Below are 144,179 nucleotides of genomic sequence, written 5' to 3' on the forward strand. Positions count from 1 at the left end.
GAGTGTGTTTTATAATGTTAGAATGTAAACATACAGATCACATAAGATGTCTCTCTTCAATGAACTTGTATGTAAATTAGAGATGAGTAAGATATTCACCATGATAATAAATTGTGAGCCCTCTTCATCCTCAGTTTTTTGCAAGATTCAAACTTGAATATCAGTACTTTGCAAGACTCAGATCTCTACTTGATTTGTCATGATAGCTTTTCACACAAATTAGAGGATACAAATGATTGTTACTGATGGCCTTTATTAGAAAAGACTATAGAAAATAGACTAATTTTTTCTATTACTGATACGAATCTAAAATTGTTAAGTAATATTGAAAAATTGAAGTTTTATACAATTATATGCTATTAAATTAAAAAAATAAAAAAATAAATACAAAACCGCCTAGGCCTTTGGGCACTAGTCCCCTAGCTACCGCTCGACTAGTGCCTAGCGATTCTTAGAACCTTGCCGGTGACTAAGGTAAAATGTAAGCAATGGTCTAAATAATTCCTTTTTCCATTCAAGTACCACATGGTGGTCCATACAAAAAATACCCCCACAGTTCGGCTTTTGGTCTCCCCTATGAAGAAGAAAGGGGGGTAGAAGAAGGGATGTTGGAAGTCCCCAATAAAAGAAGAAAAGAATAAAAAAAAAACTTCAAAAACAAGAACTTTTAGAAAAGTTTACCTTGAAAAATTGCCGGAAATCTTGACTGGAAAAACTCGCCGGAAAAAGGTTGACCGGCGGTGTTGACCGGAGCTGACCGACCTGCTGACATGGCAGTCTAGTGCTGACGTGGCAGGCTGACTGGATGCCTGCGTGTCAGATACTCTGGGCTGACGTCAGTGGGCCGCGTTGCTGGGCTTCTGGGCTGCGTTGTGCTGCTGCGCTTCTGGGCCTCTTCGATCCTTCTGGGCTGGGCTTACAGGGACAGGGCAAAGAGAGAATCTGCAGGGCTGAAGGTGAGGCGGCTGTTCAGGGCAGGTGGACTTCTGGTGAGCAGTTCAGGGACTTTTTGGCCGGTTCCGGTGGTGAAATTTCCGGTTCTGGTTGTCTGGGATGGAGACGCTGCAGGTGGTGGAGTATGGCTGCAGGAGGTGGTGAGGAAGTCTTCGAACCGGGTAGAGAGGCTTTCAGTATTTCCGGGGGCCGGTTCGGGTATTTTCCGACCAGTTCTGAAGGTGGCACCGCCGGTTTTGGCTTCCTGGAATTTGGATCTTCAAGGTGGGCGGCGGTGGTATCTGGAATTTGAAGGCTAAGAATTTAGGGTTTCAGGGTTAGGGCTTCGTGCTGATAACGTGTTTTAGGGAATCAGAAATTGAGAGAAAATCGCTGTGTATTCTCATTGATAATAGAGGCCTCTTTATATAGAGGATTACAATACATAGAGTCTGAATCATACAAGGAAAGATAATCTCTAGATTCTTCTAATTAAACCCTATTACCACTAGGTCAAGTAACCTAGAGTTTGGGCCAAACACAAATTAGGGTTTTACTTGAACAAAACAAAATATATGCAGCAATTTTCTCCACAATCTGTAGAATAACTTCCCACGTAATTATCCACACCCATAGGGTGTGTTTGGAGTCTAGTGTATGTATGTGTGTGTGTGTGTGTGTATATATATATATATATATGTGTGTGTGTGTGTGTGTGTGTGTGCGCGCGCGCGCGATTATTGTAGATTTCCTAGCTGTATTTGCAATTGAATTTTGTTTCCAGCTAGGAATTCATTCCGAATTATTCTAGGTCAATTGAACAATGAAATTATGACTCTACCCTTCCATAGACAATCAACATCATACCAAAAAGATTAAGACAATCAGATAATTCATGGAAATTTCAATAATTAATAATATGTTTTAGGAAGACCGCTCTAGTCGGTTAGCTTCTTAATATGAAATCAATCAGATCCAAGTCCAACTTGTTGCATACACAGATACACTACAGTTGTCTTATTTTCATATCGCTCCATCCTTTGCTATATATAGCTAGTAGCAAAGTCTCCTTCTTCATTAGAAATTACTTATGAGTATCCACAAAATTCACAACACAGTGTAAGTACATTACCTTTCTTATAAACATTTATTATCAGGTTTTTGACGGAAGGTTTTAATACCCCTGTTCAATTATAATATCTTCAGATTTAATATTTTGATACAATCCATTTTGAAACTTTGGTGGATTTTCACTCGTGTTTTAGCACTTTTTGGCTTTTTACCAGTGTTCTCTTTGTATGAAACCAGACTTGCACTACTATACAAATATATCGAATCGAGGGGATCTATCGCTGGTCCCTGCGTGGCTTGTTGGCTTTGAGTAAATATCAAGGTCTGTCAAGTCATCAGTTCGACCGGGCATAAGAGGAAGAGGAAGAAGAAAGAAGAAAGCAATATAAAAAAGATGAGGTATTCTAAAATACCTCTGTTTTGTTTTCTTGCTCTTTTGTAGTATTATTCACCTCTCTGGAAAAGGCCAAAAGCTCTTCTGGCTACATGCATAAACTATTGCATAGCTTAGCGCTGGTCCATTTCTGGCCTGGTGGTTTTGTAGCAAACTAGTTCCAAGCCATGATCACGAAGTATATATATATATACTTGTATTCAAATCACCAAGATGATTTGGGTGTGTGTGTTTGGTGGGGTGGTAAGGCTTTGGTCTCATATATAAGAGGTCAGGAGTTCGAGCCCCATCAAGGGTGGGAGTGGGGTGGGGTTTTTTTTTAAAAAAAAAAAAAAAAAAAAAAAAAGAACTTGAACTATGCAGTCTCTGCTTTGCTTGATTTATGGCATAGGTCATTTATAAATAGTGAAGTAAGTGAACATTGGAAATGAACAGTTCTTGTTGACATTACAATACAAGCTTGCGACACCAGTTAGGGCTCCTAAGGTGACAAAAAACTTTTGCTTCTCTTTTGACTTCGTCAGCAATCCCAATATCAGATCTACCCCAACCTGTGATTAAGGATGGCAGAACTACTGTTAAAATTTCTGAAGAAGGTTATCAGTTGGGTTTGGAGAATTGCAAGTGTATGTTGATCGGTCATCTGCTACTGGCATCGACAGAAAGTTCTTATGGTCTGCAAGATCTGCGCCAGAAACTTAGTCTCTTTTGGGGAGACATCGGTCAATGGAAGATCATTCCAATGGGTAGTAGTTACTATTCTTTTCAATTTGCATATGAGGATTGCATGTCAAGAATTTGGGCGATGGGTGCCATTGCTTTGAAGCCTGGAACATTGAGATTCATGCGCTGGGTTCCTAATTTTTTTCCCTGCATGTCAACGCAATACAAAAGCTCAAGTTTGGGTGAGGTTCTGGGATCTTGGACTCCAGTACTGGGAAGCCCAAACAATCTTTGAAATCACCAATGGAATTGGTGTCCCCATCAGGATTGATGCGAACACACTAGATCAAAAGTTTGATCTATATGCAAGGGTTTTGGTGGATATTAACCTTTCCACAAAACCCCCGTTGGAAATTATGGTAGAACGTGAGGGTGGTGAAACCCTAGTTTTGGAAGTTGAATTTGAACATTTGCCCTTATCATGCTCTCACTATGGTAATGTGGGTCATGCTATTAGTTCTTGTAATTGGCTTCGTCCTTCTCAAGCAAAGGAAGTGAAGGAGAATGACATTAATTCGCCGCGGGGGGGGGGGGTAAACAAAGTTGATCCCGTCGACATTGTGCAAAGAAGAGTAATGTTTCTCAAGTCTACGTTGCTAAGAAAGTGGTGGAGGTGGTTCAACAGAGGATTAATGCATCATCTGGGATTTCACAGATGGTACATAATGACATGGTAAAGGCTTCACAGGTTCCAGAGACACAACTTTCTCCTTTGGCTGCACCTTCTCCAAGAGTGTATTCACAAATTCTAGGACCTCCGTCTGTGGGAAGTTTGGCAGATATTGCAGCTGTACCTATTGTTAATGTTTTTCAGGCCCTCGCAAATGAGTCTGAGACTGATAGCGAGAGAGAGACCACATAGATCAAATCTAGTGATGATGTGCAACGTGGAGCAGATGTTATCATTAAAGAGGATGCTATTTCCAAAACTCCTTCCCCTTAGGAGTTACCTAAAGATAAGGCTCAGTCTTCTAAAGAATCTGATGTTCATAAAGCTAAGTTCTGTTGAGGTGATTTGGAAAATGAAGAACCTCTTGGTAATCATACATATGCTCAGACTGAGATAAGCTAGTCCTCTGTGTTCCTGGTTTAATGAGGGTTAAGCAACTCTGGAAGATGAGAATTTTCTCAAGTCTCTCCCAAAATCTCAAAATAAAAAATTGAAGTCCAAAAGAGATTCACGAGACCCGTACCCTTCCAGCAATCGGACGCCTGTTGTGCGTCTTGATCTTTAATTCAACCGGCTCTGCTTAATCTCACTTATATTTTGGTTGTCTTTCTGTCTTGTTATTTCTTCTTAGGGGTATTGGCTTCATGTCCCCCCCCCCCCTCCCCCACTACTATCTTTTTATTTAATAAATTTCTTTAATTGCCAAAAAAAAAAAAATTACAATACAAGCTTGCATGCATGCACGTATAATATAAGAGAGACAACCAACTAGCTAGTACGTCAAAATTCTTTTTTGGCTTAACATTATTGTCCAAATAATTTAAGTATAATGGAGAGGAAAGAGCAAAAATGTAGTGTTAGTGTCCAGAAAAAAATAATACAGCTGAAAGATTTTAATATCAAGAGTTTTAACTGCTATAGTACAAGTATGTAACTCATGTTTCTCAGAGTTCAGAATGCTCACAATTCATGCCTCAAAGTAGGTGCATGATGTCTTTGTTGTTCCTCTTTCGCCTTATTAAATCTTTCTTTTTTTTGAAGGGATCAATCGCTGGCGCCATGTAATCTGTTGGGTTAGTGTTGAATATGGAACTCATCAGGTCATGTGTTCGACTGGCATTGGCTGGGAAACTGAATGATCGATCACTGTACTCCAATGATGAGGTATTCTAAAATAACCTCTGTTTTGTTTCATCAACTTCTTTTATTTTCACTAATTATATATATATTTTATATGACTGATAACAAATCAAAGGGTAAACATACCTCCAGTACGTAGGATACCAAGCACACACCATATACATTCCTTCAGCAAATTGAATAAAACAACATAGCAAGTAAAATGGTGCTATTTGTGTACTGGCTAATCATACACGTCAAGCAATTGAATTGGTGATCATTTCACTAACTAAATGTGTCTTGAAGCTAAATATGCAAAACTGAACTTCATTCTAAATATATGATGATAAATTTGCATGAAGAGGTGAGTTAACATTGGCATGATCCAAAAAATCAAATGAATGTATATTGTCATTCTCACTTTTCTGATTTTTTCTGATTATGCATTCATAAAAATGCAAACTTAATTACCGAATCTTTTGATTTTCTTTTTCTTTTGTGAAATTTGTAAGAGTAAGCGGTTTCACATTATTCAATAGATTTGATCAAAATTTCAGAGCATGAACAAAACAATGAGATATTGGAGGAGACTTAACTAGAAATGCTCAACTTCTTTTATTTTCACTAATTATATATTTTATATGACTGATAACAAACAAAGGGTAAACATACCTCCAGTACCTAGGATACCAAGCACACACCATATACATTCCTTCAGCAAACTGAATAAAACAACATAGCAAGTAAAATGGTGCTATTTGTGTACTGGCTAATCATACACGTCAGGCAATTGAATTGGTGATCATTTCACTAACTAAATGTGTCTTGAAGCTAAATATGCAAAACTGAACTTCATTCTAAATATATGATGATAAATTTGCATGAAGAGGTGAGTTAACATTGGCATGATCCAAAAAATCAAATGAATGTATAGTGTCATTCTCACTTTTCTGATTTTTTCTGATTATGCATTCATACAAATGCAAACTTACCGAATCTTTTGATTTTCTTTTTCTTTTGTGAAATTTGTAAGAGTAAGCGGTTTCACATTATTCAATAGAGTTGATCAAAATTTCAGAGCATGAACAAAACAATGAGATATTGGAGGAGACTTAACTAGAAATGCTGATAAGAGAACAAATATGAGTAAGTTGAAGGTGAATTAAGTGTCACTGAACCAATATGAGTAATGTCTAAACTTGGCCCTTTACTAATGGGGCAACTATTAGTATGTTGAGGTAGTTTTATTATTACTGTGGGCCATGATAATACTGTAATAGTGATGCAACCGGATAAGAATAGTTCTCCCCTTTGTGATGATAATATATCTAAAGCAATATATCCTCTTCTTCCACAAACCTAGCCTCCCATCATCGAAGATGAAGGTGAAAATGCAAGGACAGAATATGATTTTCTGGAAAACGGGAATTGCAGTGCACTGATCAATCCTTACTGGGCAGCAAAAACCAAAATAACAAACTAAACACCAGATTTTGGTTACGCAGTGAAAACCTCAAGTATGAGATTAAAAACACTGCGGGGCTCTTACTCTTGAGAACCCAAAATAAAGATCTTCATATTGAAAAGGATATGTTCTTTTACAAACTTTGAATAGCACTAGCTTGGCTATAAGATTCACACAAAATCTAATACAAAGTTTGTCTTCCTTCTAGAACTCCTTCACTTGAACGATTTTCAAATCGTGTTCTTCTTTCTTCACAGTCTCCCTACTGATCATGAGAGAGTATTATGCATATGAAACTATGATCACAAACACTTATACATGGACCAAGTGTTTTGACTCTTTGTGAAGACACAAACTCAAACAACCATGCAAGACTCTATCAAAATTCTTGCCTCCAAAGATCCACCCTCTGCCGTGCATATTTTCTGAATATATATCAAGCACCAACGGCAAAACATCTCCAGCAAAGATAGACCCTAATTGTCTTTTAATTAGGAAAGTAACTTTCCATATATGAAATCCAATAAATCTTAAAGAAAATCAATTAGGAATAGACAAGTCCTAAAAACCCTAGGGCATCAACACCACGATTTTAACACTCAGAAAAATCTTTTAAAGACATAAATACATAAAACCTAAAACCTACTTTCCAAAATCGGACTCCATATAAAACTGACAGCTGACTCGGGGATTGCAACACACGTTGCAATCCCATGCATATGCAGATGCATTTACCTGTGACTCTCCGAGATCAGTAAAGGGCTTTGTCATAGTTTTGTATGGGAATGCCAATACGATATGTACAAGAATTGTACCTACAATCTCCCCCTTTGGCATTCCTATACAAAACACATCTAATCCATGCAAACTCCCCCTCAACAAGTACAAGAGAGACATCACAATTCATCATCCATAATTTTCCTGAAACACTTATCACACAATTTGTATTAAACAAAGCATGTAAATCCAATAGATCACACAACACATTGAACATCATATTTCTCCCCCTTTTTGAATAGGAATGACAAAGGCAACTTATGTAGCGGAAGCTATGTAAAAGAGAATCACAAAGAGATGTTGCTTAGTAGACACGAGGAAGATAGTCCAAGTATTAATACTCCCCCTAAGTGTGATCATGTGATGAGAGATGCAAGAATGAAATGCAAACACACAATGAGTGGGTTGTATCCAAATGCTAAGAACAGATCTAATTCGCATAGCTTTTCCAACAAGAACAATACCACTTAACCATAAACAAGAGTGCAACAAAATAAGTTCATACGAGTGAATGGATTCCGACAATCACAAGGTAAGATAGAGAGTGATCGAGTATTCTATACCTCTTGTTTTGAATAGTGAACATATCTCAAGATGGGGTGTGTAATATTTGTGGAAACCTGAAAAGCAAGGCTCACATACGAAACACATTTAAGCACATAAACTTTATTCCCCCTTATAACACCGTGTGGGCATGATTTTGAATTTTTCTTTTGGCCTTTCACACAAAGTAACATTTTGCTCAAGAAGACTACGACCCATGTAACAAGTATTATGCTAGCAACTCCCAAGTCAGATGACTTTAGGGTACTAGATGTAACAAGGACATCCCAAAGAGCACATCTACTTGAGTCAATAGTTTCACAATCCACCGGGGTGACCAAACCATTCCTGTTTCTTCCCAATCCTCATATCGTTCGTCACGACCGAGGCCTGTTTACTTTGGGAATAGCCTGGCCATGCTCCATTAACCAACTACATATTTTTTTTTTTGTTATATCAAGGAGCAACCAACAAGAGTAATTCCGTACATGAGCAATGAGAACAAGCCAACCATCAATTAAGACTTACCACCACTTAGAGTATGTGTGCATCTGAGGTTTCAAGATTGTAGAGAATATGTTGTTCAAGCTCACAATTACAGAGTGACGTAAGTACAAGTTCAAAACGTGCTAGGCACCTTATTGCACACAGTTTTAAAGAAAAAAGTATGGCCCTTGTCAATCTAAGTTCAAAATAATCTGTCAGACACTTAGGGATACAAACCATTATTTTTCAATCCTAAATTTCCACAAACTGAACCTAACAATGCAGAAACATAAAGTAAATGCACCTATACTATCATGAAGACATACACCATGAATGCATGCAACATGGATCAAATGAAGTGAGAGTATCAATACTTAGAGCATCCACCAACGGTGCTTCTAAGTGATTCAAATTGAGTTATGTCTAAAGGCCTTGTAAACGAATTAGCCAATTTCTGATCAGTAGGAACAGAAGCACGCTCAAGCATATTATCAAGATTATCCATAGGAGTAGAAAAACGATTATTTGAACCTTTTTTAATCCAGATCTGCTTCTGCTTCGTTTTTGTTTCCAGATCCACTGGGATTGAAGCCAGCTTTGCAATCCTGACGATCAGATTCAGACCTTCTTTCAACTCAGCTTGCAGCGAAGCAGGTGAGTTAATTCTCAACGTTTTCCTTTGATTTTGAGTAACCCTGCGAAGCATATTACACCTAGGACGAATGTGTCCTAATTTTCCACAATAATGACAAGTAGGAACAAAGTTTTTGGAGTTGTGAATATACCTGGGCTGACAAAGTTTGTCAGGACTTACCTGAGCAACCTTTTTATAGGTTTGAAGATCCAATTTACGTTCTGGTCTTTTGGGCAATTTGGGACCAGAATCAATGTCATCTGATGCATGTGATTGACTCAACGAATTTTCACCTTTTACAAAGGTCAAAGGCTTGCACGACTCACCTTCAAACCCTAACCCTTCTTTGTTGCCGTGAGTTTTACCAAATCCTATCATCTTGGAGACCTTTTCAGACCCTATAGAGAACTTGTTGAAGCTTTCCTTGACTTTAAGCAACTCATCCTGCAATTTCTCATTTTCAAGGGTTAGTGAAACATTTAACGTCGATTGAGCCTTGACTTCAACCTGCAAAACTTTAATTTTATTAATAAGATCACCATGTTCCTTGTCCCCAACTTCAGACTTAAACTCATCCTGCAAAAATTTTATCTTATCAACAAGGTTAGTACGCTCAACATTCCATTCTTTTAGAGAACTTTCAAATTGTAGCTCAATTTTCTCTTTTTCTTCTCTTAAAGAATCAACTTCTTTTCAAGTGTATAATTTTTTCGAAGAACAATTTTCGAAGCATGATATAATTGCTTACACTTGACATTTGTTTCTTCATCAAGGGTATCATCTTCTAAGTCAGAATCATCAGAAACATCAATATTAAGAGAGGAAGTAAGAGCAAGATTTACCTCTTCACCATCTGACTGAGAGCCTTCATCACTATCACTCCAAGTAGATTTTAGAGCCTTGTTTCCACGCAAATTATACCTTTTATTGCCACAATCGGCAGCAAGGTGACCAATTCTACCACACTCAAAGCATTTAGGTTTGTTAGGCAAAATTTTCGAAGAGTTTCCAAAGGATTTTTTATTTTTCAGAAAATTTTTGAACTCTTTTGTCAACAACGATAAATCCACATAATCATCAACAACATCTTTCTTTTTAACAGAAGAGAAAGCAATATTCTTTACCTTTTTCTCGGGCTTAATCCTTATCTCAAAGGTTTTGAGATTACCTATAAGTTCGTCAAGAGAATAGGTGTCCAGGTCTTGAGTCTCCTCTATTGCAATTTGCTTGGCTTGAAATTTTGAAGGAAGAGCTCTGAGAAATTTCTTGACTATTCGATGCTCCTCAAATGGATCATCAAGGCTACAGCATTGGTTTGTCACATTGAGAAGTCGAGCATGAAAATCATCAATTGATTCATCTTCTCCCATGGTCATGTTCTCAAATTCCAATACGAGTCTTTGAAGCTTCTGACCTCTAACCTTCTTGTTTCCCTCATAAGTAACCTGAAGTAGATCCCAAGCTTGTTTGGCTGTGTCACAGTGGCTAATTCTCATCCTCTCTTTCTTGGACAAAGCTGTGAATAGTGAATTCCTTGCCTTAAAGTCACAAGTTCTATCACGAACTTCTTCTTCTGTCCATTCCTTCCTAGGTTTGAGAACCCTTGCAGAGGACCCTTCTACTTTCTTTGATTCTTCGGCCTTGGTTGGGTGTTCCCATCCATTCTCAACTATATTCCACATGTTTTCATCTTGAGAGTAGAGAAAAGCCCTCATCATAATCTTCCATTGTGAATAGTCTTCACCATCAAACAAAGGCGGGCAATTTATAGAACTAGAGGCTCTGTTATATTCACGTTCCATCCTTGACCACGGATCAACTAAAAAAGCTTTAGAACCTGCTCTGATGCCAAATGAAAATACAAGGACAGAATATGATTTTCTGGAAAACGGGGATTGCAGTGCACTGATCAATCCTTACTGGGCAGCAAAAACCAAAATAACAAACTAAACACCAGATTTTGGTTACGCAGTGAAAACCTCAAGTATGAGATTAAAAATACTGCGGGGCTCTTACTCTTGAGAACCCAAAATAAAGATCTTCATATTGAAAAGGATATGTTCTTTTACAAACTTTGAATAGCACTAGCTCGGCTATAAGATTCACACAAAATCTAATACAAAGTTTGTCTTCCTTCTAGAACTCCTTCACTTGAACGATCTTCAAATCTTGTTCTTCTTTCTTCATAGTCTCCCTACTGATCTTGAGAGAGTATTATGCATATGAAACTATGATCACAAACACTTATACATGGACCAAGTGTTTTGACTCTTTGTGAAGACACAAACTCAAACAACCATGCAAGACTCTATCAAAATTCTTGCCTCCAAAGATCCACCCTCTGCCGTGCATATTTTCTGAATATATATCAAGCACCAACGGCAAAACATCTCCAGCAAAGATTCTACCCTAATTGTCTTTTAATTAGGAAAGTAACTTTCCATATATGAAATCCAATAAATCTTAAAGAAAATCAATTAGGAATAGACAAGTCCTAAAAACCCTAGGGCATCAACACCACGATTTTAACACTCAGAAAAATCTTTAAAGACATAAATACATAAAACCTAAAACCTACTTTCCAAAATCAAACTCCACATAAAACTGACAGCTGACTCGGGGATTGCAACACACGTTGCAATCCCATGCATATGCAGATGCATTTACCTGTGACTCTCCGAGATCAGTAAAGGGCTTTGTCAAAGTTTTGTATGGGAATGCCAATACGATATGTACAAGAATTGTACCTGCAGAAGGATTATTACCAACATTATCATTTTCTGTAGTAATAAAGAGCTGTATGACTCTTCTTAATTAATGCACATATGAATGCCAAGGATGCTCTGATTAATAATATTTCCATGTGAACATGTATCTTGCATTATTGTAACCTTTTGTTGATTTTAATCCACCATTGTTTCTACCTCCAAGATTTTATTCTAAAATGGTGGTTGTTAGGTACACAACCCTCTGGTTGTTAAAACCTCCATTATTATTGTAATTTGTGTTACTAACTCTTCCACATCATATAAGTATAACTCTACATTTCCTTTGTGCAAAACTTTGGTGGTTAAGATCTTAACAACGTTACTTGCTGGCACCTCTATTCAGATCTAAATTCTTTTAAATGTTTATGCAATCCATCTTGAAATCTTTTTAGTAATTTAATGAAGAAAAAAAACTGCTACAAATTTTTGTGGAGTTTCATTCATGGTTTTAACTTTTTAATATTTTTTAGTTTTTACTGTGTGACATGAAAGATGACAAATTTATATGACTCGAGATGTTGTAGCTGTTGTCTGTGTGATTTATTGGCTTTGAGAAACTCTCTATGTCCCGCAAGTCACCAGTTCGACTGGCAGTGAAGCAGAAGCAGATACAGAAGATATGCTCAAAATGTGAGGTATTTTTAAATACCTCTGTTTTGTATTGGGCCTTTTTTTTTTTTGTTTCAAGTTAGAAAGGTTATATCATTTCACTAACTGAATGCGTCTTGATATCATTTCAATCGTTTCACTAACTGAATGTGAATATGTGAATGTGATCATACTTTTGCATGAAGAGGCAACCTAATTTTCATGGTTTTAAAACTCAAATGCACTTTTCTAGTGAACAAATTAACAAGGTATTGGAGTAGACTTAAAATTATAAGGGGAGGACACAACAGTTAACCATGATTAATAAGTCGATTAGAAAAAAGATGAAGAAAGTAGAGATGTAACAAAGTTAACTTTACAAGAAGTGCCATTAATTGCTCAGTTTACAGAGAGTTAAATATTATTCGACTAGCCATATAGGAGTTTAACGCATGTTTTCGATCCAAATCATCCAATTGGTCATGTGTCTACTTTCTTCATATAAGTACAGAGTACGTATGGATAATTGATCTGAATTTCTTTTTCTCAAATTTTTTTTTTTCTGTTTCTTATAGTTTTTGTTTTAAGAGGTGTCCAAGTTTTAATGTAAGGATTTCTCTTTCGTAAACCTTCGACATGCAATTAACCACTTACAGTAAAAAGACAAGTTCAAAGGTTATAAATCACAAATACTTTCACATACCAAATTATAAGGTAAACTTGTAACAAATTAAGCACTTTGCCTTAAAAAGGTCCCATAAGAAAAACTAAAGGTATAACTGGAGAATAAACTCGATACTTGCTTGCAAAGGTGACTCAGTCTAAAAGCATTGAATCCGAATCATACAAGGAAAGGTAATCATACATTGAATAGGAATATCTAGATCCTACTAAACCCTATTACCATTAGGTCAAGTAACCTAGAGTTTGGGCCAAACGCAAATTAGAGATTTACTTGAACACTCCCTCTTGTATTACCCAAACGTGGTGCTTCTCTCGTTGCCTTGCTAAAAACCTTGCCTAGTAATAAAACAGTGGGACAAAAATAACCTCGGTCGAAAGGGAAAAAGAGCACAACACACCCTTCACGCTTCGAGACTAACATGTAGGCATCTCCCCCTGATGTCTGCACCTCCCCCTGATGACTACGATCATGGGAGTTCAGATAATTTTCGCAAGCCAATTCTTGCCACATGTCTCTCGAACGTGGATTTAGGCAATGACTTAGTAAACAAGTCTGCCACATTGTCCTCAGATCGAACCTGGTTTACTTTGATCTTGAGGAGCTTCTGTTGTTGCTGATTGAAGAAGAATTTGGGCGATATGTGCTTGGTGTTGTCGCCTTTGATATAGCCTTGCTTTATTTGTTCAATGAAAGCAGCATTATCCTCATAAATGCTCGTTGGCTCATCTGTAATAGACTTCAGACCACAATTGCTTTGAACATGCGTAACTATGGATTGAAGCCATATACATTCACGAACTGCTTCATGAAGAGCAATAATCTCTGCATGATTCGAAGAAGTAGCGACAAAGGTCTGCTTTATAGACCTCCAAGATATTGCGGTCTTTCCCATGGCGAATACATAACTAGTTTGGGAGTGACCTTTATGTGGGTCAGAGAAGTACCTAACATCAGCAAAACCTTCCAAAACACTTATATTGTTTTGGGATGGGGAGAGGGAACGCAGTCCACCATGTGTGGCGTCCTTAGCACTTGATGGGTCCGAATCCATCGTCTCTCTGTAGGGATAGAATAAGCTCATATCAATCGTACCACTTAGGTATTGAAAGATATCTTTAACACCAGTTCAATGGCGTCGTGTTGGCGCAGAGCTATATCTAGCTAACAAGTTCACAGCGAATGAGATGTCCGGTCTTGTGCATTGTGCTAAGTACAATAATGCGCCTATTGCACTTAGGTAGGGCATTTATGCCTCTAGCACTTCTTCATCGTTATCTTTTGGACGAAATGGATCCCTCTTTGGATCAAGACTATGGACGACCATTGGGGTGATTGAAGGCTTAATTCCCCCACACTTAGCTTTTGCTAGTCCCTTAGCAAAATCACACTAAGACTCAACGAAAATTAAAGACTCTACAAAAACAATGACTCTATTGCCCTTCAACTTTTTGTCTCAGCAATCTCTTACTTTCACAACACCAAGATTAGCACTCAACCAAGATTCAATGTTTAAGCATTCGAGAGTTAATTGAAACACATAATCTTCACATACACAAGTAGGACTTGGTTGTAACAATGGTGATGGTTTCTGTTAAGCATGTTTCAGATAAGTACGATTCAAATCCTCACAAGGTATATCCACTCTTTCTTCTCTCAGAATTCAAGGCAATGCTTAAAAGCTTATACACTCAAGTATATGTGAAAGATAGCAAGTATATCACATATTATATGAAACGAAAGCACATGTATAATTTTCTTTAAAGATCTCATGAAGGATACCAACTACTTGCACAGATGGACCCAAGCCATAGGTTCAACTCTTGTAACTCATCTCCACATCAAGGGCTGTCCCATCTTAAGGATCAAGAAGGTCTTATCAAGGGTTGTAATGGGGCCATGGCTCAAGGTTTTAAAGAAACGAAGGGTAAAGAATTCAACAAAGTGTCCTAAAAACCTAGTAGAGCTCATGTTGGTGTAGAGAGACTTCTAGAAATCCACCAAGTATGCAAAAACGTCACTATCCCATGGGGGCGTTATAAAGGGGCCTAATGTCTTCATGTTGGGCCCAAACTTCACTTTAAACTTCCTTTGGTCACTAATGAGTTGGACAAAGGCCAAATTTTCCTGTAGTGGGCCTTCAATTTAGAGTAAACTCCAAACTCATCAAGTATGGGGGACTAAAATCCATAGATATTTCTTTTTTTTCTTTTTCTTAGCCGTACACTTTTCTTTTTTCACTTTCTTTTTCTCGGCTTTTTCACACATTTTTCTTTCATGGACAAGTCTACCCCCACACTTGAGCTTTCACCTCTTCTTATTCTTCAATATTGACGCCAAAATTCTTCAAGTAAGTCTCAATTTAGCTCTACTAAGTTCTTAGAACAAAGGGTAGGGTTATAGCTATACTAAGGCTTAGGTTAAAGATTTGAAGGGTGGTGAAGGAAAAGGCTTAACGTAGGCTCGAAGGGGTTTCTCTAAGGGAGTCCCACGACGGGCACAATTACGGACACAGGTTTATATGGCTATGGTGGTACTTCCTAGGTTGCCTCTATCCTTTCCAGAATCAGGGCCATGTATTGATATAACGTCTCAACAAGCACAAGAGTGAATTCTAGCATTCTCTAGTCCATCAAACTTAATCTATGGCAAGTAGTCAATCAAGATGAAAGAATAATGAGATCATCAAAACATCGCCAAGAAATTAAGAATATATTTTAACATTTATCACTCCAAGAAAAAGGGACATGGGTTCAAATATCTCACATGGGTTTATATGAATCAAAACTCATCCTAACATGCTCATATTCTGTACCAAAGTCACGAAATCCATATCCACTACAAGGCACATATTTTTTATATATCTCAATTAACCAAAGAATACCATTTTAAAGTCATCTCAATTTGTGATCCTCTTTTAATCATGATTTCAGAGATATAGAATCATCCTAGACAGTTGAAAGGGCATCCTAAGACTCAAAACAAAAACAAAAGCAACGAAATTTTTTTGAATTTTTGACATTTTTCAATTTTTTTGTATTTTTCCATATATGACTCAAGATAAAAGTGTAAATCCCTTCCCCCACACTTAAATATTGCATTGTCCTCAATGTAATCAATTATAAGCATGCAATGAAATACTTAAGCATATAGAGATGGAATTTACGAAAATAACTACTAAAACAAAAAAAGAAAGATGAAAAGAGAGAGAAATAGGGAAGGAGAAATCAAATCTGCGTGTGTAGACTCCTTCACAACTACTTCTGAATTGGGTTGCCTCCCAAGCAGCGCTTGAATTTAACGTCTTTCAGCCAGACGGACCTCCACTAAATAAAGTTAGTGACTATACAATAAAAGAAATACAAATTAATGATTTATACAAAAAAAAACGTCACTATTCACTTTTTTTTTATTTTTTTTTATTTTTAAATTTTAGACAAGAATAATGTACAGAATTTTACACAGAGATACAAGTACAAAATGTCACTATTCACGATTACTATTCACAAATTTACAAGTATAAAGAGAAGTATAAATTACAAACTATCCACAATCTTCACAAATATATCACGTAAGAAGTTTATACAAGTATAAAATGTACAAAACAACACAATTTACATGTGGAGGTTATGTTCAAGTGTATTATTATCTTTACAAATAAAGTTAATATCTCAGTTGATTACAAGTTGTAAGTCGAGCCCAATAGAAACCACTACTATTGGTGAGATACGATCTAGGGATAGTCGCCTAGACATAAGTTGCTTCCCTTTGTTTTAGAAGGCTAGATGGCCAGATTAAGAGGTAAGTGAGAGGGAGGACTCGTTTTGGTGACACTACGGAGGCTACTCCCTCATTGAGGTTTAGGCCCCTATTGGCTACTCCCACATTGTGGTTTAGGCACAGTCTATAGTATCTCTGAGATCCAATTGAACCCATCACCAAGGGTCTCAACCTAAGACACCACCTATATGCCCCTTACTCAGCTTGGAAAGAACTCATGTGTTAGACAGTTCTCCAAATGCTAATAAAAGCCGCCCTCAACCTCATAAGACCTCAGAAAGGCACTAATGAAGGGTTAAGGCCAATATTAACAAAAGGGCCCTTATCTACTCATACGATTTTACACACTTATAACAATCAAGAATTTAACGATATTCATAGTTAATTCTTTTCTTTTCTTTTGTTTAACAAGATTAGACACATTTTATACAAAAACTTTCAAACAATACTATATACAAACGTCACATTTTGTACACTTTTTTTTTTTTTTTTACGAAAATACTTACAAATATTTTTATTGTTTCCTTTTCTTTACAATTTTTTCAACATTTAGGTACGGGAACAGGGAGTCTCGATGTGCAATGGGACTGAAACAGCTACCCTTTTCAAGACTATGTTTAATCCAATATATCTTAGTGAATCACAACATTTTCGTTTGTTACAAATGTCATTGATATCAAATTAAATTCCAAGCGGTAAATCAAGTGGATGTGCGGCCCAAGTATAGTCGTCTAGACACAAAGTCCCTCCTACATCCTTTGGGCAACCTTACTGAAATGGCCAGGTAGGGGAGGACGAACACGAGAGACAAAATCCATTTTGGCATGAGCTAAGCCCATTTGTAAGCACTTCTGGATTCAAAAACCGTCATGATCGTTGTCCCCTTCCTAGACACCATCCCACATAGGCTATACTTACTTGGATGAAAAAGGTCCTAAGTGTGAAGACAGTTCAATGAATGTTAATAAAGGCCGCCCTCAACCTTAAGGGACCTGGACTAGGTACCAATAAGGGGTTTAGGCCAATATTACTAAACACGACTTCACCTATTCCTTCTTTAATTTACAACTCACAATTAAAATTTGTATTCAATAATATAAATAACAACCAAAGTAATTAATTAACTAATTAACTAACAATTAAGAGAATTACAAACAATTAACAAGTAAATATTTTTTTTTTTCGAAGACAATATATAAACAAAACAAATATTCACATATTTAACAAGTGATTTTTCAATCCCCGGCAATGGCGCCAAAAATTGATGCAGCTTTTAGCGAGCGCATAATTTAACCCTGAAATATCGTTAGTAGTATAAGCAAATAGGGATCGTTCTATTCCGGGGATTGAGGGTACACCTGTCATTGTCAAACAATTAAACAATTAAAATTAAAACAAAGTATAATATTCACAAATATATTCACAAGTATAAACATTACTTACGGAAAAGGGGAGATTTTGTTTTTGATTTTCGGAAATTAACCTAAGTAACAAAACAATTAAAATGCAAAAACATAAAAATACAAATGGAATGAGAGAACAAAGATAAAAAACCGAAACATATGATTAAAATCGATTCAAACCCTAATATTGTTCATCTAAGTCATGAGAAAGGAGTTGATCATGTGAAACGTTCGAAAGCAAATAATTTCCCATATTTTACTTTTCAGTGCTAATTAACCTAAGCGAAAGCACCTAGATTAATCCTATCAAACATGCAATCAAACCCTAGAAAGCTAGTCAATCATGTCATGTTTAACGCATTACACATAGAGAAAGGCTATCAACTCAAGTGTACAACTTAGTATGGAAAAGTCCACCTAATTGCAATCCTCGTTAATTAAATTCGATCTTTGTCCAAAACCTTTACTGCTTTGATTCAAGTTTACACAAAACGAAAAGTTACCACATAAGATTAAAATACAAAAGTTATCTATAACGCAAATTTAATTAAACAAACCCACATAAGAAACTCTCGAAGAACAATAATATGAATCTGAAAATTCTCAATTAATCATAAAAATTCCAGAAATTAATATTCATTCAAACACATATGTCAACTAGAACAAAACCAACGAAATCAAAGCAAATGTTACAAAGGAGAATCGGATTACACCGTGAGATGGAGATGAGATGAACGAATTGAGGATGTGGTCTCTTGAATCTCGAAAGCAAGCTTCAAGGATGGTGATGGAGGATGATGCTCACGGCAATTCTTCTTCTCCCTTGGCCTTGCTTGAACTCGTGGAGAGGACTAAAGGATGGAGAAACTCACGGCTATGCTAAGAAGATTTTCTGATTTTTTTCTAAAGTGTAAATTGTATGGGAGAGGACACTTCTCAACGTCAAAGAGGGGAGTATTTATAGGAGCACGGCTAGGGTTCACAAAGCAATCAGAAATTTCCACATCACTTCAACCAATGGTATGATGCCAAGTAAGCCTTGTGGTGTGGTCCAACCAATGGTATGATGCCAAGTAAGCTTGTGATGTGTTCCCACCATTCTCTAAAATACCTCCCTAATATTTAATTGCCGAATTTCCTTGAAATTATTCTGATTTTCTTCATGAATTTCAGCTAACATTCCTTTAGGGAATTTAGGGATGCACCTAGCCACGTTTTGAGCTTTTCCTTGGTGCACACATATTTTCCTTCCATAAAAATCTCCCTTGAATCTCTCTTGGCATCATCTCCTTGATTATTTCTGATTTTCACGTTGGCAATCCCACCAAATTATTCCTCCAACAATATTTATTTCCATAAAAGTCTCCCAAGAAAATCTCTCCTTGAAATCCTCAATCAATCATCTTTAATTCCCACGTTGCCACCTTGTTTTTCCTTAAGTATTACACGGCAAATTTAATCCCCAAGGAAAATATATTTTCCTTTTTAAAAAAAAAACTCTTCCTTGATTCTCTCCTTGCCATGTCATCTTCATGAAGATTCTCTTTCCATTTATGAACTCAATTCAGCTTATTTATTCCAAAAACCTGAAAATAGAAGCTTTCTAAAATAAGAAATGGAAACTTTCTTAAACTAAAATGGAAACTTTCTAAAAAATGGAAAATAGAAACTACAAAACGGAAACTTTCTACAATTAGGAACTTTCCCATTCGAAGAATGGAAACTTTCCTAAACAGAGTTTTATTAAGGAAATAACGCAGAAAATATAGGGAAATAACAGTTAAAACGTCGCATTAAAATGCTCCTATCAAGGCTTAATCTTGTCAGTGTTGAAACGCCTAAGCATCTTTTGGGTATAAGCTGATTGATGAATCAGGATACCATCTCTATGGTGCTCAAGTTCGAAACCGAGGCAAAATCGTATTTTCTTAAGGTCTTTTATCTCAAACTCATATTTCAAGTGTTCAGCAGTTTCCCTTAACTCTTTAAGGTGCCAATTATATTCATGTCGTCGACATAAACCGCTACTATTGCAAATCCGGAACTTGTCCTTTTTATGAACACACATGGACATAGTTCATTGTCTACATATCCCTTACCAATCAAGTAGTCACTTAGACGGTTATACCACATCCATCCGGATTGTTTCAATCCATATAGTGAGCGTTTCAGTCTAATCGCAAACGCGCTCCGTGGTTTAGAGCCACTTGATTTGGGTAACTGAAGTCCATTAGGAACCTTCATGTATATTTCTATATCTAGATCCCCATATAGATACACAGTAACCACATCCATAAGCTGCATGTTCAGTTTTTTGGAAACTACCAAACTGACAAGGTAGCGGAATGTTATGACGTCCATTACGGGAGAATAGGTCTCCTCGTAGTCGATTCCAGGGCGTTGTGAGAAGCCTTGCGCCACAAGGCGAGCTTTGTACCACAAGGCGAGCTTTGTACCTTACAATCTCTTTTCTCTCATTATGCTTTCTAACGAATACCCATTTGTGACCAACTGGTTTGGTGTTGGGAAGTATTGGTATAACTTTGCCAAATACCTTTCTTTTCACTAGAGAATCAAGTTCTGCCTGAATCGCATCTTTCCATTTTGGCCAGTCAGCTCTACGTTGGCATTCATCAACGGAGCGTGGTTCGATGTCATCGGTCTCAATAATCTCACGCGCCACTGAATACGCAAATACATCAACAATGATGATGGAGCTTCTTTCCCACGTCCCATGTACACTAGTGTAATTTACAGAGATCTCTACGTTCTCAGGGATAAGTTCTGACATTGAGGCGTCCCCCAATGATGTCTCTTGGACATAACCATAATTCGGAACATTCTCATGGGACGGATTTTGAGTATCGATGATTAAAGGATTTGTTTGTGTCTCATTCGCTCTTTTTTTAGGGCGAGTATCCTTCGAACCAATTGGTCTACTGCGCTTCCTTACGGGACCTGCTGCCATAGACGCCACATCATTGCCACTCTGGGCAAAGGCGCCATCTCCTGGTGTCACAGGAGTGGCGTTATGTCCAGTATTCCGGACATCGATCCTTGCAGGCACGTTTGCAGCAGGTATGTGTGATCTCCTGGTGGCATAGGAGTGGCGTTATGTCCAGTATTCAGGACATCGATCCTTGCAGGCACGTTTGGCAACATCAGAAAATGCATCAGGCAGAGTATCTGCTACATTCTGGAGCTCGATTATTCTTTGCACTTCAAGTTCGGACTGTGCAGTACAGGGATCGAGATGAGACATAGTGGGGACAGACCACGACAATTCTTGTCATTCCTGTTGAATATCTGTGTTCTTATCTCCCGTTAACGATGGGAAGACTGTCTCATCAAAGTGACAATCCGCAAATCTAGAGGTAAAGAGATAGCCTGTCAAGGGTTCAAGATAGTGGACTATAGTTAGAGATTCATAGCCAACATAGATGCCCATTGGTCGTTGTGGACCCATCTTAGTACGCTGTGGCGGCGTAATAGGCAAATAAATTGCACACCCAAAAATGCGTAAGTGCCAGATATCAGGCTCGTACCCAGTCACTAGCTGTAACGTAGAGTAAGATTGGGTTGTAGTGGGTCGTAGATGAATTAGCGTCGCTGCATGCAATATTGCATATCTCCAAGCAAAAACAAGGAGATTGGTGCGCATAACCAATATTTGTGCTATCATCAGTAGTCGTTTGATAGCGGCTTCTGCGAGACCATTTTGGATATGGACATGGGGAACTGGATGCTCTACATCAATCCCCAGTGACATGCAATAGTCATCTAAAGTTTTCGATGTAAACTCTCCAGCATTATCAAGTCGAATTGACTTAATAGGGTGGTCAGGGTAGTGAGCCCGTAGATGGATAATCTGGGCGAGGAGTTTAGCATAAGCAGCATTTCGAGTGGACAACAGTGCAATATGTGACCAGCGTGTCGACGCATCAACCAATACCATAAAGTATTTAAAAGGTCCGCATGATGGTTGAATTGGTCCACAGATATCCCCTTAGATTCTCTGTAAGAACGGAATGAGTATTTTGGGATCCTTTGCATAGGACGGTCTTGGTCCTAATTTCCCGAATGAACAGGCTTTGCAAAATGAGGAGGGGCCTTAGAAGCAACCAATGAGAATTTTGGTTGGGCATGAGCGTCTGTAGCACCATTAAAAGCAAAATGTGTAATTACATCACCCATCATGGTGTTGGAACCATGGAAAGTGGCATCCATGGCGTCTTCGTCATGGGGAGAGATATCCATGACGTCATGGTCATGGGTATCACCATTTATGGCGTTGTCACAAGGGACTTGGGCGGCCCTATGACGTCCCAAGACAGCTGCAGCGCCAGATGCTGGGGTGGCTGTTGTCTTACTAAGTCCTGGAATCAATTTTCAATTCTTGCTTCTTCTCACTTTGACAAATAGATGTTCGTGTGAAGTCTTTAGTATACAGAGCATCATATCACGACCAGGATGTCCTAATCAGTCATGCCAAAGCCAATATGTGTCTGAATCCAAGAGATCTTCTCTTATGACATTATTGGATTCAATTGGTCGAATTGTACGTAGTGACATAAAGTCCACTAGACTGACACATAAGCTTCTCTAAGATGCGTTTTCGACCACAATCATTAGATGTAATGCAAAGGAACTCTTTTCCGTTCTCAGTATGCGCTTCCGCATGAAATCCGTTGGCTCTTATGTCTTTAAAGCTCAATAAGGTTCGATTTACCTTAGGAGCGTAGAGAGCTTCTGTGACTTTAATCAAGGTGCCATTTGGCAATAGGAATTGGGCCATTCCATGTCCTTGAACTAAACCTGATGGCCCAGCCATCGTAGTCACAGAGGAATGTGTAGGCAACATCTCTAAGAATAATTGTCTATGGCGTAGAATGGTGTGCGTAGTCGCAGTATCCGCATGACATTGTAGTTCTCCAGAATCCATTCCTAAAAGAAAAGCTCGTAATTAAAAATGAGTCATAAAGAAAAGAACTCAACTTTTATTAATAAGCCAACAAGATTACATCATTGTCTCTTTTACTAGAGAAAATCTAATCCAAAAACTAGCTAATGCAAAACAATGGTAGTCGTCTAACTTCTTTCGGTAATTCCAATGCAAACATGACCAGGTGAGTAGAGAGATGTCGGTGGAGCAAGGCTCTCTTAAGTACCACTAATCTCAAAACCTTCATAGACATCACATTTTTATTGAGTACGCCTACTTTGAAGAAAGATTAAACCATTGGCATCTACTACAAAAATAATATGGCAATTGCCTACATCTCTTGGAAAATAAAAAGATTTAATCAAAATCGCCAGTTTCTGGGTCTTGACCTTGTAGTCTTCCACCCTTAGATCGAGATCGCCATGTTGATCTTCTTGTTCCATGTAATTTGCCTCCCTTGCTTCATGATACATCTTGTATGCATTTGCAACATTTTGGGATACTTTACACGCCCTTGCCCAATGTCCAGGTAGTCCACATCTAAGACAAGCATCTTTATGGTCAGGTTCCCTTGATCAAGGTGCTTTAGAAGCGTTTTGGGGACGGTTTCTTTCCTTGGTGGCGTCACCACCATAACCGGAGGCTTGGCCTCTCTCTCTCTCTTCACACGTTTACCACCACGGTTTCGTGCACGCCTATCTTGGCGGTTTCCTTCCTCTTTAGGGCGAGAATTATCCCTATCCTTAGGGTTTCGCTCCTTGCGACCTATCTTAGGGGCGCGACTATAATTAGACTCCGGAATTGACTTGGCTCCCACTGGTCTAGAGTTATAGTTTTTCACAAGTATGTTATCGTGCTTTTCAGCCACGTTCATGGCACCAATAAGCTCATGAAATCTTGTGATGCGTCTAGCATTGTGATAGGAGCATTTTAATGCGGTATTTTAATAGTTAATTCCTCACATTTTGCTTAGTTAATTCCTTAACGAATCGATTTTTAACTCAATTTCTATTTTTTAGGTACATTGGAGTAGATGATGATGAAATGAGCTGTTTGGCCCTAAAATGAGCATTTTGGCCTGAGAAAGCGTGTCTTGGAGAAATTGAGCCAATGAGAAAGCGAGCTAGACAAGAAATGAGGAGTGGCAGACTAACCATCCGAACTTTAAATGAGTTGAAACTTTCCAGATTCATTCTAGAAAGCCCAAGGATCATTTCTCATGAAGAGTGCCAGAGCAAACTATGAGTGGAATGCCTTCAAACAATCAGCCCAATTTTCTACAGAAGCAAAACTGGAAAACTGGACCTGTAAGAGGTCCAGCAGCATTTCCGGCCCAACCACATGGCAATACATTCTGAAATTTTACCACAGTAATCTACATTCATGGGGGAATATTTGTTATGAAGAAGTCTTGGGCAGAATCTAAACTTTCGGTGGAGATAAAATTGAAGTAAATGAGTAAGAAATCCATCATCATCATCACCCAAAAACATTCCATGTTTTAGGGTGTAATCATCATGTTTTCTCCATCATTTCTCACACTAATCCACCATCATCAACACCCAAAAACATTCCATGTTTTAGGGTGTAATCATCATGTTTTCTCCATCATTTCTCACACTAATCCACCATCATCATCATCACCCAAAAACATTCCATGTTTTAGGGTGTAATCATCATGTTTTCTCCATCATTACTCACACTAATTTACTCCATCTTTTCCAATTTCACTATTCTTTCTCTTCCCTATATAAACACCTTCTCCTCTCACTCTAAAAAACATTCCTTCATCCATTCCATCTTCTTTGTCTCTCCATTTCCTTCCCATTTTCCTAAACATCTTCCTTCATCCATCTCATCTTCTTTGTCTCTCCATTTCCTTTCCATTTTTCTCTCCATTCTCTAGTTTTAAGTTTCTACATTTTTAAGCAAAGAGAAGAAGAGAAGAAGAAGCCATGAAGCCTCCTAGCCGTCATCATCCACCTTGTGCCGTGATAGTGAAGTCTTGCTTTAAAGATTCAAGATCAACGTCTCAAGCTCTTCATCATCCACTCCCTTCATGGTGTAATTCTATCTTTTTCCTTGTAATTTCTTTTGGTTTTCTTTGTTTAGATTTGTAGAACTATGAATTCTAGTTAACAAATAATGTTAAGGGCAAAGTTTAAAGCCCGTTTATATGTTTTGAGATAAAGTTGTGATTTCTATATGTTGATTTTTATGTTGCTTATGTGGGTTTGTTTAATTAAATTTGCATGATAGAAAACTTTTGTATTTTAATCTTATGTGGTTGCAAACACTTAGGGTTTTGATATAATTGGTGCTAGGTTTAAGAACATGAAATCGACTTTTCGTTTTGTGTAAACTTGAATCAAAGTAGTAAAGGTTTTGTGCAAAGACCGAATTTAATTAAAGAGGATTGCAATTAGGTGGACTTTTCCATACTAAGTTGTACACTTGAGTTGATAGCCTTTCTCTATGTCTAATGCGTTGAACATGTCATGATTGACTAGCTTTCTAGGGCTTGATTGCATGTTTGATAGGATTAATCTAGGTGCTTTCGCTTAGGTTAATTAGCATTGAAAAGTAAAATATGGGAAATCATTTGCTTTCGAATGTTTCACATGATCAACTCCTCTCTCATGACATTTAAAATCAACTATAGGAATTGTAATTGGATTTCTTGCATATGGATGTGGTTTTGATCTTTGTTCCTTGCGATCCACCCTTGTATATATGTTTTTACATTTTCTTTATTTTATTTATCTTAATTTTCAATTCTATAATTCTTAAACCCCCTCCCTTTTTATTTTGTTACTTGTATATATTTCTATTCTTTATTTTATTTTTGTAAATAATACTTTATTGTTTTAATTCTTTATTTGTTTATACAATTGTATATATTTTTATTCTTTATTTTATTTTTGTAAATAATACTTTTCTTTATTTGTTTCACAATTACACGTGTACCCTCAATCCCCGGATAGAACGATCCCTATTTGCTTATACTACTAACGATATTTCAGGGTTAAATTATGCGCTTACTTTTAGCGACATCACATTGACATCAGTCTGATAGTTCTTGGCTACCATCAATGCAGAGACGGGAAAGGTAGAGAGAGTCTTCTCGATCAACATCGTATCAATGATTTTCTGCCCACAAAATTCCATCAAAGACTTGATACGAAGTGCTTCCGAATTGTAGTCAAGTACATACTTGAAATCACATAAGCGAAGGCTATGCCATCTCACTTATAAGTCTGGAAGCAGGGAGTCACAGACGTTGCCAAAACGCTGCTCGAGTTCTACCCATAGTTTCCTTGGGTCTTCCTCATTGAGGTACTCATTCTGGAGCACGTCATTCATGTGCCTTGTCATGAGAACGATGGCTTTAGCTTCATTCGCCTCTCTCGTAGCTCTATTTGCTTCAAAAGCAGCAGATTTTTAAGGAGTAAGCACGTCCTGACTTGGCTTTTAGATCGTATTCAGGATCCCATCAGCCTTAAGATGTTGGCGCACATCACGGACCCACTTGTGGTATCCTGCGCCTGTTGTCTCTAGTGGAGCGAAGCTCAACTTGTTCAGGTTACTCATCTTGAAAAACAATAAGAAAATAGGGTTAGTTTCGGAGCGAAATAGGCTACCACGAAAACAATAAAAATTTCTGAGCGTAGTCGCTTTCAAGAAATTTGATTCCAAGAGGGGTTAGATTAGATCGAAACAATGATGTTTGTGGTTGATCGTTTTATCTCAACAAACTCTAAGTTTGGAGGACTCTACAAGCTCCAAGCTTGGAGTGAGCATGAACCCCTACAGTTCAACTTTTTGGTCTTCCCTATGAAGAAGAAACGGGGGTAGAAGAAGGGAGGTTGCAAGTCCCCGAGAAAAGAAGAAAAGAATGAAAACATCAAAAACGGGAACTTTTATAAAAGTTTACCTTGAAAAATAGCCTGAAATCTTGACCAGAAAAGTTGGTAGAGATGGCTAGAAAAAATCTCCGGAGGTCGCCGGAAAAGTGGTCGGAAAACAGGTGGCCGACGGTGGTGGTCAGAGCTAAGTTGGGCTGTGCGGGGCTGCTGCAGGGGTTGTGCGGAGCTACTGCAAGGGTGTGCGAAGGCTGTGCAGGGGCTGTCGGCAAGTGCTCGTCAGGGGCTGCATAGGGGTTCGCAGGCTCTCGGTAGATGCTCGGCAGGGGCAAGCAGCTTCTCGGCAGGGGCTAGGCAGAGACTCGGCAGATGTCGGCAGATGCTCGGCAGGTGCAGGCACACGTCTCAACAGGTATCGGCAGGAGGCGCGCATGGGCTATCTATAGGTCTCGGCAGATGCATGCACAGGGGTGCGTAGGGCTCGGCAGCGTCTGTATGGGGTAGGCTTATGGCAGGCACAAGAGGCAAGGGTGGGTTCAGTTTTTCCAACGGCCGGTTCAGGTTGATTCCGGCCGGTTCTGGTGGTTCCGCAGCCGGTTCTGGGCTCCTTGGGACTAGGGCTACGATATGTGAGGCGGTGGTTGCAGGATTTTGAGGTTTACGAAATTAGGGTTTTCATGGTTAGGACTTCGTGCTGATAACGTGTTTTAGGGAATCAGAAATTGAGAGAAAATTGCTGTGTATTCTCATTGATAATATGAGCATCTTTATATAGAGGATTACAATGCATAGAATCCGAATCATACAAGGAAAGGTAATCATACATTGAATAGGAATATCTAGATCATTCTAAACTCTATTACCACTAGATCAAGTAACCTACAGTTTGGGTCAAACACAAATTAGAGATTTACTTGAACAACTCCGTTCCTCAAGAAAATATAATAAAGTCTATTATGTTGTCACGTTTTACATGCATCATATTTACACACCCCTAATCTAGACTTAAGATCCTGAAAATAAAATAAAAAAGATTAATTTCAGTTTACCTACTCCAACTTTAGGTCCATTTTCATGTTAGTCTAGTCCTTCTAATTTCATTAAGAACACCCATATACTCCTAATTTTAATCAACCATGTCCAATTTTCCAAACTCCATCCAAACGTTCAGTCAGGTGATGACGTGATAGGAGACAAAATGTTAAATTCCGATGGTACCCTTGTGTCCAATCATTTTTATTTTTTTAAACTTGTTTTATTTACTTATTAAAAAAAACAATTATTTTATTTACAAACAATTAACATCCTATCTCTAATTTCTGAAACCCTTCTTTCTTTGAAAGACGGACATAGTGGCCTCCTTGTCTTCTTCGCTGTCGTCGGACTCGTTCTCTGGGTCTCGGCACCGTCATCGCTGCCACAACCGTAGTTTCCGAGACAAGGATAAAGACAAAGATGCCCTCAAGATTTGAAAGAGGACCAGTTCTCAGCTCATGGCTCCGATCCCAGGCCAAACGATGTCGTAGACACCGCCACTACCACTCCTCGATCATCTTCTGATTCCTAGTCATCGTCGTCTGATTCAGATAATTCCATAAGTAATAGCTCTTCAGACAGTGAGCCTGAAACATCTAGTTAGTCAAAGAGGCATAAGAAGAATGACAAACAGAAGAAGAGCAAAGAAAAGGACCAGAGCAGGAGTCACTGGCATAAATGTCGAAGTAAACTGAAAGAGTGCTTTCTACCTGTTTGTAGTCTCAAGTCATTTCTTTTTAATTTGTTCAAGTTAATATGTGTACGTATGATTTTGGCTTTATGCATCAGTATGTTCTTTATGTCTTTTCCAAGTGACTTGATCACTTGATTATGGGCCAAAAAAAAAAGGTATACGGTTTCATTGTCAAGAATTTGATGGAATTTGGTGATTTGAAAGGAAGTAAAAAGGAATTTAAATGATGTGAAAAAACTCGAGAGAGAGAGAGAGGATGAGAGCGTGGCTAGGGTTTCTTAACAGCGTTCTAGCAATTTTGGGCGAAAGGTTGGATTCCCCAATCTCCTTGTCCAACCTGTTGGTAATGGCGATGGCAGAAATTATTTTTGACGTCCTGCGGTGGTGTTGATAGGAATTTACTTCCTTTTCGTTTCTTTGGTTGCTTTTGATGGCGGAGGTTGGTTGTGGTCCTCTTGCAGCGGCGGCCCTGTCTGTGCTGCGAGCGGGTTTTGAGATCTAAAGGTGGCCCTTGGTGGAACCTCTACTATTGGTGAAGGAGATTGGCCTCCAGATCGAGCCGCGACTCCGCCTGCTTTCGTTAGTGGCAATGTGGTGAGATTTTGCTATTTCAGTTTTAGCGACAGCATGTATTGACTCATCAAAATAAGTTTTCTATATAGCACTACGCTTACACACAAGTCTAGCCACTCATAAGAAAAAAGGGCAAATTACTGTTCACACCCTGTACTTTGGGTGCGTCGACAGTTTAGTCCCTAACATTTCAATTTTAACAAATAACTCCCCAAACATTCAAATTTTACACAGTTTGGTTTAAAATGACCATTTTACCCCTCTTTTTTTTTTATATAATAATTCTTCTCTCTCTTTTTTTTTGGTTATTTTTTCTGCTTCCCTCTCTCTCTCTCTCTCTCCTCTCGGCAACTCGCGTAGCCTCCCTCGTCGTCCCGCCGCCAACTTGACGCCATGGAAGCATAGCAGAAAAAAATAACCCTTTCGACAGCCGCACTGATCAGAAGGATGTCGCGTCGAAGATAAAGGACCAATCCGATGAGCTCAACGACGGAGCCAGCGGCGACGGTGGTGGTGAAGAAGGAGGAGGAGGTTCGTACACCATCATCAGGAGATCGAAATCCTCGGCCGTGGCCGCCGGAGAGTACCGGAAGGACCGCGAGGAGTGGAGCGACGGCGCGATCGCTTGCCTTCTCGATGCTTACATGGACAAGTTCACACAGCTGAATTAGGGAAATCTGAGAGGCCGAGATTGGGAGAAGGTGGCCGTCATCGTGAGCCAGATGTCTGAGGCAAACCAAGAGCGTCGAGTAGTGTAAGAACAAGGTCGATAATTTGAAGAAGAGGTACAAGCTCGAGAGGCACAGGACGACCAATTCTGGAAATTCGCCGAGTCATTGGCCTTGGTTCATGATAATGGAGCAGATCGTCGGCAATTCTTTTCCGGCGAAGGCCACCTCTGATGATGACAGAGGCATTACTTCCTCTGGTGCCACGCCTCAGAAATTAAAGAGGTTCGAAAATTTTTGATGTTTTTTTTTTTGGTGCTTTCTGTTTGGTGATGGTGCAGCACAGTTGGTCACTCTCTGTTTGTTTTTGGCAGAAATGCAAGTGCAATTACTAGTCTTGTAACTCAGATAAATAAGCAGTCGAAAATTAGTCTTAAATGGCGAAGAGTGGTGTTCAAAGTCAGTGGTGCTGCTCTAGCTGCCACTGTTGCTAACAACATTGACCCAAAGGTTGTATATATGCACTTCCATTAATTTGTCGAGTGAGATATGCACGATCATTGTTAATAGTCTGTTTTGTTGTGTTAGTTCCATTAAATGAGTGTCGATATGTGTTTTGTGATTGCACAGATAACAATGCTAATTGCGAGAGAAGTTGCAATGGCCTACCGCAGTGGGGTGGAGGTAATGATGTATATGATTGTCATCTGCGAGTTTCTGTGCTCAACCTTGTTTTTTACTTCTGTAAATGTTGCTTGGTGAAATAGGTTGCAATTGTTGTTGGCGGTCGCAACTTTGGCTGATGGGTGTGGCGGATTTAGGGGTTTGGGCGGTGGGGTCGGAGCGGAGGGTCATGGAGATTGCGATGGCGGCGAGTATGACAGCCATGGTGGAGTAGAGTATGGCGTGCTAGCGGGTGCAGTAGGAAGAAGAAGAAGAAGACGCCATTGTTGGTTCAATGAAGGTTCTGGTGTGGTTGTTGAGAGAGAGAGAGAGAGAGAGAGAGAGTGAGAGGGAAGCAGAAAAAATAACAAAAAAAAGAGAGAAGAATTTCAAAAAAAAAAAAAACCCGAGGGTAAAATGGTCATTTTAGACCAAATTGTCTGAAATTTGAATGTTTAGGGAGTTATTTGTTAAAATTGAAATGTTAGGGACTAAACTGTCAACCAATCCCAAAGTACAGGGTGTGAATAGTAATTTGCCCTAAGAAAAATTAACTGAACACAGAAGCAAATTAAAATAAAATAAATCAATCCTAAAACTCGCTCAAACTTACCTGTATGGTTACTATAGTAAAACCTTCTTCTTCAGGGTAGCACTCATCTGGTCTATCAAGTAGAATCTTCTTCAGGGTAGCACTCACAAGCAGAGCAACTATCACATTTGTAGCTGCCAATGGAGGAGATCCCCGAAAACTAAAGTAGAACCACGCCTAGGACTCACAAATGACAAATCTCATAGAGCCCACACACATGCAAATACTCAAAACCTTAAACCCTAAACCCTAAACCATAAGACTGAATATTTAAATATTTACTCATTTTCTCTAAGATCCAAAGACAATGGATCGGATTATATTTTCAAAACCGAACCGACTCGATCCGACCCGTTTCCAGTGTAAAAGCTTTACCAACAAAAGGCCAAAGCTTTAACAATTCCAGAAGGCGGTTGCGCTCCGCTCTCAGTTCAGATGCTTTTTTAAATTCTACTCTTCAATTCCTCCCGCATCTCAAATTCTCAATCCAATGGAACCACAAAGCCACTTCCTACTCCCCCACTCCGCCTCGTCGGAGTTATCAGACTCATCACCGGAGTCCATGACGTCAGTCACTCTCGGCCGAGCAATCTCCTCTCTCCTCTCCGCCCGCCCCAAAAAGCTCCACGACGCCGTTTCGCGGCTCTCTCCTCTCCCTCTCACCTCCACCGGCCCCGCCTCCGTCTCAGGCTCCCTCGACGACTCCCTCCGCTTCCTCCTCCACTACCTAAACGACGCTGCTCGGCGCAACGAGCCTCTCGATGAAATTCTCATCCCTATGCTCGATAACGTAAGCGATTCCATTTCCCTTCGCATTGTTCATAATCCAGATTACTGCTATAAATTCGTTTTCTTAGATTGTTGTTATTGTTTTTCGAAGCTCAGTCATTGAAGAACAAGGACTCGAAGCACGGCGGCCAGGCTATGGTGGTTTTGAACTGGCTATTTCAGGACGGTTTTGTTTTCGAAGCTATTGCCATGGCTCTGGTAAGAGTGATTTCGACGAAGGATGATCGGTTTGTTGTGCTTGGCTGGTGTACTTTTGTACGTGCTGTATTGGAGTATGAGAGCTCTGTTACTCAATTTCCGATGAATGGTAACGAAACTTTTGAGTTTTTGAAGCAAAAAGAAGTTGATATTAGTGTGTTTTTAATGATGGAGTTTGATTTTTAGCTGCTTGAAATGACAGGGATAAAGGAGAGGTATCCTGATTTGTTGAAGATACTCGCTTCGTGCATTCCACATCTCTCAGTTGTTCTGCACAAAGGAGGGTAATTGTTCTCACTCGTTGCGATATTTGATTCTCACTCGTTGCGATATTTGATTGTCCTGCAAACAAAATGAGGCACACAAGTATTTTTTACTATACTTGATGCATTGAGTGCTTATGTGTTGCTTTTAGTTGGTCTTATATTCGGCCCTTTTGTTTTGGTAGCACTTTGCAGGATGGATATGAACTGCCTTCTCGCCTTGCGGTGTCTGCTGCTGATTGTTTTCTGGCTCTCTCGGAAGCATTGATCAGAAAAGCTAAAGTTCCAAGTAACAAGCCAAAGTTATCAGATTCAAAGGCACAAAAGCGGCCGGTTACTTTGGTGGCCCTTGATGGTGGTGATAAAAAAGCAAAACCAGCTCCTGAATCTTTAGATGCCTCAAACATGGAATTGGACTATATACTTTGGGATCATTTAGAGGAAGTTCTTGGTCTAGTACAGAAACTCCTTGCTGTAAGTTTTATACTTTTGCATTTTTTTTTCACCTATCTTCTGCATTTTGAGTTTAGTAGCCGTTTTGGTTTAGTTACATTCATATATCTCAGCTCTCAAATTTTCGATTTGATGATGATGCTATTATGTCTAACTATATAATTTTAAATTTTGGAAAGAATACTTCCATAGTAACGGTTCATCTCGTTTTCACTAATTCTTTGGTGCAAGATCTTCAAACCAGAAACTTAGTACTTCTTGTGTGACCTACTTGAAATTTATAGCATGTTAATGTTTCTAAATCACTGCAGTGGAGCAGAAAAAGCCGACCCTTACATGCCAAAGGATTGGAGCAAGTGCTTAAGTGGTTGCACGAGATTAAAGGACATTATCGTAACGTGAAAGCTGAGGCAGGTCCTTTACCCATCTTTATATATATTACATATCTTATGGTGTCTAATTTGTGTGGGTTATGATGACTTGTTTGTAACATGAAAGACAGGCTCGAAGGTTATCAAAACTGGAATATTGCTACTGTCTTCTTGTTGGAAGCATTATGGCATGCTAATGCATTTGGAAGATCAGAAATTTTCCCAGCATTACAAAGAATTGTTGGATCAATACTTAGCAGGCATACAGGTTAGATATACTATATACTATAAGTTTTTATTATGTTATGTAATCTAGGATTTTATGATTGTATTTTGGTTAGTTAAGATTGCAAGGTCTTTAGAATTCCCTGTTCTTAAGTTATATCTCTAAGTTTCTCATCTGGTCTTGATTTCTTCCACTTTCTGGGTGTATCAACAGTTTATTTGCATGACTTTTATTTAGTTTCACTTGATGGAATCACCAGCTTTCTGATTATATATATATGCAGTTTTATGCAGGTCACACTGAGAATAAGGATGGGAGTTCTGAGACCATAAAGTTTTTCCTGAATTGTTTATGCCTTCTACTGGGGCGATTTGATAGCAAGAAATTTGAGAGTGTAGTCTCAGAATATGGGATGAGGATATCTCAGGTTCTTGTACCACAGGTAATAATTGAGTTTTTGAAGAAAATTTCTATGGTTTATATTCTAATTGGTTTGCATGTTCTTTTGCCTCGCTGCATTCTGCTAGGTGGTTTGCATGTTGTTATATACACTCCCTTGATATGCTTTTAGACGTGAATTCCCAGAGTCTTAGCAAATTTTTGTGATTGGGAGCAACTTACCTGGAACTTTGATTGCATGTGAACTTGTTAGTATGCTTGTCAACTATAGATCACTCGGTGCACATCAAATTTCAAAAGTTATTGGATTGTGGACAGTAATTTGAGCTCTGTTTCCCATGACTGATGTATTAGGGCAAGGAAATATATGAAGCTAGTAGTTCCGAGTTTGATCATGTAATTGGTCCTGGGAGGTTGCCTTGGTCTGGTTGGGACGTTTAATTACATTGGGTTGATCACCTGTTGTGATAAAATAGTGTACCGTAGTAGTTTAATGGATAGTTGACATAGATTCTATGAATGAATCCAATCTTTGCATCCTTTACCATTACGTAATCAGTTCTCTTTTCATACTGTTCAAATTAACTATTTCTAGCACTCAGTATTAGAGTTACCTCTTAAAGGCTATTGTTTTCTGGTCTTCCTGCTGACATTTAATTTCATCTTGAAGCTTCATTCTGCTGCTGATGATGTTATAGACGGGGTTGTGTGCATATTCAAAGCATTAATATTTAAGCAAAAATCACCTGGAAGCAGTCTCACCGACACCGGAGAGGTGGATGCTGTGCTTCCATTGATGATTCACCTTCTAGATGAACGGGATGGCACAGCTAGAGCTGTGGTTCTGCTTATAGCAGAATACTGCTTGATGTAGTTTTCTTTTTCTATTCTTTCTATACTTGTTGTACTTGGAATTATAAATCAAGTTGTGATCTCTCCTTCATTTCCTTGTAATTGATTGGCAATTTGGCATAAATGGTCCACCAGGAGCAGAGACAGTCAGTGCCTTAAAGAAGTTATTGAGCGCCTTGCTTCTGAAAATGTCCAACAGAGGAGGAATGCAGTTGATGTTATATCAGAAGTCATACGTATGTCGTCAGATTCAAAATACGTACATACCCAGCTATCATGGTACAAAGAATGTTCTGTTATTGTTTTGTAATAGCATGATGCTTTTCATCATTCTGTCTTTCTTTACTTTTTTCTCTCTGATAATTGCAGGCACGATATAGCAAAGCACTTGATTGTGCTACTTGAAGATGAAGAAACTGCAATTCAGGAACAAGCATCCAGTTTGCTTCCATTAATTGGTTAGTTTAATATTTAAACTATGAATCTATGATTCATACCAAGTGTTATTTTACATTTTAAATGTACTTGCTTTCTGTGTATAGTTTGGTTTGTTTCACAATAAAATATAAAATTAAAAATTCTTAGGACCAGAATAGTATAAATATCTTTTATACTTGAACCATGTTCTATTTTGGGCATAAAAGTGATGTTGTTTGAAACTTCTTTTAGCAGGACCATTATCATTAAAGATACACATTTAGTTTCAGAACTTGTAGTGGGTAATTAATCATACCTCTTTTCTTGCAGACCCTTCATTAGTTTTACCTGCTTTAGTTAATCTGATTTACTCCGGGGATGAAAGATTGCAATCAACTGCCAGTGATGCCTGTGTTGTGGTGCTCAAATATCATAGCGAGAATGCTGAAGTTATATGTATGCTGCTTGACTGTCTTAGGTATTTTGCCATTTCATTTCATAGTTGTTTTCTGCATTTCTCAAAGCTTAATATCTCCGTCTTGTTTATGAAAATCTTTTGAGACTATATTGGGTTTATGTTATAAAAATGTCTGTAGAAGTGTAGAGTCATAGCTGCTAAAGTTAATATTAGAGAATCTTGGTTTGCCCCGCTATGGTCTCAGGTTTGGGGTCAAATCCCCTTATGAGTTTCCTGTCTTCTAAAGATTGTAGGGTTCAGGGGAAGGCCATAGTTTTAAGAATGAGTTTGCAAAATGGGCTTGGGGGATTTCTGGATATAAAAATAAAAAAGGATGTATTAGACAGTGATCAACTTACCCATTTTTATTTGTTCTTCCTTGCAGCAACCTCAGCCAAAATGTAAATCAAGACACAGGTATGTAACTGTTTTAATGTTACCACATGCCATTGTGTTTTAAAGGTAGAAATATTTAAACTTGTTTTTAATGTTCTTATCCATTTCTTTGGAGAACAACCAAACTGAACATTTAGGTACTGAAATTTGTATGTAACTTGAGGTGTCTAAATTCTGCAGCTTTAGAATATGCTATGTTTCTACATCAAGCACTGTTCGTGTGTGTTTATATATATATATATATATATATTATATGGAAAGTCTTTTGTCTGTTTCTAGTGTTGTATATTCTTCCGTCAACAGATTACCTTTTTTCTTTTTTATATTATTTTTTCTTTAAATGGATCGGAAGTTGGGGAGAATATAATAGTAGGTATCAGTCTCCAGGAAAATGTTAGTTCCCTTTTTTTTTCACTTCCAATACTCTGATTATTGCTTCTATAGTGTTAAGTACTATTCCAATATGGGCTCCTGTTTGAAACTTGCAGGATCAAAATTGGAGAGCGATCGAGTGCTTAGGCTAATCCCAGAGTGGTCTAAAAGTGTAAGATGATGGAAACTCAAATTTTGCGCAATTCCTTTACACTTTTAAGAACATGTTACAGCTTGATGATCTTTGTTTCCTAATGATTTATCACAGGTCCAAAGCTGGAACTTCTTGATTGAACCGTTGATTGACAAGATGTTTGCAGAGCCATCCAACGCAAACATTGTGAGGTTTTTGAGTCATATAAGTGAGCACTTGGCAGAAGCTGCTGATGTGGTGCTCTCTTGTGTTCTAATGCATGCTAAACGACGTAAAGAGTAAGTACATAATGCTACATAATGTGCTAGTTTCTGAAATTGAATGTGTCAATAGAGGTCTAGAATTTGGCACATCCTATGCCTGTATGGCCATTTTAGGTCCATGTACTTGTTGTGCTGATGTTCTGCAAAGATGGGAAAATAAAAAAATTCAAAATGAAAAACTTGAGCTTGTGAAATCTACACGCCTTATGTGTTGGTGTTCTCTAAATATGGCGGCGATTGGAAAATTGCTACGATTCCTATAAAATTACTGTAGTCTTGCTTCCCAATACAATTCTTATCCACATAAAATTACTCTTGGTGTTCAGTGTTTTCTGTTTAGCTTTTGCACATGGAGGAGCTTTCACCCTAAAGTAATGTGGTTGACAGAGTATAGAATAATCTGCTTGTGTACCTTCTTTTTGTTTTGCAGCTTTTCTAAGAATTCTGATCTTCTTTCTACTCTTATGTTTTTCTTGTTTAATGTATTTTTTCCTTGTCCTCTTGCGGATGGATGATAGCAGCTTCTCTAGATTGGAGTGTCAGACTGATAAAAGTGAGGACTCTGAAAAAATGCAACAGACGCTTTTTGAACACCTTTGCCCATTGCTTGTAATTAAGATGCTTCCGCTGAGAGTATTTAATAATCTCGATTCAACTATCATGTATGGTCAACTTTCCAATCAAGGCATTGTTCATGGTATGCATTCCTCTCTCCTCTTCTTCTGCCCAATGATATTAAATCACTGATGGAGTTGTTATAATTCCTAATGTTTCTATTAGCTTCTTTTGTGAAGTTTTAACCTTGTACCTGCCTGCATGGATGTTCTGAGAGTGTTTCTCTTGTAATGCATGTTAGGACTTACATGATCTGAAATGAGGAAATTTTTTTAAATATCAATTTCATACGTTTTTGTGTGGCTTTCAGTAGATTCAGCTAAAAGTAGGTTTGCTCCCACTCTTCACTTCTGTGTATTTAGTTGGGTTGCTTTTGTACATTACTGAACAATACTCTATCTGAATTCATGAACTTTGCATAATTTTACTTTGGACTTCGTTGTCTAAACCATGGAAGGATTTTCTCTTGAGTTTAATCTCCCGGGTTGTTTTTTCTTCTTCATCTTTTACTTGGTTCTTTTGGGGGCACTTCTTTTTGTAAGTTTATAATATAATGTTGGTTTCTGTTTGATTTCAGACTGTCAAGATATCAATGCCATCAATCAGGATACAGTTACTGCTCTTCTTTTGAAAAGGTTAATCCATAACCTTGCCTTAAGAACGATTCAGTAAACCAAATGGAATCTGATTTTTCTTAGTTTGTTAATATTTATTTTCAGGACATTTTGTGAGTTTGAATTCAACGATGTTCGGAAACTTGCTGCTGAGCTCTGTGGGCGTATTCATCCTCAAGTATATAACACCTACTTTCCAAAGTCTTATTCATCACTATATTTTTCATTTAGCTTCCAAAAACACTGATTCACCTTTAGGGCATTTTATTTCTCAATCAAGATTCCAACTTGGTTATGTGATGATACGCATGCTTTTATTCATAGAAGAATTGATAGATTCTCACACACAAAGACCTTGAGAAATGCTACTTTAGGTGGTTGATTATAGCTACCTGCCTTTTGATTTTGTAGGTGCTAATTCCAATCATCTGCTCCCAGTTAGAATATGCTGCTGGTTCTCAGGATATAATAAAGATTAAAGCTTGTTTGTTTTCAGTTTGCACGTCCCTTGTGGTAATTATCCTTCATAGTCAATATCTTTGTTGAAATGATCTCTTGCCTTTCACTTTCATTGCTTTGGCTTTATCTTTCTGCCATGGTTTCTAGGCATCACATTTCTATTTGCAGTGAGCTAATGATAGGGTTCTCATGGTTGGACAGGTTAGAGGCCGGGAATCACTTTCTCATCCTGGTATGCTGAAAATTAGAAAAACATTAGAGACAATGCTATTATGGCCTTCTCTGGATGGGGATGAAGGTATGAAACAACTGCACAAATACTGTTTCTCAAATACTGAGCAGAATTTTAGTATCAATTAAGTTTGATGGCTGTAACTCTGTAAGGTTTCTTTCCTTTCAGTTTCCAGAGCACAGCATGGATGCATCGATTGCATGGCACTAATGGTATGTGCTGAGCTGCAAGATCCAGAATCATCTAACATTGTTGGGACAAAAAAGAATCTTGGTTAGTATATTGTCCTCGATCTGCAATTTTTTTCAGAGTTGGCACATATCTGACTTTATTATAAAACAATTCAGGTGATGCTGCATTGAGAAACTCTGTCCTCGTGCACGTGATCAACCAACTTACACAAGATAAAGACCTGCCTGTTTCAGAATCCAACTCGGATGATGTCAAATGCATGAGTGAGGTGCCAGTTCCACTCTCATTTTACCTGTGCATGGCTAATGTTCTCATCAGTGCTTGCCAAAAGATATCAGACTCTGGCAAGAAACCTTTTGCTCGAAGATCTCTTCCACGTCTCATTCGTGCCATTGAGGTATTTATTACAGTAGTAGTAGATTGTCATTGCTTCACGATCTGTGAGGTTGTGTCTCATTTGATCATGCTTCATGTCACTTTATTCTTGCATGGCGTCAAATACTGCAGGTGATTACAAAGTCAGAGATCAGAGCTGCATGTACTCAAGTTCTCTTTTCAGCTGTGTACCATCTGAAATCTACACTTCTTCCTTACTCCATGGATCTTCTTAAAGTCTCATTAAAAGCTCTTCAAAAGGGATCAGAGAAGGTATTCGAATCCAATTCCAGACAATTTTTAATATATCTGTTACTCTCTTTGTGCCTTAGCGTTGTTATACCGAACTGTTTTTTTCTTTTCATTTCATCTTGGGAGACCCCCTACTTCATGAACTGATGGCCTATATTCGTTCTGTAGGAAAGGATGGCAGGTGCAAAACTAATGGGGTCTCTAATGGCTAGTGATGATGCAATCATACAAAGTATATCTGGGGGATTAGTAGAAGCAAGATCTGTACTGTTGAGTATATCTTTGACAGATCCTTCACCTGAATTACGTCAAGTCAGCAAAAAGTTGCTAGCATGCCTAACTTCTTGAGATGGTGACTTGGATCATATTCTGTGCTTTATTTTTCATTTCAGTAGGTGTATATATGATGTACAGCCGCTTTTTGGTCATTTGAATTGACAAATTTGCTGATAGTAGTTGCCTTTAGAAACATAAATGCAAAATATGTTACAATGGAAAAGTAGGATGTTTTTGTTAATAATTTTAGTATTTTCGTAATTGAAGAATTAATATCAAATCATTTTAAGCAGTGTTCTGATTTTCTCAAAATGGAATGTATTTTTCCAAACCAGTTGTGTATTGTTATGCCCCTTGCTATATAGTAGTAGAGATATGTATAAAAAAAAATGTAATATGTATTAGTGGTTCTCAGTATCTAATATGAGTATCGGGAGTTGTCGTTGCTGATATTTGCTCACGCTGTTCCAAATAGGATCGTAGCTAATTGTTCGAGTATAGCGATCTCTTTAGTGGTAGGTTGATAGCAGTTCCTCCAACAGCTCTTCGATAGTGACCCGGAACTGGATAATTTCATGGGCAGAGGTCTTAGGGTTGGAAGAAGAAGTCACCACGGCAAATTTGGGGTGAGAAGTTAGAAAATGAAAAAACGGTTTGAGAAAGGGAAAGACAAAAGCTTTGAGATCAGATTTGGCTAGGTGTGGAACATATCTCCAAAGGCGTGAATTGCAGACAGGACCATTTGGGGGAGGAAAAGGCGTGACCGTGGAGACTGGGAGAGGATAGGAGAGTAATCCTAGCAGAGGAAACAGAATCCCGTCATGAGGACAAAAACAAGGAGATGTCTCTCTTCAAACGGTCATCACATTGGCATAAAAGAAAGTCATACTAACACGCGTCATAATTGAAAACCAAGTAATATCACTCAGAATTTGGTGGGAACCATCAATTCTACGTGAAATTAGGAATCAACTAGAGCTAGCAAAATACATTAGATAAGCGGTTGTGTCACGTCTGACCCGGCTTAAAATCATATGACTCGAGACTAAGATCCAAGGGTTTTCTCTAACGATCTCTCACATATGAGAAAAATCCTAGGAAGGATGATATGGATCCTCGATCGTAAGGCTTGGTACGTAAATCCCCCTTACTATGTCCCAAAAAACTCCACCCCCGAAGTTTAGTTTGAAACTCCTAATCGACAAAGAGTATCATAAGGTTGTGTTTGCTGAAGCTGGCAAAGAGTTCGTGGATTTCCTCTTCACTCTTCTGTCTCTGCCTCTTTCAAACGCGGCCAGAGTTTGTAAGGTTGGAAGTTTAAGCAATATCTATGGGAGCATTGACGCCCTCGGTGACAAGTACATGCTCCCCAATGTCAACAAGAACACTATGCTGAGATCCAAGGAACATGCTGCTGTATTTAACAAACTTCAGCTTGTGTTGAGAAACGAACCGGACCTTAAACCAATTATGCCGTCGAATGTGAAGAAGTTTTATATGTGTGAGAATTTCAAGTTGAAGCAACACGGCTCATGGGTGACAGATGACTCTAAAGCCATTTGTCCAATGTGCAGTACAACTATGTCGACCGGTGTCGGCTATGTTGCTCCTCCGGGAGAACCTAGTTTGATGACCAGGGACGAAGGGTATGTGAGAGGTGTTGCTTCATACATGATAATGGACGATCTGAGAGTCAAACCTTTGTCTTTCTTTTCAAATTTGAATTTGCTTAAGAAGTGCATCAATGGCAGTAGTGGTTTTAATAACCTGGAAGAGAAGGTGGTTCATGTTGAAATGGATCAGGTGTGAATCTTCAATCTTATATCTCTTTACCTCACTTGTGCACGTTTTTGCCTAATCATATGTTAAGTCTTCATAATTGTTTAATTTTTAGGTAGAGAAATGGTTGAAGGCATTAATGGAGTCAAACTCAGTTCTTTCCGATCTCTTCCTTGGGAAGAAACCAATTGCTTGAGAAATGGTTGCAACCTGAAGTTGGACCTCAGGTCGGATTCACATTTTGGTGCTTAATAACTTGTTTTCTCAACTAATAACTTGTTCTGAAGGTGGAGAGTCGCTGGAGGCCGCCGGAGCGGTGAAGGGGTGGGGGCTCCTTCCCTGAAGGATCCGACCCGGCCAATTTGGGTGGTGGGGGTGTAGGGTTTGGGCAATGGGCTTTGGGCCCTTGCCTTTCTGGACTGCGGAATGTAGTCCGATGAACTGGGTCTATATGGTCCAGTTCCCTTTTTCCCTCTCACTTAGGTTCGTTATGGTTTGGACCTTTTGGGAGGTGGTCTATCTTGCTCATAGTTCTACATTTGTTCCTTGCGTATTGTTGTGGCTGTGTTGTCTGTTGCGACGTACACTATGAGGGTCTTAGGCGTCAAGATGTTCAAGACAGTGGTTTCATGTCAGGGCAGTGTAGGGTTAGGGAGTTTTTAAAATTCTGTATTTTATTTCCTGCAATTCCTTTAGGATTCTAGTCTTTTTGGAGTTTCCGTTACGGATTTTAGTCGTTTACTTGAGCATCGATTTGTAATATGAGGGGTCTTCGGACCTCTCATGCTTGACCGAGTGCGGTCGTATGATTTTATATCAATGGATCAGCCTTCTGTTGCCCTCAAAAAAAAAAAAAAAACAAATATATCTAGGTTAAATCAATTGATTTTTTGGTCGAATTAATTTGAAATCAATCGATGAACACATCATATAAGAATGGTCCATTCAAATTGTACGGATTGTATAAATGTAAAATAAAGAAAGAATTTACAAGTTCTTGTGAGCCCGACAAAATGCATCCACATCTCAGGGTATCTAGCTCTAGATATATATTCTTTAATTTTTTGTTTATTAGAGGGTTTCTATTAAGACATCGTAATTTATTGACTGTATCTTCCTATTTTTTTAATTGAAATGACCTATAAAATGACTTTTACATATAACAAATTATTGAGAAAATAAATTTTTCTCTCTCTCCAATTAGAGCACAATACTATATTTTTTTTTATTCCATGTTCAATTTTCATTTCACACTTCTCAATTTCTACTTCCATGAAAGCTCTTGAAGAAAAACATTAAGAGAAAAATGTTCTTTTTTTCTTGTTTCTTTTTTTTTAGAAGAATAGATAATTTCATTATTATTCATAACTAGAACGGCACTTACTTCAATTTTTGTCTTGGACCAAAATCATATAGGGCACAAGCTACCGAACAAATTGGGGTACTGCTCATTGCATAATTGCAAACAGGTTTAGCTCATTTTCTAAACAAGTGACAAACAAGAGGATATAGTATCCTAGTGGTTGATACATGACTCAAAACAGTTGAAAAATTAAGTTCGCTTAGAGACCTCAAGTGGTGTGCGAAAGTACTAGTAACTTGTTGAGAGCCTGCCACAAATGTGCTTAAAAACTAGTTTCAAAGATAATTTTGATATCGCTCAAAAACAAAAAATTCAAGGGAAACTTCAGGAGTTTCAGAAAAATTTAAACCCTTGGCCTGGAGGGGTTTGTTATAGAAAGGAAAAAAAAAAGCACTTAAATTCATTAGATTTCCAAAATGTTAGATATTTTTTTTTTTTTTTTGAGAAAATAGATTATTTCATTACTTATCCATGAGTCATTTCTAGAAGGCATACACATCAATCTTTTTTCGTGATCCTAGCATAAATGGCTCAAGCTAACGAACAAACTCACAAGTACCCTCACTATAAAACATGTTTAGCTCACTTATTCAAGAACAAACGAGTCTATCAAAATCTAAAATCCTGACTAACCTAACCCTCAAATTAGAAAAATGAGTCGCCTAAAGATCTCAATTGTTGTACAACTAGAAGAACTAAGAATTAGGTAGATCAAAGACCAAAGTCTATTTGATAGGCTTAAACCAGAAAAAACTTAGAGTCTTAGACTAGATCAGGACGAAACCCACTAGATTCCACCAGAAAATAGTACGGGCTAAACTAAAATAAGACCAACCCAAATGACCAAAAGATCTGGCCCAAAGACAAAGCCCAAACACCAGGGACCAGCCCAAAATCCTTGCAACAAGCAAACACAAGTATCATGACACCAAACGCCAACACCGCCGCCACTGACAGCCTTCGAAGTCGTCCCCAAAGTAGAAACCTGGTGACCACCTCAAGCAGATGCCATAACCAGTTCTCCCAGCCACTCTACCTATATTTAAGCCACATCATCATCTAGACCTAAAGGTCACAACGGATTGGATAACTTTGCAACAATTTGTCCACAATTCAGCCTTGTACGTAACATACAAGGTTAGCACTAACATGAGCTGCTCACCTAGGCGATAATTTTTCAGGGACAAAATCAAGATTAAGGGCTCATTCAAGCCTTTTCCACTTATCCTCACAATCATCGCATTCAGCAAGGCAGTTAGAATCTAGCCATTGAATGGGCTTTTCAAGCAGATCTACAATTTTCTTCCTATCCTCTCTAATGACCTTGGAGAGACTAGAACTGTATTCCTTTAGAGATGTTATTGTAACTCATGGGGTTTCTGCTAAATGTAATTTGTTGTCTGCTTTAACACCCACTAATTTTGTTTAGCTGATAATATCACTCAAAGCAATCAGAAGTTTTTCAAAAAAGAGAAATTCCCTCAAGCTCCAATTGTTGCAAGATCTTCCTACCTAGCAATTTATGCATTACAACAAGCAATGGTACTGAAACAAAATTTACCCAAGACCTAAAAAGAAGAGTCAATGCTTGGGTGTGGTACATCAAATTCATAGCCATGTGAAACACATCTCCCAACATTTAAGGAAATAAATTCCTCCAGCACTAGAAGCTTCATTTTACTTCTGACAATGTAAATAATGCGATGACTATTTGTAAATGAGGGCATCACGTCCAGGCCGGACACCAATGTAATGGATAGGTACACCAACAAGTTCTTCTATTCTTTCCACGTACTGACGTGCAGCCTTTGGAAGTTCAGAGTAGCTTCTTACATTAGAGATATCAGAATTCCATCCGGGCAATACTTCATATTCCACCTAAGCACAGAAAAACGACATCACCAATAGCTAACAATAAGATTTCATTGTTTAACATATAAAACCAGTGACCATATTGCTCAAGAGAAAAACTAGTACTAGTAATTATCTAACTGCAGTTGAGAAACAAGAGAAACAACACGTCCCAATAAATATGGGAGAGAAGAAAACTTGCCTTCACTTGCTCAAGAAGGCGAAGATCTCCAGGGAATGATTTGATTGGTGTGCCGTCACTAGTTTTGTAGGCTACACCCAACTGAATTGCAGGAAAATCAGACAAAACATCTAGTTTGGTGAGATTGAGAGAAGAAAAGCCATTAATCTGGCAGCAGTATTTCAGTGCTACTATATCAAGCCAACCACAGCGACGAGGGCGACCAGTAGTTGTGCCAAACTCCTGACCTTGCAACCTAAGAAGGTCACCCTCTTTACCTAAGTTTTCTGTGGGGAAAGGACCAGAACCAACTCTTGTAGTGTATGCTTTCACCTGCAAAGACAAAGATCAAGTTAGCAACAGGACCTCTATACCAACACAAATATATTTCATAAATAGTATGAAGTTTAAATAACTAGAAAGAATAGTCCGAAAATACCTAAAACAAATTAGATTTACAAAATTAAACATTAACCCCCTAAAAACAGAATTATAGAAGATGCAATTTTCTTAAGTTGTTCCGCGTATAAGTTTAAAACTGTAACAACAATGAAGAATTGGAGCAAGGCAAGGATGCAATGATGATATCAAACAATTGAAAAACCAAATCCAAAATCCCAAAAAAAAAAAAAAAACCATCTACTTACCACTCCAACGAGATCACCTAAAACTCTGGGAGCAATGCCAAGACCGGTACAAATCCCACCAGCTGAAGGACTTGAGGAAGTGACAAAGGGGTACGTTCCAAAGTCAATATCCAACATTGTTGCCTGACCCCCTTCAACTAAAATCTTTTTCTTCTCAGAGATGGCTTCATTCACAACAAGTACAGTATCAGCAATGAAGGGTTCCAATCTCTCAGCAAATCTCTTGTACTTTTCTACTTCTTCTCTAAGCGCGCATCTGGGGGCCATACTCAAAACCTTTGAATCTTGATGCAGCATCTGACAACAGAATATCTAGCTTCTGAGGTAAAGTATCCATGTGCCTCAAGTCACCAACTCGAATGCCATTTCGGATAACCTTGCTAGAGTAACAAGGTCCAATGCCTCTCTTGGTTGTACCAATGAAAGATTTAGCAAGCTCGGATTCTCGAAGCCCATCCACAGCTTGGTGGAAATCAAATAAGAGGTGAGCACGATCAGAGACCAATATCCTTCCCTTGCAAGACACTCCATTGGATTCGAGGCCATCAATCTCTTTAAAGAGGCCCAGAAGATGCACCACAACACCATTCCCAATAACACAGAGAGTATCCTCATTGAGAATACCTGAGGGAACAAGGTGAAGTGCAAACTTCTTTCCTTCTGCATTGTAAATGGTGTGTCCAGCATTAGCTCCTCCCTGAAAGGAAACCAAAAAAAAAAATCAAGAAACCAAAAGAATCTGGCAATGCTAGCAGAGTGTTTCTTTGTCTTACCTGACAATGAGCAACAATGTAAAAGTGCTCGGCCAAGATGTCAACGAGTTTGCCTTTACCTTCATCACCCCACTGGCACCCCAAAACTCCTGAGACCTGGGTTAGAGACTCAATTCGATTAGGCCCACTGTTAGGGGACCCAGCCACACTTAGCGATGAGGGGGAGGCGACTGAGGGCTTCACTGAGCATACAACGACATTTCTGGGGCGCTGGAGGAGATTAAACCTGTTGTGGTGGGTGCCCAAATAGCATGTTTTGGAGAGTGGGTTGGCATCAAGGGCTGCAAAGGCTGAGAGGTTGTTCATGGTGAAGCACTGAGTGAGAAAAACAGTGTCAAGTCAAAATTTTACAACCCAAAAAGACAGGGTCTTTGAGAAATTGAGCATAACCACAATTTTTCATGAAGACTACATCAAAAATTTCAATTATCACTGATATTTCAATTACAGTCAAGTTTAGAAAAGTAATGCACGACTGTAGTTCGAGTACACCCTAAAATAATATGCCTACATATAGAAGCACTACTTTATTAAAGATTTAAACCAAGACATTCTCTTCAGGCATCTACTGGTATCCATAGAATTTCCCCATCTTCAAGCCAGCCCTATTACATTCCCCACATTACAATAAACTAATGGTTCACAAAACCAGACCCCAAACAGGACCAACAAGAACACAAAAACTACGAACACTAACAAACTAGCAAAACTCAAATCAAAATATTCCTCTCTTTCGGGAGGTTACGAAGCACAAGAAGTTTGATAATCCACAAAACCATCTACACATAAAAAACAGGGAAAACGAAACAAGAAATCTGATCAGCCATGGCAGCAGGGACGTAGCCAGGAATGACAGGAGGATCGGGCTAATTTTATACATACAAAAATTTTGCGAAGAACTCTTTTTTTTTTTGAGGTTTGGAACCCAGTGGGAGGCTCATCCGGCAATGAATTCACCTTTTTCATTACACAAGACACCTCTCACACCACTATGAGTTGCTGACCATAGAAGATTTCGGTATTGAAAATGGGTTCACAATCATTAAATCAAGCTGGGCCAATGTTATTCGATCAAAAAAAAAAAGGCTGGGTCAGTGTTAAATGATAAGCCTAAACGACCCCTCTGGCCTCTGCACTTCTTCTTTTTTGACTTGTGAGTGGAAGACTTATTCTCTTAATTATCTTCATATACCATCCAAATGATCCAACTTATTATTTGAAGCCATTTCAAATATATTAAATATCAGATACCATTTTACTCTGTCCAGAAGAAACACATGCCCATAGTATTATTACCTCGCCCATATGACCAGACACCAAATATGCAATTATCAAACACCAAACACCAAATATGCAATTCCCAATTATCAAACATCATCAGGCATCAGCAATGACAAATTGACAATCAATTATCAAATATCAAGCATCATCAACAAGACAACAACCCATTCCAAACCATTACCAAACATCATTGTAGGCTTGTAGCTGGACAACCCATTCGGCCATTCCCAATTATCAACCCATCATCAACAACCGATTACCCATCACCAATGACAATCAATTATCAAACATTCAACAAGACAACAACCCATTCCCACTACAGCAATGACAATCAATCAACCAAAAATCCAAAACATTCCCAATTATCAACCCATCAGCAATGACAATCAATCAACCAAAAATTCAATACCTGGGATCTGGGATTGAAGGAGTCGCAGTCTCGCAGAGTCTCAGTGGAGCCGTGCTGGTGGAGGAGGTGGCTCGGCAGTCGGCCGAGACTCGCTAATCGAACCTAGAAGGCAGAAGCAAAATGGGGACAGCGCCAAAGGGAAAAGGGGAGAGTCTGAGAGTCGAAAGCATCAGTATATTTTTTTTTTTTTTTTTATTGGGCTATACCCATACTTGGTCGATAAAGCAGAAGCAAAAACTCATGCCAAAGATAACAAAAACTACACAAACAATAAGCAACCAATAATCAATAACCAAATTTATATTCAAAAATAAATAAATAAATAAAAAAACCATTATCAATTCACAACAAAACAGAGATGAAACCCTAAACATGCAAAGCGATTAAAACCCTAAAAGAGTAAAGACAGTACCTTTTGGGCAGCAATGACAAAACCCAGAACCAAAGAGAGGAGGAGAAGAAGAAGCAAAGAAAAAAAAGGAGGCGGAAGGCTGCTGAGTGGGTTATGGAGACTGAGACGACTGTGACAGAGCCACTCACTCTTGTCTTTCCCCAAAACACCCTTATATATTTTAATTCACAAAATCTGGTTTTCCTTTTTAAAGACGATTTACTTTTAGAAAATACATAAACATCATTCCTTATTGTCCCTTGGGAAATTTGTCTTCAGTGAGGAAAAGGATTGTTTTACAAACCAAAAATAGTTTCTAAAATTTAGAAAATAATATTTTAATTAGAGAGCAAGCGAGTTTCTAACTTTTAGTAAGATCCGTAATACAATTCAACATATAAAACGAATTCAATTCCAAAACTCACAAATATCAAAAGAACTAAATATGACTATCCTCCTCAATGTCGAGTTGTCAACTATATAAAACATCTACCACTTTATTTTTTGAATTAAAAATGTCAATCATTATATCGAAATTTGAGTAAGCAATACAAAATCGACACACCTTTAGGGGCGGTTAGAAATAACTGATTTACAGAATACAACTAAAAGACCTATTCTAAAAAAAGATAAACACCCAACATACTCCCACTTTATTATAAGCACACCATATAATAGTCAAAAAGTTTGATAGGTGCAAGCCAAATGTGTTGCTACTCTCATAAACTAATACTAAATTTGGTAGAATTTCTTCTTTCGATTTTACAAGTCAAAAAATAAATAACTCATGAAATATTATTATTTTTTATTAAAACTTTATTCGTTTAATCCGAAATATGTAAGGGCAAAATAGGGAAGTTAGAAATTCCTATAAACTTCGTAGGCATTTTTCAGAAAGTTGTCATCCATCAGTACTTTTCAAAGTTGTGGTTTTCTGATTTCCCATTTGTCATCAAAAGCCTTTTTTTTTTTTTTTTTTTGTTATTAGAGCAGGAAAAAATTCCTAATGACGAAAATGCCCTCCTCAGGTGACTGACAATCCCAGTGACCCAATCAACCCTAATCTTTTGTCAGAATACCCAAACTGTTCTCTCTCACTGCCTCGATTTCTCTCTCTCTTGCTCTGATCGCCATCATCGCCTGCTTCTTCTTCTTCTTCTACAGGTCAGTTATACCTACTTCTCAAGATTTATATAAGACCTTACTGTGTATTGCTCTCTTCTTGATTCAAATCTCAAGCTGTAGATCCTTGGATTCACACCCAAAGTTTGCTTCTTTATGTATAAATTGTTGTTATTATCTCAGTTTTAGGTTAATTACCAGCTCTAAATGCTTCAAATTTTCACTTATTTATCACACAGTGGTAAAAGCTGTCAGCTTTGAATTGTGTTAGAGTGCAATATGATGATTGAATCATATCAGGTCACATTTGTATGAGCTTTAAATGGCATTACTTTGATTTTTACAGACTTTGTCATGAGAATGTTTATAATTACTTTCGAGATTGAACACGAAGAAGAAGAAGGGTAGTTGTGATTGTTTTGGTTTGGTTTTCGGGTTTGTCACATGGAGGAGGAGACATTTTTTGTTGGTCAAGAGTTCCCTGATGTAAAGGCGTTTAGGAATGCGATTAAAGAAGCTGCAATTGCCCAACACTTTGAGCTTCGTATAATAAAAAGTGACCTTATCCGGTACTTTGCAAAGTGTGCAGCGGAGGCTTGTCCGTGGCGCATTCGTGCCGTGAAGCTTCCTAATGCGCCGACATTTGCGATAAGAAGCCTTGAAGGGAAGCACACTTGCGGTAGGAATGCGCACAACGGGCACCATCAGGCGTCTATTGATTGGATTGTCAGTTTTATAGAACAACGTCTGCGGGATAACATTAATTACAAGCCGAAGGATATATTGCATGATATTCATCAGCAGTATGGGATTACCATACCATATAAGCAGGCTTGGCGTGCAAAGGAACGGGGACTTGCTGCGATATATGGATCTTCCGAGGAAGGGTATTGCCTTCTTCCTTCATACTGTGAAGAAATAAAGAAGACCAACCCTGGAAGCATTGCTGAGGTGTTTACTACTGGTCCAGATCACCGGTTCCAGCGGTTATTTGTTTCCTTTTATTCATCCATTTATGGTTTTCTGAATGGTTGCTTGCCTGTTATTGGGCTTGGTGGAATCCATCTTAAGAGCAAATATCTCGGCACCTTACTCTCTGCAACTTCTTTTGATGCTGAGGGGGGTTTATTTCCACTTGCATTTGGTGTTGTTGATGAAGAAAATGATGAGAGCTGGATGTGGTTCTTGTCAGAGTTGCACAAGGCACTAGAGATGAACACCCAGAATATGCCACAGCTCACATTTATATCTGATACACAGAAGGGCATTGCAGACGCAGTGAGAAGGAAATTCCCAAATTCTGTACATGATATTTGCATTCGCCACTTGAGTGAAAGCATTGGAAAAGAATTCAAGAACCCAAGGCTTGTTCATCTGTTATGGAAAGCTGCACAAGCCACTACTACGATTGGTTTCAAAGAAAAAATGGCTGAAATAGAGGAGGTTTCTTTAGATGCTGCAAAATGGCTGCAACAATTTCATCCTTCCCGCTGGGCATTTGTGTATTTTGAAGGAACACATTATGGTCATTTCTCATCAAATATTGAGGAGTTCAATAAATGGATTCTGGAAGCTCGTGAACTGCCCATAATCCAGGTCATTGAGAGGATTCATGGTAAATTGATGACGGAGTTTGAAGAACGGCGTAAGCAAAGTAATTCTTGGTTTTCCTTACTTGCTCCATCTGCTGAGAACTATATTTTAGAGGCCATCAGCCGTGCATCCACATATCAGGTCCTTAGATCTGATCAAGTTGAATTTGAGGTCCTCTCAGCTGATCGATCAGACATAGTGAATATTGGAACCCATTGTTGTTCCTGCCGCGAATGGCAGCTATATGGTTTACCATGTTCCCATGCTGTTGCTGCCCTCATCTCATGTCAGAAAGATGTATATGCCTTTACAGAGAAATGTTTTACTGCAGCAAGTTACCGTGAGACGTATGCTGGAGAGATATATCCCATTGAAGCAAAACCCCGATGGGTAAAGACAGAAGAGGCTGCAATGACTGATGATGATGATAATCGAGTTTTTGTGCGACCTCCTAAGATTCGTAGACTGCCAGGGCGCCCCGAAAAGAAACGGGTTTGTGTAGAAGACATTAATCCTGGCAAACATACTGTACGTTGCAGTCTCTGTAATCAGACCGGACATTATAAGACAACCTGCAAAGAGAGATTCTGAAGAGAATCGAACAGTTCTAGGTGTCTTCACTTCAAATTCTAGAGATCATCTCAGCAGGTACTGTTACTTTAGTGTAGATATTGTTCCTGTGATTATGCCAAACTAGTTATTCAGGTCATGTAAAATAGGAATTGCACCATTAGGACTTTGTTGATTGCTAACAGTGAGCTGTTTAGAAGCATCATATTCTCATTTGGTTATTGTGATTCTGAAACTTCTCTTTTGTATTTATCGAGAGGCATTAGAAGCTACTCTCCTGATAGTATCTTCTCTCCTGGAACTGAATGGATTCACTACTTGATCACTTGATCCAGGGGTGTGCGATTCACGTCTGCAACATTTCCAAATTAACCGAAAACAGCATAATTGCTTTGTCAAACTTTTAAACCCACCACTCCGCAGCAAGAAAGATTTCACGGATAGCAGCATGGCATATTGACCTATTTTTAACCTTTAGTGGAACGTGCATTACCAGGATAGATGGATCGGCAATATGTCTAGAACTGATGGAAATTCTGATATAGCATTGGCCTCGGTGGAAATTCAGATATAGCGCAATATTTTGTGAAAAGACCAACATTATTGAACAGGAATCAAATTCACAACTGATGTGCTGGCCAAGTAAAATCAACCACTTTATTTAGGAAAATTCTATTATTCTAGCCAACAAAATCAAGCTTCTAATCCTTACAAAAGTTACAGCAATAAAGCGTAACATCATAAAACAAGGCTGATCAAATCAATTTTACACTAGCTAAAATCTCTACAATTCAAAAACTGAAGTCGACAAACTAATTACGAAATTGGAACTTGCTTAAGTTTTAAGCATAGAACACAAATGGAGGCAAATGTCAACACCGTTGGTTCAACTAGTAGGCAGCAGATACCGGTCTACAAAGTCAGATCCGCTGTCCTCACTTGTATAATTGCTTGAATCTCTTGCATGCTTCTAATACATTTTCCCTGTGACCAAAGGCACTAACCCTGATGAAACCTTCACCACCAGGTCCAAAGCCACTTCCAGGTGTGGTAACCACATGAGTCTTCTCAAGAATCTCAGCGAACACATCCCATGAGCTTTGTCCAGGGAAGTGGACCCACACATATGGAGCATTCGTCCCTCCATATACATTAAAGCCAAGGGAGTTAAATGTCTCCATTATGATATTAGTATTTTCTTTGTAGAAATTTATCACCCCGTGCATAGCCTACAAGGAGTTGAAACAATAAATGTAAGCAAAGCTTGTAACGCATAACTGTGGATTTCAGATTCAAAACTGTTGGAAAACAATCAAGAGACAGTAACAGACCTTAAGACCCTCTGGTTCAAGGCAAGCCAGACCACCAGCTTGGGCAATAGTGGATGCACCATTGAAGCAAGTACAAACAATGCGGTTGAAGTCCTTGGCGACTTGAAAACCATCCGAATAGTGCAACTGCTTTGGAACCACAGTCCACCCCAAACGAACTCCAGTGAATCCAGCATACTTGCTAAATGATGATGTCTCAATTGCAACCTTGAATGTCCATACAGAAACAAAAATATTAGATCTTGGATAGTCAAAAAGATGACATTGGAAAGGAAATTTCAAAAAAGGAGATATGACAGGCCAAAGCACATCAATGTACAACTCTCAATAAAACACCATTCTTTAACTAATTTATTATCAAGAAGGGTAAAGATGAAGTTTATGGAAAAGATGATCAAAGAGCCTTGCAGTAACAAATTATTGATTGCAGACTTACGTCTTTAGCTCCAGGGATTTCAAAGATGGAGCATGGATTATCATCTGACATATACATGGCATATGCAGAATCATAGACTATGATTGAGCCATTATCCTTGGCAAACTTTACAAGTTGTGTCAGTTGCTCCCTTGTTGCAGCAGAACCAGTAGGATTGTTTGGTGAACAGAAAAATATGATATCTGTTCGATTAGTAGAGGACAGATCAGGAAAAAATCCATTATCGGGAGTACACCTCATGTACTCAATGTTTGCAAACTTCTCAACAGATTTCTGGTACTGTCCTGTCTGGCCCATAATAACACTCGAGTCTACATAAGCCTGCATACACAAAAGGAAATTTTCTCTCAAAATTTTAACATACTTAAACAGTTGGCACACTTTAACTCAACCAGATATGTATTCAGTCTTTGTTTATTATCAATTTCTTCACAAACTTTCAATCAGAAAGTACTCCGGAGTCTTTCCAAATATTTTCAGTTAGCAAAAAGAATATTAATGTGTGTATCTGTGAGATAGAGATAAAGAGTAGAGTAGAGATGGAGATGAGAGACAATATACAGATAATAAAGCACAAAAACAAAGGTTACCGGATATGATGGATCTTGCACTGCTATTGTTTTATCCTCCCCAAAAAGAACCTGCCACAAAATGAGGAAACAGCAAAGCCCACAAATTTTTATTTGTTCTTTATCAATCAATCAATCCACTTAACAGAACAAAACGAACCAAAACAAACAAAATTTTTATAAAAGGTAAGCAAACCTGAAGGCGGGATATGTCACATTTTGCACCATCAGAAACAAATATATCATCTTCCTCTATGCCAAGGTTATCATAAAACGTTTTAGCAATTGCAGTTCTCAGTGGCTGCACATATTAATGACATGGGTTAAGTCTTGATTATCACAGGAGTTACTTAATCATGATCACTGTAGAATCTCTGCTCAAGGAAATGAGTGACAGATGTTAAAAAAGAAATATAAAAGAACAAGAAAATTGACAATTTAGATTGGACTGAGAAAACAAGATCTATCTGAGTGGGTTAGAGGATGAATTGGGAATGACTGGTTATTTGAAATCTAACTTAATTAAAAATAGATACATTTACATGTCGAAATTAATAGCAAAAAGTAAATTTTGAAAGTCCCCATAAACAAATTTACTCTAAAAATTTAAATCCAAATCTCGCATTCATTTTACCAGCAAGTGAAACCTCAAATCCCCGATTTTCAAAAAAGACAAATGGTGGTACAGATAGGAGGACATATTTTACACAGATGACTTAGAAGGCATCAATTAAAACATTCTAAATGGCAATTAAAGATAAGAAAGCCAAGTACCTTTTCACCTTGTTCAGGTCCATAACCACTGTAACCCTCTCGGGTGGACATGGCAAGTGCTCTCTGCCAAATCAACAATACAAATTTTAAACCGCTAGATCAACAACAATGTGATACATATTCTTTTAACAAAAGGTAACAGTCATGGTCAGGTGGAATAGAGAATCTAAAATTTTTGGAGAATGTAAGTTCATATAACGAAATATTTTTCAGGATAGAGAAGTTGTCAATCACAAGATCAGAGTAATTGGTTTCCTTTGAAAAAACGGTGCCTACTTTTCTTGTCTGCCTCAATAATTCCAATTCAACCAAAAGAGAAAAGACATTCCTAGAACCATATATAAAAACTGAAGTGCCAACTACTGTATAGGCAACCCATGTTTTCTCTGATTTCATGATTTCCACATTACTGTTCAACTTGGGGTTCATGTTAGAAATACATCAATAAGCATCCAAGTGTTGCAGAAAAATACTAAAATAGGAATAGAAGTGTGGGAAACATAGTAAAATCAGCGACCATTAAAGAGGAACTTTCTAATTTGGGGTTATATTGTTGCTTCATTCCTCGAACAGCCAAATCATATTTTATAATGTTACAAATTCCAGACAAGTAAAGTTTCACTCCTGTAAATGCAATTAACACAAAACAACTGGTTTTGCCTGTAAATATAGTTGCTTACGTTAATTCAAGGCCGCCATACCACAGACATTCAAAATCAAAACAAACCACATTCATGCTGGGCAGTAACAGAGCACATTAACCATGAGAGCCAAGAAATACCTTTGCCATTGCAGAGGCTATATATTCTGGAATGGGCTCGGTAGTGTCACCAATTCCAAGGGGAATTATTTTCGCATCAGGGTACTTCTCCAAGTGCGCATTCCTCCTCCTAGCAATCTAAAACCCCCCACCAAAACAAACAAAAAAACGAAATCTTACATCAAAAATCAATCTAGTAAATTCAATGACAGTCTTTTTTTTCTATAGTAAATGTTTAGCTATAGTGAAACAAAATTACAGACCTCTGGAAAAAGATAACCAGCTTGAAGCTTCCCCATGTTCGCATTGCGACTCACCTGAGTCTTGAACTCTTCACATTACAAAAACATATAATAATCACACTTCGTTTCTACCAAATTTAAAAAAAAAAAAAAAAAAAGGATACAAAATCCACCGGAATAAAGAATAAAGACTGAAAAAGGCGGCACCGACCTGTCTTTTCAGGAGTGGCGACGCATTTCCAGCCGCCGCCGATGGTTTTGGCGGGAACGGCGACGCTCTGACCTCTGTAAAACAGTGATAAATAAATGTTCAGCACCTCAAAAAAACAGAGAGAAAAAGGAAAAGAGAGAGTGTCGGATTCGAACCTGGAGGTTGGGGACTTGAAATTGAAGCGGCTCTGAGAGAACAAGGCGGAGGAAGAAGACGAGATTGAAGCTTGACTCAGAGCCATTTTCTTTTTTTTTTTGGGTTCTACAAAACAATCCAACTGTGGTAAAATGGCGACGGCGCTCCAACACTTCGCCCCCTCTTTCTGCGTCACAGTGGGGAATGTACTACTCAAAACGGTGCGTTTCGTTAGGGGTTTCTGTGGGGGTATTTTGGTCAGAACATAATTTGCTTTTTAAGGCTCGAATGACGTGGGGGCTATTTTGTTTTTAGAAAAGGACTAGGAGTCAGTCTAGGACGAATTTGACTCTCTCTTTCTTTCTCTCTCTCTCTCTCTCTGGCTATCGTCGCCGCCAGAAGAAGCAATCGGAGACGCCGTTTAGGATCGCCGTTAGGGTCACCGTTACCGGGTACGGACACCGTTTCGACGCCGAGCCGACTCAGCCACCGTCGCTAAGTATTCTTAATTCTTTTTTTTTTTTTTTTTCTCCGTGGATGCGGTTGTTCGTGAAGAATAGATTTTCAGATTCTGTGTTTAGTTCACGCAAAAATTGAGTCTTTTTTTTTTTTTTTTGAGATTGTTTGTGTTTGATTTATGAAATTGTGTGATTTTGATTGGTTGCTGTTTCGGTTGTGTGTGAAATTTTGTAATTTTTGAAACATTTCTGAGGGAATTTGGTGGCGTGGTTCGGCATGATTTAGACGCTTGTGTGTTTTGATGTGTTCATTCATATGTGCTTGCATCTATTAAGCTTTGGATTAAGATGCTGCTCTGTAGTTTTTAATTTTATTGATTAGTAGTGTTATATTGCTCTGTTGCACTAATGGAAGACTTTTGGAATCAGGTTGAGGACTAGGAAAGCAAGCTTGCGAAGCGAGTGGAGTATAGTAACTACTGGGATTATATAAGGTAGTTTCTTTAGTCTATGTCTTAAGTTTGAATCATAGAGATTACTTTTCGAAATATGACTAGTCTAGCGTGGTAGATTTTGATTCATAGTTCCAGATCAATGCTTTATTTAGCTTCTTTAATAGCCTCTGCCAAGCTTCACCTTATTCTGCCAAAAGTGCCTGATTTGCCTTCAGAAAATAAGAGTTTATAGCTTAGAATACAAAACATTGGAATCACTAATACCGTGTGGATTTATGCAATAAGAGGAGTTACCATAAAAAGGCTACAAAGTTTATGATGCCATGCTCTCCTGTAAGTGGAGAAGTTTCACATTACATTCTCACTTTTGCTTGTGTTTCTAAACAACTGAAAATACAAATCAGACTTGATATCCTTTAACATGGAGTGTTTGCTGTTATCGCTCTTGGTAATATTAGCAGTCCGGGTAGCCTTGTTGATCAAGTATTTATTGTTTCATTTTACCTGGTTATCATCCTAAGGTGATGTTTATGTCCTTCTTTTCAGTCTGTCCCAACTCCCCATCCATAAAGGGCACTGAAATTTGTTCTGTTTCTAGCTGTGTTTAGATATAAAGTCTGATGCAAATTCTGAAAAAGTTATTGTTACTGAAAATGCTCTGGTACTTGGCTATATAGTGAAAGGCTTGATAAATTGACTGTGATGTTGTGGTCTGAGCTGGTTAGTGTGATATCTCAGTATCTACTCTTGTTTTGTTTTTCTTTTTCCCTATTCTATTCTTCTTTAAATGGTTCTGTTCATTTAGAAGGTCTTGACTCCTGAAGTTCAATAACATTTGTTATATAGGAAAAATACTCATTTTAAGTATTTGATCGCGTCTTCATTTTTATTTTTATTGTGACAGAAGGTTGGTTACCTGGGTCAGATGGATCTTGAGACAGAGAATAGAATAGCTGCAATTCTTATGAGAGAAGCAGCAGAATTGCGGCGCCAAGCTGAGAAGGAAGGTGTGCATGCTTATCTTCAACAACCTAAAGCAAGATTTAGGCCAAATTCACGGTTCCTCAGTGCTACTGTTCGTGGTGTTGAACAAGGTCAGTTCTTAGTGCCATATCAGTACTTTCATTGACCTACTTGTCCGATTTTAAACACCATACCAGTGCCTCGAGACAAGAAGCCTGTTGGGGCCTGCACTGTTGCCCTTTCCTTGATACATTTAATTGAATTAAATCATGCTTTTGTTATTAAAGATACATGATGAGCACAGTGATTACATTAGTATATACAAGGTTCTATAGTTTTACAGTATAGTACAGTTGAAGTTGTTGTAGACAACACAATGATTTTTTGGTGTATTGTTCAATAAAGTTCAATCATCTTTTCAGATCAATTTTAATTCCCTTTTGTTTGTTTAGCAAATAAAGCTGTGGAAGTGAATGAAATGTGGCGTATCCGGCAGAAAGAGCTCGAATTGGATGAAAGGCTTAAAGGCAAGATGAAGGATGAGAGCAGAAATGACAGGAATCCTGGAGATGGCAACACTCCGAGAAGCACTAGCAAGAGGCACGCTTCCATGGAGGATAATGTTAGTGCTACTTGTTCATCAAGCCAGGGAGTATATGAGAGATGCCATTCAAGGGAAGAGAATGGATTAAGAGACGAAGAACTTGAAGAATTTTTACATTCAAGGTAAAAATTTAAAAGACTCGGTGTGTGCGTTGTGTTGCATTGTATGCATACTTGTCGGTATCTGATTATGTCTGCTGTTGCAGTCCTACAGAGTACATAATGGATACTAGTTGACGTGAACTTTTTTCTATGGCAGGGTCAAGCGTGGCAGAGGAGCTGTTGGGTCAAGGATGGATGAAACAGGTCCATATCTTCCACGTTCGGACTCTGAGGAACAGATAGCTGGTCCCAGTTTACAAGAACGTCGTGTTTATGGACCAGAGAAGCCTTCACAGAAGTTATGTGACTCTTCTGAAGAGGAGCTTCCCAACAGGAAGAGATCAAAAAAGGTTTCTTCTGGAAGCTCAAAGAAGCACAGATCCAAGGATAAGTCTAAAGAGCGGAAAAAGAAGAAAAGGAAAGAAGAGAAAAGAAGTAAATATTATGATTAAGAAGTGCTCTGCTGCATGTTTTAGGAGGATCACAACTTAATGTTTCTCAAAGTTTCATCCTAGTTTGTACAGAGGTGATTGCTGAGTTGCTTTCAGCTCCAGGATGTGGAAGACAGCTGAGGATTTCTAGACGAATCAATGATTTTCCTGCTCAACTTTAACCTGTCTGTTGCCCAAGGTAATATCAGTAAGCTGAAGAAAGATGAATCTTCACGGAATTGATGCAAGATTACTGCTACAGGATCGCATGCCAATTATATCTCATCTGGTTTGTTTTTGGCCTTCAAGTTGGAAAATGATATTCCTTGTCAATGCTCTATGACCATCTTTCATCTCTATCTTTATGGATATTCTATTCCACAGTGATGAGTAGGAAAACTATGCTCCTCATGAGTCATGAGACTGATTTCAGTGTTAAATCACTTACATTTGTGGAGTCAAATTCTTACGTTTAGATCGGGCATATAGAGAGGATTCTTGATGCACAATCCAGTACAAATTTTCTATCAGAAGTGGTCTTTTTTTGGGTCTGGAGAAACAATAGTACTACACGTTATTACATGATTTCTAAAGTAATTAGGCAAAAACATATTCAAATTAGAGAAATATTACTTAAAAATTTAGCTATTTGTTATATGTATCTTATAAAATTGATTTTGTACTATTGAATTTTTTATAATTGATTTTGATTCTCAATTGCCAAAAAGAACTTTTTAAATGGAATACATTCATGATTCATCTATTGTGGTATGGAATCTTTACTTTGGATATTTTTTTTTTTAATAAAAAAAAATTACATCTGATACTCTAATAGCTAAAAAATAATTCAAAAATGTACTGAAAAGTCTCGACCACCTTAAAAAAATAATTCAACTTGAGCTCCCAAATTCTCAAAATCGGCCCTGACAATGAGCAATTGGTGAAGATGACTAATGCAATCAGTGAGTGAAATTAAGTCAATCTTCAAACCGATTTCTATCATGCTTATATAGATGTATCAGGGTAGAGGAATGTGTAAAATTCATATTCATATGAATCACAACATGCTTATGAATATGTACAATTGTTATGAGTATTTTTAAAATTTAATTGTTGCCTCACGACTATGGCATCAATTATATGACGATTTCTTATATGTTCACGAGCTTTTTAAAGTTTAAAATGCTATAAATCTGTGGTTCCGTGAGAATGAATGAAATAAAATCAATAGTAATTATAAGTATATAACCAGTCGCAATTATAAGTATAATGTTTCAGGTCATTGACAAAAGATGAAAATTCTCATTTATATTATTTGTCATTTGGGTTCACAGGTCTTGTCAGCTTCTAGCTTAAGAGCTCTTGGGTCTGATGGTGAAGTAGAAGGGATTCATTAAGTTGTGGCCTTAGACAATGATTAAGGTAATTCTCAGATTCTTTGCCTAATAACCTTTTAGAAGCATTTCTGTACCACTGTGTGTTTCCTGCAAGTATTCTATGAAACTACTAATGTTGTTTTAGTGACTGCCCCGTACTTGAACTTTGATTAGGAACAAGAATCACATACGAGGATGATTTATTGCTTGTAGTCTGGTAGATAAGGGGAGCTTGCACTGGAAGGAGCTCATTATTTGACAACAAGGGAGCTCGTAAGTCTCAGGGAGCAGCAGCTTGTGGATTGTGATCATGAGGAAGTGAGAGGCTTGTCTTGTTAAGCTTTCTTGAATAAGAGCTAAAGCTGCTAGTATATGCTTTTGCTTTTGAAATATGGGAAAATTTCACAAACAGTACACCAAATAAAGGTCACTAATAATTCTTATACATAAATTTCTAAACCAAGCATTTCGGTACACGAAACCTGAAACTCGACTCACTATCAGTATACGACGTCAATGACGCCGTTAATTTGAGGGGTAATATGGTCTTTTCAATTTTTTACTTTGAGCACCCAGCTCTCTCTCTCTCTCTCTCTCTCTCTCTCTCTCTCACACTCTCTTCCTCCCTCCCAATCCCGATCAGCTTTGCAATTCCAACCTAATCAATCCACAGCTTTTCACCTCTGCTGAATCAACAATTACAACAACAACAACAACAACTCAATTAGGAACAATGCAAATCAATTCTGGGACTCACTTTCCTTCCCGTCCTTCACCTTCAGCCTCCAACAGCCTATTATTCGCCTCCTCATCCTCTGGAAGCACCTTCTTCTGCGCCTCCTTGCTTCTGGGTTTTCTATATGAAACTTCGAGTCGTCAAATCTGGAATTCTCGCTCTCTCTCCTCCACCGCACTTCTCTAAGCACCATCGCTACTCACCTCCACCACCATCATGCTTCTTGGTCTCCAATGAGTCAAACCCAGAGTTGATTTGGACACCTACACCTGACTTCTCTCAAATCTTTCTCAACTAATTAGTTTTTGTGTTCTAATCCCTTGTGATCTTCTTTTTGTTTTTGAGATGGGTACTAGAAAGAACAAAATTGACATAGAGCCAATCTCAGACCACCAATCTCGCATAGTGGCCTTCACCAGCAGAAGAACAAGTTCGCCATTGTTGTGATCTCTGAGATTGGTCAGCCTTACCTCGAAGTCGCCGTCTCGCCAGCAATGTTCCAGTACTTGACGACTATGTGGAGACCAAATGGGGTTTATTGGCAATTGCGAACAGGGCCATTGTGGGATTCGAGTCTCTGGAGCGGGGTTTGGGTTCTAACATCGAAGACTTGGACGAGACCGGAGATATTGGCAGCGGTGATGAGGAGGTCATCGCAGCGGAAACAGGCAGAGGTGACGACTTCGTTTAAGGAGATGGTGGAAGTGGGGGAGAATTGCTACCACATTCATCGTCAAAGCCGAGGTCTTCCCCACAAGCAAGAACATAGCAAGATTCAAAGCGAACGCACAAAAGGAATTGGTCCCGAAAATCACTTAATCGAAATGGAAACTCGAGGTGTCCGTTGGGTATGGATTTGGAAGGTGGAGGGGATGCGGTGGTCGCCGGGGTCGAGGTTTCTAAGTTTGGGTATGTGCGTGTAGGGAGAGAAGGAGAGAGTCAGAGCCTGATCAGAATTTTTTTTTTTTTTAACCAAAAAAATGAGCCAGAGTGTGAGAGTACTAAATTACCCTTTGACAAATGCATAATGACATTAGAGTTAACGGCGTCATTGATGTCGTGTCTACATAGTGGGTCGGGCTCGAGAGTCCGTGTACCAAAATGATCGGTTTGGAACATTATGTATAAGAATTATTAGTGACCTTTACTTGGTGTACTGTTTGCAAAATTTTCCCTTGAAATATACGTTTGGATCTTTTTCTTCAAGTATGAGAATAATGAACTACCAAGAGAGTTTTGTACTGTAAACCATGTTTGCTGCAATATAAGTTTCTTCTGTTCCAAAATCCTTGCTATGTTCTTTTATTTCCTTTATTATTTTGTTGATTGTTTGAATAAGAATCCTCTTTGTAGAATGAAATAATATGTACTGCTGACATGTCATATTGTAATAAGTAGACAACTGTAACAGAGAAGAATATTTCCTCGCCATAGACTAAAATTTTATAATGACAAAAGTGAATTTTCTCACTATAGATTTCAGTTCCTACACCAACGGAAAAAACATTTCTCGTTGATTATTTTTAGTGAGATAACTTTTTCTTGCTAAAAAGATACATATTACAATGAAACAAAATTTTGTCGTTGAAAATGGTTTAAAGCGCCAAAGCTATTTATAATGACGAAAATATTTTCGTCGCAAAAACAGTAGTTCAAATTTTTTTTATTATTTATAATTTTTTATTTATTAATTATCATTAGTGAGGAAATACATAATTTAGCGACGAAAACAAGTTTCTCAGAAAATATATTTAACGACTATTTTCTGATCCTCGAAATTTTTTAACGTGGTAAGAGTATGAGTTTGGGTGAGGAAAAACATTGTCGCCAAAGATTAACAGCAAGAAAAATTAATTTTTTCGCGAAAAAGGTTTGTCGAGGAAATAATTTTTTCGTTGCTAAAACTTTTCTTGATGAGCTTTCTCCAACGAATTGAAGACGAAAAAAAATTTCCTCGTGAAAATACTATAGCGATGAAATGTCAGTTTTTAGCGAAGAATAAATTCCTTGCAAATGAGGTTTTTTTGTTGTAGATATTGTCACCCTAACAGAACATATTTGTAAGATTTTAGTCCTTCATTGCCAACTAGCTATAACAAAACATGCGGCGATATGATGAAGACCCAACTTTCTATTGGCTCTGAGCTTCTGACTAGTTATCAAATATTAAGAATCTGTCACCATCAGGATAAGGAATAAATAAGAATCTTACACTGTTAATTAATTAATTGCTCAATAAGCTACAAGCTTAAGCTTACAAACGGCGAGGCGTTGACCGAAAGAAAGGAAGGAGAACGAAGAGAAGCCTCAAGCCCTCAAATGAAGCAGCAACTGACAGAACTCCTCGTGGCCCGACTACAAGAACAGCCTTCTATTACTCAATCTGATCCTGTTCCTTCCTTTCTTATCACGTACATATCTATACGTAGGCCACTTCTTGGCCAGATGGGGTACCAGGTTCATTTTCCTCATTTTATTGATGATAAAAACATAGAGATCTACCACTCTCACAACTAATTTATTGTCACACTCGTTAAATTATCCATAAACTAGTACATTATTGTAAGTAGAGTAATTACTACAAATATAACAAAAATTACCGTTTCTACATCAATTGTTGTGAATATTTGTGGTAAATATGTCGACTAAAAGTAATTACGACGACGATGAAAATTACATAATATAATACATAATTGTCGTGGTTTATAGTAACACATGTTCTCAAAGATGTAGTTATCTAATCAATGAAAGATATTACACAAGAAATTAAAAAAAAAAAAAACCCAAATTATACAAGCGAGAACCTCATTACATCATTGAGAACGCACGTCCTATTTGGTCTAACTATGAGAATTTACCAATTACCACTATGACAACACATTCGTTGTCATATTTGTAAATTGGTTTAAAAGCTTATAGATGTAGTCAAGGTGAAGCAATTACCTAGAACATTAACTACAAACTTATAGATGTAGTCATAGGTGGAGTAATTACCTAGAACATTAACTACAACTTATACATCATTTGTCATCATTTATAGTAACATGTATCCTTATAAAGGTAATTATCTTTGATAGCTAAATTTATAAGCTATTGATTTTCCTTATTCGCACTTAAGATTGTCAATTGTAGCAAGGGTAAACAAGGGTCTTTACCGCAGAGGACTAAGGTTATAACTACTCAAAATAATGTCACAAAAGTGACCACTGTTCCTAGCGAACAGAAGTCGAAAATCTAATTAAAAACCTAATTTAAACTACTCAGAAAATTACGAAAATTTACAGGGATGTACTAGTCACATAGGGCGTTCAGCACACAAAATTTGGTGATTTTTGGATATCGTTCACTATAAAAATAAAATACAGAAAGACAGAGAACAGAAAGAAAAACGAAACTGAAACAGATTTGAGATTGGTTGATATCAAGAGAATAAAGCTAGCTAGGGAAGATGCATCCACCCCCAACAATCACACACAAGACAATTTGTTCAATCCTAATTCAATTAATCTAGATAAAGATGCTCAGGTTGGCTCGGTACGCTTGAACACAACCTATTACCCTTTCTTACTTCGTACGCTAGGCAGGAAGTGCTCTACACCTAGACTATTCCCTAACAATGCAACCTAAAGGTACGCTTATTAGATTAAACATGCAGAGATCAGTAAGGTCTAAAAGAGTTTGAGACATCACTAGGCATCGCAATAAACTTAGCGCCTTGCTAAACCTAGGACTTAGTTTACTTGATAGTGAAAACTAACAATTGCTTCTCTAGAAGGTTTGAGGAGTCCAACTATTGACACAGGCATCAAACAATCAAAGCATTAGAACCCTAACATGCATACTAAGCGTACACTCAAAGCATACAAGCAAGAATTCATCAATGGAAAAGTAGTAAACAAAAGTCTCATCTTGGATTAACAGAAAATAACATCAAAAATCAAATCATCTTGTAGTTCATGTCTAGGGGCTTCAAGCAGCCCCCTAACTAATAAAAACTATCTAAACATGGAAGAAATAAAACTAACTAAAGAAGGGGAGGAAGAGAGAGCCGCTACTGCAGATTGATCTCCTTTTATATGCTTAAAGGTTAGGAAATCCAAAACCTAAAAGAATTTAGGGTTCACGTGCTTAGGTGGAGTTTTCCTATTGGCGTTTGAACTTGATGACTCATTCCAACCATTCACATCATGCCATTTGTCCATCATAAGTCGGAATATAAAGCAGAAACTCGTTCTCGGGCTTCTTGGTTTGATTTGGGCCTCGAAACCTAAATTCCCGTCCAACCTCAGAGTCACGCGCAGCCTGACCTCTTTGTACTAAATCGGCCATAACTTCCTTTAGAAAAATGATATTGATGAGCCGTAAAAATATTTGAAAACTAGACATCCGAGGCTTTCCATCAATATAAAGATCATTCTATGGATCGTTCTGAGCTGGTCTCAGTGCTCTGTCGAAGTTAACTGATCTGCACAGGCAGATTTCCCGATTTTGCTTTTCAATCCCTCTTTTACTTCTTTTCTTCTTTTCTTCTTCTTGACTCCAAGACACCTATAAAACAAATAAACAAAGTAAATAACTAGAAAATACACTAAACTAACAAAGAAAGTATGGAGATTAACGCTATTAATATCGCATAAATATGCTCTTATCAAATACCCCCACACTTAGACTTTGCTAGTCCCTAGCAAACAAAGAACTAACTAGAACAAAAGACACGGACCTAATATCTTCCAAACATCTCAGAGAACTTATAATGCCCACAAGTATGGTCAACAAAATTCACACAACCACATGTCAGAATTCATAACCTCACTTAAAAGCTAATTTATTTTGATAACCATAGTGCTAAGTTATAATACATGAACAATCAAACTAGTGCAACAAAGGAGAACCAACTTATTCATGTGTCAAACAAGCGTCAACTCAATTTCTCACAAAGATGCTCTCAATTTCTTTTCACTCATGATTTTCTGACTTGATGTATAAGCATATATTTCACTCAAGTTATATGTGAGAGGAATGATATAATAAGACAAACAAATAGCTCACATATGATAACAAGAAAGAAAGGCTTTTTTTCTGAAATTTTTTTTTACATATGATCCCATGATTGGAATGCCAAAACTTGGACAAAAGGCCAGTGACACCATATGCTCACCCCTCCACACAAGTCTTCACAAATCGAATGTACAACTTCAAAGATCAACAAGGTCTTTATTCAGGGTTGTAATGGGGCCAAGGGTTAAGGTTAGAAGAAAGAAAGGATAGGAAATTCAAAGATCCTAAAGAACCTAGTGGAGCACTAGAAGAACATAAGAGATAAAAGAATCTTGAAACTCTTCAAGGTAATCAATCTTCGAACATGAAGCAAATAATTTTTTTTTTCCAAGGCCAGATGTCATCTCTTTGGGCCTTTGCTTCATTCTAACCTTTCTTTTAACACTTGTGAAATAGGACAAAGACCAAATTTTCTTGAACAGGCCTTCAATTCAAAGCAACCTCCTTATTCACAAAGGGGGACTAAAATCCATGCACACTAATTTTTTTTTTCCTTTTGCCGTACGCTTTTTTTTTCTTTTCGGCAACACATATATATTTTTTTTATGGACAAGTCTTACCCCCACACTTGCTTACAAAAGTACCTTGAACATACATATATCTCTCTAAAAATATTTGCTCCACTAATTCCTTTGAATAGGGTAAGGATAAATCTATACTAAGCTTTAAGGGTAAGAATTTGTGGGTGATGAAACAAAAAAAGGCTTAATGTAGGCTCAATGGGGTTAACGAGGGGATTGCACATCTTGTGTGCATAAAAGGGACACAGGTTAATTTGGCTATGGTGGTAATCCTAGTGCCTTTATCCCTTCCCATCCATCATGCAATTCAACCATACGCTTCAAGAGGCTTTGGGGCAAGTTCTAGCATTTGTCCTTATAAAATATGCAAGTCGAATCCGAGTCTCAACCAAGATGAAAAAAAGATGAGATCATGCAAAATCCTCGTCAAGAAAATAAGATGATTCTATACTAAGCACTCAGAAAAGAAATAGCACATATACAGGCTCAAAAGCTCACAAAGGTTTAAATCAAGTTTAACCTGTCATAGCATGCATCCATCAATTCTCAAGTGTTACATTAATCCAACCATCAATGTATATAAATCAAGCACAATAATCATCAAAATCTATGAACAATTATTTGAAATCAAGAATCTAACACATGCCTGCAATCCTTTTGTGACCAAAATATAAATCCGAAAGTTCATGCTCATCATAGAGTTGGAAAACTCCTAAGACTCATTGAAAAATAAAACCTGAAACTAGACTCTCTTTTTTTTAATCTTTGTTTTTTTTTTTTTTTTTTTTTAACAAAGAATGACTCAAAAACAAATTGACAAATTTGTATTTCCCTCCCCCACACTTAAACTAGACATTGTCCTCAATGTATGGCAATATAACGCACAATGTACAAGGAAAGCATAGAGAAAGAAAAGACAGAAGAGGGCAAGTGAAAAGATAAGAAAGGTTATAGAAAAGCTCCCCCTTGTAGACCTCCCATTGCTCACGACCTTTGGAGAAGACCGAAATTAGACACCATCTTCAAGGCACAAGGCCTTGACTTCCAAAATGTAAGCTTCGTGCTATATGGACTCCAAAATAAGTGATGGTGGGGTGAAACGGAGAGAACAAAGGAAAATTGCACTTTCCAACTTCGCAATTTTGCTTCATGAGGCCAACTTCCAGCCCTTATAACTTCTGCAGGGATAGCCTGATGCATGAGCTGCTACTGGGAGCTGAAAATTGGTGTTACAAGCTGTCCGTGCATATGTGGCACGTCTCCTACAGGCACAATTGATCAATTTATAATCATATTATTGGCTCCCAATAATCATATTAGTGCGTCCCAATAATCATATTATTGCCCCACAATACAAAGTCCAATGTCTCTACTGCCTCCCAATAGACCACCAAAAAAGCACCATTTTGTAGGATTCACAGATAATTTGACTTTAATACACAAAAAACAACATGTAACTTATCAAAACACCACACTATAGTAATCTCTGTCCCTCATATCAAAGTCTACTGGGGGCCAATAATGTGTCTACTGCCCCCAGTAGACCATGAAACAAACCCCACAGTTACATTGCAATTCCTTCCTCATTCTCGGGGTTCACAGTGTACAAAAAAAAAAAAAAAAAAAAGTGCTCTGGGCACCGGATCTGATGGACCAGGGACGGAGGCACCGGCGGGCGATTTGCTATCTGATCGGCCGGCCGGAACTGTGAAATTGCAGGTGCAAATGGCCGGACCTTGAAGCTCTAGAATTGATTGGATTTGGGACGAGGTTGATGGTGGAGCTCATCGGCGGTGCATGTCGACTGCTTTTCCAGAAGCTTGACGGCCTCTTTCGACTGGTCATTGGAGAAAGCTCTGACGCGGATCGACGTCGTCCACGGCGAGGAGGAGAACGACGACAGCACTCGACGTGCTGAGGAGGCGCGCGAGGTTATGCGATGGGGACTGAGAGTCCTAATCGTGGACGACGACGATGACGGCGAAGGTGACGATGATGTCGATGAAGATGACGTGGCCAAGTGAAGAAGAAGGGCGCAGCGAATATCGTAGTGGATTGAAGAAGAAGCCATGGGAGTCTGATTCGGATTCCGGCGAGGGCTTGGGTGTGATTCACTCGGTCCATCGAGGCTTCTGAGAGAGAGAGGAGAGAGAGAGAGAGAGAGGGGTTGAGGGGAGTCTCGGTCGAGAGAGAAAGAGGGAGAGAGAGAATATGAGAGCAATACAGTCAATAGATGTTAGTTTAGGTAAATGAGGTTAAAAAACTCTTAGTGGAGTAAGTGGGCAATTTTTAATCTAAAATTGGGTAAGTGGTCACGCCCCTATTATTAATCCAATAACCAGCACAGAGATTGAAGCATTCCAAACCGAAACTAACTGTTTCGACTATTACCACACACAGATATTCTTTATTTCCACGGTACGTAGTACAAGTAGTTTTACTTATTATCAATACGTGCTGAGGATGGCTTGTGCATGGTCCTGCACCACATTCCAAGCCTCGACTATGTGCTTTTCCTCGGTCAGAGTCGCACCAACCGCGCAACGAAGCACGTACAGCCCTCCAACCACAGCATGAGTCATGTATGCTTTACCTGATGCATTGATGGCCTCCAGCAATTTGCAATTGACCTCGTTTACCATACCGATCTCATCATCCTCATTACTACTGATCAAGGCCGATGGTGAAATTCTAAAGCAGACCAAGGAGAAGTTTCTAGGAACCAGAATCTCAAACCTCTTGTCCATTCTCACAAGCCCTTCAAAAGTCTTGGCCATTTTGACATGGATACGAATAAAGTTTCTAAGGTTAGCCACACCATAGCTTCTTATCACAAGCCACAGCTTCAATGCCCGAAACCTCCGGCTTAGGGCTATTTGCCAATCTTTGTAGTCCACAACTTGCTTTGAATCACTGGCTTTGTTCCTCAAAAACTCCGGATTCGTCGACAGTGAACTTGCCAACACACTTGGATTCTTAACCCAAAGGCAACAGCAATCCATTCCAGTGAATAACCACTTATGGGGGTTGAAACTAAAAGAATTTGCGCCCTCTACGCCGTTAATGAAATGCCGAAATTCTGGACAAATGCAGGCACTTCCAGCATATGCAGCATCCACATGAACCCACACGCTGTATTCTTTTGCTACATGACATAGTGCCTCCAATGGATCAATAGCAGTGGTGGCGGTTGTGCCCATTGTGGCACAAAGAAAGAGCGGCACTAGACCTTTTTCCAGGTCGGAACTTATTGTCAATCTTAGCATCTCAGGTAGTAGTGCAAAACCAGTTGACTTTGTAGTCTTGATGGCCCGGAAGTTCTCCGTGTTGATTCCAACAATTTGGGTAGCTTTTTGAAGTGTGCTATGTGTTTGATCTGAACCATACACTACAAGCTTTCCCAAATTCTCGCTACCAATTCGGCGTAGCATTTGGTCCCTGGCAGCCACCATTGTGCAAACAATGGCCTCACAAGTACTCCCATGCAAAACACCGCCGCCATTGCCAGAGAAATGGAAAGACTTGGGAAGCTGAAGCATGTCTCCCAACCAATCCATGACTATGTTTTCGAGCTCGGTTGCTGCCGGTGATGAAACCCAGTTGAATCCCACCACATTAAATCCAGTGGTGAGTATTTCACCGAGAAATCCAGCAGTGCTAGCAGTTGAAGAGAAGTATGCAAAGAAATTGGGACTTTGCCAATGTGTTAGGCCAGGAACAATGTGATTCTGAACATCTCTAAGGATGGTTGAGATGGGTTCAGGGTCATATGGGGCTGACTCTGGTAGGCATTTTTTCAAATACCCAGGTTCAACTCGGCTTAGAACTGGATATTTCTCTATGTTTTGATAGTAATCTGCAATGAAGTTTATGACCATATGGCCTTGTTTCCTGAACTCTTCGGGGTCTAGGGCTTTGGTCAGTTGGGAAGAGGCGATCTCTTGTAGATCCCTGTGGAATGGGAAGCTACCCATTTAGATTGGAAGTGAATTAGTTGAACACAGCTAGGTGATACAACAGATGATCAATAAAGGCTAGAAAGACAGATCGATAATGATTAGAATGGCTGATGTTTTGAGTTTCACTGGAGCATAGATTGAAGTGTTTATATAGAGATATAGGATTAGAGTCGAGCGAGTTACGTACTCAACAAGACTTGCACTGAATTGATTAAGTTTGTGTACGTGAAGCTCTCTATTGTTAGGGTTGATGTATTGTTCGGAGTGATTTGATACTGTGGTCCTATAATTCGGTGTAGTGGACCTATTTGCACAGCTTTAACCACTCTGCCATCTACACGTGTGCTAAACGTTGTTGAAAATGATTACAACATGCACTGTAAGTTGATAAACGTTTTTTTTCTTTTTCTTTTTGTAGTGAGGTTCAGCTGTTATAAGCATGTTTTCCTCTCTTTCAGTAAGCCTTGTATTAGGGCTATCACTTGGTTTGGTAATTATCAAACCGATTGAATACAAACCAATATTTTAAGTTTGGTAAACTGACTTTTTGGTAATCGAGGCCGATAAAACTGAAATCGAAAATTATCGAAAAAATTAGTTTGATTTTGGTAAATACTGAATCTACTGATTATCTATACATAAGCTTGATATACTATAATTTTCAATATACATACATGTATATTAAGAAATAAACATAAAAAAAATTTCATAATCGTATGAACATTACTACATATACTACACTGATAATACATGTATTTTAAGTAGTTTAGTCAAAGATGATTTTTTTTTTTTAAAGGAACTAGTCAAAGATGGTTAAATAATCTAGTTTTATTGAAAATGGTTAAAAGTTGATGTCATATGTACAAAAGAAAGCTATAATAAGTAGATGAATACAAAGTTTACAACTATAAAATTAGACAACCTAGTATGGTGATTCATTCTAATTTATATGACAAAGAACTAATTGTTCTAAAGTTGGTAATACCGAAAACCGAAACACCAAATGTAGTAGATATTATTAAAAACTGAAAATTTTGGTTGGTAATTGGTAACTCAATTTTGAAACCGAAAGCTTTGGTTTTAAAGTTGGTAATATCTTTATAACCGATTTGAACCGACCGAGTGACAACTCTACCTTGTATGGTTACCGAAGAATCAAGAAAAATAGTAGTTCTTCGTTTTCTTATACAATTTCCTTTGCTTCCAGTTTTTTTCAAGATTCAGTACCGGTATTAAAAATCTAGCATCAATATCCACATGATCTTATGATAATTTTATCCCACATTTACTATGTGTGGAGCTCTACACTGGACGATGGAGTTTCTAGCTGCGCTGGAGTTACACTGCTCTCTTTTTTCTGTGGATCTAACCATCTTAGTCAGATGGTCCCATACCCAATTATTTGCTATATATTGTTGGGATTATGTCTCTCGGAGATATCAATCTAACTTATTCAACAATATTGAATATTGGCTTTAATTGTAAGGGTGGACAAAATCCATAATTGAGAAGCTCATGCTGATCACGTGGGCTGCTTAGATTTTATTCACCGACAGCGTATTTGAACTGATGAATATTTTAATACCAAAAAACAATTTCAGCCATTCATACGTGGGATCAGTCATCTATGTAATCTGAGCCGTTTGTACATGCAAACCTTTCATTAGCAGTAGAGGTGGCAAACGGCACGAGCCCAACATGCTTAAAAGAGGCTCGGCACGGCCCAAGCCCGTTGGTGGCTCGGCACGGCTCGAGCATGTTAGAATAACGGGCTGGGTTGGGTTTAGGAATATTGGCCCATTGGCCCAGCCCGGCCTGAGCCCGTAATGGGCCCGGCACGGCCCGAGCACGACATATTATGGACCGGCCCGTTACAAACACAAAATTTTATTTTATTTTAAAAAATATTTAAAAATCACAATGATGAGATTTGAATATTAGACCTCTTTATTTAAAATCTCATGACAATTCCACAAATACTATTTATTTATATTGTCAAAATAGTGAAATAAAACATTATATCCTTGTTTTGACATAAAGTATTTTTTTTCTAATCTCATAATAATACAACTATAGAATGAAGGAAAGAATAATATGATACTAAATCTTCATTATATTAATAAAGATTAATCTCACAATAATATATTACAAGCAATATATTTTGAGTTATTTTTTTCTTTCTTTCTTTCTTGTTATGGAATATAAAAAATATTAGAAAACTAATCTTTTTTTTTTTTGACAGAGTAATAGAGATTTCACTTAATCCCAAAGCCAGAACGGCACATACAAATAAGCCCTATATGCTTGTACCCTAAATCAGTGGTCAAGCAGTTAAGGGAATACGGGTACCATCCACTAGTACAATGAAGCTCACTTATATTCAAGAGCCTACACAACTACAAATCTCAGCTTACACTAAGAAAACTAATCTCCCTTCGTCAATGCACTCAATTGTGGTACTCTAGGAGATTCATTAACTTGGTGTAAAAAGAAACCATAATCGTGCAGACTTATGCTGACTAAGCCTAGCCAGCCTTTCTTGGGCCGGAGCCCACTATTTGCCCAAAAATAGGGAGTTATTGGAAAAGTAAAAACATAAACCATAAAGCAATAGTTGAGCCCAAAAGAAAAGCCAGCCCAAGGTCCAAAAGGAACAGCCCATCTCAGGCCCAGACACCACCTCCTCTGCTAGGGCAGACGCTGCACAGCTGCAAACATGACCACCACCCCTGGCCCAACCGCCACCACCCGTCCAAGCATACCCCATCGTTTTGCCACCTCGATGACGCTCCAAGAAGTCCGAACGAGACCCGGCGTACCGAACACAAACCCAAATTCCCCCGTTCAGTGGATCTGCAGCACCCCAAGTTGTAGATCTCCTCCTTTACGCCGCCGCCATATGGGACCTGTGCTGCGACATCCATAGCCTCAGAGCTACAATCTAGATTTCGACACCGACCTCCACCGGAAACCCCAATCCTGACGATCCCAGAGAAACTCAAGCTTGCAAGAGTCACTCAGCTCCTTTGACAAACTCAATACTCCCCGCCCGGCTGCACTCACCGCATTCCGACGAGACCAAAGGCCAGACTCGGCACGGGAGCCGCCGGACGAGACTAAGATGAAGGGAATGAAACCCTAGGTTGGAAGAAGACTGCAGTCGCTAGAGAGAAAAAAAATTAGAAAACTAATTTTAAAAAGCTAAGATTAAGAAAAATATTGTAGAATTTAATTTATTTTAATTTTCTAAATAGTTAAATAAAATTAATTTTTATTTATTCAAATTAAGATTTTAAAATCGTGCTTTATAGTGGGTAGGCACGAGCACGGCCTATTTATTGACCCGACACGAGCACGGCCCGATACGATATGGGTTCGAGCCATGGGCCGGACCGGGCTTAATGTTTAAGTAAATGGGCCGGCATGAGCCCGGCACGATAATAAATGGGCCGGCCCAAGCACCGCACGAAGCACGACTAGACCCGCTTAAAATAGGCCGGGTCGGTCCGGCCCGTTTGCCACCTCTATTTAGCAGACGTTAACTACAAAAAATCACATCAAGAAGGTAAAATTTATCAAAAGAGAATGTTCTGAAATTAAACCAAGAGAGAGAGAGTTGAACAGTCAGGTCGACGGCGAATTAAACCATCAGAGAACAGCGATATCATTATATCTAGACGAATTGCTCTTTTTCTGGTTTCAATTTCAAAACCCCAACACTGCAAATTCAGATAGAGTGAATTATGGAGGGATTGCAGCATGGGCGGCAGTCTTAGTCGGAGCCGGCGGCGGTCAAGGCAACGATGACAACAATCCCACTGATATTCACATTGGATCATCTTTTAACTTGTCCGGTGGACCTTCGACTTGAAGGAAGTCGAAGAAGAATGGAACAATAAGCAAATCTGAAATTATGGGTTTTCTGGGTATCGTTGAATCTGATTCATAACAGAGCTGCAATATTATATATATATATATATATATATATATTATAGCAGGCACAGTGGTAGAGGCATATAGAATCACTCATGCACTAGTTGATGCAGGTTCGAACCACGAGATTGTTTGATTTTTGTTCTTTTCATGGTTTTTTTTTTTAATATTTTTTTTCTGTTTATCTTTTCTTTTCTTTTGAGTTAAGGAAACATATATTTATATGAAAACCAGAATAGACCGTTACATACCCTTCTGCTGTCATTTAAGTGCATAGACAGACAAGAAACTAGTGATAGTACCCACAAGTGGTACGTACATATAGTCCTACTCATTATACATTCAAATACGCAGAGGTAGCGGAAACCCTCCTTTAGTACTACTCCAGAGGCGCTAGAGATACATAGAGTGCACCATAGTGGTGCTTAACTTCCTAAAAACAAGGAAATTATTGTAAAATAGACGTATCTAAAAAACATAGAAAGGGCTTAGGGCAAAAACCCTAGCCCAAATTAGAGAGCCCACCAGGGCAGCCCAAAGGGAAAAGGCCCAAACTCTAGGCCCAGTAGGACATGGTTGACCCATGCCGAGACCACCCCTCCACCACTCCTGCAGCCGCCTGTGCAACACCGACCACGAGTCTCGCCCCAAGACTCGCCTCGCCACGATCTGTGCCGTCGAACTCCGCTAGAAGCCAACACCGCTCCGATTCCCCCAACCAGTGTCGTGTAGCGCCAAGACCGGAGACCCGCAAGCCACACTGTCGCCTAGACCCGAGCCGTATAGACCACACCATTGCCAGATCCGCCTCAAGATCACCTTCGCCACCAGCTCGCAGCCGTCCCTGCACAGAAACCGCCACAAACGCCCAAAAACCATCCGACCATCCGACCTGCATCAACACAACCTGCCTAAACCACAAGCCAAACAACTGCTCCCCTGAATCAGCCCAGGGCATTTGAAGCTCCCGTCCGGTAGCCAGCCCAAAGACGACGCAGCGAAGCTAGCGCTGTCCATGGCCACCGCCGGATAGGGAACAGTTTGTTGGTGTTTTCCTCTCCCGCGGCACAAGGGCTAGGGTTTTCCGATTTTTTATTCTATCTTTTCTTTTCTTTAATAAACTATGATACTTCAAAAAGACTTCAAAATACATATATAAACAAACTACATTAATTAGTTTTTTAGTTTTTTTTTTCATAATTTTTTATTTATTTTTTGTGTTTATCTTTTTTCTTTTCTTTTTTAATAAATTACGATACTTCAATAAGAGTTCAAAATACATAAATAAACAAACTACATTAGTTAATAAAAGGATGAAGTAAAAATATTTCATGGACATTTTATTTAACTTTGAATATCGTTTTCCTCTCTAGGTTCTGGTCACTTCGACCTCAGCTCTATAGTTGTTGTTTTTTCTTAAATAAAGTACATAGTTAAATAAAATGTTGTTGTTTTTATTATTAGAAAAATATAATTGCATTACTTGCTTGCACCTCTTCTTAAAAAAAATAATAATGAATAAAAAAACTTCTTTAGAAAACTACAGTGCTTAAATAAAATTTTGGTTACGCGCATTTTAGTTTAATAGAATATAGTTGACAATGTGGATAGATACCTAAACAAATACTAAAGAGGGTAAACTTTTTAGCGTAGGCATTTTATGTCATAGTGATCACATCCAACGGTCAAATTAGCAAATTTCTTTGTCGTTCACGTTGTTTGTCTTGGAAGATATACGTTTGTATATAACTAATGAAAAAGTTTGACCACACACTAGTAGGCATGTAGAGATTTTGTGTGATTTGAAACATCGATAATGAGATACAAAAGATTTGCCATTGTTTATATATTTACCAAATAGTAATATGAACCGTGTGAAAAAATTAGCCTTGGCTGTCATCGTTTAGGCCTTTACCAAAAAAAAAAAAAATTCTCCTTTTCTAAACAGATATTAACAAAACATTGAAAATTCAATTTCCAAAAAGTTTGTGACCGCAAGCTTTAATTTTCAACTATGATTGTACAAATTTTCTACCTAAGAGCTCATCTGAATTAAATTGCTTGTTAAAAATTCTAATGAATAAAAGGGTATAAATGTATATTAGGTTGACTACATGGATCGAGATCAAATAGAGGACGAAAGTGTCTGAGATTTTTACCATATGCATATAAAATCCCGATCATCACATACAACGGTCGGTTTGACCAATCTCTTTTTCATCAACCATGTTCATTTTGAAAGGTATATATTTCTATTTAACCAATGAAGAAATCAGGCAATCCTAGTAGAAATATTAAAATTTAGTCGATATGAGAAATCAAAAATGAAAATTTGTGGATTCAACCTTGTCCATTTATCTACCTTGCAGTAATGTCACTAATATGCTTAATGTGAAAAAAATTGGCCTTCTACATCGTCATTTTGGCCATAATTGAGGCAGTCAACTCTCATTAATTCAAGCTAATTATAGAAATATTATTTTCTCAAAACGCAAATAGCGGTTGTGTTACGACTCCGATTTTCAAGAGGTTCGTGACCACATTCTCACATGGCCGAGCTCCATCTGCCAGTGTAAAAATGTTCAGTCCAGCATCCGCTCTAGATCTCAATTAAACTAGTCTTCAAAAATTGAAATGAATAAATATAAGTGTATAAATGTAGATTTGGTTGACCATGTAGATCAAATATTGAAAGTGGGATGATAGTGGCTAAGAATTTTACCATATTCATGTAATATCTAAAGATCGGATCGAACGGTAGGTTTCAACTTGGCATACCGTCTTGATTAAGTTGCTCTTTGGGAAATCTAATTAATTAATAGATGAATATAAATATATATTAGTTTGATCATGTGGATCGTGGTTGAGACGAGGATAAAATTGGTTGACATATTTACCAAATGTACTACATATCTTATTCATCGCATCAAATGGTTGGATCAATTTCTTTACCGTTGATCTTGTGATTTCTAAAGACTAAAGATATACATTTATTGATAATCCTAAGAATCATATTGGGATTTCTTGCGATTCGATAAATAAAAAAACTACATAAAATTAAACTTGACATCCTCTCTCAACTCATCATATCTACCTACATAAAATTTTAAGGGATAATGCTCATACACCCGGTTTCTGATAAAATACTTCCCAAAAACCCCACTAAACTATTTTTGTTCCTCTCCACCCAGACTTCTGTCCTTTTCATTCCTTCTCACCCAACTCTTCATTTTTCTCTCCCGATCATATCCTTTAAGATATCTTTTTGCATAGTACGTTCTGTTTCTTTTTTTTTTTTTTTTTTTTTTGATGAAACGTGGTGGGCCCATTTTTTATTAAAACAGAAGCATGATACGAATTCATCCTCTATCCTAAAGGTAAACAGTACACTTTACTATTCATAATTTCGATTGTTGACAGACTCGAATTAATAGCCATATGTAAACTTACAAGCAAAGAACTGCAAAAGGAAAGAGAAAAATTGAGAAAACTAAAAGCCTATAGAGATAATCTTGATAGAGAGTCACCTAACTACTGGGATATTATCTATAGACTACAGACTAGAATCTATCGAATAGAAGAAGAGATAGATAATCTCTTAGATGTTCTGGAAGAAGAACAAAAACCACTAGATTATTTGAGCATTGGTTAGATCCGCACATCACTGGTATCAGAGCTTGTAAAATAGCTCAAGGAGAACCCCTCCTTAATGGGGACAATGTCAGAATTGTTACTAGAGAAAATAAATTCTCTACTGAAATCTTCTGATGAGAAATATCAGAAGTTGTTACTAGAAATATCTAGATGTCAGTCGACTCTAGAAAAATTTCCTGCTATAATCCACCAATTGGAAAGATTGGAAAACAAACTGGATTATATCAAAGAACTTCCAAAAACGGAAGAAGAAAAACTAACAAGTGTTAGTAGAAAAATCAAAGAACAGCAAAAAACGCTGGATTCTATACTGAAGGATAAGAAATTGCCTACAGTAAAAAAGAAGACTAATGGATTCAAACCATTAGAAAAACCAGACACAAATTGTGTTCCAAACATGATTTTTCTAGAACCATCTACTAGTCAGACTAGTATCCGGTATGAAAACCCGGAAAAAAGAGAAATAAAGATGTTAAGCATCTTTGGAAAAAAGAAAGGAGTTCAACTTCTAAATGTCGAAGAATTTGAGTTCAATGAGATTGAACAAGAAGTAAAAAATTCCTCAATCCCAAAGTTAGATTTCAAACAGATCTACAAAAGAGGAAAGTTTGATCTAATGGACAGCCATTATTTTAAACTACTGGAGATTACAACCCCAGCAACCGCCGGTGGAGAGACTGATCTTCTACTGATCACTCTAGCAGAAGTTGCCAGAGCACAAGCGAAAAAATATCAATTTATGCATATTGGAGCAGTCCAAGTAGGCATAAATCTGCTTGCTCGAGAAGGTATAAACTGTTCAGTCCTCTGTGTGCTACAGGACAACAGGTTAACAGACTTCCAAGCTAGTCTGTTGGGAACACTCGAAGCATCTTTATGTGATCAAGTGGCATATTTCAACTGCTTCCCCAACTTCACCACCAGCTTGAAAGATGCAGCTCATTGTCTCAGACTGAGAGTCAAGACAGATGGCATATCCATGAAAGAAGATATGCAAGAACTAGCAATAGTATACAGGATATACTATAAATTGATGAGTACTACAGTAGCCCCTAAGACACGGATAACAAATATCCCAGGTCTTACTACTGGATTCCTCACCAATCAGAAGAACCATTCACAGCAGATCCACAAAGTTACTTGGAATGAAGTAACATTTCCTCTTGAATGGAAATTATCCGGTCCAAAAAAGCAACCGGAAAGAGCAAAAGCAAAAATCTACGAGAGTAAAAGAACTGGAGAAATCAGCCTCAACTTCGACAATCACAGAAAAAGTGAGGTCTGTCCTGAGAACCTCAGGATAAACAGCAATCTTCTGAGAAGAAGCTACAGCACCAGAGAAGCAAATATCAGTGGTACAAAACCCACTGTAGAAGAGCCGATATCAGAAGAAGATCTGGAAGCTGATCTAAACAGACCAGTCCATATGTTTAGAGCCAAAAGACTCTATGATCTTTATGAAGAAGCTGAGAATTGTGAAAATCCTGAACGATTAGAAAAACTAATCGAAGAAATGAAAGAATTCAAATTCAGAAAGACAAGAAAAGTCTTTCCTTATCAAGATATTGAAATGGAAGATGGAGAAAGCTCCAGAACTTTCATCAAAAAAGAAACAAGGGAAACAAAACTCCCATTCCAAAAAGCCCCCACGGGTAAAAAAGGAGAAAGAAATTCTCAAAGATTTGTCCCAGAAGACAATCTGCCCAGAGTTCCTATCACAAACTACGGAATCTGGTTGAATCTAGACAAGAGTCTAGACAAAAGAAAAACCATTGACCAATGGGTAGATAGCCTGATGATGGCTTCTGCACTGACCCTTGGAAAATTTGAAGCACCAGATTTGCAGGTGTACTATGAAACGACTCTCACCGGAGTAGCAAAAAAGTACTACCTATCTTTCAAGGAAACTACCAGAGGAAGAGACTGGCTTGAAGAGATAAAAAATTCAAAGTCTCTGTATGATTTTGCAGTACCCCTGTACGATCAATTCTGTGGAGATCTCTCAAATCTGAGTGAGAAAGCCAAAGAAACGGCAAAGTCGAATATCTATGCTCTCAAGATCTGTGACATGAGATATTTCGAAGAATACCTGAATGAATTTCAGGAATATTACTGTACAATTGGTGAACTAGAGAATACTGATCTAGTTAATCTGTTGCACAGAAAGCTCCCTGAACCATGGAGAACAGCTGTGAGAGAAAGCATAGCTGAAAAGCCAATTGAAAGATTTTCAGTAGGAGGAATTGCCGACAGAATCCGGCAACTACTGAAGGAGCAATGCAAAGCCAATCTTAGAGCTAAGATGGCCAAGAAGCAACTCAAAGGAGTGGAAAATTTCTGTTACGGAATACTGGATATGCCCACAAACTGGGGATGTCATGAATCCAAATTCCACAGAAAGAAGAAAAAAGAAAAATATTACTCGAAAAAATTCAAAAAGAGTAATCAGAGAAAGAATTGGAGATTCAAGAAAAGCTCCAATTACAAGAAGCAACAGGATGAAAATCCAAAAAAGAAATTCTTCAAGAAAAAGAAGAATACTCAGCAGCATAGACAACCTAGCAAGAAAGCTTGCAGATGTTGGTTGTGCAAAGCCGAAGGACACTATGCAAATGAATGCCCATAAAAGGGTAAAAGATCTACTAAAGCTCTCTTTGAAGAATATGAGCAAATAGTAGAAGTAGCAAATATGAAAGGCTACGAAATAGCCTATTCTGATGATGAAGAAGATAGCAGGTCAGTCTATTCTGCCTGGTCTGAAGAGTCTGAAGAAGAAACTTCATCAGCAGAGTCTGAGAATGATTCTGAAGGAGAGTACTTCGAATCCAGACAAATGAATGTTTTGAAAATCAAAAACTGGGAAGAAAGCAAGACAGAATCCTTCATGTCTTCCTATCAGGTGAACCCTGGTTCATTTGTTTGTGACTACTGCTTCTGTCACGAAAAGAATGGTTTTCCTATGTTCTGTGAAGAGTCTAAGAAGACTTATCATAAAGAATGCTTCATAGCTGAAGCAAGAAGAAAAACCAAGAATGGTCTTGTCAGCCAGCTGGTTGAACAAGAATATGAAGAGTATTTTGCCGAACAAAAGGCAAAAAAAGTAGAAACTCTGTTCCGGGAAACCATGGAACAACCTTCTTCCTCGAAAAAGGAAGAAATCATCGATGAAGAAAAAATCGATGAGGATATTGAACTGGTTGAAATACCAGAAAATGTTGAACTGGTAAAACCACCAGAAACAGTTCATCTCTTGGAAAGACAAGAGACTACTGACACATGGGATCTACTTGGCCAACCATCAGGCAAGTTTGACTACAAAGTCAGATATGATCCTCCCCCCTGGTTCAGTAATCCAGACAGCAAGAAGATAACTCCTACAGATTGGGATGATGATGACAAATCACCCACTCAGGAAAATGTTCCAGAAGAATGTAAACCATTCATTCCAACGGAACAAGCTCAAGAAAATGAGCCTCACCAATCGAAAGCCGTCTCTACAAGCAGATACAGCAACTACATAGAGATCGGAGTCAAGTTCCCTGATCACAGGAAATATCATCTACATGCTTTTGTAGATAATGGATCAGGTTTTACTGTTGCAAAGAGATTTGCAATTCCAGAAGAACTCTGGAACGAAGACAAGAAAAAGTCAGCTACTGGTGTTACATTCGATGGAAGCCATCTCACCATGAAGAAAGTAGCAAAAAATGTTCATATCACCATTGGTGGAGGAACATTTATCATCCAGAATGTGTGGCAATCTGAAGGCCAAGGATCTGATTTCTTGTTGGGCAATGATTCTATTCTCCAACAACGATTCATTCAGGATGAAGAAGCGATAGGCTTCAGAAAAGGAGAACGGGTGTTCTGGGCTGACCGCCTCACACAGGCATTCAGTGTGGCCGGTCCCGGTTTTACTACTCAGTATCAAAGATCGCAACAGAATAGTGGTGATCTTACCCCCTACAAACCCAAATTTCAACCCATACTCCAAATCAAACAACAAGAAGAACTGCTTGTTGAAGAATCTTCAGAAGAAGAAGAAGAAGCTAGTGAAGATGAAGAAGCTAGTTTCATCCACGAGCACAACCTCAAGCACTTTCAGAACAAGCTTGAGTCTCAACAAACTCCCACTCTTGACAAAATCAAGAAACTACTCGAGCAGAATGTGGACACAAATCCTCAGAAGTTTTGGGAAAAAGACCCAGTGGTCTGTGAATTGAGATTGCATGACATGAATGCTATCTGCCATGTCAAAGCCATTCCTCAGTACAAAGAGGAAGATCAAAAAGAATTCAGAAGTGATATTGAAGATCTCCTGAAAAAGAGATTAATTCAACCTTCCACTAGCCCTCATCATGCTCCAGCTTTCTACGTGAGAAATCATGCAGAGAATCTAAGAGGAAAAGCTAGAATGGTTATTGACTATAGAGATGTCAATAAGAAGACTGTCAAAGACGGATATCAGATCGCTCAAGTCAGAGTCCTGATCAACCAGCTCAGAGGAGCTAAAGTCTTTTCGAAATTCGATGCAAAGTCGGGTTTCTGGCAGGTCAAGATGCATCCTGAGAGTGTACCTCTCACTGCATTTGGAACACCACAAGGTCATTACGAGTGGCTAGTAATGCCTTTTGGTCTCAAGCAAGCTCCCTCAATCTTTCAAAGAAAGATGGACAACATCTTCAAGCATGTAGCGGAGTTCTGCGTCGTCTACATAGATGACATCCTGGTCTTCTCCAAAAACAGAGAAGAACACATGAAGCACCTCCACGAGGTAGCAAAGCTGATAGTCCAGCATGGAATTATCCTAGGTGAGAAGAAAATCTTCTTTGTCCTCGATGAAGTTGATTTCCTAGGAATAAACATCAAGAATGGAGTCATAAAGCTCCAACCTCACATCCTTGAAAAGATCTGGAAGTTCCCAGACAAAATTCCTGATGCTAAGAGTCTAGAGAGATTCCTTGGTGTCATAAATTATGGGAGAGATTTCATCCCTAGAATCTCAGGGTTAACAGCAATGTTATCTCCCAAGACAAGTTCCAAAAGAAAATGGAACTTCACAAAAGATGATGAAAAGATCGTGAAGCAGATAAAAGACCTCTGCAAGAACCTCCCTCCTCTCCAACAACCAGAAGAGAAAGATGAGATTATCCTCCAAACTGATGCGAGTGATAACTATTGGTCTGGTGTTGTTTTGGCGAAAGCGCCTGGAACCAACATTGAAAAGATTTGCAAATTTTGTAGCGGCAAGTTCAGCCCTGTAGAACTGAATTATCCCACAGGGGAAAAAGAAATCTTAGCTGTCAAGAAAACGATTTTAAATTCTCCAGCTTTTCTTGGAAAAACCTTTACTGTCCGCACCGATTGTGCTAGAGTAAAGAATTTTAAAAATTTTAAACTTGACAAAGCTGCTGATAGAGGAAGATTAGCCAACTGGCAATTGTTTCTTAACCAATATGATTATACTGTTGAATTAATTACAGGAAACAAGAACTATCTTCCAGACGCATTGACCAGAGAACTGGCAATGTTCAGCCAAAGAGAAGACGACGAAGGTCGTAATCCCAGAAGCAGAAGGACTGGGAAAGAACAGGAATCTGAAGAAGATCCAAAAGAAACCAAGGAGAAAATCCTTAAAAGGTTTCTGCTAAGCTCAAAAGGCTTGGCCTCAACTGATCAATCCCAGGGTAAAGGATTGGCTAGCCCGTCTCAAACGGCAGACGGTAAAGGCACATCAAGACCGTTGACGGCTGCTGCTTTGCCAAAAAGCAGACCAACTCCTAGTGGAGTTATAAATGTTTTTAATTACGAATTAAGAACTTTTGATACTCCTGTGTTCAGAACTGGCAGGAGACTAGCGTATCACCAGAAGGCAATCCTGGATAATCTCTTATTTGCCTTTCAAGAAAGAAGCAGTGGATTAATGTTCCCAGCTCTGTTTGCATTAGCTGAAGAACTCTACGAGAATGGTAGACCACAAGGTGAAGAGCTTCATACACAGCAGAGTGCTGTAAGGAAAGAAAAACTATCCTTCCTTGAAAGTCCAGAAAGTGCTAGGGTCCCTATCATAGCACTCAATGAATCAGACTGGTATGAATTCCATAATCTGATAGGAAGGCACAATCCTGAAAACCTAGTTCCTCCAACCCTCTTTATTGTCTCAGGACCATATGTTGGAAGATACCTGGTAAATGTTCAGAGTGAACATCCTCAAGAACACAAGCTATGGCTTGTTGAAAATGGTTTTGTCCATAATTTATGGACTAAAACTAATGATGATCTAAGAGGCTTACCGCCTATTATTGTCAACACGGTCAAGAACATCAGAAAAGACAACTGTATGCTTCGTCTGAAGTTCAGATCCACACCTCCTGAATGGATCCAGAAGACAGATGGTGAAGTTGAATATATTCCTCCATATCATTATGTGAGAATTATTCAAAGAAGATATCTTCAACCAGCCTGTGTAGCATACAACGGCCAACCGAATTCTAGCATTCCCTGGATGAAGGCCATGGCTCTTGACTACATCAAAAAGATCATCTCTGAAGACATCAACAACACATTCCTGGCAGCAGGAGAAAAGACAATTATCACTGCTTACGATCATCCTGACGTAGTCAGCAGCGATATATTCCTATCTCTAACCAGAAAAGAGATAGACTCGACAATGGCATGCATGCGGTGGGTGGAAAAGCTTGAAAATGACAACCACTACAAGATGTATGTTGATACAGACGTCGAGGATAATGCAACAACAACTCGCATGGCCCAGACAGACAACAACTCCTTTGTCTTTGGCCACCATTCTGAAACGGACGAGAACATGTGAAGCTACAGGTGAAGAATCAGCACCAAAATAGCAACTGTAGAACTTTAGACTTTTCTAAAGCTACTTTTGCTTTTTCCTTTTCAAAAAGAAAAGATTAAGTGAAAAACATTTCACTTTTTCCTTTTGCTTTTCCCTGACCGACCTCCACTAGCAGGAGCACTACGAAAAGCAGAAGTCACGGAGTTGTCCTGTACATTTTTGTATTTTGAATTCTAGTTTGAGTTCCGCTCCCTATATAAGGAGCTTCAGCTTCTCTTAGAAGGCATTCGAAAATATTCGAAAATTTCGATATTAGTCTAGATTCGAAAATTAGATCAGAAAATTGAGAGAAGAGTCTTCACTCAAGAAGTACGAAAGCCATAGTAGCAGTGTGTTTTTCATTCAGCAATAGTGTGCTTTCATTACAAGTAAGTATCTGATCTCATTCTTATGGCTAGCTAAACAGTTTTTGCTGTTTGCCTAAGGATGAGGCTCTGAATTATTAGCATGTATTACTGTTGCATAAATAAGAGATACCCACCCGGTTTGTCAAAAACCTTTATTAAACGTTTATTTTACGTCTTTATTCTATCTATAGTTATTTCTCATTCCTGCATACCATCCACAAACATCACCATCCATTTCCTATTTGCCTTTTGAAAATTGAAAAGTTTTTGCTAAACAGACGAAACCAGTTTTAAAATTAAGATTGAGACAAGCAGCAGTGATTCTGCCTGTTAAAGTATCCGTTAGGCAGGAAGCCGTTAGGAGAAAATTAGGCATGTTGAAGGCTAGTCTTGTTTTCATCTTTGTTTTTCAATAGAGTCTCTAAGGGAGGCAAAAGCTCTAAAAATTCAAAATAGCATAGGAACAAACCCTTTTTAGTCTTTTCCTAAGCAAATAGTAAGATACGGAAGGTTTGGTGCATTTGGGAACAATACCTAAGAATTTTGGGCAAACGGGAATTACCCCTTATTTTAAACCTGACATCCTCTCTCACTTCAGTTTTTCTTTGATAAAACTAATTAAAGACGTACATTTGGTTGACCACATGGATTAAGGTTGAAACGAAGATGAAAACTGCTAAAAAAATTTGGGGCGAAAACTCCTCGAAGTTTAGTATTTTATTTTTATTTCTTTTCTTGACATTTTTTAAAATACTGAAATATATTGAAAATGTTAAAGGAAAAACATATTATGCGCCTTCGTCAATTCGTCAAAGAGATTGAAGGAGAGGGAATCAAGTAATTAGCAATCACCATCAATCAGCATGGATCAAGGACCAATCAGTAGTTAATGTCATCATTGTAATTGATATTTCCGTTGTAATTTTCTCCCTATATAAAGGGGCTATGAAATGAAATGAGGAGACCGATTCCAATTGTCATTTTACTTTTACACGTTATCAGCACGCTCAGAGCAAATAGCCAAGAAAAAAAACCTAATTTTTAAGTTTGTTTCTTTCTCCCGTCGAACAAAAAAAAAAAAAAACCCTACAAGAAAAAAACATTTTCTTTGCCGCCGCTCTAAACCAAAAAAAAAAAAATTCCACACCAGCCTCACCTCGCCTCTTCCCCTGCATGGCCTCACCCAACCAATTAATCTGCCCACCCGCATCTTGGAGCAGATCCACACATGTTCTGCTCATCCCAGCGCGCTGCTGCACTTCAAGAGTTCAAGAACGATCCGCACCTGACAGCACTCCAACATCGATCCGCAGTTGTTCTTCTTCTTCCCTGCCCAGACCGGCCTCTAGTCAGCCCTCGCCGCCTGACATCAGCCCCGCGCACCGAGCCTGCTGCACCACGCTGCTGCTGCATCCCACAACTAAGAGCAAATTGCTTTCGGCACCCAACACATTGATCTAGACCACCCATCATCTTCCGCATCGAGTTGATTCTTGCTTGAATCCATAACCAGCTACCCAATATCATCAACAACACCGGCGACCCACCATTCCAGCCTCGGCCTAACCTCCAGACTCCCCAAGGAGCACCATCTCTGCAGCTCTCCATCTGCAATCCAGAAAGAAGAAGACGTGAAGGAAAAAGAAAAGAAAAGAAAATAGAGGGGGACCCGGCCCAACGTAAAGAGCCAACCCAAAGAAAAAAGGCCTAGCAAAAGAAAAAGCGGGCCTAGAAAAAAGTGCTGCCCAGAATAAAAAAGAAAAAAAAGAAAAGAAAAGAAAATAGAGGGGGACCCAGCCCAGCGTAAAGAGCCAGCCCAAAGAAAAAAGGCCTTGCGGCCCAAAGAAAAAGAAAAAAATAATAGAAACAGGCCCTCCCCGGCCCAGAAAGGAAAGAAAAAAAAACAGAAATAAAAGAAAAGAACAAGAAAAGACCCAGCCCACTGCTGAAAAAAAAAGAGGAAGCGGCCCATATCACAAATCTAAAAACATCGCTACACATGCCTGCATCAACACGCGCATGCGATAGAATTGTTTTATTTTCTCCAAAACCAAGTATGTTATCTTTTATTTATTTAATTTCATACTATGGCATATTTAATTATTTCTAATTCGAATTTTTTTTGGATTAATTTCAATTTACCTCCCTGAGGTTTGGGAGTGTCATCATTTCACCCCCTGTACTTTCAGTTTTGAATATTTACCCCCTAAACTTTCCTATTTCAATCAGTCGTGTCCAATTTCTACTATTCCGTCCAATTTGGATGTTAAGTTTGACTTTTAAGGGCTAAAATGGTCATTTCAATATTAAAAAATTAATTTTTTTTTTCTTTTCTGTTTTTTATTTTTTAATTTTTTTTTTTCTGTTTCTTCGCTTTTTTTTAAAAAAAAAAAATTATTTTTTATTTTGTTTTCAACCTATACACCACAAGTTATAATAGGTTTATAAAAATAAAAAAAATACTCTAGGTAGTTGAAAGTCGCTAGCTGGTCTACGATATTTGTGACATATCTCCGATAAAGTGAAGAATTTAGGATATATCCCCAATAAAGTGAAGAAATATCTGTAAAAAATAATTTTACACTTTATCTGTAAATAAATATCTGTAAAAAATGATTTTACACAAATATTTCTTCACTTTATTGGGGATATACAGATATTTACAGATAAAGTGTAAAATCATTTTTTACTGATATTTCTTCACTTTATTGGGGATATATCATAAAATTCTTCAATTTATTGGAGATATATCACAAATATCGTAGACCAAAAATGATTTTACACAGATATTTCTTCACTTTATTGGGGATATACAGATATTTATTTACAGATAAAGTGTAAAATTATTTTTTACAAATATTTTTTCACTTTATTGGGGATATATCCTAAAATTCTTCACTTTATTAGAGATATATCACAAATATCGTAGACCAGCGAGTGGCTTTCAACCACCTAGAGTATTTTTTTTGTTTTTATAAACCTATTATAACTTGTGGTGTATAGGTTGAAGACAAAATAAAATAAAATAAATAATTAAAAAAACAAAGAAGAAACAGAAAAATAAAATAAAAAAAACTAAAAAACAGAAGAAAAAAATTAATTTTTTAAATTTTTTTATGTTGAAATGACCATTTTAGCCCTCAAAAGTCAAACTTAACGTCCAATTTGGACGGAATAGTAAAAATTGGACACGGTTGATTGAAATTGGAAAGTTTAGGGGGTAAATATTCAAAATTGAAAGTACAGGGGGTGAAATGATGACACCCCCAAACCTCAAGAGGGTAAACTGAAATTAATCCTTTTTTTTTTAGCATGCTATATTATTGCTTATTATATATGTGATATATTTGTGGAATCTAAAACATGTGAATTTCATTTATGTTTACTATTTTTAAGCATGCCTTATATTTTATTATTTATGTTTTTATTATGAAATTTTGAGCATGTTTTTATTTACGCTGATATAAATTATGCCTACGCATGCCTTTATATTATGCTATTGTTTATATTTTATTTGCTATTGTTTATATTTTATTTTATGCATGATATATTATTGCTCTTATTATGTGTAGTATATAATTTGTTGTATATGTGTGAAATTTGAGCATGCCATGAAGTTTATTTTTATATATGCTATGTTTAAATGTGTTATGGTTATTTTTAGCATGCACCATATACAATCCGCTTTGCCATGATAATGACAATTCATGCGCATTATACACACACATTTACCGTGATAAAGTATTTTCACATAGCATCAAAAACAAAATGTGACCATTACGAATCTTGGTCTTGAAATCTAATTCATATGTTTGGAAAATAATTCACGTGGATGTTTTTATGACTGCGTAATTTATATCTTTTCTCTTGTTTATGTAGATGGCTGATCCAACTCGACCTGAATTTGACATTTTGGACTCAGATGGACTTGAGTACCACCGTTGAGTTTCCGATATAGAAACTGCCTTTGTGGCAAAAGACTACACTGTCACCATTACCGACCCCAAAGATGATGAACTATCTAATAAGGTGAAAGCAAATGCCTTAATGTTTCTGAGGCGACATATTGATCCTAGCCTACGCTGGGAGTACCTTCAGTTAAAGACACCCAAAGAACTGTGGGATGCCCTTAAAGGACGTTTTCGGAACATTCATGACACCTTGCTCCCAGAACTAACCGTTCAGTGGAATGAAATCCGCTTGCTTGACTATAAAAGGGTAAATGACTTCAACAAGGATATGTTGCGCCTCAAGGCACGTCTAAATTTCTATGGAAAGGAACTCACAGAAGATGATATGATCCGGACGACTTTTTCTACTTTTCCTACTTCAGCAATTATACTAGCGAACCAGTATAGGCTGGAGTATAACAACAAAATAATCACAACATTCAATAAGCTGATCAACCTACTGCAAGTGGCTGAGAGGCATAATGAGGTTCTTTTGAACAACAATGTCAGGCCTGTTGGGACAAAAAAAATTCTCGAGGCTAATTATGGCAAAGTGAAAGGTGGAAAGAACCCCAATGCAAAGGGGGTTGGACGTGCTGATCCCTACCCACGTGGCAACAATGCACCACATGGCAAGGGACGTGGGGGTCGTGATATGGGCCGTGGAGGCCCTCCCAATATATGGTGTAGAGATGGTGGTGCTGGCCCTAGTGGTCATGGAAACAAGGTGCAAAGGGCACCCAAGAACCCTTCAGTCAAACAGGATAGAGTTGGCAATGAACCATACTATAGGTGTGGAGTCATTGGGCATTGGTACAAGAACTGCCAAGCAAGCAACATAGTTGGGGCCACTTACAAGAGGTATAGGGAGTCTAAAAAACAAGAGGTTCACTATATGGAAGAAGAAGGTCATGACCCAGATGTCAACCTCACTATTGCAGCCTACAGCTCCGTCAATGGATGCTTCAGACTTTGACTGATCTGCTTTATTTAGTTTCCAAAGACATATGTGAAGGCATAATGACTCATTTCTAATTAGACTATTGCTTGGTCTTAAAGACTGGTTTGATGAATTAGATTTCTGAACAAGACCTTGATTTGATTATCGTTGGCATATTAATAAATTTTGAATTTTATTCTGAAGCATTGAATTTATTCAAATTTATTTACTACACATATTTACATGGTTCAAAATAGTACTATAAAGATGTAAAGCAATACATCTAGAAAAAAGAAAAATTTAGAATGAAAAGATTATCATTCTACCTAAATAGAAATACTCTAAAATGTGATATGCTCTGTATGGACCAAGAGCTAATCGAACCTTGTTAATTTTCAAAGATATTTGTGCCAACGGTTATCCAGTAGAAATACACTGTGAGAATGGAACTGAATACCTTGATATTAGCTCTAATGAATGTGGAAGGAAACACATTTTAGAGAAACTTATGAGTCAACCTAATAGACTGTACCTCACTACGATTTGGATAATTGAATCCTATGCTGTCACCAACAATAACATGTGGGACACTGACTCATACAGGCTTTGGCATGATGATCCGTATTTTCAAGAACTCACACGGGCATCCCTTCTTTCGAGTGAAAAATGGGAGAAAAATCCGCCACACTGCAAGGTGTCGGTTCTAGGATTGCTCAAATGCAGTCATTGCTTTCTGAAGTACCAGAAGCACTACCTCCCATTATGCCTCATTGACTATTTCAAAGGCACATCACTCGTTTTGCAAAGCCTGCTCTTTAGCAAAAAACAGGATTGAGACCTTCCTATGCTAAAGATACAAAACAAAACATTCCATTCTTACAAAGGATACAAAGAGATATTTATGGACCTATCCATCCAGGATACGGACCATTCAAGTACTTTATGGTTCTGGTGGATGCTTCGACAATCTGGTCACATGTCGCTTTATTGTCCACAAGAATTGCTGCAAAACTCCTAGCACAGATTATACGTTTAAGGGCTCACCACCCTGATCACCCTATCAAGTCTATAAGACTTGATAACGCTGGAGAGTTTTCATCAAAAGTATTTGATGATTATTGCATGTCTATTGGATAGATGTGGAGCATCCTGTACCCTATGTGCAAACACAAAATGGTCTCGCAGAAGCCACCATCGAAAGGCTGCATATGGTGGCTAGGGCATTGGTTATGTGCACCAACCTGCCTATATCTGCATGGGGTTATGCAATATTGCACGCAGCTTTACTTATTCCTTTCAGACCCACTGCTAGCCAACCATTTTCTGCGTACCAGTTGGTAACTGGATATAAGCCTGACATTTTCACACTTACGCATATTTGGTTGCGCAATATATGTGCTTATTGCCCCCTACAGCGCACCAAAATGGGTCCCTAGAGACGATTAAGTATTTATGTTGGATACGAATTCCCAACAATTATCCGCTATTTGGAATCCTTGACAGGCGATCTCTTTACCGCTAGATTTGTAGATTATCACTTTGATGAGACAGTCTTCCCGTCGTTAGGGGGAGATAGGAAAAAGGATTTTCCCAGGGAACGACAGGAATTGTCGTGGTTTGTCCCCACTCTGTCTCATTTTGATCCCCGCATTTCACAAAGTGAAAGTGAAGTGAAAAGAATAATCGATCTTCATAACATAGCAGATTCGATGCCTGATATGTTTACTGATATCGCAAAAGTGATGAGATCACATATACCTGCTGCAAATGTTCCTACAAGGTTAGAAGTCCCCAACAAGGGGCACGGTGTCGCAGATAGAGGCATTGCAACCACACTTAGTGGAGGTGTGGTTGGGGCCATGGCTCCCCAAAGGAAGAGAGGGAGGCCACTTGGTTCGATTGACACTCACCCAAGGAAGAAGAGGGTGAGTAAGGCAAAAACCAATCATCAATGTATAGAATCCCTCTCATGAGATTGTCTCTGATTATAGTTATATCCATGAATCAATACTGGAGGACGCTCCGATGTTTAAAATGATTCCAGAGAACAAAGAAATCTCAAAGGATTATGAGAGTGAGTATGAGTTGATAGAAAGATCTTCCATACACACTGATGATATATACTGTTGCTCAAGGAATCATAGAGCACAATGATATCGAACCACGCTCTGTTGCAGAATGTCAACAAAGAGCATATCGGCCTAAACGGAAAGAAGCAATCCAGGCAGAATTAGATTCTCTGACAAAGAGACAGGTATTTGGTCAGGTAGTGCTAACCCCACCAAGTGTAAAGCCTGTAGGACATAAATGAGTCTTTGTCAAAAAGCGTAATGAGAAGAATGAAGTCTTGAGGTACAAGGCTCGCCTTGTGGCGCAAGGTTTCTCACAACGCCCTGGAATTAGCTACGAGGAGACATACTCTCCCGTAATGGACGTTATAATGTTCCGCTACTTAGTTAGCTTAGTAGTTTCCAAAGGACTGGAAATGCAGCTCATGGATGTGGTTACTGCATATCTCTATGGGGATCTAGATTCAGAGATATATATGAAAGTGTCTGATGGCCTTACATTACCCAGGTCAAGTGACTCTAAACCACGGAGTGCGTTTGCAATTAGGTTGAAACGCTCACTTTACGGATTGCAACAATCCGGGCGGATGTGGCATACCCGTCTAAGTGACTACTTGATTGGGAAAGGATATAAGAACGATGAATTATACCCCTGCGTATTCATAAAGAAAACATGTTCCGGATTTGCAATTGTAGCAGTATATGTCGATGATATGAACATAATAGGTACTCTTGATGAAATAAGAGAAACCGCGAGCTATTTGAAATCCGAATTTGAGATGAAGGATCTTGGGAAAACTCGATTCTGTCTAGGCCTTGAACTAGAACACCGAGTTTGTGAAATACTAATCCACTAGTCTGCGTATGTCCAAAAGTCAGGCAATTTAACATGGACAAAGCGCATCCTGCTAGCACTCCCATAATCGGTCGAAGTTTGGATGCAAGAAAAGATCCATTTCGTCCAAAGGAAGATGACGAAAAGGTGTTGGGAGCTGAAATTCCCTATCTAAGTGCAATAGGCGCATTATTGTACTTAGCCCAATTTACTCGACCAGACATTGCATTCTCAGTAAACTTATTAGCTAGATTTAGCTCAGTGCCAACGCAACGTCACTGGAATGGTATCAAGAACATTTTTCGATACCTAAAAGAAACCATTGACTTGGGATTGTTCTTTCCCTACAGAGAGACAAGAGGGACCGCAGATGGAACTGCAATCCCTAAAAGAAATGTTAATGGCGAAAACGCCACTCACTACACTGAAAAGCCAAATGATGTTTTGGTCAGTTTTGCTGATACTGGATACGTCTCTGACCCACATAAAGATCGTTCTCAAATTGGTTATGTATTTACCAATGGGAACACGGCGATATCTTGGAGATCAACCAAGCAGACCCTTGTGGCTACCTCCTAAAACCACTCAGAGATCATTGCTCTACATGAAGCGGTTCGTGAGTATGTATGGTTAAAAACTATCATTACACATATTCGAGGGACTAGTGGTTTGAGTTCTACCACTGAAGAGCCTATTTGCATTTATGAAGACAATGCAGCTTGCATCGAACAGATGAAGTTAGGTTATATTAAGGGTGATAACACAAAACACATATCGCCAAAGTTTTTCTACAATCAGCAACAACAGGCTCTCTTCAAGATTCAAGTGAATCAAGTAAGGTCTGAGGAGAATGTGGAAAATTTGTTCACCAAATCATTGCCCAAGGCCACATTTGAGAAACATGTGAAAAACATAGGAATGCGAAGTCTTTCCAAACTTCCTTGATTAATGCAAGTATCAGGGGTAGGTGTAGACGTCAGGGGGAGTCTAACACACACATGTCATCCTCAAATGTAGAAGGTGCGTTGTGCTCTTTTCCTTTGACCAAGGTGTATTTTTTGTCCCACAGGGTTTTTATTGTTACTTGGCAAGGTTTTTAGTGAGGCAACAACTCATGCACCATTTCGTCTTTGACTTGGCACAAGGGGGAGTGTTAAAGGAAAAATATATTATGTGCCTTCGTCAAAGAGATTGACGGAGAGGGAATCAAGTAATTAGTAATCACCATCAATCAGCATGGATCAATGACCAATCAATAGTTAATGTCATCATTGTAATTGATATTTCCGTTGTAATTTTTTCCCTATATAAAGGGGCTATGAAATGAAATGAGGAGACCGATTCCAATTATCATTTTACTTTTACAGAAAAGTATTTTTTAAGGTGGGTGCTTTTAGAATATTAATAGTATTGATAATGTTTTTATTGTTTAAGTAAATCCAAATTGTGTCTGGCCCAAACTCTAAGTTACTTGACCTAGTGGTAATAAGGTTTTAATTAGATATAATCTCAAAGAATCTTAGAGATATCCATTCAATGTATGATTACCTTTCCTTGTACAACTCTGATTATATGCCTTGTAATCCTCTATATAATGAGGCCCCTATTATCAATGAAAACACAGCAATTTCTCTCTCAAATCTCGATTTCCTAAAACACGTTATCAGCACGAAGCTCTAACTCTAAAATCGTAGCTCTCAAACCCGAGCAACCACCGCCGCATATATTGGAGCCCTCAATCCCAAGAGTCCATAACCGGCGGCGCTACCCTCAGAACCGGCGTGAAAACATCGAATCGGCCTACAGAAGAAACAAAAGGTTCCCTGCCCGGTTCACATTCTTCCAGTCCACCTCCAACTGCTATATTTCGTCAACGTTGGCACATTTGCCCCAGAATCAGGGAGCTAGAAAAATAATTCCCTGAACCGGCCAACAGAACTGCTGAAAACACCGAACCGGCCTGCTTAAACTGCCACTGCTCCCTTTCAACTTCGTGCGCAGTATCTGAAATGAATAGGCCAGTGAGCATCACTTACATTCATATGCTCAGTAGGAAGTAACCCTAGCCAGGTTTGAAAACTAATTGAATGTTGGTACCAATAAAACTCTAAACAACAGTAGCAGAAAACTAAAGTTTTGTATGAGAGTTTGCCATGAAAAGTATGCATGAAGGGGTACCCATTTTTCTAAAAACTGATGAAGTCATAATGCCAACTACTTACTTGCTAAAGTAAATGCACAAGCAGCCAGCAAGAAGTAGCGAGAATGGTCGTTTACGCCATACCACCTAGCAGTGATGCCACACCTCAAAGGATGTTAGACATCCTCCAGTCTGTATAGCCCCTCCGGAGGTTTACGAAATCGAAACTCAAGGTAGTCGTTTTGCTCCTTCACTCTCCGGTCACCACTTAAATAAAAACAATGCAATGTGTATGCATAAAAACATAGAAATCTTTTCAAGAAAAGCTCTAACTAGTGAAGACCCCCTACCTGGAATCTTTGATGTATAACTCCCAGCAAGTACCACAGAACCACTCTTCAATTCACTTGAGTCTTGGTTCTATTACGAACATGTAAACCACCATCAGTCCTAATAAATTTCTCCCTTAAGACTAAATCACTTATTTAGAGACTGAACAGTAGCTAGAGCTTTACCATATGTGGGCTTATTCTGAAAAGAAAACATTGATCAGAATGCCTGATCAGAATGCATTGAAAACACTAGTTTGTAGTTACTTTTACAGATGAAACCTTTTTTCTCTAAGTGTCAATACTTAAGCTTCGTAAGATTCGTGGCGCTGTAACGTCAACCCTTTTGGGGCGTTACAGCCAAGTCCTGCAAAATACACCAAGATGGAAAAAACAGTTACCGAACAATGTAAGTCATCTATAGTTCTTCCAATAGATAAAAGATTGACATCAAATGAAGGCACACACAGAACATCTCGAAAAAAGGCATCATTGATTTTAATTGACCCATTCATGGAAATATGAGCCTTGGTACCACTAGGCAAAGAAACTGGTGGTAGTGAAGTATTCTTCTGACTACTTGCGAACAACTTTGGTGAGTTAATAATATGATTGGTCGCTCCACTATCGATAATCCACCGATTAGGGGCAATTGGTGACAAAGCAAACTTGGAAGCACGAGCCATGAGAAGATGATGAAAAAGATAACGCAGCAAGTGGTGCGGCGCAAATGAAATAGGATTAAGGGTTTTTTAGGCTTGTTCTAATACCATATCAGAAAAATATTTGAGGTGGAATGAATATTCTCCTTGATACTAGAAGATTATTTACAGACTAGATTCTTATACAACAAGTAAATCTCTACAAGTTAGGGATACAAGGAATATTACAAATAATCTCCTAAAGATACACATAATTACAATATTAATTACATAATATTTTTAACAGAAGCATGCTTTGGGCAATCCAATTCGTAGACAGTTTTAAATTTTATTTCGATTCTGAATTAACATTCAAGGAATAAATAGTCGAAAAAATTGGACTAAAAAGTTGATACAACTCACTTTGGATTCTCCCGTTGATGCTCCACGGCTCTAGCTACTATATATATATATATATATATATATATATATATATATATATATATATATATATATATATACTAGTTAGTACCCTGTGGTTTAGGTCCAAAATCAATTCAGTCACTGGACTTCTAATTTCATCAAAAACACCCCTGCACTTTCAATTTTGATCTAATAGGTCCAATTCGTTAATATTCTATTATGGATTCAAGTTATAGTTGGATTATTTGTTGAAAAACTAATTATTTTTAATAGTAGGACTCACTCCTAAATTGACTATGCAGACCACCTCGACACCACATCATAAAACATAGGTCATATATGAGCCACATTAACAAGTTAAATAACTCAATTGTCGGAAAACTAACAAATTGGACCTATTAGATCAAAATTAAAAGTGCAAGGGTGTTTTTGATGAAATTAGAAGTTCAGGGACTGAATTGATTTTGGACCTAAACCACAGGGTAGTAATTTGTATTTAGCCCATATATATATATATATATATATATATATATATATATATATATATATATATATATATACGACCGCGTTCTGAAGAGGAAGTCCGCACTTTCGTTAAAGTGCGGACGGCGCTGCTGCAGCTCGACTCGGGGTGCGACGGAGCGGCGGAGCTTGCCGGACAGACGCCACAGGTCAGACGGACGGGTCTGCAGTCGGTGGAGTCGCCGGCGACGTGGTTGCAGCCTTGCCCAGAAACCTGCAGTTGCAGGTGAGCTCGCTGCCCAAAAACCTGCAACTCCGACCTCCTCCGACCTCGAACGCTGCCCAGAACCGTCCGCCATGCCTCCGGCCTCCGTCCGCCAAGCCCCGAGCCGCCGGCCAAGCCTGGAACGCCGCCGCTGCGTCGCCGTCCGCACTTTAGCCAAGTGCAGACGTCCGCTTCAGAACCCGCCCGATATATATATATATATATATATATATATATATATATATATACACACACACACCCTATCTAGAGCGAGGTTAGAGTTTAGGGTCACTTTTAGGTCGCATATCCACATCTCAACCGTTCAGTTTTTAGGTACTAATTTATAGATCATCTCTGCAAAATTTCAACCAAATTGATGGTCTTTAAGGTATCTAACTCGCTTAAATCAATGGACGAACTGAATCTGTCCAACCTGAAACGTACTACCTTTAAGGCAGTTATTAATGTCTTAACAACCATCAATTTTGCTGAAATTTTGCAAATATGATCTATACATTAGTTCCTAAAAACTGAACGGTTGAGATGTGGATATGCGACCGAAAAGTTACCCTAAACCCTAACCTCGCTCTGGATAGGATCTATATATATATATATATATATATATACACACACACACACAGGCGCACACGCGCAAGAAAAATGCTTTTTTGAGTTCACGTGAATTCCATTGATAGAACGGACAGAACAGCACATACAAACTGTCCATAAGGACACCCGGTACCATTCATTGTTACAAATCTTGCTCGATGATGCAAAGAGCTTGCTAAACTAAACTTAACCTAGGCTTACGCTTTCTCCTTTTAAGGTTATTTGTATATGGTGTGTAACATGTAGCTAGCTAACTAACTTATCCCCTTCTTAATATATGTAATGGTAAGTATAACATATTTGGCTCACCGGCTAATGTTATTGGTTTATTGGTTATTTGGGAAGATCATGAGTAGGGATGACAAAAATCCCCAGCAGGGCGGAGCTCCATTGGATACCCCCCCTAATGGGGGGAGAATTCGGGGACAAATGGGGAATGGGGATCCCCAGTCCCTACTATCGAAGATTAGGGATGAGACGGGGATGGTATTATGATCTCCATCCCCAAACCCGCCCCAATGATATATATTTATATATATATATATATATTTAATATAAATCACAAATATATACATTTACTACTTTACTTTAATGACTACACTTTTACTTTAATGGTGTTTGAATTTTTCACTCACTGAATTATGATTTATGAATTTAATCATGTTTTAATTTTACTTATTGTAGATTTTGATTTAAAAAAAGGCAATATGAGAACAAATTTATTCTATTTTTTAAATTCTTATAGGGGATTTGGGGCTGGTTTGGAGCCTTCATCTCCAGTGGGGATGGGGACGGGGAATCCCCAATATATTTTTTAGCAAATTACCAATAACAACAATCTCAGACAATTTATTACCAATAGCAGGCCTATTTTTTTCTAATTCCCTTGCGGTACTATAGCTGAACCCAAATTACCAAAATAACCTCTATAGACTTAATGTACTGGGCTTCAGTATCATTCTGAGGAATTGCATATTTAATGTACTGAGCTTTAGTATCATTCTGACATACACGACTTGCAGTTCTTTCCAGTTTCTAGAGGCAATTCTAAATGATTAACTGATTGAATTGTTTGTATACACATAAAAGAGCAAAAGTTATGTGACCTTGCACCATTTTTTTTGTTTGAAACTTAGTAATAAAATCAATCCATTAACATTAACCAGTAAAGAAAACTTCAAAAGCCTGCATCTATGTTGATTTACTTTCATCAAAATCCTATCAACTCATAAACACATATCCATATCCGCAAAAGATCAACATTTTGCTATTAATCTCACTTAACAAAACAAAACGATTCAAAATGATCAAATGTAAATCCTAATCCTAATCCAATCTAATCCATGGTCTTTGCTTGCCTTCAATTATCACCTACTTTCGAATACCAGCTCTTGTCAAGGTGAAGAAATCTCTCCACCATGGTTCTTCTCATGTTCTTCAATCGGTACATCCTTTTTGTCTATTGTAGCAGCTTTCCTCTTTGCCATTTGCGATTAATCTGTGTATATGATAAATGCAAATATATGAGTACTGACCCTCAATAGTGTAATAACCCTCAATAGTTTACTGACCCTCAGTTTGATTAAAAAACCACTGTAGCTTATAACCTAATCAAAAGATCCTCACAGTTGCAGCAGATCAATGACCAGAATTTCAAGCAAAAAAGAAAAGAAAAGACTAACAGCAGTAATAAGATCAAACATCCATAGAGCCTATAGGTAGACATAATTTCAATGACCCTTCCATAAAGTAAAGCTAACAAATCTGTCCAAAATCGCAAGCTCAATTGAACCGATAATAGATTTGAGTTGAATACCTCATGCAATCAAGCGAATGTACTCATGAAGCTAAAACTATTGATCCTCATATATAAACATCAAATAAGGTTGCAATACACATAGGGTTACTGACCCTCAATAGCATACTGACCCTCAATACACATGGTTCTCTAACTTCAGTTATACCATTCACAATATCAAACCTCTTAAATCAACCATCACATACAGAAAGGCACATATGTCATCATTGCATATTAGAAACTTAAAGATGTCACTCAAAGAATGATCTTGACATGTTAATGAAGTAATCATTATGGAACATAAACTCTATACAATTCGGCACCATTTTGTATCCAAACATTTTAAGACCTGTCTAAGTAACACCATACTGACTTACAACAACATTCACCAACAGAGCATGTCAATTATGAAGATCACAAAAAAATAGAATGAATCAGTCTCTGTATTCTACAAAGCTCTAGCAACATCATCATACCAATTCGAAACACTCAATTACGAAAACCAGAACCAATAGTTATTCTCCTAACACAAGTTTGAGGACAATAAACATAGTGTTAGTGAAATCATGAAGCTAAGGCTACAGACCCTCAGAAACTAAAGCTCATACAATTTCTTTTGTACTATTAAGTCACAAAACTCATCATTTTCCATCAGAACAAGCAAATCTCAGAAAGCTACTGACCCTCATAAGCTAAAGTTAATGATCTTTAGAAGGTCCATAAAATCATAGATTGCACATAATGCAGCATTTTAGTGCTATTGACTCTCAATAATCATAGATTGCACATATTGTAAGCATTTTAATGGTACTGAGTCTCAATAAGCTCATACAATTCATCATCAGTCACATAACATCAAGTTTCCCTGCTTAGCAACTCATCTTAATTGATATTGACCTAGCTCTTCGGTGGATTTGCAGGCTGAGAAAAAACCCTAGTTTCGCCGCGTTCCTTGCCGGTAGATTTGCAGGCCAAGACCAAAAAATAGGTTTTCCGTCTAGCTTTACCGCCTAGCTTCACCATCTCACTTCACCACCTTGCTTCTCCGATCTCATCGATGCCTTGCTTCTTTGCCAAGCTTCACCGTGTCGCTTCTCCAATCTCAATACGAATCTAGATATCGATCTAGATCTCTTCTCCCCCTCTCTCTCATTTACTATTCAAAATTCTAGTTTGAATGAGAATTTCAAATTCATCGTCTTGATTGATTTCAATTCGATCTCGATCTCAATCTCTCTCTCTCTCTCTCTCTCTCTCTCTCTCTCTCTCTCTCTCTCTCTCTCTCTCTCTCTCTCTATTGATTATTATCTTCCTCTATTAATATGTTTAGGGACATTTTCGTCAGGAAATAGGCCGCACAGGGTTTGGGCCTTGCGCATGGGTCAGAAACAGTACCGCAAGGGAAATATAAAAAACAAGCCTGTTAATGGTAAATACTGGACTAAAAGTATAGTTAGTGATAATTTGCTATATTTTTTAGCAAATTAGCAATAACTACAATCTCAGACAATTTATTACCAATAGCAGGAAATACTGGACTAAAAGTATAGTTAGTGGTAATTTGCTATATATTTTTATTGGGAATTGGGGCGGGGATGGGAGTGGAGAATTACCCCGAAGATGGGAATGATATTGTGATCCCCATTCCCAACCCGCCCCATTGCCATCCTTAATCATGAGTTCTGTTTTCTTTGTAGGATTTACTTTTTGCTCCTACTTTTTGTCACTCTAACAAAACATCACTTAGTTCAGTTTTCTTTGTAAGATTTGTTTAGTCTTTTATTGCCACTAACAAAACATCAGTCAGTCGTATATGATGGATACCCAACTTTCTATTGGCTCTGAGCTTCCGACTAGATATCAAATATTAAGAATCTCTGTCACAATCAGGATATAAAGAATAAGAGTCTTACACTGTTAATTAATTGCTCAAAAAGCTACAAGCTTACAAACGGCGAGGCGTTGACCCAAAGAAGAAGCCACCTGTAGTGACAGGCACAGAAAGCACGGAGAACGAAGAGGAGCCTGAAATGAAGCAGCAACTGACAGAACCCCTCGTGGCCCGACCGCAAGAACAGCCTTCTATTCCTCAATCTGATCCTCTTCCTTCCCTTCTTATCACATATCTATACGTAGGCCACTTCTTGGCCAGATGGGGTACCAGGTTCATTTTCCTCATCTCTTTTCTTGCTATATATTATGTAATAATTTTGTTAGGGTTTATGTTGAGAATAAGAATATATAGAATCCTACTGAAAAGCCTTGCAAAGATATCATATAAGAGGTTGGAAATTAATTTTACTGAATTTCCTTATCTTTTATTTTAATTTTAATTTTATTTTTTGTTCGCAGAATGTGGGACTTCTCTGTTGGTTTATACATGATAAACATTTGGCCAGACTCTTTACTCTTTGCTGCTATATATGGTGCAGTAGAATCAGCTTCTACTGCACTTTTTGGACCCATTATTGGACATTGGGTGGACAGATTTCCATATTCAAAGGTAGACTTTGAAAGCTTAATTTAGAAAAGAGAGAGACATGGAGATATGTATTATTAAACTATTTTGACATACACTTGCAACTTAATGAAACTACAGGTTCTCCGAATTTGGCTGGTAACACAGAACCTCTCTTTTGTGATTGCGGGAGGCACCGTGATGGCATTACTGGTCTATGCAGATTTGAAGCTCACAAATTTTTATGCATTCGTCTTTCTCATAATCTTAACCAACATCTCAGGAGCTGTTGGAGTTCTTTCTACTCTTGCTGGTACCATCTTAGTCGAAAGAGACTGGTAATTAGTTAATTGATTACATGAGAATAAAATGAGTTTCTAATTGGCATTCCATCTTGTGTGAAATTGCGTAATCTTGTTCCACATGCAAAATCTCTCGGTGACATTCGCCTCTACGTACTAATTTATTGCACAGCTTGGCATTGCAAATTCCCATAATCATCACACGATTTTGTAACTTACATTGCTCGATCTTAATTTCTAATTTTCTTCTTGGAAACCTAAATATAACCAATGGTGACCAGTGATGATCTTCCAAATTTTTGCACAGGGCGGTGGTGATATCAGAAGGGCATTCTCCAGAAGTACTGACAAAGATTAATTCAGTCATGAGGCGTATTGATCTGTTCTGCAAGCTCTGTGCTCCTGTCCTAACCGGATTAATTATCAGCTTCGTATCATTAGAAGCTTCTGCTTTCACTTTAGCACTCTGGAATACTATATCTATTTGGCTGGAATATTGGCTATTTACTTCTGTATACAAGGGGATTCCGGCTTTAGGTGAAAGCGGCCAAAGGAAGTTATCAAGATATTTAGAGAGAGATCAGAATGAGACAAGAAGTAACTTGCTTTCCAGTGAAGATGAAGATGATGTAGAAATTTCCCAAGAAAGCTGGATAAAGAGAAGAATTAAACAGTTCTCAAGGATTCCATATGTTAGTGCATGGCGAGTATACTTGCAGCAAGATGTGGTACTCCCGGGTGTAGCTCTGGCTTTGTTATATTTCACTGTCCTCAGGTGACAGCTCTGACATCATAACATCCATGCACACACACACATATATATTCTCTTGCCAAATATAGGACATGTTACATTCTGTAAATCAAGACTGGCACGTAGGATGTTATACATTCTAACTAGCTATCTAGGCCAACAACTTATTATTGACTATTGAGAATCTGACAACTTAATGTATCAAATTCCCCACATATCGTCTGCAGTGAATACTACCTTTAGTATGTATCAGAAAGTGTTCTATATAGCTAGTCTCATTATTTTTACACCGATTCTGTCATATATTCCAGGTTTGGAACATTAATGACAGCTACCTTGGAATGGGAAGGTATACCTGCATACATAATTGGAATAGTGCGTGGAGTAAGCGCTGGAGTTGGAATTGCTGCAACAGTGGTTTATCCAATCTTGCAATCTCATATCTTAACACTTAGAACTGGACTCTGGTCCATCTGGTCTCAGGTAAAAACCTCAAGTACTATTCTATTGGACTGATAAAACTCCCTGCTTCCTCTATCAATTGATCCATTTTTTCGAATTCCAATCTCTTGTCATTCCGTTAAAGTAAGAATTGTCAGCTTCATGGGAACTGGAAAGTCATCATATTCCCTCATTTATGTGGTTTGCTCGATGCAGTGGACATTCCTTCTACTATGTGTTGGTTCAATATGGGTCCCCAATAGAGTTTTGTCAGCATGTATGCTGATGGCAGGAGTAGGTACTTCTCGGCTTGGATTATGGATGTTTGACTTGGCAGTAATCCAACAAATGCAGGTAATTAACGAGACAAACTAGTGTACTGGTGGGTATGAGATACCCTTATTTACAACTATTTGAACAAAAATTTACAAGTATTTGAACCAAAATTACAATATTGAGAACAAAAGTTACCATATTCATTTACACTATTTACATATAGTTAAACAAAAATTATAACATTGACAACGAATTTGTTCAAAAACTTGTAAAAATATCGTAAAAGGTGTAATTACAATTATTAGAACTAAGATTACAACATTGACAACGAATTTGTTCAAAAACTTGTAAAATGTCGTAAGAGGTGTAATTATCATTATTAAAACTAAGATTACACAAAGTATGACTCAAATTACAACTTTGACAACAAAATTTGTTCTCACTTTTGTAAATGTGGGTATGAGATACTTACCACTACACTAGAATTTCTCGTAATTAACCACCTCATATATATGCTAATCTTGCAAATTAACTTAATGGCTTTTACTCAGTTTGGAAGTTTTACAGGATCAAGTTCCTGAATTGGAACGTTGTGTAGTGGGAGGTGTTCAAAGCTCCCTTCAGTCTAGTATGGATTTGATGGGGTATGTCATGGCAATAATTATATCTAATCCACAGGTAATCCATCATTCAATCATGTAACTAATTAGCTTTCACTTTATTTTTCACCAATTATAGTGAGGTTTCAGTATTACAAAGATTGGCAAGCATGCACATTTGAAAAAAATTACTCAAAATACTACATTATGCCTAGAAGTTGTGACTGCTATATAAACTGTATGCATGTAATATCTGGTTCAGGATTTCTGGAAGTTGACTCTGGTGTCGTTCGGGGTGGTAACATTGGCTGCATTGCTCTACACCCTACACCTTTACCGTGTCCGGAAGCACCTCCTTCACTTTGAGAAACTTACTCCGTTTCTTAAGTGCATTACTAGATCACAATCTGCAAATGTATAGTTGGGTCCATTTTGCTGTTCGAAATCTTGATCATATTTAATCTTCCAAGTCTGGCCTCCAGTTCTCAGATAAGAATGTTAGTCCTGGCCTATAGTACTATTATGCTAGCGTGTTTCATATGTATATTAACCAAAATATGGCATTGTATTATTACATATTTCAAGCTACATTGTGAAAAGTATTTTAGGGACTTCACTGAGGGATCTTTTTTTGTGTGCATTATATGAATTTCTTATGGGACCACTTTTCCATCACATTTCGACAATCCGATTGTTCAAATAAGCATTCTCCACTTTGATTATTTTGTAAATTTTCAACCGAATTAGAAATCGTTAAGGTATTGATGTAGATCAAATCAATGCAAAAACTAAACGATCGGAATGTTGAAATGTGAAGGAATTGAAAAAAAGTAGATCACAGAAGCAATATGTACAAAAAATGAATCCCTAAGGGCTAGTTTAGGATTACTGTGGCTTTTTAAAAAATAACTACTGCTGCTGTGTTGTGAGAATAATCAGCTATAAATTTTTTCTTTTTTTGAGAGAAAAGTAACTTTATTAACTAAATACGATTACAATCATATATAAGGGCATCCAGTATAATATCTGGAGCATTAGTGAACCATTCAAGATGAATATTGAATTCAAAGCTATAACTAGCTAGACGGTGAGCCACCATGTTGGCCTGTCGAGGAGCAAAACAAACTGTAACCTCCCCTAAAGTATGCAGTAAACCTTGCAGGTCTAAAATTAGAGCTGCAAACTCAGACCGATCCTCAGTTAAAGAGTTGATAGCTTGAACAGCTTGAAGACAATCACTCTCAATCACAGCCTTGGTAATATCCAAGGCCTGCAAAAATTCCATCCCATACTTGATAGCTAGCAGTTCCGCATGCAACGCAGAAGTAACCAAACTAGCTCTATAAGCAAACCCAGCAATAAAGTTGCCATGAAAGTTTCTCAGAACACCACCTGTGCCATATTTTTAAAAGCTATAAATTAAAACAGTTTCGTGTCTGGTAAATAATATTTTTAAAACGGAGGTTTAAAAACTCCTACCGTGTATTCGGTCTCTTCTCTGTGAGAGACAGGAACGCGCCGCACACGCTCGAATTTTGGTCGAGGTTTAGCCAAGGTTCTCTCGTCCGGCGGCACTCCACATCGGTGGGGCTTGCCTCGGCGTCACTGTGAGGCTGCCGGACGGGTGTTGATGGTCTAGGGTCCTCTGGTTTCTAGGATCTGTAGTGGCTCTAAGTCTGATATCAAGATTTTGCTTTGTTTGGTTCGAAGCTTCTCCGTGGTGGGAGTCATGACGTCCGGGACAAGGGGCGGCGTGGGCTGGTGTTTTGACTCCAGGCATCGGCGGCTATGCAGCTTCATTGTTGGGGTGCAGTCGGCGTTCTAGGGGCACAAGGGATCCTTTTCTTTTGGATCGGGTCTAGTGCTTTCTCGATTCGATGTTGCCTTTGCGGTGGTGGCGGTGTGGTATGCGGTGGTCCTTGAAGTGGGCGGAGACGATACGGTGCGGTTGGGCAGGGCTCTGGTTGCGGCATGCGTCCTCCTCAGCGTAGGGAGGTGGAGATGGAACAGGGCTGGATCAGCGATTTGGGCCTAGGGTTTCTGTTTTTTCTTTGGGCCATTTGGGCTATTTAATAGCTGGTTTTATTTTCCTTTTTTAAGGAACTCTAGGATAGTAATTTTATTACTTTCAATAAGTCCCTAATTTTTTAGGGAGCTACGCACTTTTGTGCCTCTAGCGAATCTTCCGGAGCAGTACCTGTAGATACCAAAAATTTAATGAAAATAAATCCATTAAATAAGTCGGTCACCACTTGAAATTATGACTGAACAGATTTAGTCAGCATGTGAGTCCCACAAATTGTTCACGTGGCTTGTGAGTCAGCAAAATCACGCAGACTCAGAGAATGACACTTGGCGATACATGAAAGGCTCGACGGCAATAAATGAATTTTCTCCAGCTAAATCAATTGATATTAAAGCGGATCAATCAAATCAATTGATTCCGAATAAAATCAAGCATTAAATCTCGTCTGCTGATTAGATATCAATTTATTTAAATTGATAATCAAGACGAAAATCAGCCATCAAATTAATTGGCTAATTCCTAATAGTCATGATTAAATCAGTTAATTAAATATGATTGATTTGATTATGCTATTAATGAAATACAATTAAAATCAGCCATCAAATTGATTGACTCAATTCCTTAATAGTCGTGATTAAATCGATCAATTAAAGCTGATTGATTTGATTATGCTATTAATGAAAATGTAATTAATTACGTGTCATCAAGGCATTCCAAATTAAGAGAGACGCCGACACTATAAATACCCCTCTCAAATCAAGAGAAGGACTTCAGCCGGAGAGAAAAATCACTCCCAAAGTTCATAAGTCTTCAAGCGCGTGAAGGGCCTTCAAGCTGCCAAATAGCCGGTTCATCACCATGCAACCTCAAGTCAAAGCACTCGTCACGTGTCAACCCTAGTGGCCATCATACGACTCAAGATCAAGCGTCAATCACCCTTGAGCCAAGTATACCATCGAGGACGACGACAGACAGAGGGACGCAAGCGGATGGAAGAAACCTCTCCAAAGCTCAGAAGTCTCCCAAGCTCGTGAAGAACCATCAAGCTGCCAAATAGCCGGTCTCTTCACCTCGCTGACTTCAGACAAGCAGGGGAAATCACCTACAAGCTCGGAAGTCATCAAACACGCAGAGGATCAACAAGCACCAAACACACGTGCTGATTCATCCACCATCAAAAGCCATACTCGCCACGTGACATCGCTCGTGGTTCAAATCTGATCAAGTTCAAGCCTCTATAGCCCTTGATCATCCGTCGTCTTCAAGTTGTCTTCAACAAAGTAAATCCTCTACAAGTTCTTCATTAAGCTCGTGGAGAATCAACAAGCACCAAACACACGTGCTGGTTCATCCCCTACCAAAGCCGAAGAACACTCATCACATGACACCACTCGTGGCCTAAATCCGATCAAGATCAAGCTTCTACAGCCCTTGGTCAATCATCTTCCTCAAATCGTCAACATAGTAGGAAGTCCACATTGCAACCGTTTGATTCAAGATCAAGTGCTTGCCACCCTTGGATTAAATCAACCTCAGAGATCGAATCAGAGGAGAATCTTGTGAAAGGGCATCTACAGAGATTGTAACCCGCAAATTCATTAATAAAAATATATTATTTTGTACACGTGTCCTTCTTTCATTCGTTGCAGGATTTTTCGTGTTTACAGTACCGATGGAAGATTCATGCTATTTCGATGTATTTAATGTCAAATGAGTGACCTAGTTGTATGTACCACTGTGGGTACTAAGACATCTTCTTGTCTGTCTATAGATGGCAGCGGAAGGGTATGTAAGGGCCATTCTGGCTTTTGATCAATATATTGGCTATCGCCTTCTTTCAAAAAAAAAAAATAATATTTTTAAAAGTGCTGTCAGTACATAAAACAACTGCAGAGTGTGTTTTGATACACAGCAGCTTCTAAAAGCAACCTCTAGGCTGCTTCTAAAATCTGCTGCAAGTGACCTATAACTTTTAATTAAAGTTGTTTTTTATTTATTTACCAAACACAATCAAATCTAAAATTTTGAACAAAAACTGATTTTTTTTTTTTTAAATGAAGTAATCCCAAATGGGGCCTAAGTGACCTGCTTGTATATATACATACATTTAAATGATCGGAGATCCAATGATCAATTACTAATATGACCATTCAATTGCTAGGTCTTCATTAATAAATCCCTAGTTTTGCAAAATTATTTGAACCAAAATAGAGCTGTTTAAGATATTTATATCTTGATGTGTAGTCGATGATGATGGATTCAAATTTGCTCACCACCAATACTTTGGTAGTGATACCACCACTCAATACAAAACTGTCACGTGTTATAAAACATAATTATAGTTTATCATAATGTTTTATTAAAAAATTATATTTTAAGTATTCAATTAATTCTATATGACGTGACAAGTTTTAATATGGTGATGATATATCACCACAGTGGTGAGCAAATTTGAATATTAGTCGTTAATTACCTTCAATATTAGTCGTTAATTACCCTCGCAGCAATTCATGATAGTGAACACCTAAATGTGTGCGCGCACGCGTGCTTGATGATTGAACTAACTGTTAGATTTGGCTTTTGGCATTGAGAAATTACATGAGTAGCATAGTTCCATGCACACAGCTTAGAGGATATGTGAAATCTGGCCTCAGTACTAACCACTCTGGAGCAATTTCACTAAATTACCGACATTGTACGTACCTGACATCAAAAGTTTACCCATGTAGTGATGCTAATGTTCGCATATTCCGTTCCGTTCCTTTTTCGGTTTTGGAAAGGAATAAACTTGGAAAATGAAGGATGAGTGTGCTCGTGCATGCTATATGACTATATGTTGATCAAGCAAAAGAATATATGACGGATGCCATTAAAAGGAACAAATCAAGGAGCTTTCTGTGTGTACATGTACTTTGTTAAGGGGAATATATTCTTGGGGTATTATCAGTAATTAAGATGAAGAAAGATGAATCGTCCGGGATTGAATGGATCAGTTGGTGCAGTATCATTTTAGATCATGCAAGAGGGTTTCTTTTGGTTTTTAAGATGAGTAATAAAATTCCCTCTTGATGCTCTTAAGGACATCTACCTTTAATTCATCTCACTTTTATTCAGAGTTTTTTCGACAAATGAAAAGAAGTATCATTGAATTAACTAGGTCTTGGTCACTTGTACAGCTTTGTTTTCGGCTAAATAGTATGTGGCTTGGTGTGCCCTATAATTCTAGTATAGTTTATGGCTTGATGTGCACCATTGTCGAGCATAGGGATCGAAAGAAAATGGAGAGAGAACAGGAAGCAGTTGATTTACTTCGAATCTTGACATTCCAAATTCGTCGACGTGGAAGTCTTTGCAGTTATTCAAGCCGTTGAGTTTTTACTTGGAATAGGGAATAAAAGCATATTTGGCTTGAGGTGAATTTGCATCCCTGCACTTGATTTCTTCGTGCTCCTCGTTTGGTTCCATAGAAGTTATGTTTTGCTTGGAGAAATTGTTTGCACCGTATAAAGAGCTTCCAATCATCCCATAGTATTCAAGGAGAGGAGAGTGTCAGTTACGTTAGAACCTCCCGGGGTCTAGCTACCCGAACTAGATTGTCAAACACAAAAGAATCACCTGAGGAGAATCTAATAAAGACGGACCAAGATTCAAAGAAGAGCATCAGTAACAAATTTCTGACCATAGAAAAACAATTTTTTTTTTCTTTTGGCAACCCCATTTCTCACTGATCACTGTTATTTTATGAACTCTAGTGGAATGGCGTACTTCGGTAAACATTGGGTAATTTGAAACAAGCAAATTGAAATTACTTTCTGACTATATTTTTACGCCACCAAAATTAAACTTCTGCCAAATTTAAGCTTCCTCACTGCCAAATTACTTTCTGACATACAACTGCAGCTTGGACAAAAACATCTTTCTCACTACTAAGCGCGGCGAAAATTTGCCATTCACCTCAAAACATATAAAGTTGGTGATATACTAGAGTATTAATAAATGCCACATCGCTTCCATGACTATAGACACGGTTCCACTAGTGCACCTGATTGCCTATATTAGAACCCAGGGGCAAACAAAATTAACGAATATATTGTGATTTGTGATCATATGTACTACAAGACACTGCTTCCTAGAAAGACTGGTGTTATGAGTATGAGTCCTCATACTGATGATCAGTTTCATCAAATATCTCCTCCTGCAAAACAATGTATAGTTGATGTCAACAAATCAAAAAACAAAGGCTTTGTATTAGAAATTATTGACGAAAATTTGAAGCATATTCTGAAATACAGCTTAAGCTGATAGTTGGTACCTGTAAAAGCTCTTCGATAACGTCTTCCATTGTTATAATGCCAACAGCCACTTCCTCTTCTGGGAGCTTTGGGAGTGCTTCACTACCTATCTCAAGGATGTCTGAATACATGTCCTTGGACCATTTCTTGCTTCTGGACCCACTCCTCTGTGAAATATTCCCACTGTTAGGAAAGCTCTTCCATTTGTTCAGTGATCTTTTGCTCTTCAAAATCTTCTCCTGAGGAGGCTTTTCACCATCAATGTCCACTTTCACTTCTTTCACTGGACCTGTTGAAAGAAGCAAAGACCGGTTAAAGGGGAAGAAGCAACAAATGGAGATACTTTCTGTAGGAAAGTTTTTCAAGGCATTTTACAGTAGGAAGCAGGGCTTACTGTCAGCTGTATTGCCATTGGGCTGCTCCTCAGTATTGCACCGTCTTATAACAATAGCCATGTGACTGTGACCTTTCTGAAATTCATTCAGTATGTCATACAACGGCAATGTTTCTCGAACCCTATCAGATAAATAAGGGTAGGAAATTAGATTATCGGTATTGTGATAGATGATAACTTGAACTGCAATTCAATCTCCAACAAACATGGCTTTCCTTCAACGAATAAAAAGTACCTTGGGATCTTGCGTATAGTGACATTCTTTACAGGTGTTTCCTCTTCTGGATGAACTGTCAACAAGTTTTTGACCTAAGATTTGAATTCAAGAAGTCGAGAAAAGTATGTCAGCAATAAAAATATATTATCGCATATCAATCATGAAAGCAAAAACAAAATACAATTTTTATGCTCCAGTAAACCCAACATAATCTTTAATTCGATTCTTTACAGAAGTTGCTCAAATGTTTATTCCCTATATAAAGAAAGGAAGAGTTTGGATTTTTCGAATTGCAGTCAAACTTGTTAAAAAATTACCAGGACAAGTCCAATTATGTTTGTAGGCTCTTCATAGTAAACTGGCACTCTACTATGCCCTTTCTCCATTATCAGATTCATCAAATTCCTGTGTGATCAGCAGCATTTAGAGTTGCAGATCCAAAACATTAGTTATACAAAAAGCAGGTGAGTTTTCTGTTCAAATATTGAAAAGTAAATAAACCTGTCAAGCTTGGCATTGATATCAATTGCAAAAGTTTCAGCTATAGGAGTCATGGCATCACGGGCAGTTTTCTCACTGAGTTCAAGTGCTCCAGCAATAATTGTTGTCTCATCATGTGTCAATTCTCCACCTTTTCCGGCCTAGACAAGATATCACATTATTATAGAGTAGCTGTTATACCATAAGAAGAAATGATAATAAAAGATCCACAAGAAAGAGATTGAGAGGCATCATGAGATTTAGAAAAGACAAATATATTTTTCTCTTAAAAGCTAAGGAGATAAAGGTTGGATTGACAATGGAATGAATTGAGAGCTGGTAGATGCACCTCATTGCCATGCATATCTACAAGCGTTTTCAACTCCGCTCTGCGAAACAGAGCTACATGTCCATGGCCGAGAAGATAGTCTAATAACTGGATACCAAATAGAAAATACATAGTCAGAGAAAATATTTGTTATCAAGCAATTAAGTTTCCCTCCTACCACTGGCATAATAAATTGCAGAGAAACAAGTGTTAATCAGCATGTCACACCTTGCTAATTGGATATGCAAGAGGAAAGCAGACCCACAGAAGGACACGGACAAATGGAGTCACTGCTGCACCTATCGCCAAACCATAACGGGAACAAACAGATTGTGGTATAATCTGCTCACAGAGGTAACCAGAATTTAGTGACACACCATACACTCCATGTTTGACATCATAACAATTTTGAAGAATATATGTGAGAGGGTATATCAAAATAGCCAGACTAAAAGTAATTTCATGGTCTACAAGTTGTTTTTCCTGGAAAATCAAGGGACAACAACTTAAGGCCCTGGATCTACCAATTTAATGGGTCCATATCTGAGAGCTGCTTAGTTAACATTGATAAACTAATTTGTTAAAATCATCCACACAAACTCCAAACACTGATATTGACTTCAGCATCCTTCTCTAGATAACTTACCTCACCAAACAGAAGAATTAGTGTCACCGAAATTAGAATCGCACCCCAAGCTGGCACTAAACCATCCAGGAAAATGGGAAGTGCCTGAAAGAAGGAACAAACATATCAACATCAATTTTTTATCATAAGTACAAAAGCTTTTATTTCTCTTCTTCCAATAAACATCAATATCATTTACCTCCATTGCAGCAGCATTGCAAATTAGTAGGGTGCAAAGCAACAGGTGCTGCTTTTTCACAACTGGCAATATCTTTGCTGAAATCAGCAACAAAAAATACACACAAAAACATGCAACGATCAGTTAAAAGGAACAACACAAATCATTATCACGCAACACTAGCGAAACCATAATCCCTAAATACAAAGCTCAAGTCCCTTGCACAAACCCTCTCTTTTTCATTACAAGCTCTATGTTAACTCTACATCTTATCTCCAAAACCCAGGAAATTAAATAAATAAAAAATTCCCAGATGAAACCTCATCACCTCATGCAAGATGCATGATCAAACCTTGCCAAAATCACTTTCCTCCAAATTAAGAAGCCTAATTATATTTCAACAAAACAGAACCACCGACTACTACAATCTTGACTTCACAAACACCAATTTCTTAAACTTTCCAATCCAAACATCCTTTTAACAGCTCCAATAGCCAACAAAACTCAATTCAACATCCAAATAAATAAAACTTAAACCTATTCATTGCTAAAAATTGGAACTTTACACACAATTTTAGGTTTGCTCTGATCATCTTCCATTACTATTTTGGTCACATTTTCAGAGCAAACCAAACAGAGCACAAAAAGGCGTCAAATTTCCAAAACCAAAAACAGCGATCAAAACCATACCAGCATGCTTGCGACTGCTGGGCTTCCCTGACTTGGCCAAGACTTCAAGATCGACGAGACTCAGGGACATGAGGCCCAAGGTGAGCCCAGACATTAGCCCCGCGAAACATACCAGAAACACGATTACCAGTATGTGAATGAAGAAGCCGCTACTGCAACACACATACTCCACCGCCATTAAAAGAAAAAGCTTGAAGCTTTTTCTCTGCTCTCAGCTCCCAAAATCGAAACTTTCAATTGCTTTGTAGCAAAGTCTCTGTCTTTCTCCTCCAAACTCTCCTCCGAATTCGGAAACAGAGCGATGAGTCAGAGCAACACCTCCATTGCAATCAAGAAGCTTTCCTTCACCGACTGCAGAGTTTTAGAGAGAGAAGGATGAGAGAGAATGGTGGGAACTGGGAATTTATATCATGGTGGCCTCTGGCATCACCTTTTTTTTTTTTTTTTTTTCCTAAAATTGGGATTGTATTAAGAAGGAGAAATTGACAGGAGGGAATGACAGGGACGGTAAAAACAAACAGTACTGTTTTGATATTCTTTTGTCTTCTAGTTTCTTTGTTTTTTTTTTTCGCTTTTTACACTTTCAGTTTTACTGTTCACCTTCTTATCTTCTTTTCAGACAAGTAATGTTACCGAACTGACTTTTTTCTAACCAAAAATTACGGTTAGGTCAAAGCAAAGAGAAAAACATGGGTATTGTTTTGGTCCAAGTGAGGTAATAGTATCATCTCCGAAATTTAAGTGAGTTGAAATACATGGAGTTGAGTGAGTGACGCAGTGAAAGTTATAGGAATAAGTTAGACCGTGTCAAATTTAACACAAGTATATGGTTGATGAAGTGACACAATGAATGATATGGTAAAACGTCAGATAATGTCAAACTTAAAGCAAAAACAGAAGAACTGACATAGTGAATTATGGTGACAAATTAAATCATGTCAAACCCTAACACAAAATAAATGAGCTGACATAGTGATAATTATGATACAAAGTTAGACTATGTCAAACCTATCACAAAAACATAGTTGATGAAGTGACGCATTGATACTCACGGGAATCAAATCAACATAGTGTCCAGACTCCCAAAAGTTTTTTTTTTTTTAAATTTAAGTCATTCGCGCACTTTACTTCAAGTCAATTGCTACATCAGTAATGTTCACACACCCTTATTTTGGGACTTATCACTACACCATTGTAAGCATTTTCAACCAAGTATATGTTTTATTTGCAAGTTGCTTTGCGATTATTCTTCAATGGTGAGTCATGTCTTTTAAAGATTTTTGTAATCTTCTTTAATATCGCATAAATATTTGTTGATTTTTTTTTTCTTGAAAACCTCATTAGTTTAGCTTAGGTACTATTTGTCAATGGTGTCGCTTTTAAAATCTCAAAAATTTTCATTATTTCACTTGACGAGAAAGTCCAAAATATTCACCCACCAAAGAAAAAAATTAAAAAGATAAAAAAGCTCAAGTTGTTTTCATTACCACCAAATGAATAGAATAATGAGACTGAAAGCCGAGTCGACTAATCGTACAAAATCAAACAATATACAATGTTATAAGTGAGACAAGTAAGGATATGGTAAATATAATAATAGTGCTATGACAATCAGAAGCAAATCTCTCATCTGCATATAGTTGGTTTCAGGCTGCCGTCGTTGTGTGTGGAGATGACGTGTTGTTCAAAGTCCCAGTGGGTCAAATTGGAGCGTCCGAACCGAATACCCGAATATGCGGATTCGGCTCTGTCGTTTATCGTCATCTTCAATCTTCTTGTTCATCATTTCATCATCGATTTATTTGGCGGGGTCTGAGAACGATGCTGCTTTTCTTTGGGTTAAAGTGCACAGTTACATTGCACTGTTGGAGATGCCTTTGGTCGTACGACATTGGCATGCTAATAATGGTTTAGATTATCAAATGGCAGGGATACTAATACTACGAACAATGATGAAGTAACAGTGAAATAATAGAGATGATGACATCGCACTGCCTCTTTGAGTTTGACACATCGATCGTTAAGCGTACCGTAAGGGAATAACTTGACAAATGAAGACTATTTAGGACTACAAACTCTTCTATGTGGCCTCTCGTCGCGCTTGTTCGAATAGTTGCATCTCTTCTTGTTTGCACGAACGACGTCCAACGACCTCTTTCTCGTCGCCAAAAGGTTATGGATCTGCAAGGTATCTGACAAGTCGCAATGGTGTAGGAATTTATAATGGGTTGTGGTGGTTGTTGATGATGGATTTTAGGCTAGGGTTGTTATCAGTGACAAGAAATAGGGAGGCACAAGGGCGTAGCTAGGGGTGGTGGAGGAGGGTCACTTGACCCCTTGGACTTTTGAGTTCCAGTTATGTAATGTTTCTAGTTTCACATAATTTGTAAAGCATTTGTTGACCCCTCCACCGGCCTCTTTCCAAATTCTATGATTTTCCATTAATTTTTATTTAATATTTAGTAAACCATCAAAGTGTCAATAAATCTAAGCCACAAACATATGAAAATACTGTAAAACTATCGTTTATTGTTTACTACGAAAATTCAGTTTTTTTTTACATAAAGTTAGTAAGCTATTTCAATCATGTTCTTAACCCTCCTTGATAGGATTTCTAGCTACGCTACTGTAGGTGAACATATGCCTAAAATACGCCAAACTCTCACCCTAACAAAGGAATGAGACGATGATTTTTTCAAATTTAAAGTGCAGAAAACAAAGTTGTTTGTCTTACTAACATATTTATCCACTACCTGATTACAATGGCAATGTGTAGAAACAAATGAATTGAAAAGGTGAAACATTGACTTCACATCTTCGACTAACCAGCTCTCACTCAACAAATCAACCTTCTCCTTATTGATATTAATTGAACATGTTTTATTATTAAATTCTTACTCTGAACTTTAAAGGGAAAAATTCATGAATAGTACCTACAATATGGCCCACTATTAATTTCAGTACACCAAGTTTCAAAACATAAACTTTAGTACATGAGGTTTCAAAATCGACCCATTATACATACACGACGTCAATGACGTCGTTAGTTTCGTGCCAGCTGTCTTATTTCAAAGGGTAAAACGGTCTCTTCAAATTTTTTGCTCTAAGCAACCAGCTATCTCTCTTATCTTATTCTGGGCACCCAAAAAAACCCGCCCTGGAACACGACTAGTCTACTGCTATCTGGCCTCACAATAATGGCGACCTCCCTCTCCTCAATTATGAACCAACCTCGCCTTCATCTCTCTAGAAGCAATGTCATTTCGCTCTCAGGTTCCTTAATTGGAAATCAAAAGCAGCTTCCGGAATTCGATGCTACCATCAGCAGCGGCCACTACTCGGCTACAAAGGAAGAGTTGTGGTTCCAGAAGCTTCTTTCACTCCAGCTCTTCTCTTTCGAACCACTTCGAAGGCCGCAGCCTCTACCTTTTCGTCACCTAGACAGCCATTGTCACTACCTCTGAAGTTGGAGAGTCGAGGTCAGTGTTGAGCTTGGTCCAGAGGAAGAACTGGAGCGAAAGGCCAAACACCGGACGAGTGAGATTTCGGGTTGTGGACCAGAAAGACGGTCCCCTATATCCCTTGCCGAGGACTATGATGGCTTTGAAGTTGTCGAGGTTCAGCTCTGGTGAAAAATCTGACTGTGATGGAGGGTAGGATTGAGGATGGGGGCTGTAATCGGAGGTGGTGAAAACCGGTGTAGAAGCGTGGTGATCAGTGATGGTGATCAGTGACAACGAAAAGAGTAAGGAAAACAGATCCAGGCGGTGATGGATATGAGAGTGGCTTTGAAGGAGATAAGAAGAGGAAGAAGCAAAGTCACAAAAGGCCAAGGGGTCATGATTCTAGACCAGAATCTAGTGCTTCTGATTCTTCAAGTGATGACAAAAGACATAGGCCTCTTGAACCCAAACTTCTCGTCGTCAACGGTGGCGGACACGGGGGAGAAGTCGTTGGAGGCCATTGTTAGAGTTTGGGGTAGCAGAGTCAGTGAGCAAGGTTGAGAGAGAGAGAGAGAGAGAGAGAGAGAGAGAGAGAGAGAGAGAGAGAGAGAGAGAGAGAGAGAGAGAGAGAGAGAGAGAGAGAGAGAACCCATTAACAAATGGAAAACCAATTTTGCCCTTCATTATGTGCATAATGGCATGCGGACTGACGGAGTTATTGACGTCGTGTACGTATATTCGGTCAGGCTTCATATTTGATGTACCAAAGTTTATGTTTTGGAACTTGGTGTACTGAAATTAATAGTGAGCCATACTTCAGGTACTATTCATGAATTTTTCCCAAACTTTAAACCATAGATCTAATAATTTAATTGTAGTGTCTTTGTTTAATTAGGTCCTCTAATACCTTTTTATTCATGATAATGTACTATTGGGATTGATCAAACTTTGTTGCCCACATCTCTACCTTTTAAGCCGAAATAACTACTTGTTGTGGATGTTATTCTCCCAACGATTAAAAAGCCGGGGACAATGCACTGGTCATTGGTAGGATAAGCTATTAGGTAATGTCAATCCATTTTTATTTCCCCTTAAGTGATCAAATAATTACGTGTATCATTACCTTCATAATGATCCTCTAACGTGCTTTTTTTGTTTTATTGATTCGGTAGGATACGCTATTCGGTAATGTCAATCCATTTTTATTTCCCCTTAAGTGATCATTACGTGTATCATTAGCTTCATAATGATCCTGTAACGTGCTTTTTTTCTTTTATTGATTCGATAAAACTTTTTCCTTTTTGTCTTGTTTAATTTTCTATATATGTTCTGTTGCTTTGCGTATCAAATTATTTAAGCTTAATATATAATCTGTCGATTTTGTGCACACACATGTACAGTGAGATTTGAAAAGGACAGAAACCTATTCGGTTTTGAAATAAATAAATAGATCATGAGTGCTTTCAGTTAGGTAACAAAATCAAGGTCTAGTAACAAAACCAAGGCTAATTAGGCCTTGGTTAAATACCACTAATTAAGAAGTGCTACAGTTTAACTCCTGCTTTCAATCATTAACAAAAGGATAATATGCAGATATGATTTACTCTGTAACACTCGAGGCTGGGATTGTTGCATATATGAATTAGAATATGTTTTAGGAAGAAGTGAATTAGTTGATTTATAAGTTTGTATTTTGCGATTGTTGCAAGTAGTCAACTGAATTAATAGGTATAACTATTTATGTTCTGACTTTTGCCATAAATTATGTGTGTACTATCTCTACTACATTCTCAGATGAAAAAGAAAATAAAAAAAATAAGGCTCATGCGCTTAGCTCGGATTATATGTAAGGGAGGGATAAAGTCCGATAAACTTTTACTTCACTATTAGTCTTAGAGCATAGAGTCAATTCGAAATTGGCTGGGCTCAAAATATTGTTTTGGTTGTTGTAAATATTATATATATATGTGGCTGTCCACTATAAATACTCATCAGTTATATCCTTATAATGTAAACATTACTCCTATATAAAGGGGTCTACATTTTGTTTCTCTATTCTATCTCTCTCATATTCTCTAGTTTATAACACGTTATCAGCACGAATTTGTTCTTATTTTTCTTCTTCTTTGAACTCCATGATGAGCCGCAAGCCTTATGGTGCAACATAGTTGCTTATGATGAAGGCTAATGATATATGAGTTTTTCTTCTTTCTCTCCTAGATGAATATCAATTTTCTTTATGCGATCATTTACATATATTTGTATGTATCTTTTATATAATATAATTGTTGAAAATTTATATTTCATATACGACAATGAGAACTACATATTCTATTGCTCAAGACTCGAGTGACTCGAGTCCTCTGACTAAGTAGTCTTAAAACCTATGTTCCCTATGGGATCCATTGTTCATATTTATGAACTCTTTGAAACTTTTGTTTCGTATATGAATTTTTCATAGAACATACTGATCTAATAATTATGGATCCTGATATATCTCATCTTTTCTCTTTCTAGAAAGATGACGTATCTAACAAAATTGGACGTTGATCCTCTTAAAATTTCTGGCAAGAACTATTTGATGCTGAAATTTACCTTATCGCTAAAAACCTTGGAAATGTCATCAAAGTTGACAATAAGCCATCTGTGCAAGATCCCGCCAAGCCTATGATTTTCTTGCGTTATCATCTTGATAAGATCCTAAAGGATGATTACCTTACGGTGAAAGATCCACTTGAGATTTGGCAAGCATTGGCTGATCAATTTGCTCACTAGAAAACTATTGTTCTATCTAGAGCACAATATGAATAGACGCATTTTGCGCCTTCAAAACTTTAAATTTGTCATTGATTTTCAATTCGCTATACATATATGATTACCTCCCAACTAAAATTATGTGGAGAATCTATAAGTGAAGATTACAAGCAAAAAGTCTCTGATTTTGTATTGATTACATGATCAGCGGCGATTTTCTTGACACCGATAAATTTTAAGCCTATGTTTAGGCATTTTTTTTGTCTCTATTTATTTTATTTAGTCATTTTAAGCCTATGTTAATGTAATTATATTTTCTTATCTTCCTCTGTTTAATCACATTTATTATGTTTAAATTACCTTTATTACAATTCTTTCATAACCGAATTTGTCATGAGAATTTGTTGCAAGAGTTGCAATTATCATGATTATATTTTTAATTGCCATTATCTTATAGTTATTGTTATTAATAACTCATTTTATTATCAATTTTATTACCATTCTTCGGTAATTATTGTTATAAGTAACTCATTCTATTACCATTATTTGATATTTATCATAGTTATTTATTTTATTCGATCATGATGTCTTATGATTATTTTTGTCATATCTACCTCATATGATTATGTCGTTTTTGAAAAAATAACAAAATTATCTTTCCATCGCTGGGACTTGAACCCAGGTCTTTTTGGGTGAGAACCAAATATCCTAACCAACTACACTACAACGGAATTTCGATTATTTTGTTATAATGTTATATTAATGCATGTATGTTAAAGTAAAATGACAATTGGAATTTGTCTACTTATTTCATTTCATAGTCCCTTTATATAGGGAGAGAATTACAACGGAAATATCAATTACAATGATGACATTAACTACTGATTGGTCCTTGATCGATGCTGATTGATGGTGATTGCTAATTACTTGATTCCCTCTCCGTCAATCACTTTGACGAAGGCACATAATGTGTTTTTCCTTTAACACTCCCCCTTGTGCCAAGTCAAAGATGAAATGGTGCATGAGTTGTTGCCTCACTAAAAACCTTGCCAAGTAACAATAAAAACCCTGTGGGACAAAAAATACACCTTGGTCGAAGGAAAAGAGCACATCGCACCTTTTACATTTGAGGATGACATGTGTGTGTTAGACTCCCCCTGACGTCTACACCTCCCCCTAATCTTTACATTAATCAAAGGAGCTTGGAAAGTCTTAGAATTCCTATGCTTTTCACATGTTTCTCAAATGTGGCCTTAGGCAATGATTTGATGAACAAATCTGCCACATTCTCCTCAGATCTTACTTGATTCACTTGAATCTTGAGGAGGGTCTGTTGTTGCTGATTGTAGGAAAACTTTGGCGATATGTGTTTTGTATTATCACCCTTGATATATTCTAACTTCATCTGTTTGATGCAAGCTACATTATCTTCATAAATGCAAGTAGGTTCTTCAGTGGTAGAACTAAAACCACTAGTCCCTCAAATATGTGTAATGATAGATCTTAACCATATACACTCACGAACCACCTCATGTAGGGCAATGATCTTTGAGTGGTTCGAGGAGGTAGCCACAAGGGTTTGCTTGGTTGATCTCCAAGATATCGCCATGTTCCCAAAGGTAAATATATAACCAATTTAGGAACGACCTTTATGTGGGTCAGAGAGGTACCCAACATCAGCAAAACCAACCAAAATGTCATTTGGCGTTTCGGTGTAGTGAGTGGTGTTTTTGCCATCAACATTTCCTTTAAGGATTGCAGTTCCATCTGTGGTCCCTCTTTTCTCTCTGTAAGGAAAGAACAATCCCAAGTCAATGGTTCCTTTTAGATATCGGAAAATGTTCTTGATACCATTTCAATGACGCTGCGTTGCCGTTGAGCTAAATCTAGCTAACAAGTTCACTGAGAATGCAATGTCTGGTCGAGTACATTGGGCTAAGTACAATAATGCGCCTATTGCACTACTAGGGAATTTCAGCTGCCAACATCTCTTCGTCATCTTCCTTTGGACGAAATGGATCTTTCCTTGCATCCAAACTTCGACCGATTATGGGAGTGCTAGCAGGATGCACTTTGTCCATGTTAAATCGCCTGACTTTTGGACATACACAGACTGGTGGATTAATATTCCACAAACTCGGTGTTCTGCTTCAAGGTCTAGACAGAATCGAGTTTTCCCAAGATCTTTCATCTCAAATTCGGATTTCAAGTAGCTCGCGGTTTCTCTTATTTCATCAAGAGTACCTATTATGTTCATATCATCGATATATACAACTACAATTGTAAATCCGGAACTTGTTTTCTTTATGAATACGCAAGGGCATACTTCATCGTTCTTATATCCCTTCCCAATCAAGTAGTCACTTAGACAGGTATACCACATCCGTCCGGATTGTTTCAATCCGTAAAGTGAGCGTTTCAACTTAATTGCAAACGCACTCCGTGGTTTAGAGTCACTTGACTTGGGTAATGTAAGGCCATCAGGCACTTTCATATATATATATATATATATATATATATATATATCTCTGAATCTAGATCTCCATAGAGATATGCAATAACCACATCCATGAGCTGCATTTCCAGTCCTTCGGAAACTACCAAGCTAACTAAGTAGAGGAACGTTATAACGTCCATTACGGGAGAGTATGTCTCCTCGTAGTCAATTCCAGGGCGTTGTGAGAAATCTTGCTCCACAAGGCGAGTCTTATACCTCAGGACTTCATTCTTCTCATTACGCTTTCTGACAAAGACCCATTTATGTCCTACAGGCTTTACACTTGGTGGGGTTAGCACTACCGGACCAAATACCTGTCTCTTTGTTAGAGAATCTAATTCTGCCTAGATTGCTTCTTTCCATTTGGGCCAACTCTTTGTTGACATTTTGCAACAGAGCGTGGTTTGATATCATAGTGCTCTATGATTCCTTGAGCAACAGTATATATCATCAATGTGTATGGAAGATCTTTCTATCAACTCATACGCACTCTCATAATCCTTTGAGATTTCTTTGTTCTCTGGAATCATTTTAAACATCGGAGTGTCCTCCAGTATTGATTCATGGACATAACTATAATCAGAGACAATCTCATGAGAGGGATTCTATACATTGATGATTGGTTTGTGCCTTACTCGCCCTCTTCTTCCTTGGGTGAGTGTCAATCGAACCAAGTGGCCTCCCCCTCTTCCTTTAGGGAGCCATGGCCTCAACAACACCTTCACTAAGTGTGGTTACAGTGCCTCTATTTGCGGCACCGTGCCCCTTGTTGGGGACTTCTAACCTTGCAGGCACATTTGCAGCTGGTATATGTGATCTCGTCACTTTTACGATATTAGTAAACGCATCAGGCATCGAATCTGCTACTTCTGAAGATCGATTATTCTTTTCACTTCACTTTCACTTTGTGAAGTGCGGGGATCAAAATGAGACAGAGTGGGAACAAACCACGACAATTCATGCCGTTCCCTTGGAAAATCCTTTTTCCTATCTCCCCCTAACGAAGGGAAGATTGTCTCATCAAAGTGACAATCCACAAATCTAGCGGTAAAGAGATCGCCTGTCAAGGGTTCCAAAAAGCGGATAATTGTTGGGGATTCGTATCCAACATAAATACTTAATCGTCTTTGAGGACCCATTTTGGTGTGCTGTGGGGGCGCAATAGGCACATATATTGCGCAACCAAATATGCGTAAGTGTGAAATGTCAGGCTTATATCCAGTTACCAACTGGTACGCAGAAAATTGTTGGCCAGTAGTGGGTCTGAAACGAATAAGTAAAGCTGTGTGCAATATTGCATAACCCCATGCAGATATAGGCAGGTTGGTACGCATAACCAATGCCCTAGCCACCATCTGTAGCCTTTTGATGGTGGCTTTTGTGAGACCATTTTGAGTATGCACATGGGGTACAGGATGCCCTACATCGATCCCGATAGACATGCAATAATCATCAAATACTTTTTATGTAAACTCTCTAGCGTTATCAAGCCTTATAGACTTGATAGGGTGATCAGGGTGGTGAGCCCTTAAATGTATAATCTGTGCTAGGAGTTTTGCAACATTTCTTATGGACAATAAAGCGACATGTGACCAGTGTGTCGAAGCATCCACCAGAACCATAAAGTACTTGAATGGTCCGCATTCTGGATGGATAGGTCCACAGATATCTCTTTGTATTCTTTGTAAGAATAGAATGTTTTGTTTTGTATCTTTAGCATAGGAAGGTCTCGATCCTGCTTTTGCTAAAGAGCAGGCTTTACAAAACGAGTGATTTGCCTTTGAAATAGTCAATGAGGCATAATGGGAGGGAGGTAGTGCTTCTGGTACTTCAGAAGGCAATGACTGCATTTGAGCAGTACTAGGACCGACACCTTGCAGTGTGACGGATTTTTGTCCCATTTTATTTTTCACTAGAAAGAAGGGATGTCCATATGAGTTCTTTAAAATACGGATCATCATGTCACGACCGGGGTGCCCTAGGCGGTCATGCCAAAGCCTGTATGAGTCAGTGTCCCACATTTCATTGTTGGTGACAGCATAGGATTCAATGATCTGAATCGTAGTTTGGTATAGTCCACTAGATTGACTCATAAATTTCTCTAAAATGTGTTTCCTTCCACATTTATTAGAGGTAATATAAATGTATTCAAGTCCATTCTCACAGTATGTTTTTACATGATAACCGTTGGCACGAATATATTTAAAACTTTAACAAGGTTCGATTAGCTCTTGGTGCATATAGAGCGTCTGTGACTTTAAATATATCTCATATTCTTTAGAGTATTTCTATTTTAGTAGAATGATAATCTTTTCATTCTAATAATTTTTTCTCTAGATGTATTGCTTTATATCTTTATAGTGCAATTTCGAACCATGTAAATATGTGTAGTAAATAAATTTGAATAAATTCAGTGCTTCAGAATAAATTTCAAAATTTATTAATAAGCCAACGATAATCAAATCAAGGTCTTTGTTCAGAAATCTAATTCATCAAACCATTCTTTAAGACCAAATAATAGTCTAATTAAAAATGAGGCATTATGCCTTCACATCTGTCTTTGGAAAATAAACAGATAAAGCAAATCGGTCAAAATCTAGTCCATTCATTGACTGAGCAAGTTCCTTGTTGCCATTAAAGTCTGCAATTGTGAGGTTGACATCTGGGTCATGGCCTCCTTCTTCCATATAGTGAGCCTCTTGTTCTTTAGACTCCCTATACCTCTTGTAAGTAGCTGCAACTATGTTGCTTGCTTGGCAGTTCTTGTACCAATGCCTAATGACTCCACACCTATAGCATGGTTTATTGCTTACTCTTTCCTGTTTGACTGAAGGGTTCTTAGGTGCCCTTTGCACCTTGTTCCCATGACCACTATGGCCAGCACCACCATCTCTGCTCCATACATTGGGAGGGCCTCCACGGCCCATACCACGACCCCCCATGTCCCTTGCCACATGGTGCGTTGTTGCCACGTGGGTAGGGATCAATACGTCTAAACCCCTTTACATTGGAGTTCTTTCCACCTTTCATTTTTCCATAATTAGCCTGGAGAATTTTCTTTGTCCCAGTGGGCCTGGCATTGTTGTTCAAGAGAACCTCATTATGCCTCTCAGCCACTTGCAGTAGGTTGATTAGCTTATTGAAGATAGTGATTCTTTTGTTGTTATACTCCAACGTATACTGGTTCGCTAGTATAAGTGCTGAAGCAGGAAAAATGGAAAGAGTCATTTGGATCATATCATTTTCTGTGAGTTTCCTTCCACAAAAATTGGGACGTGCCATGAGGCTCAACATGTCTTTGTTGATGTCCTTTACCCTTTTGTAGTCAAGTACGCGAATTTCATTCCACTGAACGGTCAGTTCTGGGAGTAAAGTTTCATGAATATTCCCAAAACGTCCCTTAAGGGCATTCCACAATTCTTTGGGTGTCTTCAGCTGTAGGTATTCCTAGCGTAGGCTAATATCAATATGCCACCTCAGAAATATTAAGGCATTTGCTTTCACCTTATTAGATAGTTCATCATCTTTGGGGTCAGTAATGGTGGCAGTGTAGTCTTTTGCCACAAATGCAGTTTCTACATCGGAAACCCAACGGTGGTACTCAAGTCCGTCTGAGTCCAAAATGTCAAATTCAGGTCGAGTTGGATCAGCCATCTACATAAACAAGAGGGAAGATATAAATTACGCAATCATAAAGACATCTACGTAAATTATTTTCCAAAAATGTGAATTAGATTTCAAGACCAAGATTCGTAATGGTCACATTTTTTTGATGCTATGTGAAAATACTTTATCACGGTAATGTTGTGTGTATAATGCGCATGAATTTTCATTATCATGGAAAAACGGAATTTATATGTTGCATTCTAAAATTAAGCATAACACATGTAATAATAAATAAAACATAGCATATATAAAAATAAAGTACATGGCATGCTCAAAATTTCATAAATAATATATAACAAAATAAAATATAAATCATGCTTAAAGATAGTAAACATAAATAAAATTCACATGCTGTAGATTCCATGAATATATATAACATATAAAATAAGCAGTAATATAGCATGCTCAAATTTCGACGAATGCTAAAACGTATATAAAATAACAAGGTTCCTTTCAAAAAAAATAAAATAACAAGGCATGCTTTAAAAATAAAATAAATCAATATTATCTAACTAAACATGCTCAAAATTTCTAATTATAAACAATTAAATATATCATAGTATGAAAATAAATAAAAGAGAACATACTTGGTTTCGAGAAAATAAAACAATCCTAGCGCACGCGCGTGTAGCAATGTTTTTAAGCTTGAGAAAAACTGGGTTGCTTCCTCTTGCAGGGGCCACAAAACCTTGTAGTTTTTTTTTCTTTGCTTTTTTTTTTTTTTTTTTTTTTTCTGTTATTTTTCTTGGCTGGGCCGCAGAGGCCTGCTTTTTGTTTCTTTCGGGCCGGATCTTTACTTTGGCCGGGTCAAGTTTTTTTTTTTTTTTTTTTTTGTGTCTGGGCCGCAGGGCTTTCTTTTTCCTTTTGTGTTGGCTCTTTACTTTGGGCCGGATCACCACTGTTTGCTTGTTTTTTTTTCTGTTCTTTTTCTCTCTCTTTTTTTTTTTTTTTTTTTTGCGTCTTCTTCTTCGCTTCTTATACTTGTTTGCAGACGTGTCTTCTTCTGGGTGCAGCAGTAGGTGACCAGTGATTGGGGCTGCTGGGATCTGGGCCGAGGCTGGAGGGGTGATCGAACCGCGGGGCCGAGGCTGGAGGGAGCGCGCTGGGCAGAGGCAGCAGCGACTAGATCGAGATCGAGGCTGTGCAGGCGCGGGTGGGCGGGGCTATGCGTCTGAGGCGTGCTGCTGGGATCGGTGCTCCGTGCGATTCAGGTGGGCTGTGCGTGCTGGGCAAGAGGTCGGTGGTGTGCTGCAAGCGGGGTGAGGCCCGTGTGTTGCAGGCGGCAAGGTTGTAGGCTAAGTGAGACCGGTCTGGACGAGCAGGGCTGGAGCGAGCTGGGCTAGGCGGTGTAGCAACGAGGTGGGCTAGGCTGGAGTCCGGTGGGACGTGCAAGGCAGAGGTGCTACTTGGTGAGAGCAGCTGGGATCAAGTGCTACTGGGATAGAGGCCGATCGACTGCAAGGGAGGTCAATCTACTTCTGGAGAGAGATTTTTTTTTTTTTTTAGACGGAAAGAAATTTCTTAGCTATTGGCTCTGAGCGTGCTGATAACGTGTTAAAGTAAAATTGAGATTGGAATTGGTCTACTAATTTCATTTCATAGTCCTTTTATATAGGGAGAGAATTACAATGGAAATATCAATTACAATGATGACATTAACTACTGATTGGTCCTTGATCCATGCTGATTGATGGTGATTGCCAATTACTTGATTCCCTCTCTGTTAATCACTTTGACGAAGGCACATAATGTGTTTTTCCTTTAACAATGTATCAATTATTGACTCTAAATGAGTACCCCTCTATTTTTGGCATATGGTACTCACATATTGGTATCAACAATGTTAATTAAGTTTCCAACAGAATCGAGGTATGCATTTTCATAAGTTCGACAACTTCATTTTGATTTCCTATTATTATATTATTTGATAATTTGACATAAAGTTGTCAATTTCTAATGAGATCGAAACTACATGTTTCTTGATCCAATTATATGAGGACTTAAAATTCATCTACTGATTGTTATACAATCAAATAGATCGAAACCTCTTGTTTCTTGATCTCCAATTATGTCAGGACCTTTGTCCATTCTCTTTATGAGTACATATGAACCTCTGTTCACTCTACTTTTAGAACATGCTTCTAATTATTTTGAGTATGAGGGCTATGGTCCCTAAATCTATTATTATTGGAGTATATGTTTATACCCATATGGACTACTGTCCCAGACTCGAAATTTGATTATATAATTTTGACATTTGTTTTCAATGTCAAACGATAATACAAACCACGTGTTCATTAATAAATTCAATTTGAACCATGAATGTTCATGATAAATATAATGACAAACATAGTTGTCTTGCATGCATATAATGCAACTATGGACATGATCCGTTGCAATTGTTGATAGTTTTTCACAATTGATGCTTAAAAAAGCTAAGGTAACAATCATCTCAAGAGCTGCAGATCTTGATTGATGGCCGACTCCAACTGAGCTCGTATTATGTTACCTATGTGGAATATGATTGCATATATTTGGTGATGAAATTTTCACCTAAATTAAGTTGTATTAATCAACTATAAGTATACTACTGTATACTGTATCATGAACTAAAATTTTCATTGAGCTAAATAAATTTATTTTGGAGTGACTAATGTGTCATTACTATGTCATGTAGACTCATCTATATACATACTCTACATTGTTGTATAATACAACAACAGTTGCAAACCATCTTAACACGGAAATTATAATTTCTCGCATATTTGCGAGTTATCACTTTAATGGGACAATCCTCCCGCCATTAGGGAGAGCAATATTGTTTATGAAAAAAGACATGCATTGGTGTGTAATATCTATCTACCATGTCTCATTTTAATTTTGAGAAAAAAAATCTCAATTCGTTATCTTTTTTACCTAAAATTTGGTTTGGGCTCGCTATCCCCAGTGGATATCATAAATCTAATTTTTTGCACGCATATTTTGCGAATGGTCAAACTAGATAGTCTTCCCGCCATTAGGAGGAGGAAACGCTATTGTAACGGCGTGAATTTATGGGAAATATAGCCACCAAGTCCAATGTTTCAAGCTCCCTATAAGGGAAGATTATACAAGCCCTACAACACTCTTCATGAGGTTATACAATCCACATTCTTGAATTAATTTGTCCTTGAGAGACAACAAATGCTAAAAGAGGCATGCATGGGTACCTGATATGAATAAACTTATTATAGCTAATGCATGCATATATTTTGAATGTGTGATAGATCTCTAATTGATGATCATTGATGATATCTCATCTGTTGTATCTACTAAATATCATCAAGGGTTGTATACTACCACGTTTCATTGTGTCAATAAATTATACTATTGACCAAATTGGAAAGAGGCAATTCCAATGAATTTGAATATTATAAACGTGATGATATATTTGGACTTTATAACCCCTAAAATACAAGAGGGTGTTCATTCCAATAAATTAAAATCACTATGACACAAGTCTCTTTATAGAGACATGGGCTTATCATTCTTCTCCAAGCGACAACTTTTCTATAAGTATAGTGTTATATTGACGAGAGACTTATGGCATGTTGTCTTGGCTAATATGAAGATCTTAAAGGAAAATTGCTAAAACTAAATCCCCAAATCCTATGTGTCATTATAAGTATATTGCTTAATCAAATCCTTGACCGATTCATATTGCCAAAGGCAAGTCCATGAATGAATGAGCTTAAAGCTCACTCATGGAATCAAAAAGTCTAAAACTCATACATACTTATTCAATTATGGTCAAAGTGACTTATTGCCTCAATGAGTACTATGACAAGACTAAGAAAATCGAATTCGAATCATACTCATAATGTTGCAACATATTCTAACTTTCGCTAAGTTATGAATTTATCTAGAGCTCATATTGAGCCTATATGAAATTATCAATTACACAAATTGATATTTATAGCTAAGTATGTCATACTTAAATTTCAATGCTCGGATAAAGGTAAATGTGTCAATTGTTGTTCCTTTATATTGTTATTTTTTAACTAATATCTTTATCTATAATTTAAGCATATGAAATTGGTTCTACTCTTATCATGTCAGGCAAGATTCATTAAGAATATCATAATTTTATTGGTAATGCCCTAACTTTTGCAGGAATTGCAATTCATGATGAGTCCCCTTTATGCAAAGCACACATAGTCTCACCTATGTGATCGACACACCATATCCAATATACATGGTGCATGTATTTTATTACATACATGATTGAAACTTGCAACAATCAAGGGGAGATTCTCATCAAGGGGAGTATTCAAAATTATGCTACCTAGGACATATACGTGTTGTAATCTTTTTCTCCTTCGACCAGGGTTATTTTTGTCCCACTGGGTTTTTGTTACCTGGCAAGGTTTTTGACGAGGCAACATTAAGCGCTTCCAACACCATATCACAAATTGGGGGACATCCATGAGGGAGTGTTGTAAATATTATATATATATGGTTGTCCACTGTAAATACTCATTAGTTATGTCCTTATAATGTAAACATTACTCTTATTTAAAGGGGTCTAATGAGAATGAAATACACACTTCTACCTCCTCCTACATTTTATTTCTCTATTCTATCTCTCTCATATTCTCTAGTTTATAACTAGCTACTTTTAAGAAACTTAAAAAAAAAACGTCCCTTCTCTCTAGAGCGTTTTGCGGAGAGTTAGGGTTAGCCTGGTGGGTGTCAGGCGTCTATGTCCTCGGTGACGGAGGCTTGGGTGACGGCTCGTATGTCCTGGTGCTCTTCTTTCTTCAAGAAGGGCTGGGATCTAGTTACCGGTCATCTTATCAACATGGAGGAAGTAATTGGAGGATTGGCTCAGAAACTTGCACTCACGGATTCGGAGGTTGTAGAAGTGGTTCTACCACAGAAGAAACAAAAGCAGCAGCCTAAATGTTTCTTTCTGGTCTCTGGGTTCCAGATGATCCTAATGATAGAACCCGATTAATTATGTGTCAACTTGAGGGGAGGAGGAGACTGCTCTTCTCATTTTCGTTTGAATCTGATTTGAAGTGGGTGGTATCGCGTGCGCCGTGGTCGTTTGAGAAGGCACTTTTCGCGATATGGGTGACTGACGGATTAGTGGATCCATTAAAAGTTTCTCTACAGACGCAATTTTTCTGGATTCGAATCAGAGAGATTCCTCCTCTGTACATGGATGAGGTTACAGGGGAGGGTATTGGTCTGGCAGTTGGTACGTATGTCAGAACTAGGAAGGATAGGAACGGAAGTTGTCTGGGTAAGTACTTGAGGGTCCGTGTCGGAATTGATGTCAGAACACCTTTGAAGAAGGGTGTGACTATTCCAAGGGCAGCCTGGTCGGGGAACAAGCTATATGATCTAGAATACGAGAGATTGCCACACTTTTGCTTGTTTTGTGGATTGCTATCTCACACTGGGGCTAGCTGCCCTCTCAGGGTGTCTGGAGAGATTACCGAGCCCAAGTATGATGTGCTACTGAATGCCGAGAGAAAAGAAGCTTGACTGGAGAGACAAGAGCAGCTACGGAAGGTAGAGGCAGAGGCTGCGGTGTTTGGAGGCGGAACTAGGTTTGGTTTGCACCGGGCTAAGTGCACAGGGTGGATGATGTCGGCGCCAGACTTTCCTTTATCTGGAATGGTGAGGGATCGTAGAGAATTAGAAGAAGACGGAAGACCTACTGGGAAGAGGATATGGAAGTGGATGGTGCACTGTCTATGGCGGAGGCGGAGGGCTGCCGTGGTCCGAAACGGCGGTGACTAGTGACGGACCTAGGTGGGGAGTTCGGTGTTGGGAAGCTTGATTTACGGGATGTGGAAATTCATTGTAGTCCTGAATTATCGATCGCATTAATGCTAATTGACTCTAATTATGGCAAGAAAAAAGGAGGTTTTGAGGAGGACAAAGTGGTTAATCGGGAAGTTTCAAATTTGGAGGTTTTTGAGAATGTTATCCCGCCAGTTCAGCCTATGAATCCTACTGGGAACATGTCAGGGATATTTTTGGGAAATCAAGAAAAGACTGCTAGTTATGGGGATGAAACACTCCGGCCCAGCTCGTTAGCCACTTTTATACCTGGTAGGCTGGAGATGGGATCTGTGGATGGACATTCTGGGCCAACGAATGCTGAGAAGCCTAGAGAAAGAGCTACTGGTAAACAGAAGAAGAAGGTGGAGTAGTCTGTTGGTGGGGACAGGAATGTGGAAGGAGGTCAGCAGCAGGCCGGGCTGTCCTTGGAGTCAAGTAGGCCTTAGTGTCAGTAGGATAACATGGGGGGGAAGACAATCCAGCTGGGTGGTGGTAGGCTCAAAGGGTTTGTGGTTGGGGGTAGGTCTACTAAGAAGTCAGGAGTGAGTTTGGGACGTACTCGAAATCGGTCATCCGTGATGGGTCCGGTTACGACCCATCACGAGCAATGAATGTCTTATGTTGGAACTGCCAGGGGCTCGGCAACCCCTGGACAGTGACAGGGCTCAAAGGGATAATGTCCCTAATTCATCCCGGTTTAATTTTTCTTAGCGAGACGAGGTGCACTTCGGCGGAGATGGCTGAGGTTAAGGTTCAGCTAGGGTGGAGGAATGCTTTTGCGGTGGATTGTAAATTTGTTAAAAAGAAGAAGGGAAAAGGTTTGAGTAGAGCGGGGGGACTTTGCTTACTTTGGAAAGATGATGTGAAAGTGGAGCTCCAAACTTATTCGGATAGTCATATCGATGTGGTTGTTGGTGAGAACAATGACCCGAAGAGGTGGAGGTTTACAGGTTTGTATGGTAAACCTTAGTTGGAAGATCGTCACAAGACTTGGTTATTGCTCCGTCAATTGAGTCTGCACGGAAATTTGCCGTGGATTATTGGGGGGGATTTCAATGAAATTTCCGCTGCTTTAGATAAGATGGGAGGGGTGTTGCGAAGTGCTAGACAGATGGCAGGTTTTCAAGAGGCTTTGGAGTTCTGTAACCTTGGGGATATTAAATTTGTTGGACCTAGGTTTACATGGAGAGGTAAAAGAGGTGGTGAGGAAGTTAAAATTAGGTTGGACAAGTTTGTAGGGACGGACACTTGGAAGCATATGTTTCCAGGTTCTTTGGTAAGACATTTAAATCCTTCCAAGTCAGATCATATTCCAATTGTACTAGAAGTGAGAGAGCAGGTCCAACAGAAAAAGAAAAAAAAGAAGAAAAAATTCAAGTTTGAAGAGGTTTGGTTGAAAGAGGAGACGTGTAGAGAAGTTGTTTGAGTGGGGTGGGATGGTGCATCTGGGAGTGATCCTTTCCAGGTTTTGTGGAACAGGCTGCAAAATACAAGGTCAGCCTTGGAAGCCTGGAGTGCAGAACACTTTGGGAATTAGACGAGGGAGATTGAAAACGTCAGAGTCCAACTTGCGATATTTTTTTATAATTCCTTTTCTGCACCCCCTGATATGGTTAGAGTGGAACTCGAATCCAGATTAGGTGTTCTTCTTCGTCGTGAGCAGACTTTTTGGAAGCAACGGGCTAAAATATTTTGGTTGTCAGACGGAGACTTGAATACTAGATTTTTCCATCACAGAGCGAGTAACCGAAAGAAGAAGAATACTACTTCAGGTCTTTTCGACGAGGACGGTGCATGGTGTACAGAGGATAAGGACTTGGAGAGAATTGTTCTAACTTATTTTTAGAAGCTTTTTTCTTCTTCTCAACCCACAGGTTTCCAGAATATTCTAGAAGTCTTGCCCCAGGTGATCTCAGAAGATGATAACGCCACATTGACCGGAGAGCTTAGTGTGGATGAGATCTTTGGGGCCATTAAATCTATGCATCCATCTAAGGCGCCTGGCCCTGATGGTTTTGACCCGTGTTTTTATTAGGCTTTTTGGGAGTTGATTGGAGGGGACGTGGTGGAGGCAGTGAGGTCGTTGGTTGGATCGGTGGACCAGTTGAAGACTGTTAACAGTACGATTGTTGCTCTTATACCAAAGGTGGAAGCTCCGCAATATATGAGCCAGTTGAGGCCTATCAATCTTTGTAACGTTGTTTACAAAATTGGTTCGAAAGCCCTGGCCAACCGATTGAAGTCTTTTTTGAACAACCTAATTTCTGCTTACAAAAGTGCTTTCGTACCCGGAAGGTTGATCTCAGATAACTCTTTGTTGGCTTTTGAGGTTTCCCATTGTTTGAAGAGAAGGAGAAGTGGTAAGAAGGGATATTGTTTATTGAAGCTGGATATGAGTAAGGCATATGATCGTGTGGAGTGGGATTTCTTGGAGGCGGTTTTAGTCAGAATGGGGTTTTGTGGTGTTTGGGTCAGCTGGATTATGGGATGTATACGTACAGTTTCTTATTCATTCATTGTTAATGGGGAGCCTAGAGGACGTGTTATTCCCTCTAGAGGTTTATGGCAAGGAGATGCCATATCACCTTATCTTTTTCTTCTTTGTGCGGAGGTTCTTTCACGGTTAATTGTCAAGGCTGAGGAGTTGGATACTCTGCATGGGGTGGAAATCTGTAGGGGAGCACCGAGCATCAGTCACTTATTTTTTGCCAATGACTCTTTTATTTTTTTTCAAGGCAGAGGTGTCAGACTGTATTACATTAAAGGGAATCCTCCAAGATTATGAGTTTGCATCGGGGCAACAGGTGAACTACCAAAAAAGTTGTATCTCTTTTAGTAAGAATGTGGAGTTAGAGTTCCAGGATGAGCTTGCTTCGATGCTTAGAGTAACAAGAGTAGATAAGCATGACAAATACCTGGGGTTGCCTACTGAAATTAGTTATTCCAAGGAGGAGGCTTTTGTATTCTTGAATGAGAAGATTCGGGGTAGAACTCAAGGGTGGAGAGAAAAGACTCTTTCAATGGCTGGTAGGGAAGTGATGATTAAAGCGGTGGCTCAAGCTATTCCATCATATGTCATGAGCTGTTTTGAGTTACCTAAACATATGTGTAATGAAATGCACCAACTTATGGCACGTTTTTGGTGGGGAGGGTCGGAAGGGGATAGGAGGATACATTGGCTCTCGTGGGAAAAGCTCGTGGGAAAAGTTGTGTAGGCCTAAGTTGGAGGGAGGTATGGGGTTTCGAAATATGCATTGCTTCAATTTGGCTCTTCTAGCAAAACAAGGGTGGAAGCTCATTCATAGACCGGATTCTTTAATTGCTCAATTGTTGAAAGCGAAATATTATCCTAATTGCACATTCATGGAGGCTGAGTTAAAGAAGGGTGCATCATATACGTGGCGGAGCATTATGGCTGGTAGGGAAGTGTTGAGGAAAGGGAGATTTCAGGTTGGTGATGGTTCGAAGATCTCCCTGTGGATAGATCCATGGCTACCTCTCCCCAGCTCGTTTAGACCATTTTCACCTACCATGGAGGGTACCGAGGACTGGAAGGTGGCGGATATTATTGATGCAGATGAGAAAGAATGGTTACTGGAGATAATGAATGAATTATTCACAGAGATGGAGGTTAGTAAAATTGCTTCTATTCCATTGAGCTTGCGGCATGCAACGGATAGACTAGTGTGGCATTTTGATACGAAGGGATTGTACTCTGTCAAGAGTGGGTACCATGTTTATTGTAATTCCCTGAAGATGGTGGATGTGGCTTCTACGTCATCTGAGGTTGTTGGGGGTCCTTTGCGTCATTACTGGAGACAACGCTGGAAAACTAATTTGCCTCCAAAAGTCAAGGTTTTTGTGTGGCGTCTCTTGCATGGAGTCCTTCCAACAAGGTCAGCTTTATCTCTACGTAAAGTTCCTATGGTTGATGTTAATTGCATCTTTTGTCATAAGGAAGTAGAAACTGGAATGCATGTGTTCAAACAATGTGAAGCATTGCAAAGTTTTTGGACCTTAGGTCCTTTGAAGCTAAAGGCCAAGAATCACGTTGCATGTAATTTGAAAGGGTGGGTCCTAGACATGATGGACATGTTATGCTTTGATCTGATTGAGTATTTTTTTTCATGGCCCTTTGGATTGTGTGGTGTGAAAGGAATAACCTAGTTTGGAAGGGGGGTAATTTCCAACCCATGCATATGCTTCAGTGGTGTAGACAAAGTTTGGAGGACTTTCATAAATATCATCTGAAGGCCAGTAGCAAGAAGAAGCGTCCTTTGACCAAGTGGAAATGTCCTCCGCGCGGTAGACTCAAAATTAACATTGATGGTGCTTATAGAGCGGATAGTGGTGAAGGGGGTATTGGTGTGGTGGTCAGAGATGATTTGGACACGGGTATTGCAGCCATTGCTAGACCTTTTCTGCCTGCACACTCGGCTATTAATATGGAGGCTGAGGCGTGTAGAGCTGGTCTTCTTCTTGGTATACACCAAGGTTGGACGGAAGTAGATATTGAAAATGACTCTGCCCTTCTGATTGCCGCACTCAAGAATGAGGAGAAGAATTTCTCGGAGGTAAGTCGGGTTTTTGATGATTGTAAGGAGTACTTAACTGCTTTTCAATCTGTGGAAATTCGACATGTTTACCGTGAAGCAAATAGTGTCGCACATAGGCTTGCACACCTTACTAGTTTATCTTTTATTGATGATGTGTGGTTAGATGGGACTCCTGCTATTATTCAGGATGTACTCTACGAGGATTATTGTAATAGTTCTACTGTAGCTCGGGGTTCAGGTTTTATGTCCCCCCGATGCAAAATTTTAATATTAGTTTAATAAATGGAACCGGGCGTGGGGCTGAGCCTCCTAGCTAGGCTGGGTTCCAAACCCCTTTCAAAAAAAAAAAAAAACTAGCTACTTTTATTTATTTTTGCAAATTAGTATATAGTGATTTTTTTTGGATCGATTAGAAATGTGGGCCGATCTTCTCTAAAAACTTTAATTAACTTTGAAAGATACGGGTGATGGAGTTGGCGGAAAAGAAATCAATGCAAGAAACCAAAACATTAGAAATAGAGAGATAATTAAGGAGGTGGTTATGATTTATGACTAATTATGTAAATGCATGCACTTTCATTAGCTATTTAGCTTCCCATAAGTGATCATTCCGTGGATCATTGAGGTCAATCTACTTGACATTCTTGTTTTTTCTAATCGACATTTTTTTTTTTTTCTATTTACCTCGATACTTTTTTCACTTTGTAATTAAGTTAGGACGAAGCCTTTATCTACTTGACATTCTTGTTTTTTCTAATCGACATTCTTTTTCTTTCTTTTTTCTATTTATCTCAATACTTTTTCCAGTTTGTAATTAAGTTAGGACGAAGCCTTTATCTTCTAGCTCTCTTGGACAAGCAAGAGAGTGTAACTGTGTGCAGGGGAGAAACCAAGATTATAGAGAAAATATAAAGCATATATAAATAAAATTTAAGTTATTATTTTTGAGAAACTTAAAAACACACTACTCTAGATAATTTTTGAAACTGAGTTTTACCGGAATCTTGCTCTGATTTTTTTTCCTACACCTCGCCGTTCATTCTATAGGTTTCTTTCTCTAGAGGTTAATCTTATGGTTAATTAATTATGTGGTTAATTTTATTTATGATTAATTATGTGCTTAATGGACTTTTATGTATGGGGAGAGCAAAGCAATTATCGAGATAATTTCAGTTACAAAAACAGATGAGGGGTGGGGCGCATATAAGCACAAATATATAAGAAATCTTCCATGCATCTGTTAATTAAACAAATATAACTTATAATTGCATAATCTGGGGGTGCCAAGGCCACCTCAGGCCTTAGACTGTGTGGCAATTGATCGTGCGTGTAATTTTGTTTTCTGACAATTTTACAATTGAATCAGTAATGTCAAGCCTTACTTTTTGCTAGAAAATTTCCAATTATCATAAAGAAATTTCTAATTGTTCTTGTTGATCTAATTGCAACAATTTAATGGTCTCGTTGAGAAATTGTGTTTGCATGATTCCTTCACATCCGCAATTGATGAAGAAATTCTTTAACAAGAGAGGGATAATCCCCGGAGGATTAAGGCACTGGTGTCATGCTGGCCAATGACCCTTTTACGATCAAATTAGTAATGATATTAGAAAAGCAATAATAAGGTTTTTAGAGATAATTTCTTATGATGTAGAGAGGGGTTTATATAGAGTAACACCTTATGTCGTATTGAACTATTGAATATTGATCGACTAGGAAATCTTAGAAAGAGATATATATTTTAAAGTAAGATCTTCCCAATAAAAGGGGACAAACCCAAAGAGGTCCAGAAAAACTTAGGCCCAGCTTTCAAGATCATATTGGTAACGAAAGGATTACCGCCTGCGGGGCCGGGGCACAAGAGACGATCACTTCTCAGAACACAGAGCAAGGACGGTGGTGGCCGGCTAATTTACTGTCCGAATGGTAAGCGAGGGCGCTTCATGAGCGACGAAATCCGCTTCATGGGGAATCTAATCCCATTTAATTTCAGTAAACAGGTTAAGTAGAACTGTTAAGATCATGTTACTCGTTCTCCATATTTCTTGTGGGGGATTGTGGAGAAAGGCTTCTAGAAGCATCCTCACATTGGGTCAGCCCGTATCGTTTCTCGTATAATTCATGATCAAAATAATGCTGACATAAGTAGGAGGTGTTAAAACATGCTAGTACAATAACTACCTTTCACACAATATTGATTTCAAGGGCAATCGTCCCAATAATTATGAACTTCATCTACATGGTATTGACCGTATGGTTTACATTCATATACAGTAGTCATACCTGCAATCATTAAAGGTCGATAAACAATCCAAAAAGAAAAAGACAGATGTGAGATATAAAAGATAATTACATGAAAAATGAATGCTTATTAATTCATGAGATTGATCATCAGACTATTACATCATTCATACCCGAATAACTTAGACTTGAAGATTCTTTTTTTGATGACAAGACATGAAGATTCTTTGGTTCAATCATCCATACTCTTTATCTTAATGTTTACATCAACAATTGCGTAATTTTGATCTGACATATTCTTTGCTAGTGTTTTATATAAAGGCCAATAATTTGTGCTATATAATCCTATGCTTGAGAACACTCGCTTCAGATTTCAGGATAGACTTGTGGGGCCTATCTTATGAGAAATTTTATCGAAAATTCAGCAAAGACTTCCCTAAATATGGACTACTCAAAACTTCTGCGAGACTATATTTGCACTTCTAAAAATCTCACCACCAACCTCAACTCTTGGACGGGGGCACTTCCACATCAAATTCCACAATAATTACAATAAGTCTATATCTACTCAAATTATAAATTTACACAAAAAAATTGGCTATCAGCGCAATTTAACTCATAAGGTACACCAGAATATAAAAGTAGGGCCAATATGCAGAAGCTATGATGATGACTGTGCTTCGACTCCAATGACGCCAAACCTCAACAATCTAGTCTACAAATTGGGTATTTGAAACTGAAGGGCTCAGAGAAAAGTATTAAAAAGCGTTAGTGTAAGTTGACAAAAATAATAATCTTCATTAAAAAAATTAAATAGTTTCCCGCTTTATTCTTTAAAAATCATTGATGCATGCAAACAATTTTTTTTTTTTGAGATGAATGCATGCAAACATTTATTAAAAATTTCTTGGAGAAAACTAGTAAAATCAAACTAGCCCCGCTGGTTAAGTAGAAAGGAAGAACATGGAGAAGAAAGGGTCAGCATACAATAAAGAGATTCTCCCAGGCTAAAGGCCTGACTACTATCCATAAGGTATTGTGAGGAGAAGCAATGAGCTAGCTAACAGTAAATTATGACAACTCAAGAGTGGTGAAGAAAAACAAATTTGAAAACCAACATAAAACATTTTCCTAAAAATCTCACATAAATAAATAATAATTAGTCGTAAAGGAAGAAAGAGAAACAAACCATACTCAGAAAATCTCCGAAAGATATCATAATCAATAATCACAATCAACCAATGCGATTTAACAATCTAAAAAGGAAATCATAATCAATCATAACTTGCGAGATTTAAAGAAAATCATAATTTCCAACGAAAATTCCATGTTCGTAAAAATCTTTCAAAAAGCTTATCTAAGTCACGATCATAAATCATAAGCGCAATTAAATTCCGGAATGCTTCTCGGAAACAATTATTCAAGAACATAAGCCATGACCGTAATCAAAATCCAAAGTATTTATCGAAAACCATATGTCATGACTAAATTCACAATTTTAGCTCCGAGCATGGAAATGCACTCAAGTAAATTATAAAACAGAAATATCTTATTGGAAAATAGTCCAAGGCATCAATCATAAATCAAATCCAAAATAAAATCTGATATGCCAATAAGAAAATTAAAAGCATTTATTTAGACAAATAATTGCATGCATTTTATTTAAAATAAAGGTCCACTCACAGTATACAACATTAAGAGGTCAAGCGCAAGGATTCCTCATTGAGCAATAGCTCGGTACGTCGTCTTGTAAATAGCATTACTCATGAATAACAAATCGGAAGGTCAAAAAAATTACGTTAAATAAAAAAAAAACCCTAATTAGTCGACCCTTTGAAAGATAAAGCTCGAGTTCTCCTTGGATTTAACCTAAATTCCACCACTATCATCGTTTCCACAATTCTAACGTTCTAGAATAGAAACGAAGAAGATACAACGGTTGGATTTCCACAAATCAACATCTGAGAACCCAAACTTCAGAATTCTCCAATTAATATCCAACATCCACCAAATTTCACCAACATACAACAGCACATTCGTATCATAGAGCCCTAGTTAGTCAATCAAGGCAGAAGGCCGGAAGCGACTGCACGCGCTACCACCTCAGACCCTGAATTGGGTCGCAACACCGGTGCCAAACAAATCATAACAACAAGCCCAACAACTTTCCTAACTACAATAAGGTCCAATTTTAAGTGTAGAAGCCAAAATTTACCTTGGAAGTTTTGAAAATCTGAAATCTTCAATTTGTTGATTCTCCTACTTCGAGTTGATTTAGTGAGCAAGGCTTAGAGGGTTTAAACCCCAACGGCAAAGGCTTCTGAAAATGGGTGGTGGTGCCGACTGAGATGGTTGGAGGACAGAGCTCCAGTCTAGTTTGGAACCAGGTTGAGCTGAAAGAGTTTCTCGGTTAGGGTTTGGGCAATTTCCTAAAATGAAAAGTTACTAAGGTTAATCGGCTATTTATAATAAGTTTCTCGAAACAGTAATTTTTGCTTTTTAGACCTACGAACTATGATTTGAGCATACCACGTGTTCCTAGACCCAGCTTAATGTGCTCTACAACTTTTGTGAAGGAAGTTTTCTCAAAAGATGAAAGAAAGAAAAGGTCAATTTTTGGAGCCCCTAAAGTTCGAAAAGGTAAAAAATAACAATAATTATCATTTAATATGCAAATGACTAGTAAACTGGTAGATTAAGGTAGGAGACGTAACAACGCTTCACTCTGATATATACACATCTAAGTATTTGGATACATAACCATCACAGGTGCCCCTAAGAGCCTCCAAGTATGAAAACTCCATACCTAGGTTCGAATCCTGCCATAATGATTGGAGTTTAACTTTTAATCTATTCTTGGTGGAAGGGGAAAAAGTGTTTTAACATGACTACCCAGCACAGATTAGTCTCTGAGCCTAAAAAGTTTTTAAGGATACTATATGATCTCGATAAAAAAAAAATATCTGAGTACATATCAGATACAAATTGGATTTGTTGTCACAAAATAGTAAAATCGAATAATCAAATAAAGATCACTAAAGTAAATTGTTTTATAATAAAGATGCAGAAGATTAAACCAAAGAGAATCTTATTAATCGCCAATTTCTCCACTTTTTTTTTTTTGAAACTAAAGTTAATTGCATTAAATCAACAATAGCCAGAGACTACAAACAATTAAGAAGAAACTGGGCTAAACAATGTAATTTGGTAAACAAGGAAGTCGGCTCTTTCTTTCTGAAAGAAACCTTGAAAAAACCTAGCCGTTTTTGCACTCGTCCGGTGGCCCTCCGCATCGGCGTTGTCTTTGACCTCATTGGCACGTTGTGGGTGTGGCCGAACGGGTCTACTTTGACCATTAGAGACGTTGGGTCCATGATGGATGATGGTGGAAAGTCTCAAGGAAGATCAAGTCGCGAAGAAGGTTTTGAATTGACTGCTCCGGCTACTTCTAATCGACCCCAATCTCCCTTATCTGTGATCGGAGATGAAGGCATATCCAGGTCTGTGTTAAGTCTTCTAATAGGCTACAATGGTGGCTCCGGATCGTATTGGCTTCGTTCTGGCCTCGTTTGGTTGGTGTGTGCGCTATTGATGATTGCTGGAGATGGGCCAGCTAGTGAGGGCCCAATGACAGAGGTAGGGTTGAGGCGATATGGAGTCTTGGGATGGTTTCTTTGCAGCCTTCTTGGTGGACTCTATGGTGGTTGGGCCTGGGTTTTAACATAGGCCCAAATTGGTTTATTTTTGTTTTTAATTGTTTTTGTTATCAATTAGGTGGTTTTATGCCAATAATAAGTCTCTTCAGTTATAGGTTAGGGTTATGTGGGCTTAGTCCTGGTCTATGCACTCCGTGTGCCTTGTCTGCTCTAAGTTGGTGGCGTCCTTGTATTAGCAAATGGTTGCAGCCTCTTAGTGGAAGTAATCTTTCTACTCTAGGTAGGAGGCAAATTCCTTGCTTTGTCAAGTAGTTGCAGTCTTCTAGTGGTAGAGTGAAACTAAGTGTCATCAAATTTATATTCAGATGGCAACAAAGTGAGAAAGTTATGCTATTGGTAATGATGCTTCTTCTTAATAGAGTCATCTTTTCGATATATTACCACAATTGTAAAGCGAATAGAGTAGCCAGTAGAGCACTCTTCACTAGTTGTTGCTTGTTAGAATACATTGTTTTAGTTGAGACTCTTGTTATTATCTCAGGAATTTCTCTTGATGCATATTGTAATATGGGATTTATGTATCATGTCCCCCCTGCAGTAGCATTCATGTAATGCCGTTTTATTTCACCTGTTTCAGCCTACGCTTTATAAATTGCTTCGGCACAAAATAAGAAACGGTCTTTCCAACGCATAAATGGTTGGGAATTAACATTCTCATCATCTTTGGTAAAATCTAGACAGCTGCACTGGCCTAAAAAAAAAGAGAAACTGGTGGACAACCGATTCTTTACCCAAGCACTGTAGCTCATTACGGTATAAGGAAAGCTCGCTAAAAAGCAAGCCTAGTACAAACAAAAATAGCCTCGCCTCCTAAGGAAACATCAATCATCCACACCTCACCTGCCTACATGTAATTGTGGTAAACATGAAATCAAGAAACATCTTAGAAAGCTCCTAGAAGCTATTCCTGCACACACTAGACTTAGAAAAGTCATTCTTATTCTAGATAATTACCAACTCCCATAGTAGTCATGATTCGGAAATGATTGGTCTTAGAGCATACGTCAACCCAACTGTCCAAGAAAGCATACCTCTTAGGCCAGACCCAACCTCATCACTAAATGATAAATGAGAGTGTGCAAGGCAGCAAACTAAAGGAAACAGACAGCAAACGGAAGGAATACGTATATATTGAGACTACATAGTAATATATATATATATTAATATATATATATATAAATATATATATTTTTGTTATAAACTAGTGATAAGAGAGAGATAGAATAGAGAAACAGAATATAGGAGGAGGTAGAAGTGTATGTTTCATTCTCATTAGACACCTTTATATAGAAGTAGGGTTTACATCATAAGGACATAACTAATGAGTATTTACAGTGGGCAGCCACATATATATAATATTTACAACACTCCCCCTTG

At 38.3% G+C, this 144,179-nt stretch overlaps 8 protein-coding genes, 1 long non-coding RNA gene, 1 other non-coding gene and 1 pseudogene across 20 annotated transcripts; 6 read left to right on the forward strand and 5 right to left on the reverse strand.

The window, feature by feature from the left end:
- Positions 1–31,389: 31,389 nt before the first annotated feature.
- Positions 31,390–39,932, forward strand: LOC112174882. Of its 6 annotated transcripts, none has more exons than XM_024312711.2 (23): positions 31,395–31,856; positions 31,952–32,162; positions 32,256–32,337; positions 32,502–32,790; positions 33,081–33,183; positions 33,272–33,408; positions 33,650–33,808; positions 34,436–34,635; positions 34,753–34,896; positions 34,987–35,075; positions 35,365–35,512; positions 35,877–35,908; positions 36,376–36,431; positions 36,528–36,691; positions 37,195–37,373; positions 37,869–37,926; positions 38,011–38,083; positions 38,317–38,418; positions 38,566–38,662; positions 38,765–38,869; positions 38,944–39,185; positions 39,296–39,436; positions 39,584–39,932. In XM_024312711.2, the coding sequence occupies exons 1-23, from the start codon at positions 31,557–31,559 to the stop codon at positions 39,761–39,763; spliced, it is 3,291 nt and encodes a 1,096-aa protein (XP_024168479.1). In that variant the 5' UTR covers positions 31,395–31,556; the 3' UTR covers positions 39,764–39,932. The 6 variants fall into 6 exon arrangements, 5 of the variants coding, with proteins under 5 accessions (XP_024168479.1, XP_024168481.1, XP_024168480.1 ...); XM_024312713.2 differs by having other exon boundaries at positions 37,198–37,373; XM_024312712.2 differs by having other exon boundaries at positions 33,081–33,179; positions 33,268–33,408.
- An 805-nt stretch (positions 39,933–40,737) lies between these two features.
- Positions 40,738–42,341, forward strand: LOC112170573. Its single transcript, XM_024307908.2, has 2 exons — positions 40,738–41,494; positions 41,586–42,341. The coding sequence occupies exons 1-2, from the start codon at positions 40,844–40,846 to the stop codon at positions 41,664–41,666; spliced, it is 732 nt and encodes a 243-aa protein (XP_024163676.1). The 5' UTR covers positions 40,738–40,843; the 3' UTR covers positions 41,667–42,341.
- A 1,916-nt stretch (positions 42,342–44,257) lies between these two features.
- On the reverse strand, positions 44,258–48,497 carry LOC112173973 (annotated as a pseudogene).
- An 890-nt stretch (positions 48,498–49,387) lies between these two features.
- On the forward strand, positions 49,388–51,901 carry LOC112174187. 2 transcript variants are annotated; one of them, XM_024311926.2, is made up of 2 exons: positions 49,388–49,530; positions 49,835–51,901. In XM_024311926.2, the coding sequence occupies exon 2, from the start codon at positions 49,933–49,935 to the stop codon at positions 51,670–51,672; it is 1,740 nt and encodes a 579-aa protein (XP_024167694.1). In that variant the 5' UTR covers positions 49,388–49,530; positions 49,835–49,932; the 3' UTR covers positions 51,673–51,901. The 2 variants fall into 2 exon arrangements, with proteins under 2 accessions (XP_024167694.1, XP_024167695.1); XM_024311927.2 differs by having other exon boundaries at positions 49,388–49,522; positions 49,830–51,901.
- A 385-nt stretch (positions 51,902–52,286) lies between these two features.
- LOC112169979 (LL-diaminopimelate aminotransferase, chloroplastic) lies at positions 52,287–56,296 on the reverse strand. The gene is made up of 10 exons (XM_024307109.2): positions 56,130–56,296; positions 55,975–56,048; positions 55,785–55,852; positions 55,543–55,659; positions 54,762–54,824; positions 54,184–54,288; positions 54,009–54,059; positions 53,419–53,739; positions 52,983–53,189; positions 52,287–52,880 (listed from the first exon to the last, which is right to left on the reverse strand). Exons 1-10 carry the CDS (start codon positions 56,213–56,215, stop codon positions 52,587–52,589), a joined length of 1,386 nt encoding a protein of 461 aa, XP_024162877.1. The 5' UTR covers positions 56,216–56,296; the 3' UTR covers positions 52,287–52,586.
- Positions 56,297–56,420: 124 nt separating this feature from the next.
- On the forward strand, positions 56,421–59,761 carry LOC112169980. Of its 5 annotated transcripts, none has more exons than XM_024307112.2 (5): positions 56,421–56,608; positions 56,997–57,061; positions 57,927–58,116; positions 58,438–58,711; positions 58,848–59,761. In XM_024307112.2, exons 3-5 carry the CDS (start codon positions 57,948–57,950, stop codon positions 59,140–59,142), a joined length of 738 nt encoding a protein of 245 aa, XP_024162880.1. In that variant the 5' UTR covers positions 56,421–56,608; positions 56,997–57,061; positions 57,927–57,947; the 3' UTR covers positions 59,143–59,761. The 5 variants fall into 5 exon arrangements, with proteins under 5 accessions (XP_024162880.1, XP_024162882.1, XP_024162879.1 ...); XM_024307114.2 differs by having other exon boundaries at positions 57,930–58,116; XM_024307110.2 differs by having other exon boundaries at positions 56,426–56,561.
- Positions 59,762–59,975: 214 nt separating this feature from the next.
- On the forward strand, positions 59,976–61,048 carry LOC121050181. The gene is made up of 2 exons (XR_005802278.1): positions 59,976–60,543; positions 60,672–61,048. It is a non-coding gene; the product is annotated as an uncharacterized LOC121050181 (long non-coding RNA).
- Positions 61,049–69,162: 8,114 nt separating this feature from the next.
- LOC112168752 (phenylacetaldehyde synthase) lies at positions 69,163–70,909 on the reverse strand. Its single transcript, XM_024305658.2, has one exon. The coding sequence runs from the start codon at positions 70,784–70,786 to the stop codon at positions 69,260–69,262; it is 1,527 nt and encodes a 508-aa protein (XP_024161426.1). The 5' UTR covers positions 70,787–70,909; the 3' UTR covers positions 69,163–69,259.
- A 31,023-nt stretch (positions 70,910–101,932) lies between these two features.
- LOC112172039 (solute carrier family 40 member 2) lies at positions 101,933–105,497 on the forward strand. Its single transcript, XM_024309200.2, has 8 exons — positions 101,933–102,201; positions 102,390–102,540; positions 102,637–102,833; positions 103,105–103,572; positions 103,860–104,031; positions 104,206–104,343; positions 104,833–104,943; positions 105,127–105,497. The coding sequence occupies exons 1-8, from the start codon at positions 102,068–102,070 to the stop codon at positions 105,283–105,285; spliced, it is 1,530 nt and encodes a 509-aa protein (XP_024164968.1). The 5' UTR covers positions 101,933–102,067; the 3' UTR covers positions 105,286–105,497.
- Positions 105,498–110,728: 5,231 nt separating this feature from the next.
- On the reverse strand, positions 110,729–114,562 carry LOC112174049 (DUF21 domain-containing protein At2g14520). Its single transcript, XM_024311748.2, has 11 exons — positions 114,095–114,562; positions 113,426–113,502; positions 113,248–113,331; positions 112,830–112,943; positions 112,623–112,709; positions 112,295–112,434; positions 112,111–112,198; positions 111,812–111,885; positions 111,577–111,698; positions 111,203–111,471; positions 110,729–111,085 (listed from the first exon to the last, which is right to left on the reverse strand). The coding sequence occupies exons 1-11, from the start codon at positions 114,270–114,272 to the stop codon at positions 111,035–111,037; spliced, it is 1,284 nt and encodes a 427-aa protein (XP_024167516.1). The 5' UTR covers positions 114,273–114,562; the 3' UTR covers positions 110,729–111,034.
- A 6,386-nt stretch (positions 114,563–120,948) lies between these two features.
- TRNAE-CUC lies at positions 120,949–121,022 on the reverse strand. Its single transcript has one exon. It is a non-coding gene; the product is annotated as a tRNA-Glu (tRNA).
- Between the last annotated feature and the right edge of the window lie 23,157 nt (positions 121,023–144,179).

This window comes from Rosa chinensis, chromosome 6 (assembly GCF_002994745.2).
Source record: "Rosa chinensis cultivar Old Blush chromosome 6, RchiOBHm-V2, whole genome shotgun sequence".
Lineage (NCBI taxonomy): Eukaryota > Viridiplantae > Streptophyta > Magnoliopsida > Rosales > Rosaceae > Rosa > Rosa chinensis.

What these genes read in the sequence shown, in the direction of transcription:
- LOC112169979 (XM_024307109.2), bottom strand. Translation starts at nt 56,215, where the DNA reads ATGGCTCTGAGTCAAGCTTCAATCTCGTCTTCTTCCTCCGCCTTGTTC. An exon ending in CTGGTTATCTTTTTCCAGAG is followed by an intron (nt 55,660 to 55,784) that starts GTCTGTAATTTT and finishes GGGGGGTTTTAG; the next exon opens with ATTGCTAGGAGGAGGAATGC. An exon ending in TAGCCTCTGCAATGGCAAAG is followed by an intron (nt 54,825 to 55,542) that starts GTATTTCTTGGC and finishes TTGATTTGGCAG; the next exon opens with AGAGCACTTGCCATGTCCAC.
- LOC112169980 (XM_024307111.2), top strand. Translation starts at nt 57,948, where the DNA reads ATGGATCTTGAGACAGAGAATAGAATAGCTGCAATTCTTATGAGAGAA. An exon ending in TGTTCGTGGTGTTGAACAAG is followed by an intron (nt 58,117 to 58,437) that starts GTCAGTTCTTAG and finishes TTGTTTGTTTAG; the next exon opens with CAAATAAAGCTGTGGAAGTG. An exon ending in GAAGAATTTTTACATTCAAG is followed by an intron (nt 58,712 to 58,847) that starts GTAAAAATTTAA and finishes TTTCTATGGCAG; the next exon opens with GGTCAAGCGTGGCAGAGGAG.
- LOC112168752 (XM_024305658.2), bottom strand. Translation starts at nt 70,786, where the DNA reads ATGGGTAGCTTCCCATTCCACAGGGATCTACAAGAGATCGCCTCTTCC.
- LOC112170573 (XM_024307908.2), top strand. Translation starts at nt 40,844, where the DNA reads ATGTCCCAAAAAACTCCACCCCCGAAGTTTAGTTTGAAACTCCTAATC. An exon ending in TTCATGTTGAAATGGATCAG is followed by an intron (nt 41,495 to 41,585) that starts GTGTGAATCTTC and finishes TTTAATTTTTAG; the next exon opens with GTAGAGAAATGGTTGAAGGC.
- LOC112174882 (XM_024312711.2), top strand. Translation starts at nt 31,557, where the DNA reads ATGGAACCACAAAGCCACTTCCTACTCCCCCACTCCGCCTCGTCGGAG. An exon ending in TACTCAATTTCCGATGAATG is followed by an intron (nt 32,163 to 32,255) that starts GTAACGAAACTT and finishes TTGAAATGACAG; the next exon opens with GGATAAAGGAGAGGTATCCT. An exon ending in CAATCAAGGCATTGTTCATG is followed by an intron (nt 37,374 to 37,868) that starts GTATGCATTCCT and finishes GTTTGATTTCAG; the next exon opens with ACTGTCAAGATATCAATGCC.
- LOC112174187 (XM_024311926.2), top strand. Translation starts at nt 49,933, where the DNA reads ATGGAGGAGGAGACATTTTTTGTTGGTCAAGAGTTCCCTGATGTAAAG.
- LOC112174049 (XM_024311748.2), bottom strand. Translation starts at nt 114,272, where the DNA reads ATGGCGGTGGAGTATGTGTGTTGCAGTAGCGGCTTCTTCATTCACATA. An exon ending in ACTATACGCAAGATCCCAAG is followed by an intron (nt 111,699 to 111,811) that starts GTACTTTTTATT and finishes TTTATCTGATAG; the next exon opens with GGTTCGAGAAACATTGCCGT. An exon ending in TTATCGAAGAGCTTTTACAG is followed by an intron (nt 111,086 to 111,202) that starts GTACCAACTATC and finishes ATTGTTTTGCAG; the next exon opens with GAGGAGATATTTGATGAAAC.
- LOC112172039 (XM_024309200.2), top strand. Translation starts at nt 102,068, where the DNA reads ATGAAGCAGCAACTGACAGAACCCCTCGTGGCCCGACCGCAAGAACAG. An exon ending in TTATATTTCACTGTCCTCAG is followed by an intron (nt 103,573 to 103,859) that starts GTGACAGCTCTG and finishes CATATATTCCAG; the next exon opens with GTTTGGAACATTAATGACAG. An exon ending in CAGTAATCCAACAAATGCAG is followed by an intron (nt 104,344 to 104,832) that starts GTAATTAACGAG and finishes GAAGTTTTACAG; the next exon opens with GATCAAGTTCCTGAATTGGA.